The sequence below is a fragment of the Saccostrea echinata genome, unplaced genomic scaffold (genome assembly GCF_033153115.1).
Source record: "Saccostrea echinata isolate AGI-Se365-2 ecotype Australia unplaced genomic scaffold, CSIRO_AGI_Sech_v1 ptg000002l, whole genome shotgun sequence".
Classification (NCBI taxonomy): domain Eukaryota; kingdom Metazoa; phylum Mollusca; class Bivalvia; order Ostreida; family Ostreidae; genus Saccostrea; species Saccostrea echinata.
Genome location: NW_026889751.1, coordinates 22,819,432 through 22,963,610, shown reverse-complemented (window position 1 = coordinate 22,963,610; position 144,179 = coordinate 22,819,432). Strand labels below are relative to the sequence as shown.

Genomic DNA, 144,179 nt, shown 5'->3' with positions numbered 1-144,179 from the left:
AAGGGGCTCAGTTACTGCGATATCACTGAAATTACAAATTTTTAAATTAATTATAAACTTACTCTTTTTTTACATGTATTTTTACTAAATATCATTATTTTGAGAAAAGAATGAGTCAGTATGCAAAAATATCAGTTCACAGAACCACATTTATTCAAAGAATTGCTGTGCTTTAATTTTTTTTCAAATTAGACCCATCTTACTATTGATAATTACATAAAAAAAATACCCCCTCCCCTTCATTTTCCCCCTCATTTATCTTCTATAATGTGATAGAACTTAAACTTTTCATTATTTTCATATAGATTATATATTTTTCTTTAAATTATAACAAAACAGATGGTCTTTTTGCATATTTAATGAACAAAATATCAGAAATATGTATATTTTTCATGTAATTATTGGATTCTACTAAACACCTGAAATTTACTCACAAATGCCAAGTAAGGACAGGATGATCACTTTAATTATTCAGGGGAATCAAATGCATGTATTTGATCACTCAGATACATTGAAATTGAATGGAAATATACTCAGGAAAAGGACAGTCAGTAAAATCAGATTTCCACAGTATATGTGACGGTGCACATTTTAATGTTTTTGAAATATTTTCTATAGAATCAGGTAATGGTTGGAGGGGTAGGGTAGATAACTGCAACTTTCAGGACACTTCTTCTTGAACCTTTGATGCAAGAGGGGTTTTTGTATATTACAATAAATATCCTGAAAAATAGATTAGGTTTTCTTTTTGCAAACAAGCTATAGATGTATAAATTCAAGCAATTAAGAGGTAAAATGGGATTTCTCAAAACATCAAAAATAGGAGAGTATGTGTTTCATGTGAGTACATTTCATGAAGGCATGCAATTCTTATTGAATTTTTTTATATGTAGCTGCATTTGAAATTGATCAAAGTTACCATTAAACACTGTTTTGATAAGAAATAGATTCTTTTGGATTGTAGGAATTGGTCATTTTTGAAGTAACACAAAGAATATGGGGTTAAGGTGGTTGACCGACAATTGGTGGGGTCACTTATTTGCCTCTAACTTTTTTATTTTTCATTGAAATAAGACATATTTAGTATATTTTTACTCAGAATTAATTGCACTTTCTAAATATGGAAAGTTATTTTAATTAAAAAGCAAACTTTGAAAGTTAAAGGTGGCAGGAGATAGTTTCGTACTAAAGACCCGGTCAAATTTCTTAAAAAATTGAGATATCCCCTGTTTGATGTGATATTTTATGTAGAAAAATGATTAGAATAATTATGGGACACATTTGCAGTGTAGCAAAGTGCTTTCTGAAAAAATGATGTGCAACATGTAGGTGTCTCTATGACGCTTATCATATACAGAGTTGTAAATGCGAACCTAAGATACGTGGTCAGTTGCAGAGGAAATTCAGCTGAAAAGCAGTAGGCCTTAGAAGAAGGTGTGCATCTCAGAGGGAAGGTGAATGGCCCCATATCAATTGGTGAATTTTCATTAGGGCATGCATTGATTTACAGACTACTGGGTGTTTTATCCTGCTTGCTCTGGCCTGGGGATGGGTTGTATGGGTGCGACTGAGGCCCAAATCTTGGAAAAACAAGCCAAAATATGGGGAGACCCCAGGTGTATTTTTGGTACATGTGCACTCTACTAGATAATTCATACCACTATTGTTCTTGATGCAAGTAATTAGATAATCCATACCAAGAATAGTCTTGATTAGTTATAACAATTGTTTGTTAAAGTAATACAAAGAAAAAAACAAAGCTTTTTGACAATGCTTTTTAAGTGATTGGGCTTTCTGGGAGATTCCCAATTTAGCCTAATTGATGCTGAAATTCCCAATTCTGAGGGCCCCAGCCCCCTGTCCCAAAGTACTGAAAAAAACACAGACAGTAAATATTATATTTGAAATCAAATACATTTGATACATATATTTATTACTATGAAAATGTTAATGATTCAATAATTTGTTGTATAATGGTAATAACGTAGTTTAAATATTGTACAGGCTAGCAGTCTCTTAAAGACAAACAGGAAAATGACATGAAAAATTAATTTAAATTTCAACGAGTACTCGACTTTCATTTGACTTAAGCCTCTGACTCTGCGACTTAGCTGTCCGAGTAAAATTAACATCGCTATTTATCATTTATAAGTTGTACAGTTTTTTTTATTTTAAATGAGAAATTTCAATTTCTTTTGGATAGGTGTGACTGCCATCTGATAACTGAAATTTGATACCAAGCATGACCATATTTGCCAGAAAAGCATCTGTTTGGAGATGACAAAGAATAAGCAGCATAGTGAAATTTAAACAGTCACACAAGGATAAAAGTCCTTCCATCTAGGATTATGGACACATCAGGCCTTAATACATTAAGAACTTGTAATATATGTATTTTTACAAAAAAATTTTAGAGAGAACTGCTATTTTGGCATATACAACAACAAATGTAAACATAGGTGCATATTTCAAATGACTTCAGTGCTAAGGGCTTGTACATGTACATGAACGAGGATTGTTAGAAAAGTTTGCAGACACATTGATTTAAGGAAAATTTACTGTGCACTTTGAAAAATGACCTGTCTGAAGGAATAATTTTTTAATAGCTCGGTGCTCTCCAAGACTTTCAATGACATTGCAATTTTCAACTTTGTGTTTTCGCATTGATCATCTATAATTAGCGATGAAACAGTCATAACCCCTCTAATTTAATTCAAAATTTTGCAACATGCCCTCTTTGAATATTGTAGCGACATGTAAAATATCATAAATTTTTTTGCACTACAACAGTGCAATTTTTTATTTCAAGAAATTGGTCTGATTTCAATATAGCTTTGATTACAAATAGACAACTCTAAGATACATAATTCTTTTTATCTTTTTAGCTCTTGTGAGCCAAAGGCTCAAAGAGCTAATGCTATGGCCATTTGTGGGGTGTATGTAAACTTTTTAGCTCACCTGAGCTGAAAACTTAAGTGAGCTTTTCTGATCACCAGTTGTCCGTCGTCTGTCCGTCCATCCATCTGTAAACTTTTCATATTTTCATCTTCTTCTCAAGAACCACTGAGCCAAATTTAACCAAAGTTGGTACACAGCATCCTTGGGTGAAGGGGAGTTTGTTAAAATGACCAACCCCCTTTACAAGGGGAGATAATCAAGAGAAGACAAAAATAGGGTGGGGTCATTAAAAAATCTTCTCAAGAACCACAGGGCCAGAAAAGCTGAAAGTTATGTGGAAGCATCCTGGGGTAGTGTAGATTCTAAATTCTTCAAATCATGGCCCCCAGGGGAAGGGCGGGGCCAAAATAGGGAATCAAAGTTTTACATTGAAATATATAGGCAAAATCTTTAAAAATCTTCTTCTCAAGAACCACTTGGCCAGAAAAGCTGAAACTTATGTGGAAGCATCCTGGGGTAGTGTAGATTCTAAATTCTTCAAATCATGGCCCCCGGGGGTAGGGTGGGGCAATAATAGGGAATCAAAGTTTAAAATATATAGGCAAAATCTTCAAAAGTCTTCATCTCAAGAACCACTGGGCCAGAAAAACTGAAACATATGTGGAATCATCCTGGGGTAGTGTAGATTCTAATTTTTCAAATCATGGCCCCCGGGGGTAGGGTGGGGCCGCAATAAGTATTACAAGGGAGGGAGGGTCTGGTGAAGAACAGCAAGGCCAAAGTAACTCAGGTGAGCGTTGTGGCCCATGGGCCTCTTGTTAGAATATGGGCCATAACTCAAGAATCCCTTTGCCAATTATTATCAAATTTGTCACAGTGTATCCATGGCCCAAGGGCTCCCGTTTATAGTAAACTTAGGGTTGTGACCTTTAAACAAGGGGAGATAATTAGGTAAATAAAACCAAAAGTACTGGTTGCTAAAAAATCGTCTTCTCAAGAACCACTGGGCAGATTATCTCCAAACTTTCACAAAAGGATGAGGATATATTGTAGATTAAAATTTGCACAGGGAATCGTTCTGAGACAAAGGGCTTGGTCTCAAGGTCACTTCAAAGTTGACCAACAATTACATTTATTAAAATGTTGATATTTTGCTTACTATATAATAAGGACTAGGGTCATCAAATCTTGTCAGTTGATGCATCTAAGGACCTCGTTTCATGTTGACTCAAAAGTAGTTCATGGTTACCTACTTTTTAAATTTTGCAGCCATTCTTTTTCAAAATGATTTAGAGGCATATTTTGAACAGTTTCAGGCCTATTATCATCAAACTTTTTTCAGTTGACAAATGACAGAATGAGACCACTATTCTTTAAATTTGTTTGTTGTGTGTTAGGCTCATAATTCACATTATATCTACTGCAATCAACTTCAATGGATTCAAATATTTTTAATGAATTCTTATTAAAAAAATTTACTTGAATATATGTGTAATATACATGTACATGTAAAAGATTATTTTAACATGTTACAAAAATTTAAATATATGTGTCTTTTTCCCCCCTTGTAAAACATTTGAATAATGAACCCAAGAAGTACAGTAAAACCATTTTTTCTCAATTTCAACTGGACCAAGATTAAACATCAAGATATCCAATGACTCCAGATAACCATGCAGGGTAAAAAACTTAAAGAATAAGGGGTTGGGAGTACCAACTCACTTCACCATATAAATGGTACATGTATTTAGATATCGGTTTTTGAGATAATGAAGTTTAACTTTTAAGTTAAAGGCTAAAAAAGATGTTATGTTAAAATTTTCCACAAGTGACACCATGTCTTACTGAAATCATCCCTGTGCATTTCTTGTAAGAGTATTTTTCTACTTACTGATTGTCAAACAATGGATATCCTCAATCAGTAACACATTGGGATTACTTACTATGTAGTTATGCTGTGTAAATGTTTTGTCAAGCAATTATTATGACAGTGATGTAGCAAAACACTGATGATTCTGTAGTATGACACGTGTTACTAACATGATTGCATCAAAGATGTTAGATGAATAGAAAAGTCTAGAAATTAAAAATCAAAAGTCAAAGTTCAAGAAATGAGGGTCTGGGAGTATTAGTGTTTTGGATACAATTTCAGGAGTACTGTTGGAGAGAGTACAGTTGAATTATATATCCTCATGCTCACTCCAAATTCAGAGTTCCGGAGATGAGGTCTCTTGATATTTGGGTCAAAGAAGAAAGAGAATGTTAGCAAAGTTGACAATATAAACAGAAACATGTAACCTTTAGGTGGAAATTAAACAAATATTTATCCTTTTATTACGACGTCAACTTACAAGCTAAGAAGGAAGACCCACTCGTTGCTTTGCAACGAGCTTTGCTCTAGTTCTTTTTTTTTTCCTTCTTTTTCCTAGACGCCAACTTTGAGACCTTATATCTCGCTCATTTCTCAACGGATTTTGCTCAAATTTGCAGAGTTTATAGACGTTACAAAACTCTATCAGAATGCTGTCAAACAGTTCAAAAAGTCACTTCCGCTTTTGAGTTATTGCCCTTTAAATGAAAATTTATTAGGCTTCATTTCCAGACAAAGGCTCCGAGACTACAAAAGCTGGAGCAGAAATTCTACCGAATTTAGATAATAGAAGGATTGAAGTTGTGCACATCGGTTTTTGTTTTTCGATTTCTGTATTCAAAATGGCGCTAATTAGGGGTCAAAATTTAGAACGCCTAAAAGAGCGAAAATTTAGACATATTTTCCTTTGTATCTTTAAAACTAAAAATATTTTGATAAGACATGTAGAATAAAAGTTGTGCACAATTTCAAGGCCTTTCATTTGACACCACAAAAAAGGGGCTGGCCCCTCAAATTAGGGATCTGGAGCCCTTTAAAGTTTTTGCTTTATAACTCAAAAACGGTAAATATTTCGAAATGGCTGTCGTTAAAAAAGTTGTTCTTTAACATCTTATTGATTTCATGAAAATGTTATTTTGTTCGAGTCTTGTGTTTTAAATGCGCCAGAAGCTTGACCCATATACAGGTAACTGTTTTCATTCAGCAAGTAAACGAGAGCTCTTCATGCGTGTAACTAAAATAAACTTACTATAAATAATAAATCTGGCTACATTAGATGCTAATATTCTTTAGAATAAGGTTCTTGAAGTGTTTTGTGCTTTATTTCCAAGTTATTTTTTGACAACTTTTCGTTTTATTTCATTTTTTTCAAAGTCGAATAAACCAGTCTACTAAAAAAAGGGGGAAAAAGATAACCTTTTCTTCTTATCATATAAAAACAAACAATATACTGAGAAAATAAAACATAACTTTGAAGCATAGACTATTCACAGCCATTAAGTGTGCGCCTTTTACATTCACCTTGTGTGTTTACAATTATGTAACACCTCCCTCGATAGCGCGTGGCAAAGGAGGTCACCGGGGATCAATCGGCGTGTGTGATCCAGCGACCTAGTCATACACAAAACAAATCATAGAATAGCCACTCCAAATTCATTTTGTAAACTAAGTCATGAGTGGATAAATATGTTGAATTTTTCAGATTATTTCATAATATCTTTGATTAAATCGCTAGTGTATTTTATTTAATATTTTATTCGCTGAATTACAGGAAAGTTGCATAGTTATTTTTATAAACAATTTATTTCTCGATATCGAGTTAATTGTCTGTTTTATTCATAATAAAATTCAAAATATGTAACCTTAATTAATTCCTACTAGTAATGGAACTTTTGAAACTTAAATGTACATGTATGTAATCTAATATACGTTCTTTTGTCGACGCCCTTAAAATGTACAACTGTATATATACAAAGCGCCCCAAATCTATGCATATCGAGCGTATGGAAATACAAAATCCCACATTCACACGCGCCTCCAAAATATGTAGAATGAGACATACATGCGTAACTGTATTTGAATATTACAAATTTATTAGACACCTAACCTTGAACAAATTATTTTTTTCTACTAAACTTGTTATTGTATGCGAACAAAATGATAAACATGTAATTATTTATAGGTTCCCATTATTTTTTCTGAAAATCAGAACACATTTATCAGCTCTCTTAAGGTTTTACGGATACATACAATGTACACGCATGCAAGTACAGAACATGCACGTTTTATAAGTGCATATGCAAGAGCGCCCCAAATTTATGCATATCGAGCGTTTGAAATTCAGAAAAATTCTAAATCCCAAGTCTTTTTTTCCCCATTATCTTTGCAATAAAATATCGGTTAAACTGAAATGATTTTATTGATTTACAGCATATATTAAAGTCAATTATAGGTCCGCTGAGTTGATCATGAGTTGTTTTCATAACGGGTAGTCCTTCTGGCCAGTCATCGTCACGGTTTGTAACATCGTAATTACACAGGTAAATACTAAGATGTCAATCCATATATTTTCCATAAGAAATGAATTACCGGGAGATGTCTCGTTTTCTCTGAATATATATTAATTGACAGCGTTTATGAACAGCTGTTAAATCACAGGCCTTTGTAAACCGGTTAATCACAAAAAAAAAAAATCCGAGACAAAAAACAGAAAATATAAATGTCTCTGGAAATAACATTGCCTTTAGATAACTAAAATAAATTAATGTCCGCCGATTTTTGAATTAATCTGAACATTCATTGATGTGTACCTGTACAAGCAGTGTGTATATTTTTATGAAGCCTTCGTCCAAACGAACAATATAATAAATCTTGAATGAATTAACTAACCCCTCAGTACACACACATTCGCCTACACCTGAAATCTAATCAAAATCAGATCTTTTTACGGCCCGAAATTCTGATAGTCGCTGTATTTCTAATCTGATTGACTATACATGTACAGTACAGACAACGCGGATCCCGTATTTCCCGCGTCCCGTCGCGGTATAAACACAACGCGGGATTTGGCCAGGTAAGACAGGTTAACCGCGTTCCCTCCGCGGGAAATTCATCACCTACCTGTCCCCGCCGCGGTTAAATCATCGATCAAGTAGTATCGTAAACAAACGGGAGTTATCCCCCCGAACAGGAATTTTGCGAAATTCCCTCTTTTAAAAAAACAAATTAAAATCCCGCAGTGTATGTATATTTATGAAAGTATTTTCTTGTATTTCGCAAAAGGTGAAAATAATGAATGAACAAAAAAAAAAAATTGTAAAGCAGAATATATTTAATCGTTTTTTGTTTTTTTTGTTTTGTTTTTTTTTTTTATTATTATTTTTTTTATTTATTATTATTAATTTTGTTAAGTTATATATCAATACTAAAGCGACATCTTTTTTAAAATAGTATCAAGAAAACTATTTATAAGCTGAGTCATTTGAGAGTTTAACGTGACAAATTTTAATGTCGGAAATATAAATTCTAATAACTTCTCTTTTCAAATTATATGCGAACTGCAATGTTACATACACGTGCTAAACAATAGTCAGTGCGAGTTCCGATTAACAGTTTTCAGCATTCCTATGAGGATAAAAATATATCTATATACCATTCATGTTTTTTTTTAAACCAAATTTAGAACAATATAATTCATTTAAATAATTTCACTTTACTGTATTAATGTGCAAGCATTTCCCTGAAATTGTCGAATGACCGGAAAGCTGTAATATTCGATGGTGAGCTTTGCAGTGAGTGGGCGCGTGAACGTTATAAAAGATATCAATAAAATATAGCAATTTTTTTCCCTCCATATTTACTTCTTTTGTAAACAGTGGTTTGTTTTTAATTTAAACATTTCTCCAATTACAGAAGATGGAATGTGCATGGTGATGAACTTCACAAAACAATTAAAACGGGGGGGGGGGGGGGTATATCACTAAAACTTATTATTCTCAATAATACTCAAGAAAAAAAATCAATTCCAAGTTTACTTGAATATATTCTGTTTCTTTGTGTATTAAGTATTAGTCGCGATCATTTCCTGTGTATAGGGATTAGCAGAGCAAGAGCAGGAAACGGCATGCCCTAGAGGTTTCACACCTGTCCTAGAGTACCTGTGCTAAATTTCTTTGCATGTGCAAGGCGTTGTCTAGCCATACAACACACCAGTCCCTTCAACGTTTCATTATTTCATTATTTCTTCATTTTCAAATGTAACTACAACTATGAAAGTTACGCGAGTCAATATATACTTTTTTTTTACCCTGAGTGTATATTAAAAGGAAAATTTAAAGATCAATCATACTTTTAAAACAAATTAATAGAGTTTAAATGAAATAAAATAGATCAAATCAAATTATGTTTTATTACTTTTTTTTAAAATGACGACGGGCTTGGTATTTATGTTTCTGTTTAATATATATGTACATGTACATGTGCATGTATTATGCAAGTAGAATGTAAAATTAAAAAAAACGTACAGAATGTTACGGCACGTGCAACGTTTTTCCTTCGGTCAGTTTGTTGATTTATCGGGTCCATCGATTAAAACAAAATATTCATGATAGAATTTCAATGAAATGAATTGCTTCTGGATTATTTTTTTTCCAGTTTCAATATGTCGTTTCTGTGAACAGATAATATACTGTAGCCGATTTATCAGTTTATTGTCCAGTTGTGGACTTTGACTAATTCTACGATCAAGTTTCTGAAAAACACCGAAATAGTGACAGCCACAGACACTATTTAAGGTCTTCCGTTTAAATAGGACGATTAAAGACAAAAATATCTACCGAAACAAGATCATCGTCGCAAGCCACGGGTTTTGTGTCCATTCTATATTTCCACAAACCCGTGGCTGCCTCCTACCAAATTCTCTCGTTCTCGCGACTGAATCATTGAATATTTATTAAGTGACGCCAGATTTACCCTGACCAATGAAATCACTCTGTACCAATTTTTGGTACGCTTAAATGGCGGCGCCCATAATGAAATCATGTTTGCTATGCGTGGCAGATTTATTGAAAAAAAATACGATAGATCCTGAAGAACAGATGTGAGTAACGTATATTCTAAAATACTTACAAGGTTTTACATTAAAATACAGGGTTTCGAATGTAGACGTTGTGTGAGAACGCTGAATAGCGTTACTCGTTAAGAAAGGAAATTCGAACCGAAGTTGATGTACAGCTCGTGGTTATGGTTTTATCCAAATACAAGATAGACTGATCATTTTCATTGGTTCTGACTTGAAGCGTCAGATGTTATTCCATTGGTTGAATGTATGTTATTAATATTCATGAGAACAAGAGAAATTAGAAGGAGGCAGCCACGGGTTTGTGGAAATAGAATGGACACAAAACCCATGGCTTGTGACGATGAAACAAGATATAATAACATATTTTGGTGACATGTGGTAGGTACATGTATATGATATTTTAGGCCCGATATCCAAGAGGGGTCCAGTGTTAACAAATGGAAGTGACTTACCTTCTCTATTTCATAATACCGCGGGTATGATTTTTTAATAAAACGTTAATTCTACGTTATTTTTATGGATTTTTTTTTATATGGAATACATTGTAAATGTGTACTAGAATATTAATTTATGGAAAAAGACGAATAAAAATATTCTTGGACCCCGGGGTGTATATTGGGGGGGGGGGGGGTTCCTGTCCACAAGCACCTGTGCAACATTCAAGCTTAAAAGACCATTCAAACAATACAAATCAGGAACAGTGCAACTCTTTTGAAATTAGAGGTAGAATCAAGTGCCATGGATCTGTCATGTTGTAAATTTTGAACTTACCAGTTGTCAGTATTTACTGCCACCCGGTAAATTCAAAATTTATAGCATGAGAGATCCTTTTCACGCTAGCACTTACCCCGACACGAGACCTTATACGGTCTCATCCAAAGGACCGATCTCCACGTTTTACTACTTATCCAAACTGGGCTTAAAACGTTCTCAATGAATTTTTTAATCATTATGTTGAACCTAACAAATCATTCCGACTCGCTGTATGATCTGAAAAAACATGGCTGAACTTATCCATTCAGAAACTCACAGACTGGGATTGCTTTTAACCAGTGTGTGTTATGGCCTTGATGCAAGGTCATTTGGTCGAGTCAAGGTCACTGACAGAGAAACTATAATTTCGCTACCGTATTTGTACTATTGAAACATTGCTGGTATCATGCAGAGTGTGACATGGCCTTGACTCAAGTTCAAGGTCACTAAGGATAAGATGTTTTGACTGTATGTATGGACTAAAAGAACATGACGTGTCAATGTGAACTTTTCAAGTCGGTAACATACAGATTGGGTTTTATGACGAGAGTGTGTCATGGTTTGACGCAAGGCATTTGGAATGTTCAAGGTCACGTACATTCCTTTACAGTTTTTCCTAGCGAAATATTGTAAGTTGCTTCCCCTTACAAGATTGCTTACATGTATAACTTTAGAATGTGGCATGACCTTGACTCAAGGTCACTTCTTCCTTCTGCAGCTCCAACGGAAGACCTATTCGTTGCTTTGCAACGAGCTCGCTCTAGTTAGCCTACTGATTCATGCAATTTTTAAAGGAAAAAATACTACTTGAAAATTTGAAGTCATTGTAGGCCGCAAAACGGCCTTATAGAAAATGGTCCTTTGGATACCTTTAATTCATATGAGGCAAAGATGTTTTGCTATGTTACAGGGTTACCATGGCAATGTGCTCTAAATTTGGAAAAAGAACATTTATGAACATGTTCAGAGTCCCATTATTAATGTTTACAGCAATTCAGTGGCAATGACTGTGTCCAAAAGTTAAAAAAAACTTGCTGTCTTGTTACATTGGAAACAAAGTATGAAAAGCAATAATTTCTTAATATTTCTTTGTTTGGTTAAACACTAAAAAATAAAAGCAATTATGATTTGGATATATAAAGAAAAATAAGAAGATAACTTTGATCGACAAGGGTTGCTTTGGAAATAATATTGAAAAGTAATTTCTAATTAACTCTCCGCAAGTTTTTATCTGTTGATATTTTTTTTTAAATAAGATTCAATTCTAAACAAGTGGAATGCAAATTTATAGGCAATGGTGTGGTCTAAATTTCCAAATTTTAAAAAGTCCGGAACTTACTCTAAATATAGAGTGTTGCTATGTATTACATGTAATACATGTATTATGGAAAATATATGGGGAAAAATTATATTAAGTATTAACAATAACCCTGGCTTTCAGTTCTGGCCCTAAACAATCTCTAACTGAACCTAATAATTACAAATAAACTATAACATACGGTACAATACTACTATGATACATGTATTAGGAAAATTGAACATTTCTTTCTTTTCAGTATCATAACCAAAATAGGACCTATTTTTGTGCTCTGCGTTAACAGGGACTAAAAGACTTAATTTCGTAGAATCGATTCTCTATATCTACTTGATGGATTTTTTTTTAATTAAAATGAAACCTATGCAACAAATCTTGTGCCACTTTGCTGTTTTACTGTTCGTTTGTTTGTTTGTTTCTTATTGTTTAATGTCCCTCTCGAGAATTTTTCACTCATAAGGAGACGCCACCAGTTGCCGGTGGAGAGCTGCAAATTTTGACCTATACTCGGCACGTAGGGCCATTGAGCAGTGAGCTATCTTTTTCGTGCCAGCACCTACTGCGACACGGGACCTTGGTTTATACGGTCTCATCCGAAGGACCGGTCTCCACGTCCCAAAGTGGGATTCGAACCCGCGACATAAGGATCAACTCCTTACTCCGCCACTCTAGAGCGAACACCCTAACCACTGCGCCACGCGGGCGACTTACCGTTTGTAGATTCGATTTTCCACATCTTATCACTAGATGGAAGTTTTTGTTAAAATTAAACCCAAGCAAAAAATTTTGTGCCACATTGTTGTGTTACCATTGCAAAAGGACATTTACTTTAAGAATGATATTGCTATAATTATAACCTATTTATGCAAAGTGAGCTTTTTGTTGTTGTTGTTTCTCTGGCCATTGGCAAAAGAATTTTGTCATGTAACTCATACATGATGTAATTATAGTAAAAATTGGGCGTTTAAGCACATAAAATGTATTCCAAGTGTAGCCATGGCTACCGCCTACTTACAGATAAAGTCTAAAATATAAAGACTTTACATCGTCAGTTGCAACTATGTGTAATGTTCTTGTTTAATTAGTCACTTTTGTTTACGTAGTCATTTTCTGGTTTATTTATTCAAAGTAGTTAAAACTCCGAATCCATTCATCATTCAAAGGAAGACAGCTCTGCTTTGGGGGATCTTTTTTGTCTGAATGCCTTACATGACATGCAATCTCTGTTTTAATTTAAAAGATCTTATCCAAAAGATCCTTGACATTTAACTCTTATGCTGGACTTATCGAGGGAACTACCTATGTTAACGTCTTAGGTTTGACACGGTGCCGGGGACAAGATTGGAACCCAGGAACTCCAAACCACGAAGCGAGGTCTCCACTACTATGCTAAATTCCAATAGGGTTACATCCGTCTAATGAATACATGAGTAAGCACAAAAAATTATACTCCTTATACTTAGTGCATGATAAAAACTCCTTACTCCTGGTAACTAAGATCTTGTAAAGTCACTAGATTACCTTATAATCAAGGCCGTTGAGGCAAGTGAGGCAAATACTAGTACCTGCCTCACTAAAAATTTTGAGTATTTTTTTTTTTAAAAAGTATTACTTTGAACTTAAATAATTTGTGTCATGCACTTGATGAATACTTTCAACATTATATCTATTTTTCGAAATCTTGCATGAATACATAATTGTCATTTCGTCATAATGATGACTTGAGTGTGGGCCAATAGCAGCAATGCGGATTTTTGAGTTGTTGGTAAAAATTGATTTGCTGTATGTTGGCTTCTTTCTGGGGGCAGGGGTGTATTTCTATTCGATTGGTGTATAATTTAACACAAGTTGTTTACAAGGTGCATGATTAGAAAGAAATGGAAATACAAAGCATTGTGAAACAATAAATATATCTTTCTGACCCTAATTGAAAGAAGAGTACCACAAGGGAGATAACTTTATATGTCATATTCAAGATTCTTTTAAAACAACCAAAAGCTAAAAAAAAGTTTTCTACTCCCTTAAGCATTAAAGGACCAATTTCCATGCTTACAAAGGGTTTCCGTAGTAAAAATGTGTCATCTCAAAATTTAAAGTTATGATTGCACAATGTATTCCTCTAGTGAATATTTGAGATGAGTACATCGAATTCAACCTACAATTCGTGTGCCATTACTCTTCTTTAAGACAATGGTTATATAAAAAAATGCTTTAACTCTTTATCAGATATATCTAAGTTGTTACGTGTATGTGTTTACATAAATACTTTCATTAGACCAAAATTACATTGTCCATTTGCATACAAGACAGCCAGTTCTTGACTTTTATACACAGTCATTGTCACTTTTCTGAATTGCTGTAAACATTAATAATGGGACTCTGAACAACATGTTAAGTTTTTCAAAATTTAGGGCACGGTGCCATGGTAACCATGTTACATAGCAACAAATATTTGCCTTATATGAGTTAATGGTTTCAAACTCTTTGATAACACATATATCATGTTTGAAGAAATTCTGTAACTATGTATTCTCCTGCTCAAATATAAAGGTCAAATTAATTGCAGAGATTGAATCTTTCAAACACTCAATGAAATCAAGTGGTTGTTATGTTCTCAAAATTGTTTCCATGGGAAATGTATGTAACAAAAATACTTTTATGAGGTCCAAAATACATTTTTAATTTTGCTAAACTGCAATTTTAGGACTATGTTGCTATGGGGAATTTGCTGTTGCCATGGAGATAAGTAACTGTACAATAGTCTTTAATTTGCTAAGAAGTCTGATATATGTTTTATCACTTTAAAATTTATTTCTAGTACTCTAATATAACAATTTATGCAATCTTTCTGTGTAACACTGCACAATTATTCACTATTTATTTATCAAAACATCCATTATTGTTGCTAGGCAACGGACATTAATTTTCAAAAACCCCACGTGTTTGAATTCGGATTTCATTAGAGACATTCCTCTACTTTTATGTGATATACATGCAAAAGCTGAAATTTTTAGATGCAAATTTTAATTTGACCTTGAATATTGCCAAAATCAAGAAAAATGCTGAATCAGCAAAAATTGCCAAACATGTATATCTTCCAATGTCTATTACAGAACTAACTTTAAATCTGATATCTTCGTGTTGAGTTGTTAAAATTTGTATCTTCTTTATGCTAGTGAAGAGGAATAATTTTATTCATATTTACATTTCATTTCAAGTCTTAAAAGATAATTGACTTTTTGTCCTACCACATGGAAAAATTGGCCGGTTGCTAGGGAAATTTTTTTGGCCAGGTTTCCATAGTAACCATGAACCAAAACATTTTTTATTTTACATACATGGATCATAGTGCAAGAGAAATCTATGTGTGTAAAATCATCAAATTCTGAGAACCTTCATGTATCACCTTTTGTCTGATTTTTATATGGACTGGTACTTAAAATTGTTTTGTTGTTGTTACTTCGTAAAACTTGAAAGCACAGTTGCACTTTCACTTGATTCAAGTGGCAAATGTTTGGGGAAAAAGAATTGACACTAAATGAGTATATTCTTTTATTCAGTTGAAGACTTCTTGAGAAGATCTTAAAAGGTTCTCGTATATATTTACAACTTTGAACGAAGTACAAGAATTAACAGATTCGAGTCTCAAGTATTGATTGAATCGGCTGTAGAATGTTTTTTTTTTTTTCATGAATGCTTCCTGCCCCTCTTACTTAAATATGCAATTTCATACATTTGACGTTTTAAAAACTTGTTATCCTTTTAATAGTACTACATATTTTAAAGGCAGGCTTGATGAGTTTTACAAAGTTGGGATTCCATGGATGTAAATTGAAATTGTTAATACTTGGTGTTTATTCACGTTACTACAGTGGATATAATATTTATGAATGAGAATGAGAATCGAACCCAGGCCTTTACCATGAAGAAAGAAAGGGGTCAAGCTTATGAATGTAAGTCAAACTGATCAACTGGTCAAAATGGTATTGCTTGCCAAGAAACATTGTACGTCTTATATGTAAGTCTTGTACCATCGATGTCTAGAGTGTTTAGATTAAACATACGAATTTATACTTTAAAAAACGCAGGGTAACTTAATATGCGACAGATTTTTGACTGCGTGGCCGAAAATTGTGAAAACTGGTCAGACGGTATCTTGGTAACAGTACACTCAAATAAGGTGTACAGAATCAAGAGTAAAATATATGACGTCAGGTATGGAAAACGGTAAAGAAGAGGCCCATGAGCCAGAAAGCTCACCTAAGTAACTACAGCACTTCTGTTCTTTATCAGCAGATTCTTTTTCCTACATAATCTTATGTAAAACATGGGTACATACCTCTAATTATTTTTAGAATCGGTAGGGGAAGAAAGTAGTGCAGAAAAAATTACAAGTTCCTTAATTTGCAGACCTGAATAAAAAAAACTGTGATAATGTATTAAACTGAGCCTCATACTTAATGATAAGGAGTATGTTCCCTTGCAAAAAAGCTTGGCAGATGTAATTTATCAATAAGATCAGCAGAATTATTTTATGTATTATAACACCAGTGAGAAGTCTGGAATTCCCCTACTTTCACTTTCATTTTCAGAGGTTAACGCAGACAGACGCATTTTGCCGGAAAACGAATCTGACATGCCACCTCGAGATTTTAACCAAGGAAAGACAACTTGATTTGCTTTGATTTGAGGGGTCACTCACTGCTGAACGAAAATTAGGGACATTGCTATGTGAAGAAACGTTAACATTGCCGCCTATGGGAAAACAATTAGTGGACTGTACCCAATATGTGGAGCCTATTGGTAAGAGAAAATTCTCATAGATCTTTATTTTCTTGTGAACTCGGTGTTTACTATCATTTCCAATTGTTTAAATTTATGAAGGAAGCACATTTTAATTTGTTTATACATATTTTGAAACAAATTGATTTGTTAATAGCCCCCCCCCCCCTCCTTACCCCCTTAGGAACAGACAGCTTATGCTCATATCTTCCATTGTGTACACATGTACATGTAGCATGTAAATTAAATGTATCAATTTTATACAATTTATTAATTCAGAGCCATTAATAGATATTTAGAAAAAGAACACTTATTTTAGAAGTACATCCACCACTATTGTTTATTTTCAATACACAAAAATTTACAAATGAGGTCTGAATCGGTATTCAGTGAAGTTCAAGGTCAAAGTGAAAGTAGAGTGGCAGTAAGTTATCGAAACTGCTTAGTGCTACCTAGTGCTGAGTCTTGCAGTATGTAGGTGATATGCACTTGTCATTTTATGAAAGAGGTAATGAAAAAAAAAGGTTTCCATGCCTTATTACAATATTTGTATATGAAAACTTTTATTTTCATGAAATAGAATTACATGAATGAGGACATAGTATACATGTGCATTCTTTCAAAGAAGTTGGTCAGACTACAGGTCTGTGGAAGTTAAGCAGTGTGTGCGTGAACATGCACACTAACATTTTTTTTATATTTTACATGTATTAACTGCATTACATGTATTTGTCTAATGTATAATTATTGTCAGTAAACATGCTTTTTACCTGTATTATTAATTTACGTGTAATTTAACAACGTTGAGACTAATCAGTGCAAATTCATAATTTTCAATTGATATCAAATTATGGGCATAAAGGAATGTGGTAGGATTGTGTGTGTTTGATGTCTGTCTGTAAATGTTTTAGGTGCTTTTGATGCTGATAAATTATTGCACCATTTTTTAAATTGATTTTTTTTTTAGGTTGATGGTGATACAGGACAACTTCCAGGTTCATGCAGATGGTGTTTAAAGCTATCAGTCAGTAAAAACAAACTCATTTGAACACATCTTGAGTCTTCACATGTAAAATGATGGCAGTACTTTCAATATGTAAGTTGAATTTTCTAAAGCTTCTTTGTGTGTGTGTGTGTGTGTTTGTGGGGAGGGGGGGGGGTTGGAGGGGAGGGAGGTGGTGTTAAAGCTTAGAAAATGTAGATTTTAAATGAATATTTGAGCTATGAAAGTGACCATCAAACTAATCTGTACATGTATGCTATATATTTTACAGCTAATATAATTTGAAATGAATTTCAAAACAATATTTTACATTCATAGTGTTGTGTATGATAAAATATTAAGATTAAAAAATACTAAAGTTAAAATTTCTTTAATATTTGTCAGTCAAAACGAGCGACTTGTAAGGAAATTCAAAATTTTCAAAGTTCTCTTTCATTTTTCTACAAATTACAAAATGGTTACCATGGAAACCAAACATTTTCTGTAGACTATTTATTTGATCTGCTCATGCAAGTATTTTTATTATTTTATAGTTATAATGAATATTTTAGTTCTAATTTCATCTTTAATTAAAAGTACGGGAAAAGTAACACTACATGCGTAATAAGCAATCCATTATTATGATGTCATTATGACGTCATAGATGAGTGAACTTGCATTGGCGTAAAAATTGCTTTGAAACAGATGAATGTACACAAGAATATATAGGCTTATAACTTTTTTATTCCTACACCAATTTTCTTGAATGATACATCAATGGACAGGAAATAATCAGTACTTTCTATTTTTACTACTTTCGGGGTATTTGTAAACTTAATTTTTTTGTCTATCATGGAGAAACAATGAATTCAAGGGTGAGGGATGATCAAATTTGTGCAAAAATGCATTGATTTTTTGAAATAAGAGAAATGGACCCATATGAGTGCTTGATTGTAATTTTTCTTGATGTATTTAAAGTCATGAAAGAGAATAAAAATGGTATAAGTACATTAATAGGCTAACTGATGACTTAAATGTGGGTGCAGTTGTGGCTAGATGGAAGCATTTTTAAAGGATTTTGCATATAGAACTGTGCATGCTGTAAAATCTTTATTAATGATTGAATTTTCCTGAAATTTGGCATAGTGTCACTACATAGACTGTAGTATGACTTATGATGTAAAATATTGTAAAATCCAGAAAATACTTTTTCATATTGGGTACATACCTCTAATTATTTTTAGAATCGGTAGGGGAAGAAAGTAGTGCAGAAAAAATTACAAGTTCCTTAATTTGCAGACCTGAATAAAAAAAACTGTGATAATGTATTAAACTGAGCCTCATACTTAATGATAAGGAGTATGTTCCCTTGCAAAAAAGCTTGGCAGATGTAATTTATCAATAAGATCAGCAGAATTATTTTATGTATTATAACACCAGTGAGAAGTCTGGAATTCCCCTACTTTCACTTTCATTTTCAGAGGTTAACGCAGACAGACGCATTTTGCCGGAAAACGAATCTGACATGCCACCTCGAGATTTTAACCAAGGAAAGACAACTTGATTTGCTTTGATTTGAGGGGTCACTCACTGCTGAACGAAAATTAGGGACATTGCTATGTGAAGAAACGTTAACATTGCCGCCTATGGGAAAACAATTAGTGGACTGTACCCACATTGATCACAAATTATGGCCAACCCCTACCCCAGGGGTTCATGATTTGACCAAACTTCAATGTACACTACATACGGATGCTTCCATTCAAATATGACTAATCATGGATTTGCTGTTCTTGAGAAGAAGACTAAAGATTTTTTCCAATGTATTCCTATGTAAAACTTTGATTGTTCATTTTGTCCCCGCCCTACTCCTTGGGGTGATGATTTGAACAAATTTGAATCTACAATACCTGCAGATGCTTCATATAAATATGACTAATCATGGTTTTGCTGCTCCTGGGAAAATATTTTTAAAGACTTCTATTATATATTATTATGTTAAACTTTGATCCCCCATTTCTGCCCCACCCTACACCGGGGATTATGTTTTGAACAAACTTGAAAGTCAATTTTCACTACCTGAGGATGAATACGTATAAATATAACCGATCATGGCTCAGCTGTTCTTGAGAGAACATTTTAAAAGATATTTCCTATATATTCCTTTGTATAACTTTGATCCCCTTTTGTGGCGCCACCCTATCCTCAGGGGTCATGATTTCAACAAACTTCAATGTACACTACCTGAGGATGCTTCTGTATTAATTATGACTAATCATGGCTTTGTTGTTCTTGAGTAGAAGCCCCCCCCCCCCCACCCCCCGGTTCATGATTTGAGCAAACTTGAATCTATACTATTTGATATATTAATGTAACTAATAACGGCTTATCTTCTTGAGAATAAGATTTTTAAAGATAATTCCTATATAAAACTTTGACACCCTGTTTTTGCCCCGCCCTGCTCCCTTGGGTCATAATTTGAACAAACTTGAATCTACCCTATATCTGTTGATGATTCTACATGTATATTAATATGACTATGTGATATATGACTAATGATTTTTAAAGCTATTTCCTATATATCCCCATGTAAACTTTGACCCCATGTTGTGACCTCGCCCAACCCCAGGGGTCATAATTTGAAAAAACTTCAATCTATACCCCTTGAGGATGCTTCTATTTAAATATGACTTATAATGGCATCGCTGTTCTTGGAAGATTTTTAAAGATATTTCCTATATATCCCTTTTAAAAAACTTTGACCCCCTGTTGTGACCCCGCCCTACCACCCGATGGGGGGGGGGATTGATATGAACAAATTGAATGAAATCAACAGTATGTAATGAAGCTTTCACATAGATTTCACCTTTTCTGGCCCGATGGTTCTTGAGAAGATTTTTAAATGATGCCATCAAATTTTCACGAATTCTTAATTATCTCCCCTTGAAAGAGGGTCTGGCACTTCCTGTAACAAAATTGAATTCCTTTTACCCAAGGATGCTTAATGGCACGTTTGGTTAAAACTGGCAGAGTGGTTCTTGAGAAGATTAAAAAATGTGATAAAAACAGACGCACAGACATTACAGACGCACGGACAGAAAGACAAACAGACGACACTGGACAAAATGTGATCAGAAAAGCCAAAAACACGAGCATATTGATGATGACAGGTTTGTTAAAATATTTTGTTATACCACTTGATGCACTGGAGATATACACATCGTTTTTTTTCTCTCGATATTTACAGTCAGTTTGAATTTCTTGTGCACAATCATGGCACGGCTGACAGAAGTTCTATGGAGTCTAACTAGTATTGCATTGCCTAAGTAAAGAAAGAGGTAACAACAGGTTGCTGTGCAATTTGTTTTGAATTCTCCTAGAGTCAGAGAGGAATTGGAAAGGTTTCCAACCGACCGTGAAGAAGACGTTAGTGCGTATTAACACCGCGTCAGAACTGGGGTATTCAACCTGCCAGCTGTGTAATCGCTATCTCACTACCACTGAAACCGCATTAATACAACAGGCAATCAAAATCGTTAAATACAATCACCCAAAAACTGAAAGAAACCGATGCGCTGTTTTGGATTTAGACCATCAACTTTTCGTCGGTGATTCTCTCATTCGCGCGCCTGTGTTCCGTATGCCTTAATTTTCAGCATGTTAACCCAGGGCCCAGTGTAGCCAGTGTTTATCAAGAATTTCTCGCAAACATTCTCATTAACCCACTCAACTGGCTTCCGTACAATCCATCTTTTTCTCAAGTCGAACATCAATGGGACTAACTGGAAGATAGGGTTTGAAGGCGTCGGAATGTCCAACTACTCTAGGCCAACTAAGGCTGTCTTGTCAAAAGGGTTGAGTAATATCCCTTTGAGGAAGATAAATACACCGATGAACTTCTCTCAGAGGAGAATCGATGCGCGAGGGAGGCATAGAATGTAATGAGAATTTTTGATTTTCACTTTTGGGAGGTACCGTCATTTGAGTTCCAATACCTCATGAATTATCAGTCAACATCAAATGAGATTGTGCTTACTTGTTCATTTAATGTTACATAACAACACTAGAAAATAGGTTTGAAAAAATTACATTAAACCACTTCAAAAGTTTATACTGCGTTTGTTTTTCCTTTCAGTATGATAGTTACCGAAAATTATTTTTAGAAAAACAAAAGTGAAAAGCATGTTATTGGAATTTTTCTGTCTCCGATTTTGCTTAGCACGAAGATATTAATTTGTATCTGTCCGAATGAATGTCGGGGATTCTGTCTGTCGATAACACTTTAGTTTCCGGATGATATCAATGAAATTAAAGTCCTTAAGCTTTTGCAATATTATAACATTGTATAACTTTTAGAAGATTTCTATTGGTTTTGAGGTCAAAGGGTCAACTTCAGAAATTCTAATAGTGCAAAAAAGGTTTCCAGAACAGAACTGCAATTTTCTTTGAGTTTTAGCAAGAAACTTAATAGGTTTGGGCTCTTTTTAACTTTAAGAAAGGCACTCATTGATTTAAGGCCAAAAAGTGAAAGGTCAAGGACATAAAATTCATATATGATATGAAATGGTTTCCTGATTCACTTCAGCTAAACATATGCCCCATAGATTTGAGAGGAAGGCACTCATTGATTCAAGGCCAAAAAGTGAAAGGTCAAGGACATAAAATTCATATATGATATGAAATGGTTTCCAGATTCACTTCAGCTAGACATATGCCCCATAGATTTGAGAGGAAAGGGACAAAGGTCTAGCTAGGTTACAAACATTTTTATTGCTGCAGATTATGTACGGATAAAATCCCAAATAATTTCTGTAGTTAAGAAGGGGACAAAATTTCCCTGAACTAGATTGTTTTCCTTCCTTTTAAGTTTATAAATAACAGTTTCCTTAAGAAAGACCCCCATTGATATTTAGGCCAAAAGGTGAAATATAATGGACATATATTCATATTATTTTTTCGGTAACGAAAATTGTTTAGCCCCTATGGAAATTTGATCGTGTCGTGTGTACAGTTTTACATATAAGAGTGTTAGGATCTCTTGCTTGAGACAACAAATTTTAGTTCCAATGTTCCATAGCGGAGAAGGTAATATATGATCGTCACAGCCTTTATACACATCCTCTGTAAAGGTCAAAATGTCATATGACGAGGGTATCAGAGGCCTGAATTCTGTATTTAACCGATTGATCAAAGTATGATGTTTAAAATGTATTTATAAACTTTTATAATTTTAATTGATATTGATATGCTCCTGACCTTCTCGGTCATTCCCATAGATTTCATTTATAAATGTATACCCATTGTAGGTTGCTTCCCTGTTATCTTTGACGTATTAATAAACCTTTTCATCGCCTATTGACACATGTACAGCACGAGTCTGGGTGGGTGTGTTTGTTGATAAAATTTAATAGCATAAAAATGTTCCCATGCATAAACATGATAATTCCGACACAAACGTGATGATTCTCATTTCTTGCATCTGATCACCGGTTACTAGTCTTTGAACAATGTAGGAAAACAACATGCTCTCCGTCAACTGCAGAGAAGAGCGACACTTAGGAGTCACGTTACCCGGCGTTTGTCTGTCTGTCCATCTGTCACACCTTATATATGGAGAACTAAAGAGGTATGGATTTGATATTTTGGTTATATATTGCTTGGGACTGGGGTAAAATACCATGCTTACCGACCTCTTGACTTGACCTTTGACCTACTTTTCAAAATTGTTCATAATACCGATGTACAACATATATTTGGACATTTGAGAGGTAAGTCTGCTATTTAGACATGCAATGCTTTTTGTAAGACTTCATGAACATTACCAACTTTACATTCCACTGGACCTTGACCTTTAACCTACTTTTCATAAATACTCCGAACGGTTTATTTATCGTATGTCTTCTAAATTATTAAAATACAGGGTTTCGATAACTAGAAGATCATAATACATTACATGTTTATGAGCTCATGATATTGTGCTTTTTAACTGTACTGTAAACAGTTTCCACACAAACTATGAAAATACATCAGAATCGGTAGACCAAAATGATCGTATACTTTAAAAAAGTTGTAAACTGACAGAGTGAAATCTATTTCTAGTAACGAATCTAAGGGATTGTTGAATTAAACACATATGAAAAAATACAAAAATAGTCATTGCAGCCCGGAGGACCGGGCTGCTCTATACATATAAGTTTAAGTGTTGGTATATGGGGATTGAGGTGGGAGAAGTTATTCAGAATTAAAGGTTTTCTAAACATTAAAAAGATTGTTAATCAAAATGTTCTTCCCCTTTATAAATTACGAGATACACAATATATTTACTTCCATAAAGTGAATCTGTAAAAATATATATGTTTTTCATATTTGATATATAAAGTTGCTTATCATATACTATCGAAAAAACGACAGGTCCCTTTTTTTAGAACATCGAATTTTACTTATCGCATAAAAACGTAAAAATGTACTTTACACAGTTCGTGTTTTATATTCTGAAAGTGAAAGATATTTTTGAAAATAGGTGATGCATGTGTCTGGTTTCAAATTATATTTTATGCAGCCAACATTTACTTGAGGAATTGATAAAGTTTAAAAGGGTATTGTTTTTGTTCGATTTTCATCCGACTATAAGTTTTCAAAATATTCTCGACTATCGTCTCCATCATTTAGACGCGTGCCTTTTTCACACATATCGAAGCGGTTTGATGATAAAGACTCATTTCCATTGTTTACTTTATTTATTTCCCGGGCGACAATTGATGGTTACATCAATGTTTTCTTGTTGTACTTTTGAGGACTGAAGAATCAAAGCGAGTGGGGCGGAAAGCGCCGCTCGACACTGAGTCTACTTAAAGCAATGCCTGGGTGAAGAGAAAATTTGGACTGTGCAAATTGTACCAAATGATTTTTACACAGTAACCTCGAAACCCACAATGCAACGCAAATGTCTCGCTGCTAATCACGTTCTCGCGATAAAAACAAAAGTTCACCAAAACAATAAACCCACCTTGATTTAATGGATACATGTATATGCAGATATATTCTTTGCTAAAATTTGAACCTTTCCGACTTCGTTGTGGCAATGCAACTAGCATACGACGTCATGTGACGTCAGAATCGTCACGTGCGGTTTGAAGAGGGGGATCTTATTTAAAACTGAACAGGTAACCAGTTAAACGGTCGCACCGTCAACATATTATTTCTATTTGATTGGCACATTTTATGATAAATGCTTTTCTTTTGCAGTTAATTTCTTTGCAGGCAAATGCATGGACTACAATATTGGTATCCAAATAAATAGAAAGGTGACATTCCTTAGAATTATTTCTTTAATGATGCTATAGCAGGCGACGCATGCGTTCTGTGGAACACTCTAATTTTTTATCCCATATGTAATCTTATCGCTGCTCATGGGAGGGAGAGACACGATTCATGGGTATATTAATTTGATAAAATGTAGAAGAGCAATGGTCTGAAAAAAATCTTCTAATGTGTATTTCTTTCTTAAACTTATAATCCCTTTTGTTGCACCAATCTTAATTGTCAAAATGATTTTAAAAAGTTGAGTTTTGGCTATATAGGGAAGGAAAGCGTCCACATAAATCTAGTCATTTCAGGTCAAGTGGTTTTAGATATGTCGTGTTGCATGGTTACCAATTTTTTTTATCATTTCTTCTTTATTCTGAGAAGATGTGCCCTTGTGAATCCCTGCCATCCAAGAAAACCTTCAAGGAAATATAAAACTAAACTAATGTTTCTTAAGAAGACCTTTGGTTATTTTTTTAAAAAGTAAACGAACTGTCGCGAACAGTCGCAATTTTAAGAATTTTCCAGGAATTTAGTTTTTATTATTATTATTATATTACCTGAATAAATTTTCAAGAATATTCTAGAATATATCAGGATGTGATTACGTAGAATTTAACAGAAGTCTATTTCTTTTATATTATATAAGTGACAGTTTCAGTCATTGTGAATATCTTAGCCAGTGTTGTATTGAGGTTGTTAACACCTGTTGATTTTGTCATTTGCCTTTAATAATAATAAATGATAAAGAAGATTTCTTTGTGAAGTGATTTGTCACACGTCTAAAGACGAATATATTCAGGTAGCCTGGAAAACGACATTTTTTATGTGTCAGACAACAGTAAATAGATACAAATTCATTCGTAGAAGTCAATGTATTACATTAATTAACGTTATTTGGGATCGGACGTAAAACATAGGACCTGAATATGATGCAGAAATACATGTACGTTTGTCTAACTTAAACATATTCTCTTGATCTTTTTTCAAATTTATTCATTTATTTATTGTGTTTTGGGGGATGTTTGGGGTATTGTTTTAATGCTTGGTTTTTTATTTTGTTTGTTTGTTTGTTTTTTTGTATACTTGTTTTGAGGACAAAGGAGAAGAAACTGGTCCATAGAATAACATACCAATATTTTTAGTAAAAAAGTAGTTTACAACTCGGAGCAATACTGAATAAACTGTCAAATTCATATCAAGCATCAACTTGTGAATAATATCAAATTTCAGTGTTAAAATCATAACATGACATCTAGGATAAGGATGATTCCACAGTTTTACTGGACATATAGAGATCAATCCTCCTCCAAAATTCTTTTTTTTTCCTGTAAGGGTTATAAAATTCAACATAAATTCAGAAGTATAGTGAGACACTACCGTAGAAGCCCATGCTTTTAGATTGTTTATTTAAATAATATCCCCTAAAACTACAAGGTTATATGTTGTCAGACTCTCGATACCATGTAGATCGAATTCTCTTTTATAAAGTGCAAAAATCTGTTACAAGTCTTAGAAGCAATTGCAACTTCTCGGGCTTTCCGACAAGCGGAAAAACAATCTCGAATGTGGAGGTTAGCTTCATTGTATGTAAAGGTATTACCTGCAATATGGTAAATAATGGATACTATATATAAACACTGTTCATCCTGGTCGTACAAAACAGAGAACTATAGAGAACTTTAAAGAACATGCTGATTTTATTTATTTATTGTAGGTTAATCATATTTTTTTTTTGTTATTTAATATATCATACAAAAAAGAGATAAACCTAAAAAAATAGATTGCACTCCTTTTTCGCTGAATAGCGACGAAATACTTATAATAGTATATTTTTTTATGTATTAAACGAAGGATTACAAGTTATATTTACATGCTTTGCATCAGCTTGAATGTCTTAGAGTTCTACATTATTTAAACTAATATAAAACTTGTATAATACACATGTAACTGAACTGTAAAGTTTTTTAATATGTTATTACCGTGTTCCTTGGAAGACGGAATACAGAGTTGAAGTATTTTACAGTCTTCGGACTATGCACTTCCTCTCTTTTGTGATTGGTAGAAATTGCATGATGAAAAAATTTTCAATTATTTCATTGATTGAAATGCTGTTCAATGCAAGGGAGATAATTTTCTGATGATCTAATGTTCGTACAACAATTTTTCAAGATTTTCAATCGTAAAAAAAATATGACAAAACGAACAGTGGAAATTGGCATTAATTAAATCGAAATAACATGCTATTTTTTTTTATAGCAATTACCCAAAAAAATACGTTTCTATATTTTTATTGTTAACTGAATTGATCTTTATTGCATGCAAGCTTTACAGCTAGTATGTATTCCTCTTTCCTTTGTTCTGCATTGTCTTTCTAATCTCTGCAGCTCTCGGCACACCTCGGCCGATTCGTAGACTGGCCTTGCCCGTCTGATGTAGGATAGAGACAGGCAATACCAGTCTAGGCTGATTTGCACCTCATCTACATATCACAAAGGTGACGGAATCAGTCGAGGTTTGCCTAATGATCTCGGCAGCAGAGTCGAAGTTTACGGAGACAGCGGAGCATCTGTTAACCTTTCACTTGGTAGGGCTTATGTTTGTTTGTTTATTGTTTAACGTCCTTTTTAAGAATTTTTCACTCATTTGGAGATGCCACCACTTCCCGGTGGAGAGCTGCAAATTTTGACCTATACTCGGCACTTTGGGCCTTTGAGCAGTGAGGGATCTTTTTCGTGCCAGCACCTACTGGATACGGGACCTCGGTTTATACGGTCTCATCCGAAGGACCGGTCTCCACGTCCCACAGTGGGATTCGAACCCGCGACGTAAGGATCAACTCCTTAATCCGCGACTCTAGAGCGAACGCTCTAGTAGGGCTATGTTAGGAAAAAAACTAAGAAAGAAATACAAAGCCAAGAAATTTTCAAGAATTATACGGCCTGATAGGTTTAGGTCAGTTTACTGTTTAAGGTTGTTGCTGTTGTTGTTATTGTTAAAGACGGTAAGCTTTTTGAAAAAGCTCTTGTAAAACTTTTCTTTTAATATAGAACGTATGGAAATTCAATCGGGATCGAGATGACATACAATATTTCACGATCTACAGGAAATGTTTTTTCTCATATTTTCTTTAGCTTAGATATTCAATTACTCATAAGACAATATTTTTATTAATTCAGTGAATAGAACTTGATATGTTTAGTGAATTCACTAGATATTGGGTTCTCGATCTGATTAGTAGGACCTACATGTATCATCAAATAGTTTAATAAATAGGAAGCGACTCCATTTTGTATGAAATTTTAACATCTGGTTATGTAAATAGTAAATACATCTGAAGTGTCAATTGCAGCTCCTCAGGCCTTGCCGACAAGCGGAAAAAGAAACCTCAAATGCTTTACGAGTATACATGACAGTCCCTTTTTCATAAACATTGAAATAAATGAAGGGCGACCTCTTATCTGTAGAGTCTAGAGCAAAACTTCATTGAATGCAACAATATCCCCTAAAATATACCTCAGAGGGGACAATTAACTATCTAGCAAATAGATCAATTAATAGAAAGCGATTCCATTTTGATTGATTGACTGTGTGTTGTTTTACGTCCCATTCGAGAATTTTTCACTCATATAGAGACGTCACCATTTACCGGTGAAGGGCTTCAAATTTAGACCAATACGCAGCCCTTAGGGGCATTGACTAGTGAGGGTTTTTTTTTTATCGAGCCAACCCCTACCGTGAAACGGGACCTTGATTTTTAAGGTTTTCATCCGAAAGTCCCTCGACTCTCACTTCAGGCGCCGGGCTCTTGACGAAGGAATAGTTACTACCATATTTATATCCTAGGTTTGACGCAGCGCCGCGAGCGAAAATTGAACCAGGGCCTCCCGATCGCAAAGCGAACATCCTATGACCGATCGATTCCATTTTGTATATATATATGATCTCCCATGATTTGTAGTTGGATATGATTTTTATCCAACGAGTTGTGTGTTTTTTATCCCCGAGCCTTGGCGAGGGGATAAAAACACACCACGAGTTGGATAAAAGTCATATCCAACTACAAATCATGGGAGATTCTTTTTATCCCATGTTTAATACTTCACAACCAATGTTTTACACTTTTTTATATAGGACTCCACTATATTTTACTTCATCACGCTAACGCAAAAACCAGTGTGACGTCACAACTGCACTTAACTGTGGATTATGAAAAAATTATCCAATGAGTCATATCCACGGGATAAAGGGGTAAACATGGGATAAAAAATTTTAACATCCGGTGATGAGTACATTCGAGGTTTTTTTCCGAGCGTGCTGGAAAGGCCCGAGAAGATGCTATTGTCACAAGAGGATATGAAACAATTAATTGAAGGCTTAGAATTAAAATAATTAAGAATCTTCGCCAATATGTGGTATAATCGTAGTTACTAACGCTAGAAATTTTAGTGAAGTCCCTCTAAAACGTCACTTTTTTTCTACATCTTAAGTCCGATACATAATTCTTGAAAAATTTCTAAAACGAGGTAAGTTATTGACGATATGGGGTGTATATCTCTCAGTTGATTCGATACGCAAGAACATGCTCTACGTATAAACAATTTCTAAAACGAGTTGATGAAACAAGAATATCAACAGTCTCGTTTAAAGTCATCATTTCGTATGTGAATGACCTTGTCAGCAAATACAATCTATCATTAAGTCATATGCTGACTGACGTTTTTCATACTAATTGTTAGGCCATTATTTACACACTAAATTGTTGACGGATTTTTCCGTTATTTACCGATCATGACAAGGAGCACACGGCGGGTGTGACCGGTCGGCAGGGAATGCTCACTCCTCCATGGCACCTGATCTCACCTCTGTTTTTGGAGGTCCCTGTTTGCTCTACTCCCGATTTGTATTGTTTTAATGAACTTTGAGCTTGAATACTGTTCGTTATCTCCATATTTCATTCCTATAGTGTTTTTTTTTCAATGAATGGTGGTGTTTTCGTACGTGGTAACTGAATGGAAATTTATATAATTCTATCAAAATGCTACTTATGCTATTAATAATTTGGATTGATTTCAGTTTTTGTGGTGTTGCCATGATAAATTTCTGTGAAATATGTGCTACTTCTCGTAAAGTTTTGGTTTTACTAAGATGTACATCGATATGCTTCACATAGTACTACAACGATTCTATATATTGGTTTTTGATTTTGATAAATAATATTGCCATGGCTGTCGTTGCCATGGTTACTTGAAAAATTATAACGTGTGGAATTTTTTTTTTTTTTTTGAAAACTCGACTCCTTCTACAGTTTTTATCCGATTTTAAGAAATATATACATAATCATATATTTCACGTGTAGACAATATCATCTCTCTTCAGAAACGTCAGGCCTTAAGCTCTACTGGTAGAACACAAGTGTACGTTTTTCTGAGAATTACTAACAACATTTCTATTTTAGTAACTGTAACAATACTGTAGAAACCCCACTCCTCTTGCAGTTTTGGCCCGATTTCAATATCCTTCATCCGGATACATAATTCTTTTTGGATCAGTTTAAGATTCTATTTTAGTAACCGTGCCAATACTGTGGAAACCCCACTTCTCCTACAGCTTTGGCCCGATTTCAATAGACTTCATCCGGATATATAATTCTTTTTGGATCGGTTTAAGATTTTTAAAAACGGCGTAGCCATAGTTACAAACAAAAATACAAATTGCTATGAAATTCTTTCAAAACGCAAGCTTTCCCACAGCATTTTGGTCCGATTTCAATAAAACATAGTAAAAAACTCGCCTAGGCAATGATACATAAATATGATTTTTATTTAACCAAATATATTAATATATGTAAATATGAAACTAATAAATTTATATAATAAATTAATAAATTTAATAAATGAAATAAAAGTCCAGGTGTAACTTATCTAATTATAAGTACAAACCAGTAGCCACATTCTCACTGGAGACTTTTAAAGTCAAAATGTTTAGCTTGTTGCAGTCTCAAAGGTTTTGATAGATAACAGAAAATGAATGAGTAGTCCCTTAGGATTATACATTTATTGACTGGGTTCGAGGGCAACATGCGTTTTGTCGGACACAAGAACCACACTGTTTGCCTGAGGCCGTTAGGCCGAAGGCAAACAGTTTAGTTCGAGGGGTCGACATAACGCATTTTGCCCGAGAAACCGCTCTGCGGTTAAACATCGATTTTTTTTATGCCCGCTAAGTAAAACATTGGAAATGTTAGAGTTTTATTAGTATTGATTTATATAGGAACAAATTTTTAAAGGTATAACAGTAAGACAATATTAAACTTCACCTATAGATATCTATCATATTTTAAAAAAGCTCATCATTATTTTAAATCAAAAGACTTAAGAACAACGCTCACCTGAGTTATCGTCCGCTCTGTATTTCCTTGAATAAAAATCTGACTCCATATAATTGTGGCCCAATCCTCGCCCGAAGAGATCATAAATTCACGAAAGTTGAATCCAGACTAAATGGAGATGCTGAACTATCAATATGACTAACGTGGCTGTACTATTCTGGAATTTTTTTCACTAAAAACATGTACTATGTAAAATTTGATCTCTGATGTAAGCTCCACCCTAACCTTAAGGTCCATAATTTGAACAAACGACTCAAACCCAGATGACGTGAAAATGTTTGCTTACAAATATGAATTAGTGTGGCCTAAAAGTGTTAATTTCCTATATATTCCCATGTTTTAAATTCAAATTCCTATTTCCTAGCAAAAGGATCCATGGTTTAAGAAATCGATTCTGCGCTACACTTGGATGCTTACATATTGATATAATCATAGTCATTTTATTGTAAAGAAGGGGATTTGATATTTTTTTTTTGTATATTTCATGTACATGTACCTATTTGATCCTTTATTATTGCCGACCCTATCCTCTGAGCAGTTCAGCTGAAATAGCTCTACAGGTTGACCGTTCTGGGGGGAGGGGGGAGAAGTCGATCATGTGAAAAGTAACAGACGGGCAGACAGACAAATGTTGATCAGTAAAGCTTACTTGGCCATTTGATTCAGCTGACCTTAGAAACCTTAGGCTTATTAAATTACAAGCAAATTCAATATTCTAGAATGGCATTGACGATACACTTCTACTCTCTGTTTCTGCTTAAATATACGCGCACATGCACCATTGATCAAAATAAATAAATAAAAAAAAAAATAAATAAATAAAAAAGAACAAGAAACAAATAAAAAAGTTGAGCAATTATCAAAAAAACTAAGCATTCTTTTTGAAGTGATACTTTACCTAGCTGGACAAACCGAATTTTCTCAACCAGAGAGCTACAGTTCTGCAGCTATAACTTGCCCATGTCCTCTTTTGTAGACTGATTTAAAAGATATGTCACTTCTCTTCATATTTTCCGTAATATTTTTTTCTCAACTGACGTTTAATAACAACATTTAATAGTATTTAATTCTGAAATTACATGTTCAGCGTGTTCAAGCTCAAATCCTATGGCTTTTTGCAGAAAAGGGTGGTAAATGGAACAAATTGAAGAGATCACAGCAAATACCCAAAATAGATGGGCGAATGAGAAGTCAGGGTTAGAAACTCCCTAAAATTACAACTCGCAAATAATTGTGAGTACCAACAAAGTGAACTCGCAATTTTATAAGACTACTCGCAATTTTCATATAAAGTTAAAATTTATATAAATTAAATACATGTAACTTAAGGAAAAAGTAACTACTGTACAATACACAAAATACAACTACAGTGTGACTTTTATTTAAATTACTGATTTAAATCAAAAGTATTGTGCTCTGTCATATTATATAATTTTGCTACAGTTTCAATGCAAAAAAAAAAAAAAAAAAAAAAAAAAATCAACTCGCAAGTTTTTGCGAGTTACGTAATTTTTAACTCGCAATTTGGGAATTCTAACTCGGGTTTTGCGAGTTGTATATAGTGAATTTCGAACCCTGGAAGTGGGAAATTCCTATGACAAAATCAAATTCAATTTGTGAACTAAGTATATATATAGCAAAATTGTTTTATTTAAATCTTGTTTTTAGTAAGATTCTTGTACTGTAACTATACTTCAAATATTTCTCTGAAAGAAACGGACAATGTATTTTTAAGGTATAACGGGTCCTTGCTCTATCTTTTTTAAACCAAAGAAAAATGTACCGGTCCTGTATATTTAAAGCATACCGGTACTTTACATATTTACTTTCAAAATCAAATGAAGCGAAGACCAACTCCTATGGAAAAAATGTTCTAAGGTGAATTTGCTCTCTTTTGTGTGTACATCCTATTTCATAGACGAATAATTTCAATACTTGCAAGTTAGTTGCAATTATACAGTGACATTTTACATAAAGTATACATTAATGTTGACTGAAATATCAAAATAATTGTTATGATTCAGAATTAATTTTTCACATTTTGTTTGTCCAACCATGGACGTTTTCCTCTTCTTATTCGCCCATCTTTTTTGTATGAAACCCATTTCAAAAAAAACAAAAAACAAAAAAACAAAAAAAAAAAAAACGAAAAAAAACAGTGCTGTTGTAGAGCCAGTCTTGAACATTGGCAAAATTACTAAAAAGTAGCTGACGACAACGTGTTTCACTAATGTGTATAAACGTAAGTTTTTTTGGTGTAATTTAAAATTGTTTCGTGTTTAACAAATATTGTTTTGTGCTGCAGGGATCATATTAGTTGCATATATTGTTACAACTTTACGAGATTAATCCCATGCAGTACATACTTCATGTGAAAGTATTTTGTAGAAACCCAAAACATTTCCAAGATAAGGGACCAGAGTTGTCTTAATCCCTTAAAAATAACAGGTTTTACGCACCATTCCAGATTTTCTTTTCACACCTTCAGGATAGAATGCAGGGTTCGCGTAAAGAAAAAAGTGTGAATTACGAGGACTGTGAACCGATGTCTGTGGAGGTAGCAGGGTATCGGCTTTCTGGTGCTGAAAGCTACAACACTCCATTGATTTGTCATCAGTTTTAGGTTTCGTTAATCTTCGTCTGTTCGTCGCTTCCTCTAACATTTCTACACACATTCACTGGTTACACAAGAGAGAGTGAGCGAGAGAGAAAGAGCTAGGAGAGAGAAAGAGACTGTGCGAGGAGCAGTAGAAATTAAAATTTAATTTCTTCAGATGACTCTCTCAACGGGAAATTAAATCAATTCTATTGCTGCAAATGGAATACGCCTTCCTTTTGAGAAACACCTGAGTGTGTTGCTATTCACACTGTCCCGCATTGTAAAAAGACATTATATACCTGTATTTTATTGCAAATTCAGCTCGCGTCTGAGTTTGCCTGTCATCTGCGATACAAATTTCACTAGATGAAATAGAAAAGGGTCGGTTCGATTTCAACCAACTAACCCCTGTCACCTTTAGCGCGATTGACTGAAATTCTCGTCTTAACGGATATCATCCCATGTTTTCACCTGAAAACTAATTATCAATTCTAGTTATCTGTTACAACACAAAGGGCGGCCGGTATGGGTTCTCCAAAGTAAAGGCGAAACTGCTATTGAAATGTAATTTCCTACCATTTCTTTTTCAATGCGATGTTCGTTTATATTGTGTTAACATTAAATTGATATTGCTTTTGCGACCTCACAAGACATTCTCATATTGACTCTGAGTTTGGTGGGGACGAAGCTTACATTTGAAACAAAAAAACCATTTAATTTAGTTTATTATTATTATTTATAATTACGATTTAAGAAAATTAATGTTAAAAATTGGACAACATATTTTCACATGCTCTTGGTCTACATGTAGTTGTTTATACCGGCCAACGTCATATTACAGAAATATCGGTGAAAGATGCGAAGATGTACGTGATGTTACACCAGTTCTCCAGCCGAACTACGTGATTGTTTTGAGGATACGAGCATACATGCAGACATACTGTTTGATGAATTGGCTAAATTTTTTTGCATGTTATGGTTTTAATGAGACCAGTTGGTGTGTACGCACATGTATACATACAAATAATATAATAAGAAGAAACCCTCAATTTTATTGGATGTTTTTGTCGGTGTTGACATCTTTGTCTGGACACATAAGAAATAAAGTATACTGACGTGGCGATATGGGATAGTATGAAATTGTGGTATTTTTTAAAAAATATATCTATTTATTCTTAATTCTTGTTATACTTTGAAAAACTTCAATTTCCAGTATCGCTGATATATGGCCGAAATACTCCGATACGGCGTTAAACAATAATCAATCAATCAATTATCAGTAAATTTGGCACGGAAATGTTTATTGTTAATGAACACGTATCTAAAGGTGATATGTACACAATAATTGTATTATATTGAGCATAAGGCCAACATTGCTTCGTATATCAATTTAGAAAAAAAAAAACAACCATAGCTACGCAGGTTTAATTCTTCGAGTAAACAATTTTTCAACCCGACCCGTCACCGAGACCCAAGCTTCTTGATTAGTTACTTTAATAGTTTAATGACGGTAAGTAGGAAGCAATTTCAGTTTGGGAGGCAAAATCCACCAAAAATTCAAATTCCTTAACAAGGAAAAAGGACAAGGTCATCAAACGTTTTTATTGAAGTGGTACAATCGTAAATTTTGCTTATTTTCTATTGTTTGGTGTATGTTGGCAAAATTATTCGGGGGCACGACACCTGTGCCCTCTCTCCGGTCCCTATGGGCCTTTATGATTTCCAGTTCATGTTTTTTTTCAGTTTATCATATTAATTATTTATCAATTGTTGTTGGCCTACCAAACATCTCTTCTATCAGATAACCTGAGCTTTCTTGCTATGTATCAATCAGTGCACGAAACAGGCTTGTGTCGTTCCATCGTTTCCGTTTTTTTTTCTCGTGTGGAGAACCCAACACAGTACTTAATGATAATTTAGTGTGTCGCATCATTGCCATTTTTCACAATATCAAAGTGAAAGCGCTTGACCATGTAACGTCAAATCATTGCCACTTATAATGTCCAATTAATGAATTTTCAAACATTAATAAACCATATCATAGAAATTATCAATGTATTTTTTGTCAAATTATATTTCCGTATACTGGTAACCTGGTAAAGAAAAAATTGCTGATAATGTTATTTTTAAAAAGGTGAAGAAAATTTCGGTGCACCGACCACCGATATTTTACACTCTTTGAATGCCGTTTCCATATGCATATGACTTTTCAATAATAGCGAAAAGATCTTTTCAAACATTGTAAAAAAAAATGAATAATTTTGGTCAGGTAGTTTAAAGAAATATTTAATTTAAAAACTAGAGTATTCCAAGGAACGCATATGTCGCCTGCTTCGTAGCTTCATTAAAGATGTAAATAAATCTAAGAGTGGTCAGCCTTTTATTTACTATTAGCTATTTAGTATTTAGTATAGTTTATTTCCTATTACATTTGCCTGCAAAGAAAAAATGGCATCAATGGATAGTATAAGACTGCGATAGAATCTGACAATCAAAGAAAATATGGTTCCCTATCCCTCAAATGAATAATTAAATTGACATTATTAGAAAACTATTTTTATTTATCATTTTATTAATAATTGTTTCCAACATTCCCCCGAAAGAGATTTTAGTCTGTCTTTACTGCAATTGTCAGTCTACACGATTCAAAATTTGTGAATTTGTAAAATACCGATCCCGATGTATTTCCTAGTATTTAAATTTAACTTTGTATGGTAACTGAATATCATACAGTTCCAAAGTACTGTATCATGACCTCAATGTGTTTCCAACAATCCTTCAAAAGAGACTTTACTGCAATTGTCAGCTACACGATCCATTGTGAAATACCGATCCCGATGTATTTTTATAGTATTTAAATGTAACTGAATATCATATAGGTTAAAAGTACAGTATCATGAGCTCATAAACATTTACAAATGCTAGTTATTAAAATCCTGCCTCTAAAAATTCAAAAGTCATAAGTGAAATTAAACTGCCACGGGTATTTTTTGCAAAGTATGTCAAAGGTCAAGTGGATTGTAATGCTGGTATTTTTCATAATGTCTTAGGACAAATAGTGCACATGCTAAATGGCATAGACTTACCTCTTATATGTCAAAAATATGCTTTATATCGGCACTATGAAGTATTTTGAAAAGTAGGTCAAGGGTCACGAGGTCGGTAACCCTGGTAATTTACAAAAGTCATAGTGCCAAGCAATATATGTGCAAATTATCCAATCCATACTTCTTACAGTTTTCGAGATAAAGGGTGTGACAGACGGACAGACAGACAGACGCCGGGTAAAGTGATCCCTAAGTGCTGCTCTGCTCTGCAGGCGACACAGAAAGTTCGCGTTTTTCGTGAACAACTTTTCGTAACAATTAGTAGAAGTCCTCCCTTTACTTTGCTGTAGAAAAGGCATTTCATTAAAAGAAACCTTTATGCGATAATTTTACTAATAATGGACCATTTTTAAATTGGTCACTGAAAAACAAATTCCGTGCAATTGTAATTTATTTCTTTGATCCGTGCCAATACCTTTTCATCCGAACAGGCAAAAGAAGGTCAGTTTTAATTAACCATTTGTTAATCATTGAATTAGCGATGTCTCGGGGACTTGTCAGTGCCATTAATTGATGATCAGGAATATAAGTAGTGGAAGGAGACACTGTCAAAGGGCAAGTCCGAGAGAATAAACAATCGAAGATTACTATACATATTTATTGATATATACATTTGTGGTATCTCTCTATTATATAAACATGCAGAGAGAAAATATCTTCATACCTGTATGAAGTTTTTTGAAGGTCATAGGTCATTACGTGACCTAATCACACAGCGCAGTAATATCTACATAAAAAGACTTACTCCACTTAGCAATTTAGCATGTTTTTCATGCATAAAAATGTACAAAATACGCAAGTAAAATAATCATTTTATTTACAATGTAAACGAGTATTTAATACAGTTCTTGATCGATTTTATATAGAGAATAGAAAACGACGTGTTATAAGTTTCATGTCTGAGCTGCATATCTCAACGTTTACCCTTATTTTCTCGCAGACCTCTGAATGCTATAAAAAAAATTCATTAAACATTACTCACAATAAACTTGAAAATCTGTTGAAAAATATCAATGTAATGCAATCACGCCACAAACACTGCACTTTGGAAGTTCGGTAGGCACACCTCCATCATCGAGATCGTTGTGACGTTGTTTTTTAAACAATGTAAGCTGTCGCCAGTGTCTCCATATCAACATCAAAAATTAATGAATATGCCTTACTGAAATCGTAGATTTTATGTTTTTGATCAAATTTTGTACTTGATTTCAAGTTATCTGGTCCGGACAAGTGTCTCCATCCATCCCTTTCCGACCGAAATTCCTCCAACTTTTTATTATCAAACATCGGACGTGTTTCTTGTGTTTTTTAACATCGAATATGGGTTCTCATGAATACAAAAAATTTCCAGACACCAATATGCTCACTATAATTGATCACAAGTAGCCTTTCACAGAATATCCCCTTCAAAACAGAATCATTTGCCAGATGAATTTGAAGTGTAACCGCTTTTCAAGCCGATTTACACCTAGAGTAATTTGTCAAAATCTACGACGTGCAGTTAGTGCAATATTTATATTGGATTACATTCAATTGTCCGTCTCAAATGTATATGTAAGTAATAAATAACAAGTTAGAAAACTTCAATGGGAATTGAAGTGGGTCGGTACGTGATCAAATCTTCTGAGAAGGCCTTCGGCCTTCACAGGATTTGATCACGTGACCGACCCACTTCAATTCCCATTGAAGTTTTTAAACTTGTTATTTATTTCTTAATTATTTAATGAAAGAAAAATATTATAGGAATGATTCAATCAATCTGGGACAGGGAAAACTAATCACTATCCTTAACAAAGTAAGTTAATGCAATGAAATAGATGTATTCCTTGTATGACGTCATTAAAATGAGTAAGATCTGTCATGTACAAATGTATGTATGACTGTATAAACTGTGCAATCATTTATTATGTATTTTTAACTTATTTTAATTCTGTTAAATTGTATATACATGTGTTATACTAACTGTTTTCAAATGCATTATGTGCTATCACTTTAAGTGAATTATGACCCTTTAATGTTTATCTATTTATCTAATACTGCAAAAAGGGCATTGCAGTTTTCTATTCCTTGGGAGGTTTACGTCATTAAATTTCATGGAGCTTTTTCTGAAGAAAAAAAAAACTATAATCAGTATAAAGTCTTGCAAACTAACGAAATATATTGTATACATTATACATATATATTTTTTAAGGTCTGACGACACGTTGCTTGAATATCTGTTTTGTATCTCTTCGTAATATACAACAAATTGATCATAATTATCATTGTCAGCTGATTTTTAAACTGTTTTTAAAATGTCTAAGTAGATAAAGACACCAAAAAATGTGATATTTGCAATGTCAGTGATTTCAAATTGGATTATACAGTAAATAGCATCCTCTGGTATCTTGCACAAATGTCTGGTAAGGTACCTTATTTTTTTGTGAGGAAACTGGTCACACTAGCAATACTTTAATGACAAAGTCTTGGAAAAAATTATATACATGTATTATTGAGGAACGTGTCGTCTGACCTTAATATGTAGTTCATAAATCTGATTGATTTGCCTCATATCACCTGCAAAATTATATTTTACAATATTCACTTGAGTTACTAAAGATAACTTAGAGAAAATCAAAATATTTTTATGATGGTGAGAAGTCTTTAAAAGTCACAAATTCTTATATAATGAATGTGTGGGTGTGTGTGGGTGTGTTTTTGTTTTTTGTTTGTTTGTTTTGTTTTGTTTTGTTTTGTTTTTTTTGGGGGGGGGGCTTTTTGGTTCCAAAGAAAACAATACAACAAATATAGTCCTTTGATTTGGTCAATCCACAGATATATCGACTTCGCAGAAAAGCATATTGACTAAATTCGTTTGTTTGCAAGATCTGCGAATGTCATGCATTGCTTGGTTCCTTACACAGAGACTGTGTCCTGGGCAACTTCAATACATCAAATTAATATTTTTGTAATAAGAATGCTGATTTTAAGGACAGTTTATCAAAGTATGATTTGTATTCCACTGCAGTATATTATAGTACTCTTCATCGCATGTCTTCATATACATGTAGTAGTGTATCGCAAATTCCCCTAATAAAGAGTATGGAATTTTTTTTCATATAATACTGAAAAAGATATATTGAATAAAAATTTTTAGTTTTACCTAATATTTGATTTGATGGATAGAATACCAATGTCCACTTGAAACTCTATACTTAAGAATGTGTGTAAATAAAGGTTCAATTTGTTGTGCCCTGTTTTTTAAACTGAATGTATTTAGCATATGGATGGCCAAGTTTTAAAGAATATTCCAAAAAAGAAATAACTCAGTAGTAGGATTCATACAAAACAACGTTTAATATGAATTTTCAACACACATAATCACTCGGATAATCTCTCAGACAAACATACAGACACGTGCAAAATAGTACAACGTGGTACACTTATAATTATGCTTCATTGAAGTCCGACCTGCATATTGTCAATGCAAGCAGAAATCGTTGTTAGTGTACATAAAATATATAAGGAGAGTATTTTCTTGTACAATCTCGGTCAAATCGAGACAGAAAAATCTACTTATATGACATCGTATGTAATACTATTGAATTCTGCAAATATTCATTAACAGATAAACTTATGAGAAATTATTATGCCTGGGTTCTGTTAATGTCTTATGATAAACAATGGTATGACATTGCACCATTCACTTACGTTACTCGATTTGTATGTGATTAATGGAGAAGACATCGGCACACTCATACAATGGCGTACGGAGAATGCAAATTTCGGCATGTCAACAACGTACATAGAGGTTAGTTCATACATTAATGAAATGTGTAATGTTTACTCTTCAGCATTTAAATATCATAGATGAGAGTTTTTGAGACAACTTGTAAACACGTTTCTGGCGAATCCACTTGGGAAAGCGCAGTATTTTTGAACGCAGACATACACTGGCTCCTCTGATGCGTGGGACTTCGCGTCTCCATGACAACCACCGACGCGGGTTTCCACCAGTCGCGCCTCGGAAAGTCGGCACACATCGTTGACTCAGTGAATCAGAATGTGCTCATCGTTAGTATAAAATATTTGGTCAAATCAACATAAATAGTGTGAAATCACAGAACTTGGAATTTGGGCCACGATGACGTATCCTTGTACTCTAGACAGTCTGTGTGATTGGCTCTAGGAATCTGAGGAGCCGGCATAGACCCGTATGATACCTGGTTTCCGTTCATTTGGTTCATTTGATTTGACATCACCGGAAGTTGCATGTGGTTGAGGTAGCCCATGTCACTATAGTAACTAGAGGGTCCATAATTTTGATGAGAGTAAGAGGCGTTTTGAGTGTTTGGCATGGAATAACCACCTCGCTGCATGCAACTATTGGAGTTCAAAAGGTCGTGAACGGGCGGAATGGAAGCTGGACTCCAGATTGACGACTGACTGGTCATCGTGTTCGTAGGTGGCGTACTGACCACTGGGGGTTTACAGTAGACTGGGGAGGTAGACGCTGGGGGTGGTGATTTCGCCTTCTTTGGGGTAGGAGGTTTGGATTTTCCTTCCTGCGCTTTCTGTTGTTGTCTGCATTTGGCACGTCTGTTTTTAAACCAAACCTACCGAGAAAGAAAATAAACCCTCAAAGTCAAGTCTCCTAGGGAAGAGTGTTTTAGTTTTAGAGGCTTATGATATAAAAATAAGACCATTTGCAAATACAAAAGGTTAAGTCAAAAGGCAATGTATGCATTAGGTAGATTTTCAATAATTATTGTTATTATGCTGGATGTGTTTGATGACAATATCGGTAACAACCTGTGTGTGCATTTCAGATTTAAGAGATTAGCAGCACCGCATTGCTCTCAAAAAGGTTAACATGATGTCCTCTAAATCTCAAATGTATATATAATTCGCAGCTTAAGAGCAGTTAAGGTGAATTGTTGACTTATTTTAAAATACTGAATGATTAGCCTCTTGCATCAGAATTACAAACACTTTAACCGAAAATCCTATTTGATTTTTTTAGCTGAAAATTATCAGGTTAGGTAGTCTGGTATGAACGGATTTGAGAGAAAAAGTTCTTCGGAAGTCATCGCGTAAATTAATAAAATTAAAGTATGTCTTGCGAAAACGGCTTTTTTTAGTACTATCTAACAAATATTCACACGCAACCAAAAAAATATAATAAAACAAGTTTCTCAGTACATTATTATAATTTCAATTCACAGATGTTTTCCTTATTTACGTTGATCCGTGACTGTCACACAATATTGTGTTACCGTCGTCAGTTCTCAATATTGTCACACCCATTTTTACGGTTTCCAATATTCCCGTTACCCTCCCGTTTTATCGTGAATGTAAAATTCCTCGAACTGTCAAATATTCCATAAAAAAGGACAACAATTACTTTTCACGTTTGGTATAAAAACATAAAGTTGGCATGTATTCATTGTCTAATTGAAAGGTGATGTTTGTACAGAGACAGTTTTACCGAGTCATGTTAATTACTATTAATTTGTTTAATTGAAAGAAATAAGCGGATAATTAGATGGACAATAAAGCATTAATGCTGAACCCTTAACGCTTCAATGCCTTGGGCTGGAAGCTCAATACTTTAGAACGGTGCCTTACTACTGGCTTGTTTAGTTAAAGAATTAAAGGAAAAAAAACAGACGAAACGGAAATATCCAAACATCCCCGAGCTATTTATCTTTCTACATTCCATTTACAGATGTTTATTCTAATCATTATTGTCTCCGGCTTCAGAAGAGCGGGTAAAGCTTTCTCAGGCCATTACAAGCAACACCACCATCAATGACCAAACAAATCAGGGTACCGAAACAATCCGGTAATTAACACCAAGCGATTTGACACCTGCTTGTATATTATCCAAATATCACAGTGTCATTGTTACACACACATCAAATAAACAGAGAATCCGGAATAAAATTACCTGTACGCGGGATTCTGGAAGGTTTATCTTCAGGGCTACTTCCTCTCTCATGAAGATGTCTGGATATCTGGTTTTCTGGAATAGTGATTCCAGGATGTCTAGTTGGGCGCGGGTAAATGTGGTCCTTTCCCTCCTCTGTTTCCGGGGGTTGGAGGCTGAAGACATATACATGTCTAAATAATTAAACGCAGATGTTACTCTGCCGAAATTTAAGGAGGTAACACATACAGATACACAATACAAAACAGTCTACATTTACATCAAAATTAAAATATATATATATATAACATATACACATAAACAATTCGATTGGTCAATATCTGGAAAGAACCTTTATAATTTATTTTAGAATTAAGGATTTATGATCATATCATCATGTATATAAAAAATGTTTTATGATTATATGACTATAGGAATATGCTCAAAAGTGCAAGTTGTTAAACAAGTTTTCTGTGAGAAATGCATTCTTGCAGAGTAAGACACATTCGATCCAAGTTTTTAAAACAGCCTTTTTACATAGATTTCAAATTTTAGTATTGTTTAAACTAACTGAATTTAAAAACCAAAAATTGAGGGAAAATATGACCTGCTTTTGACCCTGCACGATAATGGAGAATTTTTAGATTTCAAATTTAGACGTGGCACACATGGCGAACATTGTCGCACATTGTTGCCCAGACCGGCTTTCTCAGGTTATGAATTAAATGAAGTCTTTCTTTGAGAATACATGTTATAATTTCTTTACCAGGACCGGGGAAAAACGTGACCGTCTGAAAGAGAAAAGTTGTCGCCGGACACAGATTTTAGAATAATTTTTTTTTATTCCATTCATGTTTTCTTCACAAATACTGCATTTGAAGTGTACATTAAGTTGAAAAAAAATATTGCCGAAGACATAAAAAAAAGAGATTTTTTAGGAGCGATTAAAAAAAAAAGTTTAATGTTCAATGCTAATTACCCAATGATGGAACTTATTTTTTTTTTTTACTTCAAACTTTAAATTGTGTCCAAAACACAAATTTCGATATGGTCATCTAGAGACGAGTAGAAGAGATCGTTTTCTACAATGTAACACATGACAGTGGCCAAAATAAGACATAAAAGTCTCCCGGGTGGCTCCCCTAGTCCCGGACAATACTGAACAGTAAAGGGATGGATATCAAAGAGAACAACAACGGACCCCGTGGGGAGATCCGCCATTATTCCTGACTTCCGGAGCGTGAACAGGAGTGCTCGCCATTTTTCGTTTGGTCACTATAATTGGTGAAGCTGGTGAGGACCTATTTCCTGTCCATCTCATTATTTGTATATTTCTCCCGAAAGTAACCCTAATTATTTACTCGGTCCCGTTGACGAAAATAAAATGCTTATTTACTGACAACATTGATCCTATAAACTTAGCAGGAGTCGATTGACATGCTTCCTAAAAACCTAGACTTGAAAATGACACAAAATGTGAACTTTGATTAGCACGTTCAAGAACTAAAATACTGTAAATTTCAATTCTTATTTTCTACGAATGAATTGTTTGAATCTAAAAACAGAAAGAGAATGAATCTGGAATCTACGTCACTGTGTTTACTCTGCAGGAATTGTCTGTTTTTTTTTTTTTTTTTTTTTTTTTTTTTTTTTGAAACGTCTATAACATTTTTTGTAAAAAGGAAATAAAACTGAACAATACACTATCATAATAATAATAGTAATAATAGAAGAAAATAAATGAAAACATTAAAAAATCTTACCAGGGTATCCCATGGCAGGGTGCATCATTTCCACATTTGGTGAGGATAAGCTGATTCCATTGACAGAGTATGGGGGGACCTTACTGTTCGGGGGGAGAACAGTGGATTGATTGTAAGCCATGCTGGCGATTGACATTGCTGGCTGGGTCTGGATATGTGGGTCGGGAGAGGTTTCTAGGTACACTTCCGTGGGGGGAGCGGCAGGCTGGGCTGACGGGTGACCTTCGGATTCAGTCAATGTACCAGTTTGAGCTGAAGGGAAAATATTCAGATATGACTGAAGGGGATCATCGTATCAGCTTATTCCCCAGAGAGGTTTTGTCAATATGATCACATAATTGTGTATCTGTTACAACATAATGTCCCAATGAAGTAAAAAAAACATGTACACACACGGATATGTCCATTTGTCCTCTCTCCGGTCTCTGATTTTTAATCCCACCCCTTTCTCCCCGATGCTACTATCTGCCTTTAATGGGGATTGGTTGTTATCTGTCATAGGCAACCAATCGGGTTAATCAACATCGGATGCGGTTTTATTTCTTTTTCAATGATGATAATCACAGGGGCATCAAAAATATTAGGATATTTAATCAAGGAAAGTTTAAGCTCAGTTAATTTCTGGTTTTATTCCGACTGGCCGTTATAACTTAAAAAAAGATTCATCGATGAAATTAATCGCACTTCTTAAGCTTATCCTAAGAATAACTTATTTTTATGTGTTGTAAAAATACATTTCAAAATATTCATTTTATTTTTTTTTTCGTCTCTTGGACCTAATATCTCGCGTAATGTGGATAAATTACTTTGCGTAGCATAAAATTGGATGTAAGCAAAAAAGCAAGTTATCAAAGAAAAAATTCATTCGGGATAATTAGCGATTCTGTCGGATTTCATTAAAAAGCGATGTTTCGTTTAATTATTCATTAAACATCGTCCTTGTGCATTCACTGCAAATAATGCCTAGTTCTACTTCAGAGTCCCAGTTCCTTTGTAAATTTGATTTTGACTGTTTATTTCTATCCGAAATTTTCTCTCCTGGGAAACATCATTTCATTGTAATAATTAACAAAGTGGAATACCGATAATATATGATGGGGATTTTTTTTTAATTAAAGAAAAATGATAAAATGAATGAATGTTAACATGTTTTGGTCATTTCTTTGATTGCTTATTTTGTTTATCTTTTTTTCGTTTATTTATTTAATTTTTTTTTAAAGTACATATTTCAACTAATTAAATTTAATTAGACAATTGAAATTCATTTCGACCTTATATTATAAAAATATTCATCCATCCCATTGAATATCTTAAAAAGGGAATGCTTTGTTTACATTTTGTTGCCTGTTGGACAAGGATGAAACAATGATCAAATGAAACTCGGTGGAGGGGATGTGCTTCGATGTTGGTCCGGGTAACTCGATACCCCGGCGACTACGACAAAAAAGAGCCCTCTTTCTTTCCGTCCCTGATTGCGCTTTCCCAAAGACAAACAAATCCCAGGATATTTGAACCGGGGTTGGTAAACAATTTTCTTACAAATTAATTCGAATCAAGTTCACGCTGAAAATTATCGTTTTCCTGAGGCGTGATTTGTAAAGACTGGAAACAAAGTGATAGAGCGGAAATATTTGCCGAAACCAAACTGCAGACCCAACAAGAGTTGTTCACAATATATGTGCAAATATGGAAAATCATATTGACTCTCTCCGAACCATTTGTTTAGAAGCGGTAACTCGCCTATTTACTTCTAATAATGATTCCACGAGTCTCTGTACCGGCCAGGATTGGTCAAACAAATTCCAGCAAATATTTATTCCCCAGTGTTTGCTCAATGACAGGAAAGCGGACAGTTTTAACTCAATTAAGAGTGTGATTCCACGTGCTTTTCACACCTAGGTTTATGATGAGTGAGAAAATACTATCATATCCTATACAAAAAGCATAGAAGAGTGACATACACAAATTAATTAAGCAATAATTGAATGATTGGTTAACCGTTGAAGTATGACAATTCTTATAATTAGCGAATACCTGAGTTAAAAAAAAATTAGTTATATTAATTAAAATTGATGTTTATCTCTACGTGTAACATAATATAAATCAAAGGCAATGAAAAAAAATAATATTTTAATATAATGAATTTATTTTAAATCAAGGTATATTCCTCGCATATAATTTGATTTTAACGAATAAAATTGTGTTGCTGGTTTCCATGGGGAATTGTTAGAACTAGACAACTATTTCCGTCGAATAAAAAGGTGGGCTTTTGTTGACGATTGAAAATGTCCACACACGTTCAGAGGGCCATACTTGACTTGTTCTAAATTTATCAATCCATCCCATGATAAAATTCTCAATACTTCGGACGTTTGCTTGCGTAACACATGAGAAATTTTATCAACTTCAAATATGGCCTTCCTAATATTTCGTCCGGCAAACAATAATCACAACATTATCAGGTCAACTTATTGACCAGTCACCGGTAGCCCGTCAAGAAAGACTCCGATGTTTACAAATTCAATATCGGAGACATATTCACTTAATAATTAAATGAGATAATTCTTCGCGACAAGGTTAATAATCTGCTATGAAGTTCTTTCTAAATGTTAACCAAGAGACTTGTAGAGTGTTACAGAACAACTCGAGTAAACAAAGTCCAAAATATAAATAAATCTAGAAGGTTAATTTATCTCCAACATCTTAAACAGCATAAGGAGTTTACATCTAAAAATCATAATTATTTTACTTTGTAATAGGATAGGAACAATTTAATTTTTCAAATCAGATTAACACATCTAATGTGAAAATCTCTTGTAATAACATTACACACACACACAAGATAATCTACTCTCTTACCCTCTATATCCTCCGCGGATACGGTCATCGTGCAATCTCCGACCGACATGGCCCTCCGAAAAATAATCTCCTTAAATTATTTTTTTTTATTAAAATATTCCTTTTTTTAATCGTATTTAAAAAAAAGAATTCCAACAAGCAGGTAAGTCCGAAATAAATGTCCACTGTAGCCTATTTTTGTTAAGTGTATATTTTTCGTTGACGTTGATTGGCCGTTTAGAATCTACTCTCCAGTAATGACTCAATTAGTGAAGAACTAAACGGAAGCCTTGCGTATATAATGGACCTTCGGACACAGGGTCCTTCACTATTAATTACAGGCCTATTCACGCAACACAAGGGTCTTTTAAATATTTTTCAACATTTTAAAATTCTAACTACTCCTTATTTGCAAAAGTGAGACCATTGACTCCCATACATGTGAAAAATTCAGTATAAAGTAATATATATTTTTGTTACATATAAATATAATTATGCATCTAATTATTGCATGAGCAAGCCTGGCATATATGGACATCAATACAAAACATTTTGGTACAGATATAATCTGCGAATTAAAATAAGTGTATTAAATTTAATACGACTTACCAGTCATACAGAACTATTAGGCAGATATTTCGTCCGCTGTCACCTGTGAATAGAGACAATAATCCCACATTACGAGTACCAGGGTAAAAACAGAAATATCCATCTCAATGAAGAAAAGGCTTGAAATCTGATTATCTACAGATTAAAATGTAATTGCGTAAATTCTTACCTTTGTCTTAAAGTATTAAAACCATAAATTGGCGAAATTACTACCGGGAGATTATAATGAAAAAACTAAGAGGCTTGCTTAACCGTGTAAAAGCCGGCTTATGTCGCTGGGATGAATAAATAATAATGATTGATCCAGAAGTTAGATATTTTACCCTCAAAATACTCCAAAACAAACTCCTAACTCCGCCCACTATTGACTGGTTGGCCAATCAGCGCGCGGCGTATTCCTCAAAGTGATGAGTCGATCGCTAACATAAGTGTTAGAGTAACTGCAATTTAAATATAATTTACTACATTACAATAGATCCGATAATTAAAATATCACGTAATAGTTTTGAACTTTAATAGAATTTTTCCTTTAATTTAATGAATTAAATATTTCCTGTATATACCCGTTTAAACTTAGATATAAAGATGTCTTGCGTAAAACAGTCTTTCCTGTTTACTAAAACACATGTTTATTATTTATTTTGCGTGATTGATATCTTTTTTGTTCAAACATCCTCCCCCGGATAATCAAAAAAGTATACCACGTTCAGAGGAAACGGGAAAAAGGTGTCATCACGCTTAATATTTTGATGTCAGCTTGGAATTATATATATGTACATAGGTGTTAAATAAATAAACAAACTTCACCATTTGGGGAAAAAAAGGCAGTATCATACTTAGTAACATAAGAAAAATATATAAAATCCCAATCAGTCTATCAGATTTGATTATGATTGAACTTTAGACTTCACTGCAAGGAAATATATAACCCGATGTGAAAAAAAAGATCGAAATGTATTTAATATATAATCCGATTGCGTCAATGAAAATATATATATATATTTTTACAGTTCTATTAGGACTTAATTTTAGCACCTACTTGTTTTAAGCGTGTTTAGTGGTTTTACGCGTAAAAGTCACTGTTGTGTTCATAGAAATGTATTCTACGTGGAATTTATTTAAAATATTCATTTGTGTGTGTGTGTTTTTCTTTAAAAAAAAAAAAAAAGAGAGAGGGAGAGAGAAGATATTCTATGATAAATTTAAATTAATGAAATCAAGATGCTGGAATTACGTAAGAGGGAATGATTGGCAGGAGTACGTGTGTTTTATTGATGTAGACTGTGACGTCATAATGAATGGAAATAAATGTGATAAAAAAATTTAGAATAGGTTTGCATAGGATTGGAAGAAACATTTATGAAAGGTTAATATATTTTAAAAATAGGAGTTCCTGGCATATATGTATATTTATATATTAAAAAAACCCCTGGTTTTATAATTTTACTGCTGATATTTATCTAAGAAATGTGTGATTGAAATGCTAAAAACTCCATTCTTCAAATTATAAGGCATAACTTCAAAGACCTTCTTATGATGTGTGATTCCATATTAAGATTTTTTTTTCGCTTCTTAAATTAAATCGATTAAATATTTGTATTTGCCAATCTTGTTTATCTTTAGAAGATATATTCCACTTTTTATAGATTTTTGTATAATATAAATAGTATATGATGAGAGAGAGAGAGAGAGAGAGAGAGAGAGAGAGAGAGAGAGAGAGAGCAAATTAAATTATCTTATCCTTGAAGAGTATCAATAAGGAAGCCAAGTCTCCGATCATTTTATGCTTATGAAAATGTTATACAATTCTTATTTCTTATATATAGCAAGTTTTCTTATAAAAAAAATTACAAGCCATAGTAGCTCATTTATAGATTATATCTTTTATATCTTTTTTATGTTGATTGTATTTATTTCGAGAGAAATGTATATATATATATATATAGAGAGAGAGAGAGAGAGTACAAAATTTCCAGGATGTCGACAATATAGACATATTGATGTACATGTAAATTAAACGAATAAGCGTTATCATAATTATATATTCACCAAAGGTTCTGCCATTAAACAAAATGATATTTACAGTTAATTATAGAAGTATACTGAAAATCGACACATACATGCTCAAAAAGGAGAAAATAAATAAATAAATAAATAAAATGATAATATTTAAAAAATTATAATAAAGGAACAGCAAATTTTCCTTTGAAAAATTCTTGAACGAAATAAATATAAAGTATTTCAAAATAATTCCTGTCGCTATTTTCCTTAGTACAGCAATAATTCCTGTCGTTAGTTTGATTAGTACAACAATTATAACTTGTCCTCCGTCTTTTGGTTTACGAAAAAACGTCAAAGCTTGTATTAATTAATTTGATGAAGGGTATAATTAATCATTAGAAAAGGTATTGAAACATGTTTGGATATGTGAAATATGGTGGATTGTTGTTTATTTGTAGTTACCCCTTACTGGGTGCATACTGGGTATAAGAAGGCTAGGTGCAAAGTTTTCTATAATTAGTGCACAAAACGACTAATTAAGTGTTCGGCGGACCCTTTGTACATCATCGGCTTAGTGTGGCCACAAAGGGATTAATCCGAGGTGGTCCGAAAGATGAATGTAGAGTCCTGTCGGAACGAAGCCCTTCTCGAGGCAAGCCCAAGCAATTCCCCATAATTAGCTCGTGAGGTTTCTTAACTGACTAACGGTAAACCCACTATATAACTCAATATGGAAAAAAAAATTAAAAGAAGTAACTTAAATTATATAGGTCAAACACATTGTCTCAACAATCAATTGATATATTTATGAAAGGTGTTTTCGCAGTACATACATTTTTTAAAAATTGTTTATTATTTTTTTGTTATGTTTTTATTTTTATCAGAAACTAATGAATGGATTATCCAAGTACTCGATCAATAATTATTGTGATTTAAAAAAATATCAGTTTTATAGAGTCCACAAAAAGGGAAGAATAAATTTAAGTATAAATTTCATTGTACACCAAATTATAACAATGAATATGTAAGTAAATGATCATGCATATATAAATATGACATACATGTATTTTTATTCTATCAGGGCCCTGAACGAGGTTTCCGGGCTTATCGCGTTGTTACGACCAACTCCGCACCAGAAAAAACACGCATAATCTGTTTTTGACAATTTGTGATTTTTGTAATTCCACGGATTAACGATAAATATGAATCGAGCTAATGGTTTTATTGTCCATGATAATAAGAAATCTAACAGGAATGCTATAAATTGTCGCCAGGTTAAGTGATGTGTTAGTTTTGACTCGTTTTTACGTGTTGTCTTAATGAGTGTCATTAGATGACATGTTTTGTACCTTCGCTCCTTTAAATACATGTTTTAATTTTATGGCTGTAAGTAACAAAAAAAAATGTGACCAGTGCTGTATGATTAGAAATGGCATTATAGTTTTGTTGCGCATATTGGTCTTTCGATTTCCTTCAATCTTTGCTTTTCTGTATGCACTGAACATACATGTACGCTTTTAATCCATGCACTGAACCTACATGCATTTCTTACTGGTGAACTTGATTTAGCTGGATAGAATCTGAATACACCTAGCATAACTATAATATGGACACAAGAACTTTAAGTACTTTGATAATTTTCAATCAGCTAAGACACTCAAGTGACTTATTGCTATTCATTTTTGTTCGTCGTTTGTATGTAAAATTCAGGAAAGGCAATAGTACATGTATTTACAAAACAACTTTTGTTTATAGCATTCGAGAGTAAATGGAACTAAAATGAATGGACCCCCCCCCCCCTCCCGATGGTAAAGTGGACACACCATCAATATCAGTGCATTTTTAAAAATATATATATAAATTTCATGTCTCTACTCCTGAACACCTTGCAGTTGAATTGTCTAGATGATTATAATCAGTTATGAATTGTCTTACAAATCATGAAAGTTCTTTCTCCTCAGTACAGGTTTCATGTCTGGATAATAAAGTTAGACGGATACAAGCTCTCCAAAGAATTTGAGAATATCACGTGTCGATCTTGGTAACATATTTATAGACTAAAGGATCGGGTTATGTGGATTTAAAAAAAGAGAAATGTTTAACGCCCGAAAGTTCGTTGCATAAATACGTACGTCCATTTACCATCACTTTTTATTGGATGATAAATATAAGTATAGATGCCAATACTTTGTTCAAAGGATGCAGAGGACTCGAAGGATCCCAGCAAAAAGCAGAGGTTATTTTGACAAGTTCAAGGTCAATGGAGGCTCTTCTTTTGGGTAAAGAACGGATAAGAGAAACATGACATAAGTTCATTTTAATGAAAAGAGAAATGAAACATTTTTGTTTGTGTCATATTTTTGTAGTTTGTACACGGCATGAACATAGTTTCTGTCTTAGAGAGTATCTGGAATTAGCATATTCAGGTGACCTTCAAGGCCTACGGACCTATTGTAGCACAAAATACGTTTAAAATTTTTAAGTTTGAAATGTCTCTTTAACTTGTAGAATTTTAGGCATTTTATCATATTCCGTAGTGTTTGTTGCTCATATTGTAAATACCGGTATGATGTATAATACATTAATGAATAAAACCAACAATATGGATAGTTTTGCTTAATTAGATCATAAGAAGCTATTGATGCAATATACATCATATGAGGGATACTCATATTTTAAAGTATTGTTAAATCATCAACGGATGATTAACGTTTGTAATAATAATGTATTTCTTGTGATTTTTTTCCCATCATTAAGGATATCCGCTCCTCAACCAAGAACGATAAATCTTAAACATTATTTTATGAAAAAAGTCTACAAATGAAACTTGAAATTGAAAACTTTGCGTGCAATAATTTTCATTTCATGCATTAATTTCAATATGATTCAAGCAGGGTTCGAAACTCCCTAAAATTACAACTCGCAAATAATTGCGAGTACCAAGAAAGTGAACTCGCAATTTTATAAGACTACTCGCAATTTTCATATAAAGTTAAATATATATAAATTAAATACATGTAACTTAAGGAAAAAGTAACTACTGTACAATACACAAAATACAGCTACAGGGTGACTTTTATTTAAATTAGTGATTTAAATCAAAAGCATTGTGTGTTGTCATATTATATAATTTTGCTACAGTTTCAAAGCAAAAAAATCAACTCGCAAGTTTTCGCGAGTTACCTAATTTTTAACTCGCAATTTCAGAATTCTAACTCGCTTTTTGCGAGTTGTATATAGTGAATTTCGAACCCTGTCAAGGTTCTTTGAAGTCCTAGAAACGGTCTTGTTAAAAGGTGACATTTGTACCCCATAAAAGTACATAAATAAATACATTTTTTGGAAATCAAACTTCCTTTAATATAGCCTTAGATACCAATTTTATTAGCATGATATGAAATTAAATGGATCTGTAATGTCTTGCAGTGATAGCTTTTTACACTATGTATTATAAACAATTGAAGTTAATTGTACTACCGTATAAGTATAAAAACATGTCGGGATACCTTTTTTATCCTAAGTATATTTATTGAATAATTTTCAATTAGAAAATGCATAGTGGGTGCTTTTATTCGCATTTCCTGTATTGCTGTATATTTATGTGTTTAATTGTCTTTTGAGTGTTTACAAATCATGCTTACTTGTATGTGTTATGTCCCCATTGGGACCATGATAGGCAAATCAATATATATTTGAAATTTGATAATTTTCCTTATAAAATATGATTAACTATAATGACGAACCTTGAAGAAATACCTTGTGTAAATACAAATTACTTTGAGAATTCAGAGACAATTTTGAGAACATTTTCAATATCTTAATTCCTGATTTTCAGAACATGAGGATCGGACTACCTTAAATTGTCGTAATCTCGGATTACAATTATACTGGTGTATGTTCCTCTTCCAATGTGGAATCTTTCATTTGAATAGGTCACTTCCAAGCCGTCAAAGTTTCAGACAGTTTAACATTTGGCTTTCTAAAAAAAGTGTGCCCCATGCGTAGCTAAAATTAAAGTAAACTTTAAATCTCAAGTTAAAATACTGTTATGAGCAAAATAATTGGAAGTTGTTTTTCGTTCAAACTCTCAATGCTCAAATGTGAAGCATGTTTTCAGGATAAAACTATTATATATTATTTAAAAACAGTTTGGAAATCGTTTTCATTCACTTTTAAGGAAATATGTTTCCATGTAAAATTACTATCTGATTTTGGTTAAAAGAAAACAAAAAGAGGCTTACATAGAAATAAGATCAAAATTAATTAAACATGCACAAGAAATTTTACAATTATTCAAAAATATATTGGTGTTTAGATGAGAGTATACATTGAATACATAACATTATTAATTGACAAAAGTCATGAAAGGTTTTCTATCGAAATGTGAAAGTAAAAATTAATACGGCACGAACTATGTACGAAAAAAAAAATAAAGTCATCCAATCCTTGTGGTAGCTCTACAAAGAGGTTCTGACCAACACGACCAATGCTTAACATAATTTTTAAATCAACGGTAATTAAACGGGTAACCTTGTTTTTTTTTTCTTTCTCTTTCTATTGGAATTTAATAGTTCTGAGCATCACATCATCACATCATAACTCGAGAAGTGTAGCTTGCTATGTCTTTCCTAGTGATAGGGGGACAAATTGGTTTGTCTGTTAAAGAATCCCGATTGTATAATGCACTTGCGAACGTGATATATACTCCCCAGAGATAGATGACGATTTTCTTGTTTGTTTTGCAATTCAATGTGTTTTTTGAAATCCCTGAAAATTAGTTCCAACTTTACTTGAAATTGAAAACAAAAAATAAAACTTTTTTTTTAAGTAAAATTTTTCGAATATAAAAGAATCAGGGATTTAAAAAGTAAGTCAAATTAACAAATGTATCCACAAATTCCTACGGTGTAAATTGTTTGAATCAACCAACTTCTTATGCTTCTTTGAAATTGTTATTCAGAAATATTCCTATTAATTACAAAATAACTATAATAACAAATAATCTAAGAAATTCCAAGAATTATCTTAAAGGACTGTGATCACGATTCAAACAAGCACGTAAAATAATTTTAGGAAACATGTCCCATAACCCAGTTTGCAACTGTGACAGTTCCTCTAATGAAAGATGTTATAACGTCCTTTAAGTATTGTTGAGTAACAGTAAAGGTCACTTAATCGACCCAAATGAAAACAAAATGTGGCAGTAATATCAACGATAAGAGCGTGTTACATTGAGGGCCAAGAGTCATGTCTGTCCAGATTGGCTCTAGTGTCCATGTGCTATCACCAAGGCGCATTGTTGGGTAACTCTGTTTTGTCTTATCATTGAATCGGCAAGTCATTGACCACAGATACGTACATATACATCCGGGGACGTAACTGACCATAGTATGTCCAAGTGGTCACTTAGCCTGATTTGCGCGTAAACAATGTTACATAATTATCATATTTCATTATGTTTCCAAGCTTCTTTCCAACATTTGCAATTAATTATATTCTTTTTCTTGTGTCGCATTGACATAATTTGGTTAGGAAGTCTAATATTCCCTTCTTGAACCATATTGTGTTTGAAATAGTTTACCATAAAGGTGCAAAAGGCAATAGTTGGTGTAATAATTTCATTAGCATATAATAATGAATGTGCCTCAAACATGAAAGGTGAGCAAACTGTATTTATCCCACATATGTGAAATTAAAAACTCTTGAAGTCTGATCGAAGGGGAACTGCAGAGGAATTCCTTCAGTTAGGTAAATAGAAAGCTTTCTACACGTGTCACAGTAAACAGGGTATGGTCAAGTTAGTAAATATTAGCAAATTTCCACCGATTCAGCAATAAGGGTGTGTAACGCACAACCTTGTTTGCCCACCACCGGAAGTGCCAGTGCCAATTCTATATACACCGGTCAAAATCATATTTACCTGTAAACTCCTAGAAGGCAGCTATTGTCATACGGACAGTAATTGAAATCTACTGATTTGGAATGCTAAAGTAATTATTTGTTTTTTCGATAAATGTTTATATTTCATAATTTAGATGGAATTAACTTGATGGCACGTGGTGATTTCAATTCATATGTCATATTGTAAGTTTTGAACTTTCCGGGTCGACAGTAAAAGTAAAAATTACATCACGACAATTAATTTTTGTAATTATTGCCATTCAGTAAATAAAAAAAAATAAAAGACATATATAAATGTAGCGAAACCAAAAAGAATTGTAGATACAAACATTGTGCTGTGAAGAAACTGACGAGCCATTATTTCTATTGTCGAGGTCAAGCCTTTCATAAAAAGACAACGGAAGTTGTCATTATAGAGGACAGATTGCGTCATCATTCGTCACCGTTTTTAGTCAACTTCTCATCTACATATTCAATAGCCTGCAGTGACTGCAGGGGAAAAGCTTCCATTGTGGCAATGACGCGACTGCCCCCTCCCATAAAAATGTGTGAGAACTATTAGTAAACATATTTATGTAAACTCTTTAAATACTTTACAATATGCAGTATCATATGCACGCTGAAGTCTTCAATAATGAAAAAATGACAAAATTTCTGTATTTTATAACTGTGACAGCTAAATCCATTTTCCGTCGAGGAGCTTGCCGCCTCCCCCCCCCCCGAATCCCCATCAGAGCTCTGCCCTATACGTGTTAGGGGCCCAGCCCCTCCCCCCCCCCCCCCCTGCATCTATGGTTTTGCCTCACTAGAATTTAAAGTCAAGCTCCTGAGCGTAAGACGATGTAATCTTCTTGAATTAGGATACTTCGTTGTAAAATACCAAGATTTCAATTGTTTTAAGGGAATAAGGAATCTTTCTGTGGTTCTATCATTCAAGCATAACCTCCGACTGACTGAGTGTGATATCTTTCAAATTGAATGAAATAGCGATGAGAGCGAATTGCCTTTGACGAAGCAGACGACGATTTGGTGAGATGACAAGCCAGATTTCTTATCATTTCTCAGCACGTTTCCTCACGAGCCGGTCTCGCACACGCTAACAAGCAGAGAAATGAAAAAGAGTCGCGTGCGAATCCCACACAATTTGCTACATTTATCTATGGATCGCCATATCTTTCTAAATCACGCTGCACTTCACTATAATTTGCTTTTTTTACGGCGATCACAAACTTGTCAAGCACTTGGTCATCTGCATTAGAAGGAATCTTTTTAATTAATGATAATCTCAGAACAAACCCAAATTTCAGCAAGTCAAAAAACAAATATTCTTACGTTGAAGAACACAAATGTCAAACCAAATATAATGAAATTCCCTATTAATTCTGGCAGACTGGATTGTCCTTTATATTACAAATATTAATTTAAAATTAACCCACAAAGCCCAGCAATAAGATGCGAGATCAATTTTAAATTAAATGACACAGTTGGGTATGAGAAAAATATTACTTCGCCGAATTTTTTTATTGGCGAGAATGGAGAGGATGCTTGCTGGCTTTAATGGTGCCACGCGGTTGGTTGCACGTTGCTATAGTTTTAATGACTGTTGATTTAAATATTCGAATAAATTCATTGTAGTTTTACTGACAACAAAGATCAGTGTAAATGGAGATGTTATATCATTGTAAAGCAGAAAAAGCCGAAAAACTCATAAAAATAGAACCGTAGTGTATATAAGATTTGCGGGGTTGTTAAAAGTTACTTTAAAAAAATACCACAGTCGTTCTTATTTGTAACAAGTTGTACATGATATTCTTGATTGCTTCTCATCCGTCGAAAAAACGCTGGTATAAAACAGTTGATAAAGTTGTTAACACATATTTCCAACATGAAAACAGATTTTTAGCCAACTTCTTTTCTTTGTTGTAATACTTCCGGTTTGGATCGTGCATTAGAACAGGTTGTTCGGTTGTTGACAAACCCCAGAGTATCTGCCTCACTTGCCCTGAAGAGCTGATTCAGGGTGGCGAAATTAACTTCACTCAGAAAATCGATAGCCTGGCAGGAAAATATCATCTTTTCATTATAAAGAAAATTTATTTTTAAATTCAACATATATGATATGAGTTTATTAATTTATAATGGCTGTATATATGAGGTGAACAGGGATGGTTTGTTGTAAAGAGCTCTTCCGCTGTTAATCCCTACCATGATGTTTTTGCTCTGTCTCTAGCAATCTTACGACGATCGATTGACTAACTTTTACTTTAGAATATCGGAAATTTGTGTTATTCAATTGTCTCCTTAAAAGCACTACCTTTCAACACAACGGAAATAGATCCGGAAAACACAGTGCATTAAAATACGGCGACAAACCACGTGCGAATAGAAATAGCGATGTGCGCACAGTTGACGCGCGGAGAACAATCTCCATCTGAGGAAACCGGAATTGGACTACGGTTGAATTCATCCGTAATTCTAAGGATAAAGGACAGAATCGGTCAAGTGCAGACACTGCAATATATACATAAAAAGAAAATTAATCAATTCGGAGTCTATATTTCCGAGATAAATTAGAGTCGTGTGAACGAGAGCCACCGGAGCACAAACGCTTTGCAAGAGGCGGCAGGAAGCCACCAGCTCGTCCTTCCGCCAGACAGGACATTGAATAACGGCGATTTAATCGTTAAATAAAGGCCAGATATTTTATCAAACATAATAACACGCTTGCATGCAACAACGGTACTTTCAAAGCTGTATTGCTATCATTTTGTAAATTTAGAATTTTAAACTGAATGGCTTTTTTTTAAATTTGAGTTTATATTTATCAATTCAGTTTTTATTTGATTTGGTTTTATTTTACTTTTGGGTATACCTTTGTAAATTTCTTATATTTCATTCATAAGTGAAAACTATATGTATACACACAAAGCTGGTATTCTTGACTCCCTTTTTTACCACAAAACAATGACATTTGTGTATGACGGAAATAGCTCATTCTCGACACGAGTACACGGGAAAGTACGGAAGCTGAGTGCGGTAACACAGGGAACTCAGTGGTCCCGTGTCGTCCTTGAGAACTTTAACTTAACATTGCTTAAATATGTATACTCACTCTTTCGATGTTAAACTCAAAGAGAAAAATTTTGTAAACTTTGATAAACAAAACAAAATTATTATTGTTCAGAAATGATTTTTTTTAAAATTTCATTCTACATGTACATGTATGTTATTCTTTAAAACAGCATAACTACTTATAATATACGTGCACATTATTAGTTTATTATGAGCATAAAGTCATTTAAAGTTAGCTAGAAGTCTAAAAAAATATATATCAATCAAAACTAAGAGATTTTAATACAATTTTCTATCATTCAAGAATTGATATATACATCCCAAATATGTTTGATAATATTACCGTAAAATAATAAGGACTTTGAGCTAAGTTTAAAACATGTAAAAATTAACCACATTCCCTATTTAATCTCTTTTAAACATACTTCTAGAAATTATCTAATTTAATTAAGTAAAAGTATAAAAATTAACTTTGAGATTTGCATTGAATAAAAGATTAAACTTACCCATTATCTGAAACCCTCTTTTTCAAGTGCAAGAACTGGATTCAAGATTCACCAGGATACGAAAGCAATTTCCCAGGAAACGAAACTCTTGAAACTTTTGAGTTGACGACAAGGAAACTCGACAAATTCACAACTGTTACACTTTTCTCTGAATAGCAAAAAAAAAAAATGTTTTTTTTTTATTTCTTTCTTTCTAAATCGTTTATTAAACGTACCCCCCAAAAAAACTGACCGAAAAAACTTTTTGAAGCCGGTTCCTAAATAAGTGTAACTTTTCCCCCTTAAATCTTGACTCGATGGCCATTAAATGAATGTAAAACAAAGTGAAATTTTTAGCCTTATAACTGAAATATCAACGGCCTCTGTAAAAATAAATTTTAAAAATTCTACTTGAGCATGTAGTTGTGATTTGACAAGTGTGGCAATGTCGTGTACACGGAGGCTTTGAACACCTGGACCAAATAAGACCTAACTTTGACAAGGTACTTCAACTGACAGAAGGAGGCAGATATCGGAGGTCCTTGAAAAAAAATACAAGTTCTATTTCGCCCATAATAATATACATACATTGTGAAATTATTTTCGGGGGTCAAAGACTGTATTCAAACTTTGAAGGTATCCCCTTCACCTGAACTTTTGGTACTTCGAATGCATGTGCTGATAAAGAGTAAACTTTTACTACATGTATAGATGTAGTAATTGTTTTGTATCCAATTTCATGAATTTCCTATCAACTTGCTAATTAAGAATATATATGTGCCATAAATAGCATTTGTGCAATTGAACAGAAGGAGAAGACCTGAGACAAAACTCCCCCCTTTTTTTCCGCCAGAGACAAGTAGCCTCCTCTCTTTATGACGGAGGACTACGTGCCCCATGTGCTATACCGCTATGACCGCGAGGGGTCTCCAAGGCTTCGTTAATCCTCAAGAAGCCGCAGCGACCAAAGCGCTCTAGAAATATAATCCGGATTTTCTCGCGCTAGAGTGTTAGGACACGGCACCCTGTAGAAATCTTTTCGACGCTTCTTGTGAATTAAAAAAGCTTATGTCTGGAAATCTTTAGAATAGAAACAAGAAAAAATAGTTGTCGGTAAATTTTGACCACGAATTCGCTTTCTGATATGACATCAAAGATAAATTGTCTAAAATGCCGACTGATTTAACTCTGTACTAACGTGACTCGGGTAATGGTACTCAACAACCCTTTGCTTTCAAATGAGTAGAAAAGAACTCATGACTATGAAAATCTATAAGTATGCTAAGAAAACAAAATCTTGATGTTTGTATCTTCACTATAACGACCTTTAATCATATATGTGGGAGTTGAGAAGCTATACCTTGACATTTTTGTCTTCTTTCTTCAAGGAAATAAGTAACTTCTAGAATATGTATATATATACATATATATGTGACTATGATAAGGGTATTTATCGAGAATGACGCAGTTTTCGATATGATACAGGTGTCAAACCTATTTGTTCAAATTAAGTATTCTTTAGAAAATAAACTTTACGCAGAATCTCCCATGTTCTCAGTATTGTTTTAATGTACCTAGATGGGAGAACATGACATATGTAACGGTACGCATCGCCACACGTTAAACATTGCATCTATACCTCTGTAAGTGTTCGCCACAGGTTGCACATTGCGTCTGACGAAGGTTCGCCTTCGCCGAAGCTTGTACATTGCGGCATATTACATGGTTTGTGCGTTTGCCACGGCTTGCACATTGCCTACGCCAACGGTACGCGTTCGCCACAGCTTGCACATTGCGTCATATCACGAAGTTTCCAGTACGTAGTATCGTTCAGCGTTGAGCAAGTGTAGGCTGATTCTCTCAGCAGGATAAGAGGTATCGGCCATTCAATCTTGTTAAAGATATACTCCCAAACAAATTATGTAACCCATAAGGTAAAACATCTTAATTTGTCAAAAACTTGTGTCTGCCGGTATCTTCATTAAAGTGTCGCTCTGAATACATCAAGCGCAGTGGAAAACACGACAATAATAGCCTCTAAACGCGAATAAAGAAATGAAAAAGTAAAAATATGTTTATTGGAAGCTAATGATTACGATTCTAAACCTATTATCCATTGTTAGAAAATCCACGGACGAGTAGTAATGAGACTATTACGCGCTTTTGGGTCGCGTTTCGTCATTATGGGTTGGTCCTCACTGTTAAGGATGTTGGTCAAGCAGGCCTGGCTATTTAGGGACCCGTTGCATGCTGAGATCTGAAGATCAGTATCATAGAAAAAGGTCATATTGCAAGTACATGGTTATATATGAAATTGGGGGATCGACCAAGAGTAGGGAGTAGCGGAAATCCTGTCTTGTTTTGTTCCAGTTTTCACGCACTTGCCCTACTAGATACCCACAAAACCTTCACTTTCTTGTTCGTCTGGAAATAATTAAAACGCCAGAGTTGATACATTGTACCCTAAATGACACCAAAATTAGCGTGACAACATTTCGGCCAATGTTCATTAAGTTCTTGAAAATTGAGGGCAGAAATTATTTGGCCTTTCTGTTGGACGAAAAAGAAGATACAACCGTTCTCGTCCTGTTTAAAATTTCTAGAATCAATTAAACACCACCCGGAACCGCGCATCGTTAGCATACACCACAAATCGTATCCTTGTGCACGCGCTCGGTCATCAAAGAAACCGTGAAAACGACGTCACCGTCGTGTGGTACAAAGAGGAGTCGCGCGCTAAAGCTACAAAAGATGAAAGGCTACGCGTGTTGCGTGCTTTACATCGACAGACAATCTAATTCATTCAGTGCTGTTTTTATCCATCAAATAACGGTATTTTCCAATAAGATATTTTCTCTTGTCACCTAATATTGTGATATTCTCGTCCAAGATCTAATGGAATGGAAAACAACAGAAAAACACCTCGTGAAAATGTGTTAAAACTAATCAGAGTACAAAAGCACCGTCGGTCAGCTTCAACGCTAATCAGTGCCATTATCAAATATTATGCGAAAATGATTAACTTCAATGGCAGCGAAGTGACAGAAGATGCATTCTGTTGTAGTAATCTGCCCATCTACCGCAAAGAAGCCTATCTTTGTAGATAACAGGACTAAAGAAACCTTTTCCCATCGCAGAGAGAGAGAGAGAGAGATGTGCAATCGATCACAGGTACAGAGGTGACCAATCAGTTTATGCTTGCGGCTTTTTAAGTCTTGTGCGTCTTTACACATTTCAATAAAGAGAAAACGTAGAAATAGCGTACATACCGGCAATAACAAAGCGTTGCTAATTAATTACTTTGTAAACTGATTAAGTCTCCTTACCGAAGTCACTGCAGGTGCTTCGGTTCCGCTGTCTTCTGACGGACTTGTCTTTCATTTCTATTGATAGTTATTACGATTAATATTGGCGGAGGGTTTGATTGCATTTTATCAGACGGAAACGTCTCTAAACTGCTTGACCGCTTGGTTAGAACAGCAGAAAAGAAACAGATGGTCCCTATGCGTAAACTGTCTTGCAGCAATTTGCAGGTTTCCAAAATCATCATGTACATGGTATTTGTGACATTGTCAAACAAAACTTAATTTATACTAAAACATGTCATTGATTCGGGGAAAAAAACCATAGCATAGAATATGTGCTCGTCGCCAATTGAAATTCCATTAAAATAAGTATTTAAACATTTTTATCTGTATCGTAACAAGACCTTCATTGTTCTGTATTCATTATAAGACATCCACTCGGTTGCTCGGTATAATACCTCACACATCTTGCCCTCTACAGCAACAAATGGAAACAATTTACCCCTCGGCAAACTGGACATCAAAAGACCAATTCCTTTTAAACACGGCTACTTGTGCAGACTAGAGTACAGTGTTTTTGAGACATCAATCAATACAAGGGGGTACATGTGTGGTCCAGTGATCGTGAGGGCGAGCGATGCACACCCGGAATGCTTGCAAACTCACTCCATTTGACAGATTGTATGTATCCGTTCTTAACCCGTACTGCTTTGCTCATCCGCAAAAGAAAGCAGACCCATTTCCCTAGAGTTCCTATAGGTTTATTTATTCTGCATTTTAATAACTTTACAAAAACCTGTCAAACATTGATGACTCCGCTCAGGAGAGCCAACAGTGGCAAGGCAATCTAAAAACGATGTCTTTGTATGCTTTACCAACGTGGATAGGGAAAAACTGCTGGAGAAAAATTAAAAAATTAATAATTTTGCCAGAAAAATCACATTCTGTCCTCTCCAGCTGTCAAAGTAAGCACCAAAGGTTACTGAGGACAAAATGGGTACAAAAAACCTCAACAGTTTAAATGACAACTTTTAAAATACTTTTTCTACTGTTTATAAACTTTCTTCAAGACATGTGTCATAAAGGGAAACATACTGATGACCTGCTTAATGCTATTATAAAAATATATTTTATTCAGCAGGCAAACGAACCAAATCCCCCAAGATATAATAAACACAAATGTTTTGTTTTGCTGCATTTATTTCAGTACATAAATTGATGACTTAATGGAACAGAATACATGTATTTGGTACATAGCAACAAAGAAAGCACCACAAGAACAATTATAAGTTTATCCCGGTGTATAAACGTGTATGGGACCAAAAACACATCGACAGCATTTGGTTAACATGCAATGATAAAATATGATAGAATGTCAGTTTGGTTCATAAAATCAACTCAGTTTCCATATATAGTTGGGACAATATCAGGAGACCAAAATGTTTTTTGAGCATAAAAATATGGAAAAGTACCCTCTTGAACTGAATATCATTGCTTTTCACTTACCCAAAATATTAGTTTAACTATTCATTTATTATTGTTGTGTGTATGTTGGGGGGGGGGGGGGTGTGTGTTCTTATTACTACTTCTTACAGTTTTAATCGATATATAAATTTATATAATGCCCCTAACATTTTATTTTGATTGTCTCAAGAGTATACTTATATATACCCCTCCGGTAGTCTTTCTCTCCAAGGCCACTGATTCTATCAATGTCCAATTATAAATTAAATATTTTATTGAAATGTGATGTTTGCAGTGCTTTCCATGAAAGCAATGCTATAAATGCTAAAATTTGTTATATTCATATTGCAAAACATCATCAGGTTGTACAAGGAGTGGTGGACAAAAAATTTCCCTCAAGACTTGTTAATTAATTTAACAGGTACTGGACAAACCATGATCAAGTACTATATATACTCATACATTTCAAAATGTCAAGCAATACAGTCTTCACAAAAAACTGATATATTTCAAAATACTTCCTTGGAATATGTGATCAAATGAAGTTTAGGATCTGATAGCACATTCCTCAAATATTTCTTTGTAATTTACCCAAAAAAATTAGAATTATAATTATCTTGTGATATCTAAACTGTTTTAAAAGTGTCTTTAAAGATATAAACACCACATATTGTTATAAATGTAACAGTAATTCAAGTGATATCCAGTAAGATTATATAGGAAATACCATCCTACATGTTATCGTGCACAAATGCCTGGCAAAGTACCTGTACCTCAAGTTTTTTGTGAGGAAACTTGTTTTAGGTAGCAGTACTTCAATCACAAATTCTTGGGAAAAATTATGTTACTGAGGAACATGTTATCTGACCTTAAATTGAAACATTTATACATTGTATACTTTTAAAATTTGTGTACCTATGTTTATGAATATCATGCGTACTATTAAAATTCCAATAACTCAGCCATACAGCAATTCCAAAAATATAGCATGACGTACAACATTTGTTTAGTCACAATATCAGAAAAGAAATTATACAGATCTATACATAACACTATGTTACATCTGTACTTTGCTATAATGTCACAAAACAATATTGCAATATGAACACACAATATTAAAGTACTGGCCAAAACTCCTTTACTTTGGAAGCTAAAGTATAAGGCAAAGTTTGGGACATGATTGACAAGAGTTATAATTGTGTGAGTACAAAAAAGGGCCCCACATGCTGTTCACCAGTATGGAATCATCTGTATGTCTCTTTTGACCATGATGACCGTTACTTGGATTGGTTGCCTTTTAAACTGGTATCCCTTGCTCTCGGGATAGTGATAGCATACACACCAGCAGCTGGTGTGTGTTTATATATAGGTCTATAAAGCAGTCTACATCACTGTATGCAACACTCCTTTTTGTCATGTAGAATTTTACCCTCTGTTATTCTTCTATCCAGATTTTCATCATCTTCAATGCTGTAAAAAAATCAAATTCCTTCCATTGATAACAGTATTTGAAAAAATATAATTGTGACTATGTTACAAGAAGTTGAATACTGAAACCTTGAGGAATGGGTGAAAGCATAGAACATTCATTAAACACCTTTTAATTAAAAAACATAAATGTGACAGCTAATTACACAAAATCACTGTAAACACAATGCTGATAATGGGAAAACTCCACTCCATCATCCACTTCATTTCAGGCCATTACTTACACTTTGTCTGACCAAAGTCAAGCAAACACACAAGGGACCCAGACTGAGTGAATAATGTGTGCATAAATGGAGTCATTAGAGGCTGTATGGAGTTTCAAATTCACCAGAGATTATAAGCATACCTGCACCATTAAGTATGAAACAATGTTTCTTAGAAAACATTGTCACCGTAAAACATAATACAAATGTTCATGGCAAAAAATTCTGTAATTGCTAATCATGAAAAAAAAAAATCGCTTTGCTTTAGAATCTGTAAACACGGGAGAAATATTTCCTGTCTTATAATAACAGATTTGAATGTTTTTAAAATGTTTTACAAATATAAGAACTAAATAGCAGGCCATGTTCTGATTGTCTCTTAATATGCTGAGAAACACATGTATTTTTTGACATGAAGTACTTTTTGAACATTTTTGAATGTTGTAAAAAGAAAAAAAGCACAAGAAAATTAATGTAATGAACATGAAAAATATTATCATAGTAAAAAACAAATTCATAGTTCAAAAAACAACTGCCACATATTTATTCCATAGATATGCCAAACCTATAGACATATTTCTAGAAACAATTCATGAACAAGTACAAGTAATCGGTGAGAATATTTGGTAAGTATGTAGACATCTGGACTTGTGACACTGTCAATGACAATACATAAGAAGGAAATTCATGTTCTCAAACAGTAATGACATGCATGTGTTTTGAGAATTTGGAAGCGTAATAAGATTAGAGTACAATTAAAGACTCTTAGAGCGCCGGCCACAGATTACCAAGACAAATCCCCTGAAATGGGACAAAAGAAACACTGACATTTATTTCTGGAGAAGAAGGTCCAAGTTCTTAAATTTCCATTTTGAAGAATGATTCACCAATAAAATATTTACACTGGAAATAATAGCGGGATAACATCTTCATAATAACCATTTCAGTGATAATATGATCAGCTGATGATCACTTTTTGTTCGATGTTGAAAACTACAGATAATAAAAGTCTTGGAGACATTTTTCCCTTTCAATCTTAAAATAAATCAAAGTAAAAAATTTTTTGGTAATACCAGTAATTAATAAATACGAAAAATTCTGAAAAAAGGATAATAAAATGTACTAATAAATATTTTTTGATGATTTAAAAAAAGGCATTTTTGATAGCTTGTTCTTCCAATTTAAGTACCGGTAATCAATCTTTAATTATTCCATAAGCCTACAAGATATTTTGAATAAAACTTAAAAATGAAAAAAAAAAAAAAAAAAAAAGAAAAAATAAATAAAATAAAAATTTTGATAACTGAACAATAAATTTTGTAAATTAATTCAATCTATTTTCAAGGAATTTTTATAATGCTTTTTTGTTTTTTCATTTTCTTTCTTCTTCATTTTTTAAAAAAAAAATTAATTTAAACATATTTCTAATAAAGTCTTCAAAATAATGTACAAGTTATTTTTGGAAATATTATCTGACCAGACTGAAAACTAATTAATATAGTTGATTGATATTCCTTATTAAAGGGGTGGATAAGGAGCATATAGAGGGAGTCCTGGTAGTGATTAGCCTCACATGTTAATAAGAGCACTGCAGCAGTGTGCACTAAGCAGGTACTCTGTCAGAATGAGACTCTGGCAGGAATCGGCTCGAGTCAAACTCGGAAACAGAACAAAGCCGGAATGAGCATGTTTAACATTCTACCCAATAATTTAAATCTTTATAACCTATTATTTAAGTATTGAGCATGACTTGGTCTGGAACTATAATGACAATGACAATTCCCTTGAAATAGATGGATGATCTTGGCTGCCTCAATTAGCAATTGATCTTCAACGAGCCTTTGTTTCACCTTTTGAAAATGATATTTAATAATGTTACACAGGGAGTTGAGGCATCTTTTTTTGCATTTGACTGGAGATAGCATGAAGATCAGGAACAGAACACTGATAGATCTTACCCAGGACATGAGAGAGAGATTAAGAATAACAGATAATGCTAATTTGTGATAACGCAAATAAAAGTTTGAAAAAAGCAAGTCACCCAGAAAACACATAATCTCTATAAAACAATATTTGGACATTCATAAAGGAAAAGAAATTATCTCTTATCAAAGTTATGGTAGAATGATCAAGTTAAATACAAACTTACCACAGTTATATATATATATATATATATATATATATATATATATATATATATATATATATGCATTCAAAATATGATAACACTTTTACAAACTTGTATCAAGTGATCAGTAATGTTTACAGATGTGAAACTAAATAAGGTCAAGAACCAAATTAATCTTCATTTATTCTGTATCAGAGATCATTTACTCTCTATCAGAGATTTCCACTAATGGTTAAAATAGCAAATTCATGGTTATAATTTACCAATTTAATGTATTAAAATTCATAAATGTCCACCTTTAACACAAATATTCAATGTCACAATTATTTCTCTGCATAATTTATAATGGGGAATTGTACTAAGGTTTTTTAGTGAGCATATCTGTTAAATATAAACCCTTCTCTCCCCTTTTCCCCTTCAACTCCTTTTTCGTTGAAGCCAGAATTTTTAACTTGTATGTTTGCTGATTTTATTTATAAAAAAAATGGTGATATTTTAGTTCATAATTTTAAATATTCAGAATTTTTCTTTTGAACATAAAAAATTAATTCGGTATAATTAAATTATAGGATATATACATATATCTAACTATATATACAGAATAAAGAAAACAGAAAATAAAAAGAAGAAAAGAAAAAAATAAACATTGATATAGTTGACGTACGCTCGTTCCTGTGAGTCAAGATGTTGCACCATCTCATCTCGCTTGTTGACGATCTCAACAAGCTCATCCAGTAAGAGTTTCTCTCGGTGCTTCTGAGCTTCAGTTTTCTGCCAGTCTGGAAAACAAAAAAAAATTCTTTTAATTAATTACCGAGAATAACTGCAGTTAGCAAAGCATTATGTAAGTTGGTAAAACGAGATTTTAATATTAATCCATATAGTTTCCCCGTTTGTAATTTCTAATCCTTCTTGTACTATTTATAGTGATTATTTGAAATTATAATCAACTGAAAGTGAAATGTTTCAACAGAAGTTTCCATATTATACTTCTATTAATTTTATTAACACTTTGTTTTGAAGTGTTTCGTTACGTACATTCAAGTTAAACCCAGAAGTAAATTTCTCCAGTTCATGCATTTTCTCTATTTCACCACTGATACTTAAGATTTTTATTTAATATATTAAACATGTAGGAAGGAAGAAATATGTTTAACATATCAATTTGATATATAATGACTTATTTTGCATTTGAGTCAGACATCTATTGTAAATAGTTTTTATCTGATATTCTGTACAGTAAAACAAACATCTATAGGCCTTAAACTCTAACCAAAAAAAAAAAAAAATAATAATAATATCCATTTTATAAAATATGGAAAAATCAAAATACAAAATAAAATTACATCTTGTTCAGAAAATTCATGTCCATATCAGTGAAATTCAACTTCATTTGAGAAAAAAGTATCAAGTTAATGGTATTTAATGGCACATCAGTCTTTCTAATTGTTGAAAATTGGCTTACTTTGAATTTTTAAATATTAAGCAAGCTATCTTGTTAAAATTATTGGTTGATGTTGTGAATGGGTCCATTGAGAAATTCTGATTGATTATGACGTACCATTTTATTTAAGTGGAAAAAAGGGAAGCGTTTTAATAAAAGATTTTGTAAGAATTCAAGGGATTAATTACAAAGAAATTACCCATAAGTCTACAAAGAAAAAACCCATAAGTCTGACTCATATAGAGGTGTAATATCAGCAGAAGGCAATTTTTTGTTTTAAAATACAAATGAAAATCAACGTACTTTAAAAAAAAATGGTATTTTAAAAAAATTATCTATAAAAAAAAAAATTACATGTATACCATTGGCTGAATTTGTAAGGAAAAAAAAACCCATGCAGATTAAATTCTTTTAAAGGCAGAAAATCTTTCTCTTTCTTAGAAGTGATACTGGTCAAATATTTGGAAGTGTCACTTCCTAAAGTACTTTACAACTGATAAAACAGCAAATAATAACCTATTTCATAGGTTTGACAATGAGTATAAAAACATGGCCAGTGAGTATAACATCCTTTAGATTCATGTGATGATCTTTAATGTGAGGTGTCAGAAAAAAAGTGAAGGAAGGATATTTTTGAAAAACATTTCTTTAAAAATGCACAAACAATGTAACATTTTAATAATAAAAAAAAAACATAAAAATTTTATTGAAAAAATTTAAATCATCTATAAGAAATACTATTGGCTGAATATGTAAAAATGAAAAAAAAAAATCTTGATGTTGTTAAAGGAAAAAAAAAGACTTGTCTCTTTCTTAGAAGTGATACTGGTCAAATATTTGCAATCTGTCTCACCTCTTTAAGTACCATACTACTGATAAAACAGAAAGATAACTTTGTTACTGGTTTGACAATCAGAGTAAAAACACGGCCTTGCATCCTTAAGTTTTCGTGTGATGACAAATAAGTCAAGTGTCAATAAATATCTACATGGTGTGAAAATAGTAACACCTGTGTCAATGACTCTGTGGGCTTATTACTGAAACATCACTTCCTCCAATGATAATAATTAAAACAAATGGATTCATAATCACTATCAAACCAATATGGATTCATAATCACTATCAAACCAATATAATATTCTCGAGAAAAATCCTTGTTCAAACTGAGAAAAATTAATGCTAACGTAAGAAATTTATTTTCTGAAGTTTGCATTACAATCTTGGTGAAATACACATTCTGCCTGTGTCATCAAACTGGAAACTACATGTAGGCCATTCTCCAGAAATATAATATCTGGGTATGTAGACTTCGTAACAAATTTAATATATGACTTAAAGATTTAAGACAATAAAATCATGGCTCATCAGAAATTCATAAAAAAGAGATATTTATTTCATTACTGTGATTGAAAATTAGTTGGGATGTTTTCTAATGAAATCATGCAGTTGATAATTTCAGAAGGAAAATAATTTTCCACCCGGTAAACAAATATCTGTATTAGCCAATTATGTTACAGGAGCAGTAATTGGTCGACAGCAGCGGCTGATGACATGAGTCAGGGAAATCCGTAAAGAACATACATACACACAATTCTAAATTAATGGTAAAGCCTCTTTACAGTTTTAGTCACTGTCGCCCGTCATTTAGAAATTCACTGCCTACAAGACGATCACAGCAAAGCAACAATTAATCAAGCTGACTTTGATGGCCATTTCATTTATCATCATTAAATAAAATCTTGTAAATTATGCAAATGTCAATTTTCTGCATCATGGCTTGTAATTCTGCATATAACATTGAGAGAGAGAGAGAGAGAGAGAGAGAGAGAGATGGGGTGCATTGCGGTTGGCTGGGTGGGTTGAGAGACTAAAGTTGATTTCAAAATTTGTCAACCTCTTATCATTAAAAACCCAGAAGCTGTATTGACTAATTCATATCTGTTGCCTCAAAGACAAATGTAACCCCATTTTTTTTTTTGGATAATTATTCTACTCTAATGAAATAAGTTTCTTAAAGTCACATAACAACTAAAAGCTTTTAGATTATGATATACTTCTGCATACATTAAATATCAAACAAATATATATGTATTATATTAGAAGGCAAGGTATGATCCACGTACATGTACATCCAATCTAAGTCCAGCAATCAATCTGACCTTTGTTAAATCCTATGGACGGTTAAGGAACAATATACATGTAGGTTTACTCAACAATAGAGCATGCAGTCAATGAAGATTAACAAAATGATAACTTGTGTTGTAATCTGATTATCAAATTGAATTGCTACAGTTTTCCACAAACCATTTCATTCAAGCTTTAAAATTTAGTCCCTTTTTTTTTTTTTTTTTTTTACATCTTCACAATATGGTGCAATTGATTTCACGCCATTTATCAGAATTCACGTTCGGGGACCAGAAGTTATTCTAACGGAAAATTGATGGGGTTTTAGCCCCAACAGTCAACATTTTATGGCCACATGTGTTGCCATTTTTCAGCTGAAGAATTCAAGACAATGAATTGTATACCCAAATACAGATTTCTTTAACATTTTATAAATTGAAAAAAAATCATTTACATGAATATCTGTTTATCTAATTTCCATTCCTACATTTCTATCCTTAAAATAATAAATTTAAACAAAATTAAAAAATGAATAAACAATCATCCCTGTATAGCTAAAAGTATATTTCATTTTAAAACAGAGAAAAATGAACTTTACTGCAACTACCCCCATTGAAAATAACTCAATAAGTTTAAGATCAAATATTAATTGTAATTAATGATTCAAAAATTTTTATCTACATTATATATATCTACTTAACATAATAATTAAAGATGAAAAAAAAAGAGAAATCTTACTGTAAAATTGATTCAACTATTTATTAATATAAGTAAATCATTGACATTATTATAAAAAAAATAAATCTGTAAGTTGAAAGACAGCTTTGATCTTTTCTCCTTTTTTTTGTTTAAAGAGAACTATCCATGAAAAATATCTCACATTTAATGTACTTATTTCCCCCCCATTTTTAGTACATCTGTGGGTTGTGGACTAATTAGCAAATTCAGGTGCTAACAGCATCAGAATTTACATTTAACTTTATATGAAAATTTATCTACACTAATAGAGGCAATTATTGAGGAACAGACAGACAGTAAGCTAGGTGCTAATGAATCTAACTGAATGTCTAAGTACGCATACCACTAGTAACCGTAATACAATATAAAAGAATTGTCTTCCTTTTAGAACTAGTTGTCCTCAATTTTCCATTATTTTTGACAGAGACAGAACCCAAACCTAGTCATATCATATCTTTCAAATTTTTCCAACATCAGTACATGTACTGGGATGCAGATCACTAATACTGATCATTTGGAATCTAAATTGTGTACTGTGTTCAAATAACTGTTTTTTAATTTTTGATTTGACAGTTGTACTGCTTTATCTATGGAAGTTCGTAATAATTCAATGTAAGTTGCAGGAACTCCGTTTTATACTTATATGATAGAATAAGACAATGTTAGAACCATTCCTTAGATATCTGCCTTGTCTGATATGACAATTAATAACCCCTACCTAACAGACCAATCAGGACTTAGTGTCAGCTATAATACAAGATTGATGGCCACCTTGATTGGTCACAGACAACAATGTCGATATATAATTCTAGAGGATCAAAAATTAATTATCCCCTGCAAGGTGCATACACCCAAAAATCTGATATTGAGTGATTAAGCCCTAATGTTACCTGAAAAAGCTTCAAAGCCCGATTATAATGGGCGTTAATGTCTAATGTATTTCAGGTTGTGTAACCAAATTTGAAAAATGTCCTTGGATGCAATGTATCAAGATGAATGGACTTTGCAATGAACAATTTCTACTCTGATGCTTCAATTATTATTTTAATTTTTTTATCCGCAAAAAAAGGAAGAGAGATTGAATACAAATTGACAAACGACCCAAACAAATTGCACATTAACACTGTGGAGTTCATTAAGAAATCAGCCATACCTCTAGACACAGTGCCAGAAATATGGAGCATATGGGTTTCGACAGATTGCCCAATTACATACAAGAAAGAAAAACCACCCAGAGAAATTAAACCATCAATGATCCATCAGACTTGACAACCCACAACATGGTCAATCTACAATACAGGGTTTTCTTCATCAATTTCACCTTTCATACCTGGAAATAATGGCTGACAAATCAAACAGTTCCAGTAACAGGAAACTGGATGGTGCCAGGTAAAACAAGGAGCCTGGCTACTGAATGCTTGTTTGACCAGTCACCTTATGCTGGGCCATTAATTAATGTGGTCACCCAACACTCACTTAGGCCATCTTTGATAAAGCAATCAGACCTTCAGCATCATTTCAAAATTGCTGCCAGATGGAGTGAGAAAATGCATCATATTGTATATTTTTTTAAAACTGATATTGGTGTTGAACAGATCTATGGATAAAACCAATGCAACTATAGAACATCTTCTCTACTCTTCTACTAAAAAAGATTCCTTTTCATTATTCCGATTCCAGTGAAATGATTGTGCAAACATTTAAATGATGAGCCATATGTTAGCATGTGATGGTTTTAATGTCTAATGCACAAAATCCAAGTATTAATCAAACACTACATGATATTTCAAAAAATGTTTTTATTGAGAAAGTTAAAGAATTGAACAGGTGACTATTTATTTAAGAAAAGCATAACGGAACCACATCGCCAATGCTGACAGACTCCTGTATTTATATGAACTTGCTGGCCTAGATTAAGCAGATGACCTTTAGATAATTTTACAAAAATAACATTCTCTTTTAAATATTCTGAGACACATCTAAAAAATTATGAAAAATAAAATTTGTGGACAAAAATTCTCGGATGACATCACTAAATTGAACCGCAGTAACTTTCTTTCGACTTGATTTGAAGATTTTGTGACCAAGTATCAGGTGTCGTGTGACATACTCAGATAATTATCTAATTAATTACACTCTCGTCAGAGGGATTACTATAATACCCCACCAGCTTCTCGCAGTTACGACTCTAAGAAGATTTGCTGGGAGCTCCAGGACATGCACCGCAGAAAAATTAAAAAAAAATCTGGCATATTGATTTCTAGATTCTGGCTTCATTTGTTGAAAAAAAAAAAGTTTCTATGTAGCTAAAATGATGCTGTTATTTTGCTGCTGATTTCAAAATAAGTGTAAAAGATTACGTGTGTATCTGCACAAACCTTGTTACACATTGCATTTACACCAATAAATTACATATTACATTTATACTTCTCAGATATACCAGTAACATCATTGTGAAGATGAAAAGTAATATTACACTGCAAGAAAGAAACAGTTAAGTTGTTCTCTCCACTTATCACTCTTTCTAGCGTTTAATATACCTACATTTTTGTAGGTGGCTGGTGGGAAAACTCTCTCTCTCTCTATATATATATATAGTAAAACTTGTCTAATCCAGAAATCTGAAAACTTGTCTTTTATGATGTAAACTTTTAAAACCCTTTCAGTATATTCAGTAAAATTGTATAAAATGTTGTCTAATGTGAAGTGCTGTCTGACCCCCCCCCCCCCCCCCCCCCCCCCCATTTTACTGCATGTGTGTGTGCATTGTTTGGCATAAGATTTCAGAACCCCCCAAATACTTAAAATGGTGAGGTTTAAAAATTTTAAGTTGAACCATTCTAAAATAATAAATCTCCCATCTTGGAATGCATACAACCAGTCCTACCTTAAACACTGCATATATTTTCTGGAAGAATAACCAGGTAGACATTGAAAGAGAAAGTATCCCCAGGTTTACACGTTCTAATCATTAACCAGTCTTTTGCACCTTGGGAAGCGAACTATTAATTATGACTTGAATGCTGTATATGACCTATATTTTCTAGATGAATTATCAGATTTTGGAGCAGGTTCATTCTCAAGTAATTGAGAAGTAATTGTGCCTTGACCATTCATGCATAAATGGACCTTTGGATGCAACCTACCTATACTTTCAATGCTGCAAATGTTACATTTTTTTTCTTCGGAAAGCAATACTGAAGTGGATTTCAGTCTCACATTGACCAACCTTAATTGTAACATTTATAGGGTGGTATGAATCCTACATGTACCTAACTTACAACTAGTGATGCATATAAGTAATAATTAATGCTTTGGATGCTGCTTGTGACCTACATTTTTTTCAAATGAGTGAAAAGGTCTGATATGTATATATTTTTAAAAAGGAAAAAAGAAAAAAAAGGAGATCTATTTTCACGTTAAAACATGATAAAACATACAGTGATGTTCCTTAATCATATCATTACTATAAGAATGCAGTTGTCATGCATGTTAGGAAATGGACAATCTACATATGTAGGTCATGTAAAGAGGATGGCAAAGAAATGAGGCAATATCATCTTCCAGTGTACATAAACTAGTTTAATGTTAGACATTAATGACAGTGTACAAAACACTAATTAACACAGGAAAACTGCATGATATGCTCCTAAAATATCAAGGTCTGCTTTTTGACAGAAACTTTAAATGTTCCATTAATAAAAAACTTAACAAGTTGAAAATATGATATTAATACATTTCCTGGTGCTAAAAAGGCACTGAATTTTCTCGGTAAATTCTTACCCTTATTTACGTCACATCATTATTTCCACCCCCCACCCCCCCCCCCCCCCCCCCCAAAAAATATGAATTATATTAAATGTTTGCCCTAAATACTATCTGCACAATAATTTGCACATCCTTCAATTTTTGATGATGTTTCAAAGGGGGAAAAAATTATAATCCCAGATCAAACGCTCAAATTTACGTTTAAGGGAAAGGGAGAGAGGGGAAATCCTACAGCCTTAGATATAACTACATGTATAAGATCAGCTTACTGAAGTGTTATATAAGGCTACTGCCGGACAGATACAATTGACAATTATTTTTTTGTCCTAAGAGGATTATGACAACACGCGAGTGTTCTTCATTTTGATCCCATTATGTATTAAAATACATTTGAAAATTCTTCTGCTTACTAAATTAAGATTTTCATATATATAATAATGTTCAACATATATACATTATAACTTTGTGACTGGTTATTGCATGCTTTATGTAACAGTTCTAGTTATTGATTTTGTCTACTTTGGATATACAGTTGAACTTGGGTATCTCGAACACTGATATCTTGAAATAATCTAGAAGTCCCAATCACTTATTATTTTACCCTCATTATCTCTATTCCTCAGATATCTCAAAGTTTTTTCTCTGTCTCATTGGGTTCGAGTTGATGAGTTTTGACTGTATTGAAGTTCAATGGACCAACTCTTTTTAGAAGTTCAAAAATTGCAAAATTGGCCTATGAATACATTTTAAAATCCTGATCCGCATCTAAACATGCAGACAAATCCAAACCAATTACATGGTAAAATTTACAACACTTGAATAGTGAAATGATATAGTTGTTCATTTACGATTTATTTTCAAAAACGTCCTACATTTTCCAACCTCAGTATAATTTCCTGATCTTAATCTTTATCAATCGAGGAAAAGTCACCAGACTCGCAGGGACTCCAAGGCTTCAAAAACAGATCAAGGCACACTTTTTGGTACATGCATATGTGTATCATTGCTGGTGTGTGCTCAGATTTATCCCAAAATCCATCGCTAATTTGGGATTTAGATTTCACATTTTTATCTAAGAGAAACATTAACTCAGGCCAACTTTAAGATAATGTTTGTTGTCCTCTCCCGACTCAGGAGGAAAAAATGGAATCGGTAGGTAGGTGAGAAATTTTTTTTTCAAAGAAAATTTCAAAATCAATGCTAAATTTTCAAAATCTGTTTTCCAGAATGCATAAAAAAATAATAGTTTCCTGGATGTTAAAGTTCTGGGTCTGGCCATTTTTAGCCAGTCAGTTGGGAGAGGGCAACCAAACAATTTTTTAAAGATGGCCTCATTTAAGTTATCTAAAGACAATGTTTTTTTTCTTTCCTGTGATTTACCCATTTACAAAAGAGTATTCAAACAGCTGTTACAAAGTGCTGTCAATATGTGATATGAGAGAATAAAATTTATTTCTTATTATCAAAACAAGGAATGAAAACATATTAATTAAAAATATATCTACTGACACCTTTAGAGTTACAATGTCACCACAAGTGACGATGACTGGCCAGGAGAACTTCAATATATTATTAACCGTTAATATTTCCATTTCTATTTGTTTTCTCTGTGATAACTCTTTGAAAGTTTGGAGAGTTGATTTCTTGATCATTCTAACGGAATGCAAATTTCGCCAAGCGAAAGGTCAGGAGCTAAGAAGGCCTAATATGCATGTAATTCTCGTGCGGCTGTCTTTGTGTCAGACTCTAAGGAGGCCTAATATGCATGTAATTCTCGTGCGCCTGTCTTTGTGTAATTTAAATCTATTAGTCTACATTTTTAAAACCTAAATTTACAATTTTATTTTACAATGAAATGGAAATATAAGGAATCACTGTCTAGTTAGTAAGGCTTTGCCCGTTATGCAAATTATCCCAAGTTTCCAACTATCGTTGATGTCCCTGGCATACTCTACTAACAAGACAGTGATTCCTTAATAAAAACAATGAACTCATTATTAGCTCAGCTGACTTTAAAATAAGCGATAATTGAACATAAGTGATTTCAATTTAACCAATATTTATTGCAAAGAGAGAAACTGAGGATTTAGTTTTACTTCAAAATAAGAAATACTTCAAAATAAGCGATATTTCAAAATAAAGAATTTCAAAATAAATGGAGTAAAGTGTAATCTACTGACTGATTATAAAAATTAAGAACCTAAAATATATTGAATGTAAAAGTCATTCTCCATGTGCTAAATGCTCTCACTACTTAATCTATTGTAGGGCCAGAATGTTTTTCCCTGTTTGGCAAAATTGAAAAAAAAAGAATTAATTAAGAGGACTGATGGACCAAAATGTATTTCTTTGTCTCCCCCCCCCCCCCCCCCCCCCCTCTGAAAAAATATGGTTCTTTGGAAATGACAATCATTTGAAAGGAAATTTTCAAAAAAAGTATTTCTATATACCCCCCCCCCCCCATATGATTCTTTGGGAATATTTACAATCATTTGAATGGACATTTCCAAAAACAATAAAACTGCAATGAAATATTTTGTTGATGATCAAACTTTAGTCAATTCTGTTAAAAATACTGCATGAAATAACTGTACATTTTATGGCACCTTCTTACATGTGCATGACATTATAAGTATAAAAACAATTAGACAAACAAATGATATCTGATATTCTTGATATTTAAATACACATAATAAATAACCCATTTTTTTCTTTAATCATCATATTCTTTTATATAATAATATATCAAATTAAATTTCACTTTTAATGGACAGGATTGGCATCAACTTGAAAACAAATTAATGAACTTGCTAAATTTGGTCAAACTTTTTGAAATCCTCCCACTGTCTAGAAATTTTAAGAGCAAAATATTAAAAAGGAAGAAATACTGCAATTATCAATTATCAAAATGTCATGCAGGTACTAACCACTTTACACATAAATGTTAAGACATATTTTTTTCTTCTTAAGTTTTCTTCAGTATTTTAATGGATCCAAAGTACCGCATGCATGTCAATTATACTAACTTGTAGTTTTTTGTTTAAAGTGCTATAATTATTTGCTTTATTTTTCTAATTTTTTTTTTCCGTCATGATAGTTTTTGTGGAAATCAAGGTTTTAATAAAAATTTTCATTTTTAATAAAAATGTTCAATATATTTTATTGATATTAATATCTTTTTTTCTTCAAAGTTTCTTTTCTTCATTCTACAGGTGTTTTATTGAAATACATTTAAGTACATATATGTATGGACATCTGGCACAGTATAAAAACCAAGCATATTTCTTTGAATAACATTATAATGTTCCAATATCTTCGTGTCTGAATGTAAATTCTCAACTGATTCATATCAACTCTGTCTACATGGAATAAAAACATTCTTTCCCAAATAAATGGTAACGGTAAAATCAATATTTAGTAACAACTAATTCATCAGTTTTTACAAGGGTATGATATATAAACACATGTCAGCTCCACTCAATTATATCTGGGAGAAACTAGACCATGCACATAATTTTTTTTTTCTTTTTGCGAAATCAAATCAACATTTTAAATTAAAATCTCAAAGAAGGTACAATTATCTTATTATTTATAAACTCAAATACCCAATATAACAACATTTACTTTGGAAAGTCATTCAGAGAAAACGTTGTCAATTCAGCCCAAGTGTACGACTCATTTTTGATTGTGTTATATGAACAAAGATTTAAAAGCCTGGCTAAATAAAACAAACACTCCAGCACACTTGTGAGTAGAACCTTTAGCCTAGACCTCCTTAATAATGTGTTCTTCAACACAATACTTTCATTTCAATTCTTCAGAGCAGGAGGCAAATAGCACATGCACTTCAGATCTTGAAATTTAGGGTGTTTTAAAAATATTGAATTTGCAGAGGTTGAAACATGTTTAAATTGAAAGTGGCCAGTTAATAAATTTGTTGAGTACATATTCCAGTACATGTATTTAATAATGACATATTTTCAAATTGGTTAAAAAATCTAGGATGAATACTTAACTAGAATTTTACATTTTGTACTAACATTAAAAGGGGGAAAATATATGTTCAGATTGGTATTTTAGAAGTCTCTCTCTTTTTTTCTTTTCACACATCAGTTGCTTTGGCAACATAAAAAAATCTTACCTTCAATGGACATCATCGCTCGTAATTCCCTATTCAACAATTCAAATCGTTTCTCCAAATCATCCTCCTTTTCTCTGAAAATAAATTTATTTCACAACATATAAAATTTCCTCTTGATTATATTCTAAAATGAAACTTGAACTAAATTTACTTCTTCATTTATATAGTTAGTGAAGTTTGCAGAAAAGCTGATTTCTTAACAGGAATTAGAGTAATGGGTTTAGTGTTAAAGATGATAATATTTTCACAATATACTTATAAGACTTAGAAGTTTTCTCTTGAGAACTTAGGATCTTTATCCTTATTACAGCCTTAATTCACGGAAAATCTTATTATTCCATCTGACGTTCTTCAGAACATCTCAGAATTTTATGATATCCTTCTGCAAGTATTCAAATAACTCCAGCCCCCAAATGTAAGAAGAATTTAGAAGATAAAAAGAAAGCTAAGGAGATTTGCAATAGGATCATATAAGGATTGAATATATTGATGGCCCTATGTTCAAGTCAATCTGAAATCCCATTTAGGCTTAGGTTCTTAAACACAGGATTTTTTTCTTAACAAGTTGTGTGATAAATTATTCTCTTGCTTAAAAAAGAAAAATGTTCAGATCAGTCTTAGACACCTTCAGTCAGCAGAAAGGGGAGATAACTCAGGGTCACAAAGGATTACAATCACATGACGTCATATTCTTATTGGCTTGGGTTTTTCCTCCATGCTTGACAATTAATGGCTTACTACTGGTTAACTTGTCCACACTTTCTCAAAATAATTTCATAATAAATATATAATTATAGTGAGAAACCACTGCTTGACAGTTCTTGTGAAAGATCATGGGAACTTTCTCTTAGCCATAAAAAATTATTAACGGGAATAATGATAAATGTAAATGAAGAATTAAAACCAATTCATGCAGAGATCTTTTGTGGCAATTGTAAGTTCACACACCCCAACCAAGCTGGCTCAATGGGAATAGTTTCCTCACATTTTCATTGCTATCATCAAATCTTTCCTTGTTTGGCCCTAACTTTGGACAAAATCTTAAATGTAGTTATCATGGTTATAGCTTTATTATCTTAAGAACAGTTAAACATCTTTGCTTGTTCATACATTATGTTGGAAACATCACTGAAAGAATCGACCTACTCCGAACATTGACAGAATTTCATTTTTTATGTATATATATATATATATATATATATATATATATATATATATATATATATATATATATATATATATATATATCTATGAATTTGCTATTTATGAACAAATATATTTCATATTTCGATTTGTATTTAATTGGCTATAATCATGAACAGAAAATCGGTTTGTCATAAGTCTGCGCGGAATCATGGAGTGAAAATTGAAAACAATTTCTCTTTTTTCTGTCCTAATACATTCATTTATCCCTTTTCTTGCATTCAATAGGCATTAAATGTTAGGGGACTAAGTCTTTTAGGACTTTCAACTATTTCTGCAGTTCTTCGGCATTTGGCCAAGTTTCGTTAGACCACCAGTTTAGGAACAGACTATTAAGCGCATTCCAATTCTACCTGTTTTGTATTAACTAATGGATTTTTTACAGATTAGAACTCAAACCCAGGTGTATACTTAAAAGACAAACAAAAATATTCACAAGTCAATCCCTCCTTTTTAAAGGGCTCTTAGTCTTACTACTGTTTTAAGGTATTATCTTCAGATTTATGATGGCAATAATTATAAGTAAAATATTGATATGCTAAGGTATGCGTAAGTCAATGTATATATAGTGGGGGGTTATTATATAACTAGATCTCCGACTTAATCAGAAATGTGCACAAATTATTAAACAGATTTATAAGCCTTGTGGAGTATTTTCTTTACTAAAATGATTACGCTTCCTGTTTCTTAAGTTAACAGAATTAGGACGATTGTTTATCCTACTGCTAAAATCGTAAACCGTTATCCAGTCCAATTATTAAAGTACATACAATTTTTACAATTAAATACCTGCATGTATTTGTTGTTTTTTTTAAATATATAATACAATTTACACAGGAATTTATTCAACTCTAATCCTTTTTTTTTTTTAGGAAAAAAAAATTATCGAATTGCAAAAATATTTAAACTAAATATGCTGAAGATAAATAGTTACGTATAAAGCTACGTTGTACATTAATTATAGTAGAATCTGAAGTCCTCAGTTCCTATGAGCCCTGACACGTGCAAACATCTGAAAGCTCCAAATTCATATATATCCTGGTATGGATGTTATATCATAATCTTTAATGATGAAATAATTTAAATGTATTTTTGATGAGTAATATACTACAATGAAATAACTAAGGAATATAAAGATTTTTTTTTTGTTTAGGAAATTCTTCCGTTATGACTATACATAGATACCACATTTATAAAAAAAACTGCCGCCAATTTGGTCCAATTAGGATAGGGACCAAGTAAGTACTATTTTGAACATGTTGAAACTCAAATTGACCTGTTATGGTATTAAGACGGATTATGGTGGGAAATCCTCTTTGACATAATCCCTTGCCAATAATAGTCTGTTTCTACAACCCCTCCAAACATTTGATGTCTCAATGGCAAAACACAAAGTTGGGGATCACCGAAAAAAATTCTGTTGTTCCAGAGCTTAGTAAGGACCTATGGCTAAGATTATCTCAACTTGAGCGGATGCAGTATGACTTACATTTAAACTTTTCTACACACTAAATATTGCATTTTGATCTCAAATCCTGATTCCAACTACTCTAGCTATTAGTAAGGGTCTGTTTAAGAAGATAATCTCAAATGTGTTTGTTTAGTTTACAAGATATACCATGTGCAAGTAGATTATAATACACATTCTGTGCTGCCCTTAAATCCCGTAAATCTTAGGTCAATACAACTTACCTATCTTATACCTATTAGGGAGATTTATAAGTGTATATTCAGTTTATTTTACAGCTAAATACAAATAAAGTACATACAAAAATGTATGTTATCAGTCAATTCAATCTGCATTAATTTGTACAAAAATGAAAAGAAAATTTCAAGAAAATGGTAAATAGATCTATACAATATATGAAAAAGTACCTGAATGAACAAATAGTAATATCTTATTTTAAAAATTATGTGCAGTGAAATTTTTTTTTTTAATATGTACAAAATTTTGCCTATTGGATATATTTATATTTTTCTCTAATAATAACTGCATGATTAATATAAACTCATAATCCAATCACCCTCATATAAGGATATTGTTGTTCTTTTCTAATTTTGAAAACTTGAAATTTATTTTCAAGCATAAAGATTTTTAATTTCTGATTTAATAAAAATTGAAGAAAAAAATTTTTTTTTTGCACATTTGTTTGTGAAAAAGTTTATTTTTTTTCACATTAGGAACAATTAAATTGATAAGAATATTTTAAATAGATCAGGAGCCAAAGGTACTCTCAGAGAACACTGGGCAAATGTAACGGAAACCTGTTATGCAACAAAACAAAAACAGCCCCTTTCTAGCAATGAAAAGACGAACCTAATATGAATTCAAAATTGAAGACACATTTTAGGCAAAGTCAACATTGGGGAGAAATGTATTCTTAAGCGACCCCAGGGGTGCTCTGTAGTGGTCAAAAGCAGGCCGTTCAAACTTTTATTAAAAACTATTTTTTTCAAAACATTTCTTATTAAAGCCACCATCATTTTACAAACATCCTCGAGATATCAAATTCCATACGAATGACATTATAATTATAGAAATGAATTCAATTCTCAAAAGGCTAAAGAAAAGGGAGGTTTAAAAATTGGCTGTGTAGCACACAGGAAAACATTAAGTTGTTAACATAATTTGGATCTTGTACAAACATTGCAATGTCAATATTTTAACAACTATAAGAGAAACTTCATGTTGACATTGACAATAGAATGTGTTTGTCCGTTGAACTGACCAGTCTAATTAGTTAACACTGACCCCCTGCCATTGTGAAGGGGAGGGGACAGGTTTCCCAAACAAAACAAAAACAGTCCCAATAGAAATGATGTAACTTATGAAGAGCTATGATAGCCTGACTCCTTGTGTTTGAACATTTGTGTAATCACATTTTATATTTCAAGTGTTGTGTGGCTTAATCTTGAAATTTCTGAAACTCCTAGAGAGGAACAGTACTATTGAATTACTAGTCAAAATATTATTAATTTTGATTAATACATAGAGAATTTCAAGTCTTATATTCTTTGGCATGTATAGTGATCAATTATGATACGTTTTAGAATATCCTGATGGTGCCTTACATATTTCAGATACCACCACATGAACTTACATGCAATGAGTTTTCCTGAGTTACAACTGTGGACCCATTTCCAATTTTAAAAAAAATCGGTTATTTTTTCCAATTTTTGCTCTGTTTTTCAAGAAAGAAATACTGGTACTCAAGACTAAAAATCTCACTCTAAACATTTTTTGCATCAAATTTCCCAATTCTAGGGACTCTGGATCCATTTTTAAAAAGAAGTCAGGAAGACCCATGCATGCTGAATTGTAATTACACATGAGGACCCTGGGCTTTGACGATAACCTGAGTTAAGTGAATTTCTCAACATAGATAAACTTAGTCCCACCCTGTGGCCTCAACAGCCCACGAAGACACTGGATTTAGAGGACTTCTTGCTCATAAAAATAGCAGATAAACATTGTTTTGCACACCCTGAATAGGAAAAAAAATAAATAAAGACATGACAATACCTGATATTTCAATAACTTAACTTAGCGAAACTCTTTCACAGTGTAGGTAGGAAACCTAGCTCTGTTAGCTGGGGACAATGTGTCGTCAAATACAACACAAGTTCTATCATAGTAGACTTTTCAAGGACATATAAGAAAGAAGTGCTGGTGAAATATCTTTAAAGACTTAAGTTAATAAAAACTTCAATGAACATTTTGCCTAAAATTCACTTAGCCCCATCCTACGTCAAGAACTCTAGACCTACAGGACAGGATAACATATTTTGATAGTGGCCTCATATAGCTCAAAATCATGAAACAATATATATATTTTGATAGCGGGCTCATATAGTTCACGATCATGAAACAGTTTGTACATATTTTGATAGCGGGCTCAGATATGATCTCACTTTCATTGTTTCTGTTAGATGATTCCAACAAGTTCACTTCAACCTGTGACCTTGTAAACAGAATCCATGCAAGGACATGAATTTTCACAATTTTGATAGAGGCTCAGTTTATGCTTCCCATGCATGTAGTGTCTGTTAGATTTTCAGGAGTGCAGATTATACTATTTTATATATATATATATATACATGTATATTGTATATATATATATATATAATGCATTTTCTTTTTCTGATCTATTTAGCCCCACCCTGGGGCTTGAGTGATGAAATCAGAGTTAAGAATAGGTTTAAACTAGTTCAGCTATTTCACAATGTTCACAAGTTTATGTCCAACTGGCGTTGTGCAATCACAGACAAGAACAGGTATGCAATGGATAATGGATGCAAATGACGTAAAATTTTGATGTGATAATTATTCTAATTTCTACCTTTTCGTTGTTTTTGGACAGCGACCTGAATGTGCTCATTAGAAATGTATTACTTATAAGACTAACTAAAATTCATTGGTTGTCACGTAATTAATATCTTATGTACAAATCACTAACTGTCATAAACAATTTGTAACAAATTAAGTTCTGATCTACATTATTTTGCCGAGTAATTTTACTGAGTTAATTCTAAATACAAGTTTTGGGGCTTCTTTGCATGCCCTCAAATTAATATAATGCAATTCTCAGATTATCTAGAGCTGTCTTAAAAGGGATTTCCCCCCACCCCACCCCAGAGGGCTACTTAAGAAAGGGCATAATTTTAAGTTTTTGAATTAACTTCAAGATTTAGCCAAAGAAGAAGAAAATATGGTTCACACAAGGATTTTGCACAGAGATCTGTTTTAACCTTTTCTTTTTTACGTAGAACTTGGATCAAGGTCACTGCATATCCTTTACCAACAGACACAACTAATATTGAACATTTTATGCATTGCTTGAAAACCAGACAAATTTTAAACAAATTGATTACTGGTCTAACATAACTTTCACCCAGAAGAAGAAAAAAAAACTCCCTGCAAGAAACCATATAAATCAAAATTTATCACCCCAGTCAAAAACTTTGTCGCATATTAGAATGGTAAAGAGGAGGGCAAGACATTAAAACTTTTCACCACAACATGTACATCATTAAATTGCTGCTATAAAAGGTCACTGAAAAGAAATCGACGAGCCCCTCATTTTGCTTGCCACAGATGTCACAAATGGAGAATTGAGTGGCTAGCCCAGACCTAGGTTATACCAATGCTGGATACAGTTAAAGCCCTCCATGCAATTAAATTTCTGGAGTATGAAATTGTCTTAGGGTAAGAGATTTCAAGTGGAAGGAATGTATAGGAACCTATTCTAATGAATTATTGTATGTCAATAAGGTGTGTGGCGTATGGAAATAAGGTGTGAGGGTGATACCAAACATGCACGTCAATAGCGCTCAATATATTGTAACTTTGGAATTTTTACTTTCTTTCTTTTTTAAGGAATAAGATTAAAACAAAAACCTTTTTATCAGTTTCACAAACCTTAAATCTGTGAAATCTTACTTAGCTGATAATTTCAGAATGTCTTTTCCGCCCACAAAGGAAAATCTTGTTAATTGTTTTAATACCAATGTCAACACATTTTCTAAGAATATACATATAAAGACAATTTTTTTTTTATCTGTTAAACATACTCTAATTCTGTGAAATCTGACATCACAGATCATTTCAGCATTAACATTCCCCTCCCACTCAGGACAATCTTCTTAATTGTTTTAATACCTAAGTAAACCAGGAATGTCTATCACTTCAATTTTTCACCTAATATACATGTATTAAGCTCTTTTAACATAACATAACTGAGCTTTCATTGGAGGAAAAAATAAATCAAAAATAGTAAAAATTTTAACATTTGCTTTGTTTTGTTGTTGTTGTTTTTTTAAATTTTTAATTGTGGATATTAACATTTAATACTGCAAGGATGGGCATTTTTGTTTCTGTGTGCAGGCATTATAACACATGCACAAACCTGCATAGTGTCTGTATAATGCGCAGCATGACCAAACACTCCCATCTTTATCAGGTGCTGTCAGCAGCCGCGATAAATAATTCCGTTCACAATGTCAACATTTTGTCACTGTCTTTAAGAAGGCTCACAAGTTACAGGGATTAAGCAGGGAATCATTAGGCGGGCTGTCTTTTGGACTTTATAGGGTCTGATTTACAAAAGGGAATAAACATCCATCACAAAATAATAAATCCCTGATGCACAGCAGCTACTCAGAGGATCAGAGTCGATCACCCACGGCAAGGCCGGTTCTTAAAGTCAGGCTTAAACCTTCTCACAGCTCTGATCATTATAAAAACAAAAACTATTCCGTGCTCAATAGGCAGAAATAAATATATCCTATTCAAGCAGATTCATCTTAAATATTTTCCTGGATATCAATATTTAACTTTTTCTTTCAAATTACAACTTTGACCTTTTTCAGTAATTTTAATATGGAAAGCTTTCTTTATTCTTTTCTATAAAAGCATTTATTTTGTAAAAAGAATTTTCATTTCCTGGGTCCTTAAAATGCCTTTAGATGCATTGAGCCATTAGAAGTATTTCTTACTAGTTTGAATGGAGGCTAATTTCGTTTACTACAATAACCTCAGATCATAAGTTCATTTTGTAAGAGACCACTTACCCGCCTCTGTCAATGACCATTTACCGGTATAGACTTTATAAACAAAATAATGAAAAGTGGGTTAATAAAGAAATTTTAATGGGCATGCCAAATTTATATATTCATTACACGAAAAGGGAAAAAAAAATTGGTTGAGTGAAAAATCGGCTGTATATATACACTTTGCAATATCAAGAAAGACAACTCTTATTTTGCACTTCCACCATCTACCCATCTCAAACCTTGTAAGGGTCAAGAGAGACAACTCTAGATATTGGACAAAAAGAAATGATGGTGACTTACAAGATATTCAGCTGCATCTGTCGTCTGATCAAGGCATTTCTTTTGTTGACCAACAAAAACCACTCCTGCATCAATTTCTCCTCCATACGCTTGTACTTTGCTGCAATTTTTTTTTTTTGATATTTAAGAAAAGATTTGTTCATAAGAAAAACAACAAATGTCTGAAGAATGCTCTATTTTATAGCAATGCATTAAATCAACTAAAAATTAACATTTCTTTCAGTATAGTGAAATCACTAACTTTTGTGGAGGTTTAATATTCGTTGTTTTCGTGGCATGCAGTGATCTACGAATTCATGTCCTCCACAAAATGTAAATTTTAAATGTATAAGAGCACAGCATTTCTTCAACCAAGAAATCAAATCCCCTTGAACTAACATATTTTCCTCAAACCAAGGAAATCTGACAGAACAAAGATATGTGATTTTCCAGTATAGTCTTACATTTTCCCATGATTCTCCTTAGTTTTGCCTCTAGTTCCCCTGCCTGTTTGTCTATCTGTGTTTGTTCTCTCTCCAAAGCATCCATTTCATTGTGAACATACTGATTTGTGTCCTGAAGATGCTGCAACATGAAAAATATTTTATATTTGAAGAATTCCTACATAAGAAGGTTGCAATTGACAATTTTAGATTATATATTTCAGTATTTTTACCTCATCCTTTTTCTTCTCCACATGGTCTTCAAACTCCAAGGAATCAGGTGTAGAACTGTAATCACCTGTAAATTAATATTCAAAATGTACTCTTGTAGACAAAATGTTCTCTATCTAACAATATTTTTATCTCAACTGCCCCAACTGCCCGATTGGTACAATCAGATTTGCTGCTAACTTTTTATCTCCTAAACATCTGTGGACCTTTTGAAAAAATACCGTAATTTTTGGACGATAGGTCGATACTTTTTTTCTCAGAAGTGTTGGGGTCGCCGTTTAACTAACAGTTAGGACGACGGCTAAAATTTTCCACTTCTTTTAAAAGTATCTAAGGTATAGTAAGTAAAAAAAATCTTTAAAAAAAACGTGAATAATCCTTTTAAAATATTAATATCTTTTTTAAACAAAAAATTTACAGAGTTGTACAGTTTTAATCTTGGTCTGAAGATTTTTTGTGAAAAGTCCTACTGAAACGCTTACTTATTGATGACTACTGACCCCCCCTCCCCAAACTGCCAGTAAGTGACAGACTGAATGCTACTCACCATCCTCTCTAGATCCCTCACTGCTCTCTGTCAGGGAAAAATCAGATGAAGGAGAATGGACCACCTTGTTTTCTACTAACTCCTCACTCTGTCAAAACAATTAAAAGTTCTAAGTACTATGTACCATCTCAAAAAATTAATATCTTTTTGTTTCCTTCTTTTTTTTCCCCACAGTATAGTATAGGTCAATTTAAATACAGTGGTTACAGATTTCCACAAATAGCTTCCCCTACATGTACTCCAAAATGGTGCTCAATTCTTACCAAGTAAAGAGTTCAAGAATCATTTCTATGTATGAAAGCTGGGTATATAAATTCTACCTATAAGTAACACTTTTGCAGTTTAACATGAAGTTTGCCAGAAGCCAATATGGCGATTTTATCAGTTTCACCAAGTACAGTATATTATGCTATGAAGTCACAATTAGTGTTCCAGATGGAAATAATCTGTCTAACACTAGTAGTAAATTACTTTTTGGGGGACCACCATGTCATATTGAAGTTCATTTATGTTATCCACCTCCCAAGTAAAACACAAGAGGCCCAAGGGCCTTCAATCGCTCTTCTGATAAATTGTACAACCTATCACTTCTAATTAAAGCCTCTAAGTATCCTGTATATTAAGATAAAACCTTAAAATTCCAAAAATAGGTCATAATGACCTACATTTTGGTTAAAACACTCTGAGAACCCAAGATGCATCAACTAATAAAGTTTGATGATTCTAAGCCCAGTACTATCTTAAATATTCAGAAAGAGCCTTGAGATCCCAAAAGTAGGTCACGGTGACCTATTTTTTGGAAAAGACACTCCAAGACCCTGAAATACATCAACTGACAAAGTTTGATGATTCCAATTTTCTTATATTTTGAAATATTTAGATATTGCCTGGAAATTCCAAAAGTAGATCACTATGACCTATTTTCTAGTTGACATATTCTGAGGATTAAAAATACATCAACCAACAAAGTTTGATGATTTAAAGCCAATTACTACCTCAAATATTTAAATATAGCCGTAAAAATACAAAACAAGGTCATTGTGACCTACTTTTCAGTTTACACATTCTGAGGACTCAATATACATCAACTAACAAAGTTTGATGATTTTTAGCCAATTAGTATCTCAAAACATTAAAATATCATCACAAAATTCCAAAAGAAGGTCAAAGTGACCTACTTTTCAGTTGACATACTCTGATGACCTATTACATCAACTGACAAAGTTTATGACTGTAAATCAATTCGTACCTGAAATATTTAAATACATGTATAGCCATAAAATATCAAAAGTAGGTCACAGTGACCTACTTTTCAGATTATGTTTTCCGAGGACCCAAGATGCATCGACTGATAAAGTTTGATGAATCTGAGACAATTAGTACCTGAATATTTTTAAAAAGCCATAAATTTCAAAAGTGGGTCATAATGACATACTTTTAAGTTGACGTTCTCCGAGGACCAAGATGCATCAACTGACAAAGTTTGATGATTATAAGCCAAGTACCAGAAATATTTGAATATAGTGATAAAATTTCAAAAGTGGGTCATGGTGACCTACTTTTAAGTCGACGTTCTCCGAGGACCCAAGATGCATCACTTGACAAAGTTTGATGATTCTAAGCCAATAACTATCAAAAAAATATTTCAATATAGCCATAAAATTTCAAAAGTAGGTCATGGTGACCGACTTTGTCAGTTGACCTTCTCAGAGGACCTAAGAAGCATTTGAAGTTTGATTATTATACACCATAAAGTGTTCAAAATATGTCTCTAAAACAATTTAAAAACGGATGCCTGCAAAATTCAAAAAGTTGGTCACTGTGACCTACTTTTTGATAAATATGGTTATAGATTTGTAACTTTGGATAATGCTGAGTTTCGAGATATGTCTGGCTATAGATTTGTAACTTTAGATGATGCAGAGTTTGAGATTTGTCTGCCTATAGATTTGTAACTTTGGATAATGCCGAGTTTTGAGATATGTCCGACTATAGATTTGTTACTTTGGATAATGCCAAGTTTTGAGATATGTCTGACTATAGATTTCTAACCTTGGTAGATGCTGTCAGTGAGGAAGTAAGATCTGGTTGTTTGAGGCTAAATCTCTTCAGTTTTAGCTCTGGCTTCTTTGCCTCTCCATTACTTAGGGACAGAGATTCTATATAAAATAAGGAAAAAAAAACTGTCACATAAATTTGTAGTCTTATTAAGTCTGCAATCACTGGAATTGGAACTTTTTCTTATTTGTAGACTTCATACAGGAAATCATATGATCAACTATTCTTGTTCATTTGTTTCTGTTTTGTTCTGGTCATCTTTACAGTACACATATTTTCTTCCTAAATAATTCATTACACTTAATATTGACAATACTGAGGTATTACAATTAAACAATTTTGTTACTGATAACATTAACAAATTAAATTCTTGATTTGTAATATATACAAAAGTGCTGAAAACATTTCAACTAAACAAGTATCTTGTATTTGTGCACATTTATATTTAAATTTGTCTCACATTTCCCACGCTTCTAATTGTGTTTTCTATCTAATAAGAAAGACACCTGCATAAGTAAGTTACTCAAATAAACAAGAATGTACTTGAAATATTATACATCTGAGTGTTTTTTCTACATGGAATTATCATTGTAAATTAATATATAATTAATAATATATTAATAATTAATAATTTAAGCCACCTGCAACTTGTTAGTATTATTCAGTTTATTGCATGTGAAAGATTACTTATGGGAACATCTACCTCCAATTGTGTGTACGAACACATATATCCAATGCTTATAAGGAAACTGCAGAATATCAACAACTGACATCTAGTAAGAGATGTCAAATGATATCTAGGGATGTCAATTGCACTCAGATAGCCTAGTAGAATAATCAGGGACTTAAGTCGAATAATTATCAAGTACTCATTAAATTATTTTTCTCATGTCAATTTAACTTTATGTCTTTCACAGACTGCTTCTGCAACATTTAAATCATGCTACCGTCACAGACAGCATATTTCTACATATTAGTGTTACTATTTAATAAATACCTGTATACTATTGATATATGAATTTCAAAAATTTTTACCGCACATTTTATCTACTGGTAAACAAGATTTATCAAATTAAAATGAGTTCAATTCCAGCTAAATTATACACCTGTGATTGGTTAGCATGCACTTAGAGTGTATTTATCAAAACATTGAAAGTTTGCAATAAATTTTAATAAATCAATGAAATTTTGTACAAACAACAAATCCAATCATTAAAAAGATGCAAGACGTCAAAAGAAATATTAAAGTATATACATCTATCTCCCCATTTACATGTATAAGTAAGAATGTACATATAATCATTTGATCAATAATATTGTCTAAAAAGTTCAATCTTAACCCAGATATGGCAAAACAAACCTCTGGATTTTCCTTTTTCCCCGGCCCCCTTATTTTTAGTACATGTATTTACTCAAGTCGATGAAAGAAAAATATTATCATATCATAGGCATATAAAGCAAACCAATCCGATTTTATAAATCACACAGTAAAAATAATACAGTAGAGCCTCATTTATTCAGACAGATTTGTTACCAGTCAAAATCGCTGGGATAGGTGAAGTGTCCGGATACTAAATTGACTTGATGTTAACTGTAAATTATACATCCATGACTGGTTAGCAGTTAAAGTGTACTTTTAATCAAAACATGAAAAGCTTGCAATAAATTTCAATTATGAAATTTTGTACAAACAACAAGTCCAATCATGTAATAGTGATTGTGTAAATTTGAACATGATTTTATAAATGTCAAATTTTAATGATATTCACAACAGAACACTGTAATGAATATAAAATTTTTAAAAACCATCTATCCAAATAAAAAAAGAAACAGGCAATTGTATAAGTTGAGATGACCAGATATAGATTAATGCTTGATACATGTATATATTAATATTTCTTCTAAGGTGACATATAGGCCCAACAGGCTAGGCATTTGTATTTTAATGAGTTTATGCATGATTGTTCATTTTGTTAAACTCGTCACTATAATAAACACTACTACTATAACAAAAAAATGCATTTTGTGAGAAAAATACACTGTTCAGATCGGGAATGCAGAATTCCTGATAAACAAGATGAAATAAAGATAAAAAGTCCCGTTCTCAAGAAAAATTGTCCAAAAGCTGAAGCATCCAGATATCTGAAGGTCCACTGTATACATTTAATTAATTTGGATATATGTAAGTCATGGTATAATTACTTAATCCCAAGCACCTATTTATAGGAAATATACAAATTCATACAAGGGTTAACACCTGATACCTATGACCATTTTATTATCTACTACCATCTATAACTGGTTAAGTTAGAAAAAACATAAAATTTATCCACACACAATTAAAATTTCATGCAAATGTGGGTGCAAATGTACAGCACTGGTACAGTAAAGCAGAGGCAACAATTATTAATTTGAAGGAATGCCACGTACATCTCAAAGCTGAACATTACACCACAAATAAACAGCTGTGATGCTGGTCACAGAATTACATACCACTTTTAATGACAAAAAGACCAGGAGTGCGAACTATCCGTCGCATTCGTAGTGTTGATTTACAAGCTGCTGGATGAAACAGATCAAACATATCGAACATCAAAATGAAAGCAAGACAGTCATGCAATGAGGACAGAAAAAAAATGAATTAAATAATTATAATGCAAGACTGGAAGTATATGATGTCTTCATGCCTCTCGTAACAATATTTGACAGAAAACAGGGTAATTTTTGTTTAAATAAAAGTACAACAATAGAACTGGGATAAATCATGTCACTGATGATAGGAAACTTAAAAAAAAAAAAAATTCATTTAAAATGTAAATTAATGAAGCAAAAGAAATTTACTAGCTAGCCAAGAAAGCTTAAGTGGCAATTTTAAATAATTTATTAATACAATGCGTTTAAATTTCACAAAAACAAATGAGCAGACTGACAGAGTTTTGAAGTTTACCTTCTTCTGTTGTTAGATCTTTACTGGGCCTCTTTGGCAGGTTGACCTCTGGTTGACCTATTCCAGCCCGAGCTTCATCAATAAGCTGGCGGGCTCGCTCTTTTAACCTTTTTTGCTTGTCATCAGTTTCCTAAAACAAGATCAAATAGGACACAATTTTATACATGCATACATTAAAAGAATTTTGTCAAAAAACAACTATCCCATCATTGAATATATATATAGACCTACAATTATAGTCATTTTTTTTTTTTATAAAAGTTTTACATTCAGTCCACTTATATACTGTAGATCACTATATTTTCACGACACATTATTTTCGCGAGATAGATATTTGATATTTAAAAGCGAGACTAAATTTTCGCTAGCTGTGGTTTCTGTTGTATATAATCCCTAACAAAAGAAATAAATGCGAGAATAAAATCTTTTCAAGCAGACAGACTCGCATAATTACACAAAAATAAAGTTCTCGCGAATAAAATGGAATTTACAGTACATGTACCTCAGACTCCTCTTTTTCTACCTCCTTTGCAGGAGAGCTTGGAGTTTCTCCAATGCCAGCCTCCTTTCTGGCTTGCTCTAACAAGAACTTAGCTCGTTCCTTCAACTCCTCTTGTCGAGACTTTCTGTCCTCTTCCTTTAATTATAAAACACATCAAGAAAATTTACACACACTGGTAGTAACTCTTGTCAGTGACTATATTTCATTCAATTTAACACAAAAATACAAAAAATGTTTTCCATTAATTATGTAAACATACTACCTTTGGCTTTAATACAGAGTCCAAATCACGAATATTTATTCTTTTACTGAAATGTAAGAAAAATTATGAGGATTAGACAGAAAAAGTATAGCAGTAACATAGTGGGTAATAATAGATTTTTCAAATAGATAGCATAAATTTGATTTAGTGCTTTCTAAATTTTTTTTACATGAATATATTAGCAAATGACACTTAGTGATGTACTTGATTTAGCAGTAGCTGTTTTCCGCAAAAGGTGTTAAATATAATACACATCCAAATGAAATATGCTAACAGTAATAAACACATATTGAAATCACTCTGTTTCCAATTTTTAAGAGAATTATTGATGATCAAATAGTGTAAATCACTTTTTATTCGTGAGAACTTTATTTTTGCATAATTACACAAGACATTCTGCTTGCGAAAATTTCATTCTTGCATATATTTTTGTAAGTATAGGTTTTATACAACAATACCCAGAATTCGTGAAAATTTTGTCTCGCTTATAATTACCAAATACAGTCAAAACTCGTTATCTCTAACGAGATCGGACTGAGAAAAACATCCGAGGGTTCAAGGTATTGAGGGTAAAATACTTTAGAAATCTGTGGTTAGGACTTCCAAATCACTTCGACATATTCATGGTATTCGAGATACCGAAGTTCAACTGTACATATCTCGCAAAAATAAGGTGTCACGAAAATATGGTGATCTACAGTATTGAAATGCTATGTTTTGTTTAGCATGTACATTTGCTATGCCAAAATCGTACCAAGGTTTTTGATACACGCTGCAGAACCCCCGTGGTCTACAATGAACAATGTGTCAAAACCTTCAGTACTATTTTTATAAAATATTTGCAAGAGAAACTGTTCATTTTCCAAATCAATTTCCTATTAAACTTCAATATTTAGCCAATGTTTCTACACTATTCCCTATCACACATCAAACACTAGTCAACTATGGATCTAAATGTCAACGAAAACCATGCATGGCTCTAGCAAAAATTCTTCAACAACAATATTAAACAACAACCCACCCCAACCAATCACCAAACCCAAAAAATGAATAAAAAACTATTTGAAAACAGTACGGTATCAAATATATGTGGAAAAACGAACAGGTAGTATCTACTATCAATGAGGTTGGCATAATACCACTTTCACTTTTAACCAAATTTAATATTTAGTACATCGTGTGTACCATAATATTTACTGAAGTCTAGGAAAATTTACAATGAATGAAGTATAAATTTATTGAGAGGAAAAATTTGTCAGTAACTTACGCTCCACCGGATTCTCTTTTTGGGGACACAGTACTGGAGGAGGGACTGGACGGGGTGGAGGCTCGCGACGACCGTCCACTGCCCTCAGACACAGGAGTCCCAGACCTGGGGGAGACGGGACTACCAAGTGACCCCCTACTACTGAGGACCGGAGACCCCAGGTCACTGAGGGGAGTAGAGGCTTTACTTCCTCTTTGAGGGCGCCACACATCCTCCTCCTCGTCAACAACAGGACTGGTCTCTTCCTCACTGGGAGAATTCACAGATTTATCTATCACAGAACTATCTTTGGCATTTTGGTTAGAGTCTAATGTCTTTGTGGGACTGGACTCTTTACTTCGACTTTTCCTCAACTCGACACTGGCACTCGTGCGGTCACTTGGAGTATTTTCTTTGCTATGTGAATTAGCGGGACTATTTTCTTTGCTATCCTGCTTGGCAGGACCATTATCTTTATTGTTTTTCTTGTTTTTGTCTTTCACTCGACTCGTTCCATACATCTCCCTGGTGATTTCACTTTGAGTATTAGCATCAAGGTCTCCTATAGTATACATACTCTCTCTTGTATTTGTACCTAAATCAAAACAACAAGTATTTAAACTACTATATGTGTACTTAAAAACTCGGGCTTCATATTTTAGCGGCTTTGGCACTAACAATGATGCAGTATTTCATGAATACCCTCAAGAAATCATTCATGAATACATGGAGCAAACTGTGTATGTAGTGCTAATTCATGATTATGTTAATCACTCCATATCCAGTTATTGCGCTAATTTTTTAAATACGTCGGTACATGTACAGTAAGTCAACTATACTTTTAGTATGAGTTATCCAACAGTCTTTAGATTATGCAGGTATTCAGTGTGCACAGTTTTGTTCTTAAGAAATAAGTAAGAAGGTTAATAAGTTCTCTGGAAAATGAAATTGGTTGGTCATGTGATCAAATCCTGTGAAGCCGGAAGGGCTTCTTAGTAGATTTGATCACGTACCAACCAAGTTCATTCCCAGTGAACTTTTTGACCTTGTTATTTATTACTTATACATGTATTTATATTTGAGACAAATATTCAAAATATTCGAAAATAGAAATATTAACAAATGGCCCGCTGTATCACAATGTTGTGACACGCAATGACCTAGAACTGATATTTTGCAATCAAGTTCAGAAAATAATTAAAGAACAATGATTGATATTGAAAATAATCTTACTGTTTTATGAGTTCTTTATATATGTTGAGCCAAAAGCGGCGGTATTGTCTGTTTCACTTTACATACTTTCAAAGGAATTTCAGGTTAAAATAGTATAAGCGTGATTTTAATTATTCAACCCATTCTTCACACCGAAGGAAAATCTAATGGACATCTGTTGATTGAAAAAATATCCATATGTTTTAAATACTTTATCTTTGTCATCGCCACCAAGCTGGGAGTTCCGAAATCAGTTTCACTGTGACAGAAATAGGTAAGCAAGATATCTCGCTGTGTGATTCGGTCACACTATGACCTCTGACCCCCTAATAAATTCATACAGAATTGAACATTTTTTCTTCAAGTATACCTATCTGTTGGACCTCCAGGGTCTGTCCAGTGAAGAAGGCTCTCAGCTGATGGAGGTACGTCATCACAGATAATTTATCAGGAACAGCCAACAGGACCATGTCAGAAGGTTCTATCAGACGTGGGATACCACACGCCGCTGCGGCATCAAATGCCTGGAACATCACAACACTTTTTACATGCAATACAGTTTAAATAGAGATTGTATTTCTAAGGCTATATTACTCAGGGCTGTAAATCAAGTTGTATTTTCAAGCTATAATTTTCAATGCTGTAAATACAACAGTAAGATAAGTAGCCTGATACTTACTGTCCTGTTGTTTCCTTTTATATCATGTGGAGCCAGGGACTTAAAGTCTCTAATAAAATAACAATATTCATATATTGTAAGAAAGTCTCTAATAATAGAACAATATTCATATATTGTAAGAAAGTCTCTAATAATAGAACAATATTCATATATTGTAAGAAAAAGTTACAGTGATTTTTTTTTTACCATGTGATTTATGTATGTAAAGGTGAAAATATAGTTGAAGTGGATTACACCAGAAGTCTCTGACAAGACTGTGGCTCTACTGGTTTTCACTTATTGTTGAAAAGTCGCACTGGGACTTGTGGCACTTTTTTTTTTACATTTAGAGGATTATATACATGTACTAGTACCAGTATCTCTCTGTTTTCTAGACTTGTACAAAGCTTAATTAAAGTATATCATTTTGAAAAAAAATCATAAAATATTCTATTTATATGTTCATGGTAATATAATTGATAGAATTTAAAAACCAATGAATAGATTGAGTAATACACATAAAACTGTAGGAAATTCTTCTGAAATAGGACTATAAGTGTTGTAGGAGTAGAGTTTTTTTAAAAAAAGAATTTCAGACAATATTCTATCAGTTACCACAGAGACAACATTCAGTGAAGTTAAAAAGCAATATGAAAAATGATGTACATGTATCTTGATATCTTTCATGTACTGGTACCATATTTTACTGAAATCCGACCAAAACTGTAGACTGAGTTGCGTTTTGAGAGAAATTCAGACATTACTCTAGTTTTAGTAAAATGGCAACACTATTCATCGAAAACAAAAGCTATCTACAGAATTATATAACTTTGTGTAGTCTTCTTGTGTAACATGTTTTACCAAAATCAGAACAAAACTGTAGGCAGGTATTTCTTTCAAGTGAATTTAAAAGAAATCTAACTTTTTAATGGTAATCTTGACATTAAGGTTTCTAGAATTTCTAAAAAGAACACCTATTTTAAGTAACCATGACAACATTGTTCATGGAAATCCAAAATTGCTAATGAGTATTTTTTTTTTTATTTCTCATCAAGACATTTCAAATTTCTTATTTTTCATTTTTCAGTGGTGCTGAATTATTTAAAAGCTTCGAAGTCATAGGAATTTTCTAGTATTCCTGCAATATGTCTCTAGTGCAACTTTCCTTTAGTTTGACTGACTTCCAGTGGAACAGAAAACTCTAATCCAATATTTTTTTCCCCGTGAATAAAGCACGACTTCAATGATTGCAATTTGTACCAACATAACTCCTTAAATTTGCCAAAGAAAACTTCCATGCTTGGTGAATGTTGAAATGTTAGAATACTTAAAGAAAGGGGCAACTGAACGTTGGTATACAGTACTAAACAAACATATTTTGACCATAATAAAGCATTTTTCAACATCAATATACATTCTTTAATATCACATTTACTTTGCAATAGCTTTTCTTATGGCCAAACCAAACTTACAACAAATCTGGCTTAAAATGATGAATGATAGCACAAAAAGCCATTCCATTTCTCCAGGATGTGGTCAAGTTTGTAACCTTGACCCCTTTATAACCTTTGGTAACATCTTTGCACCATTCAAGAAGGCTCTTACTTGAATCTGTACTTCGTGAAGGTGACTCCATCTGAAATATTTCATTTCTTAACTAGGATTAATTCATAAACTGCTTTAAATTCCAAAATATTTGTATAATCACATTTCACAATTTCTTTACTAATTATAATGGTTCTTTTTTCAAAAGAAGAAAATAAACAGAAATATCTAAATATCTCTCTCGCTTTGAAAATGGTATTATCATCTCAATGCTGGTGTAAGCATGTTGTGAGACGACTAAAAAAGGCATTCATAGATCCAATTCTCCCCCCCCCCTTCCCTACACAGGACCCTGATGTCTAGTATTCTCTGTTACCTGGTTAGTATCCAGTGGTTCCAGCACCTTCCTTTCACTTTCAACATCACTACTATTATGCTGTGGGGACAGTCTATTAAAAATTCAGAACATTTTCAATCTACTTGTATATCAAACTAAAGTAAATACATATAAATACATGTATAACTTCATTGTAAACTCTCTCTGGTATGCAATAAAGATATAAAATAAATATATCCAATATACTACTATATGGTTTATTTTTCATCAGATTGGTTACAGATATATTCAGTTTATAACAATTTGTTAAAATTTATTGTAAGGGTAAGAAATCCAGCAGTATTATTTACATGTAAATCTTTGAGATCACCCCTATCAATTCAAGCATGCCAAAAATGCCAAATTAAGGCAAATTCTCTGAAATATGATTTATGATTGATTAAAAACTAATTTCTTACTGCCTAGAGGGACTAGCATTGAGGGAGGAACTGGCTGACGTATCCAGGGACTCTGGTGGAGGAGTTATTGCCCTTTCTGTGACCTTCCTTTGTTCCTCTGGGGATGATGGAGGTGTGCCTGTGTACAAAGGTCTTTTTGTGTTAGAAATTTCACTTTTAGCCCTCACAGATGGAGGGGGAGGGGCCCGTCTCTTTTTGACGGGAAGAGTATTTGTTTTCTTTTCAGGTTCTACAGAGTCTGCGGTTTCAAAGGGGTTATAGGACTGACTAGTTGTTAGAGCAGTTGAAGAGTCATTAGTAGAGTTTTTCTCATAAAAAGGGTTAGTGGCACTATCATCTTCTTCATCATCGCTTTCATCAAAGGGATTCAGAGAAACTGGTTTCTTTTCAATTGAAGGCTCTGAAAGGCAGAGAAAGTTTCAAGAGTCAGACAGCCTGAAGATTAAAAAAATTAAAATTAAGAAAAAATTAATAAAATGAAGACTTAGATTTTATAATGCTTTGAAAACAATCAATAGTAGATTTGGTTTATCAAGAAAACAAAATATAAAATTAGGGGGAAAGAAATATTCATGCAAAATTTGACTATTAATTTGAGAAAAAAAATAGATTCAGAAGCATTACTATGAGATAAAAATACAAAGAAGATTTTGTTACATTCTAACACAATTCATGGACCCCTCAAAAATTCACTCAATAATAATGATTACTACACAGTTATAGTATTTAGGAACTGAAAGGTTTTTTTTTTAATTTTACATGCATTTTAAAATCAAAGAGACAAAAATATCAAAATTCATAGCATCCAAAAAAAAAAAAAATGCAAGAAGAGATGACGCAAATCAAATTTGCAAATCAAGATAACATAGAAAGAAATAAAGTGAAATAAAGCCAGGCACACGATACCACAGAATTCATCACAATCCAGGTCAAGGTCATCTTCAAAAGGATTTCCAAACGGATTACCATCATCGTGACTGCTGAGCTTGGATATATCCGATGCAATCTCGGAGATTCCGGAGGAGAACTCCTTACTCGTTTCTTCTTCTTCCTCCTCAAGGTCGTCCATGAGGGCGATGTCAGTCCTCCCTATACTCATCAGACTGGCCACAGACTGCATGTCCTCATCACTATATCACAAATCAATAGAATTATATAGGGGAAGTATGGAGATATTCGTAAATGTCTACTGGACTATACTTACTTAAATTTTATTGTATTTATAAAGCAACTAACACAGTTAGATACACATTTTCACTTAAAAATGACTACTTAGAAAGTTCCATAATGTTTTACACCATACTTTCTTAAAATTAGCATGAAAATTGTTGTTTATGAAAAAAAATCACTTTACTAAACAAGTACTCTAAAACATTTTTATGTATTTATTTTCCATGCATGTTTAAGATATAATGGAGAGCATAAACTGTGCTGCAGTATGACTTATCTCACTTAACAGTGGCAAGTTTTACCTGGTATGTGGTTTATACAGTGGTATGACTTACATGGCCTTTACAGTTGTAAGACTTACATCAAGTTAAAAGTAGTATGACCTCTGGTTTTTACAGCAATAAGACTTTTCTGACTTCCCAGCAGTAAGACTAATGTGGCCTTTACAATGGTAAGACTTACATGGGATTAGGGGCTGTAACTTATGTGGCCTTTACAAAGATAAGTCTTCGTTGGAGTGGGGAGGAGCATAAGTTACGCAGTACAGTGGATTGACTTTGGTGGCATTTACAGCAGTAAGACTGATGAAGCCCTTACAGACATAAGACTTACTTTGGGAAATATGACTTACGTTGCCTTTCCTTCTCTAAGAAAGAGACAAGACAGTGTAAACTGTAATGTAACATTGACAATCTTCTTTGTTGTAGGCTTCAGGGTCAGCTTCATTGTGTGCTGGGTTGGAACAGAGGAGGCAAACTCCTTCATGTTGATTGGTCCAGTGGCCAGAATCTTCCTCCTCCCAGCACGAGATTGCTATTAAATTGAAAAAAAAAAGAAAACATTTTTAATTTATGTTCTGTTACTGGACTAGATTCCTAGAGAGCACAGGAGGTATTAGTGCATTGTTAGAGGAAATAAGTAAAACTCATTGCATATCTATGATTCTATTTTTGAAAAATTACAATTTACTTAAAAAAATAATTAAGTAAATTTATTAATCTAAAATTCTTTATATTTCAAAAGTCTTTCAACTGTTCTAAATATATGTTCATGTTTCAAGGTTTTGTATACTGTGAAATCACTAATTTTCGTGGGGGTTAATTTTCATTGTTTTCGAGGTACGAAGAGACCCACGAATTCATGTCCACCACAAAACTTAAAATTTCATTTATATAACTACTCAACACTTCTCCAACCACAAACCAATATTTTTTCTCAAACCCCGAAAAGTTGACCCAACGAAAATATGTGATTTTACAGTAATTCTTGTAAAAAGATATGGTAACATAAAAGCAAGATCCTGTTACCAAATAAACCAGAAACCAAAACAATTGCTTTTTCAAAATAACTATATATGCTCATTTTCTTTATCATTGACATGTTAACTTATTCCAGTACAGACTTATCTCCCTTAATGAGGACATCTTTACATTTGTAGAACAGAAAGATTTATATACCGCTAACATCTTCATTTACTACAATGAAAAAATCTCCCCTATAGATAGTTTTCAGTAGGCCCAAATTAGCAAAAGTTATTTCCCATTGGCCGCCATATTGGAGGTCAACATGCTCATATTCCATCATTATTCAACCAACTTTAACTTTTTATACTGGCCATTGTGGGGTAAGAAGCATTGTTTTTCTGAAAAATAAACATTTGTTAAAGCCTCCTTTATTTCATAATTTTTATTCTATAAAGATTTTCTCCAAATATTTCTGCTACACCCTCTTAGATTTGGTAAGACAAAGAGGAAAAATTACCAGGTTGACCACCAAGATGGCGGCCAAGGGAAATAACTCGGAGAAAAATTCTGTCATATGAAAACTATCTATTGGCAACTACTGAATAGAATTATCTCCATTATCAAGGACACAGAATGGTACAGACTTATCTCTCTTACTGAGGACATCTTCAATCTCTATACATGTGGAACAAAACAGTTTTATTTCCCTTGTAGCTAAAAATACCAATCACTACTGCACTTACATCTCTTATTATAAAATCTTTTCACTTTCAAGAGTACAGACTTATCTCCCTTACTGACAATATCTTCACTCACAAGAGTACAGACTTATCTCCCTTAATGACAATATCTTCACTCACAAGCATACACACTCATCTCCCTTATTAGCAATATCTTCACTCTCAAGAGAACAGATTTATCTCCCTCATTGACAATATCTTCACTCATAAGAGTACGGACTTATCTCCCTTATTGAAAATATCTTCACCAACAAGAGTACAGACTTGTTTCCCTCAATGACAATATCTTCACTTTCAAGAGTACAGACTTATCTCCCTTACTGTCCATATCTTCACTCCCAAGAGTACAGACTAATCTCCTTTACTGACAATATCTTCACTCCCAAGCATACAGACATATCTCTCTTATTAAAGACATCTTAACTCACTATAAGACAGAGGAGATTTATCTCCCCTACCACTAAAATCTCCATTTAGATATAAACTTCATCCATCAGAGTATTATTATTTTTTTTTCATTTAAATCAAATTGTTCTATGGACTCTTGGTGTCTCTTAAACCAAAAGAACACTAAAGTACAAATTTTCTTCCTCCCACTACAATACACATTTATCTCCCTTAGAGCTTACATCTTCAATCTGGAATATCCACTCTTTGTCTTCATACTCCACATGCTGACTGTCTCGGAACAAGGTCACCTGGATCTCGATATTCTCAGGAACAGTCCATGTCACCAAGCCTCTGTATGGATTCCGTATGGTGGGCTCCCATGTGTGAAGCTACAGAAATAACCAATTTTAAAAAGTATAAAATGCTTCACCAATTTAAGCCAATACACAAACAAGCTTTCATTGAAATATTTTTCTGACTATAGCACAAAAAAAATTGGGCCACAATGTGTACACAATTTGTACTTGAAAATTTTGGCCACAATTTTATCCTTAAAATGCAAAGGAAAAAATTTTATACAGCTTCTTTAAAATTTACACAGTCATATTGCTTCTAAAGAGTTATGTGCCCTTTGCTAAACTAGCTAAATTTTCCCACAGAAGCATAGAGTGACAAGGGTAATATTTAATCAACATTTTCCATTCTGTATATGTTTGTATCTTTAACAGTTAACACACCAAGTGTACACTAGATCTGTCTGTCAATTACAATAGTGTCTCATTCAATATAAACTTCCTTATCATCTCAGGTTACAATACAACATCAGACGAAATACAATCACTGCTACAATATCAGTTAAGAATGTAGACTACATGTATATCTGTGTTGGATTTCAAGGTCACTCACCTTTGTTGACCTGTGTCTGCTTCTTCTGGTCCACACAATACACAGCTTGTTAGGTTGCCTGCAGAGAAAGTCAATGTGATGAAAAAAAAAACACTCTATATTAAAAACAAACAACATCCTAAAAGTTGTAAAGGCATGTTATATACCTTGTATATTGAAGAGTATAGAAATATCTGAAGAATCCATGAAAATATAGTTTTAACTTAAAGATATCAGAAGTTGTGAAAGTATTATCACTAGAGAATCAACTCCCCCTATTTATCTTCCTCCTTCACAGCCCCCCCCCCCCCAATTACTTTTCCTTATATATATTAATATTTTGAAGCACAGAGAAGATTGCTTTCTAGCTGTCATAGCTCATGATGCATAAAGACTGTTACAATTACATGTCCATATTTTACCAGTATATTATGCATAAATTCCCTTTCTTTATAAACAAATTCCAAGTTAAAATTCTCATGAACTACAACCAGTAAAGAGGAGTATTAAAGTCAGATAACCCTACTTCAAACTAAAATGGAAAAATAAACCCCTATATATTAGAATACTAGAAGTTTCTCAAATGGGAGTTTTAAAAGTTTAAGAGAACATGAAGCATTTCACCCAGCCATATCTTCATGTTGTGCTTATAAATGCAGTTTATGATATGTAGATCAAATTCTACATTAATAAGTGGATAAGTGGATTAAGTGGATTAATAAGTGAATAAGTGGATCAAATTAGAGAAAACTTTTTTCAATTTTGATAGAGATTTGTATATATGTACTGTATACAATCCCCCTGAAGGATCACCTGCAATTACAAAAAATAATATTAATATTTTGGAGCTTGTACAGAAAGATATTTTTCATTTTAAAGATTTAGGAAATATAATGCTTTGTGGAGATTTTAATGCTAGAACAGGAAGCGCAGTTGACTATATATTTGATGATAACATTCAATATTTACCTTTATTTGAAACATATAAAATTGATAATGATATTTCCAACAGAGTTAATAGGGACACTTGCATGGATAAAAGAGGAAAAGAACTAGTAGATTTTTGTATTGCAAACCAACTCCGTATTATGAATGGAAGATGTTTTGGTGACATCTTTGGAAATTTCACTTGCCACAATTATCATGGCAGTAGTGTTGTTGATTATCTTTTAACTGATGAAGAAACTGTACAACATATTTTGTTTTTTGAAGTATCAGATTTTATTTCCACATTATCTGACTGCCACTGTATGTTGTCATGGAATATTTTTTCTCAATATAGTTCTACTAATAGAGAAAATAGCATAGATAATAATCAATGCAAGACCCATTCATCCTTTAAATGGGGAGAAGACTCTGCTATAAAATTTATAGAAGCATTACAGTCCCAAAAAATAAAAGACAAATTTGATAACTCCATGAGCATCAATGACATAGAGTCTATAGAATCAAGGGTAAAAAGTTTAAAAGATTCCCTGGAAGCTGCAGCCATTATGTCATTAAAACCAAATTTACCTAAAAATAAAACATGTAAAAGTAATAAAAGCCCTGCTAAACATAAAAACAAATGGTTCGATAATGAGTTGATACATATGCGTTCAAAACTAGTAAGGAAGGGACATTTATTTGGCCACAACCCTAGAAATATTTATGTTAAGAATCAGTATTATAGAGCATATAGAATTTATAACAAACTACGAAAACAAAAATTTAGAACATATCATTGTAATATTATTAACAAGCTAAATACTTTAGGTTCAACTGATCCAAAAAAATATTGGAAACTTATAGGGGAATTAAGAAATGGAAACAAAGGCACAATTGATACATCAATCTCTAATAATGATTGGATAAACCACTTCAAAAAATTGAATAAAACTCATGAGGATTTCCATGATCAAGATCAGTTTCTCAAAGACCAACTAAAACAAACTGAGGAAACATCTACGCCCATTTTTAATGAACTTGACTACAAAATATCTTTGAATGAAATAAATAAAGCAATCAGCAAACTAAAAAATGGTAAGGCAGCTGGGCCTGACAGAATTTGTAATGAAATGCTGAAACATGGCCAAATGTTTCTTATACCAGTCTTACTGAAAATCTTTAATGCTTGCTTATCTCTTGGCTATTATCCTTCTTCATGGTGTGAAGGATACATTACTCCAGTATACAAATCTAATAACACTAATGATCCCAACAATTATAGAGGAATCACAATTACCAGCACAATTGGCAAACTTTTTAATTATATTCTTAACTCAAGACTAGATAAATATTTACAATGTAATAAAAAAATCAATCCATGTCAGATAGGATTTACAAAACAAGCTAGAACTTCAGATCATGTTTTTGTTTTGAAAACACTTATTGAAAAATATTGCAAATCAAAACAAGGGAAACTATATGCTTGCTTTGTTGACTTTCATAAGGCCTTTGATAGTATAAACCATGCTGGTTTGAAACTTAAACTATTAAAAGCAGGTATCAGCACAAAATTTTACTCAGTTGTTAAGGAAATGTATTCTAAAAGCTATTCGTCTATTAAACTGGGTAACAAATTAATTGGTCACTTTCACACATACAATGGGGTTAGACAAGGCGATAACTTAAGTCCAAACTTATTCAAGATTTACCTTAATGATCTACCTAATTATCTATCAAATTCTGAAAGTTTTGTAAAATTAAACAATGATTCATCTACATCTATTCATTGTCTCATGTATGCTGATGACATGGTGCTTCTCTCCCCCACTGCTGAAGGTCTACAAGAAAAACTCAATATACTAAATACATACTGCAAGGACTGGTGTCTCAAAGTTAATACACAGAAAACAAAAATTATAGTCTTCAATTCATCTGGCAAGCACATCAAAATCCCCTTCCATCTGAATAACAACAATATCGAATGTGTTAAACAGTACAAGTATTTGGGTCTGACAGTTAATGCATCTGGAACACTAACTAGTGCTAAAAATGATTGTTGTAATAAAGCAAAGAAAGCCTATTTCAAACTTCAAAAAGACTTTCTCACATTTAATCCATCAGTTAAAACTGCTTTAAATGTATTTGACCACACTATTAAACCCATTATCCTGTACGGTTCAGAGTTATGGGTTTTTTTTGACCCATCAACTTCCAAATTTAAGAGAAATCCAAATATAACATTAGATAAAATATACCAAACTTTAGAAGGCGAAAGTTTGCATCTTAAATTTTACAAACATTTATTAGTGGTTCATAGTAAAAGCAGCAACTTTGCTGTAAGATCTGAGCTAGGACGATTGAATGTACACTTTGATGTCATTAAAAATATGTTGTTATATTGGCATAGATTAGAGAATCTAGATGGGGAATTTCCCTTACTTAGTGAGGCTTATAAATGTTCCAAAACACTACACCAAAATGGAGTTACTTCATGGTATTCTTGTATTAACTTCTTACTTAACCATATTGATATTAAACTTAGTGATGTTTTAGGTATGTCACTCCCACGGTTTAAAATAAACTTGAAAAGAATATTACTTAACTTCTATAAAATTACATGGGAAAAAGACAGGAATTTGCATAAAGAAGGTAAATTATCTACCTTCACATGCCTAAAGACTAAATTTTGTTTTGAACCCTATCTAGATATTTTAACAAACAATCAACATAGATCAGTCATAACTAGGTTACGAATATCAGCTCACAGGCTTAAAATTGAAATTGGACGATATCAAAAAATACCTAAAGATGAACGATTTTGTTCCCTTTGTGATCTCAAGGAGATTCAGGATGAAATTCATTTTCTCCTTGTATGTCCTCATTTTAGTGTACAAAGACTTGAACTTATAAATATTTGTAATAATAAATGTAAAAATTTTCAGTCCCTATCATATGATAATCAATTTCTTTGGCTCATGACTAATGAAGACCCTGAGATCCTAAGATCTCTTGCTAGATTCCTTGATAATCTACCTTAACTGAAAAATTTAAATATATTTGGGGATGTATATACATGTAGGAATGGCAATATATTATCTCTTCTGTTCTTTAATATGCATATATGTATCTTTCCAGCTACTTGACTATATGTTATTATTATATTACAATATGTATACTCGTATACATCTCTTGTAGATGCATTTATCAATGATTATACAATTAAGCACTGCTCATTATATTTAAGATCATGTTTGTTCTATCATTTGGATCTTCCTCCTTCTTTGTTTCATGTTTGTAAATCTTTTTTTGCTCCTCCGGGGGCTCAAATTGGACTAATAAATCTTGTAAATCTTGTATCTTGTAGTAAAATTACTTATTTTTAATAGGGTCAAATTTTTCATTAATTCACCAATTGAACACAGAATATTGCAGAACAAAATCAATTCTCTATGAAATACATATAATGTACACTGATGTTTATCCTTAAATTTTGTTTCCCATGATTTACTAACTCCAGTAAATGCTCCTGGTAACAGTTTATTAATTCTCAAACAATTTTGTTGTTTTGTTTTGATTTAAAACAAAAACACATGTGCAAAAGGAAATAACCACTCAAAAAATATCATTCATTGCAGTCAACAAGTACACCAGAAAGTACCAACTTTTTGACAATTCCCAAAATTCCACTCACCATTTTTTGGTACATTCCACTTCCAGTTCCTGGTATGAAGCTGTGAACTGGAATTTTGAGGCGTCCTTTCCGACTCTCTGTAGTCTCTTCCAGACACTCATCTTTAATTACATTGTCTGAAACAGAATATACATATAAATGTGTTTTTAATCAAGGATATAAAGGACTTACAGTATATGCTACAGCCAGATTGCAAAATATTGATTGAATTGTTAAGATGGATCAAGATGTGGCTATTGGCCAGTCCAAAGTAGCATATAATACAAAGAAACTAGGCAGATTAGACAGATACTTGCCCTTCCAAATAAATTATCAAATCAATGATTAAAGGACAAAGTGAAATGAAGATGACAACAGTACATGTACAGTGTATTTAAAATAGAAACTTCTGCATTTTGAACAACAATATATGTTGAACTTCAGTATCTCAAACATTGTTATCATATACCTAATTCTAAGGATACCGGTATGTCAATATGAGCTAAAAGTCCTAGCAACCTTTCCTTTATAAACTTTTAACTTCAATATCTCAAATTGCTGGATATATATATATATCAATTTTTTCACATGTTTTGACAATATACATGTAAATTAAATACCTTGGGACATGTAGAAGTGACTTAGAAGACCAAACATATCACTTTTGAGTTCCAAATTCAATATCTGGAACCCTCGAATAACCTAAAGTTTTTCAACAGTCCTACTTTATTCAAGATATTGAATTTTGATTGTACATGTATCAAATACCAATTACCTACACACATAAAATTTTACATTATAGATTTCAATGTCAACTCTATATGTATCACTGCAAGTCCCACATTTTTATGTCCATTCTATTTACTACAGGTGTTTGGAAATAGAATAAAAAAAAATATGTGGCTTGTGATGAAGCTCCCCATGTGGTATTCACAAATCTTCATGTTTAGTTAGCATGGTTATATATAGATCAATTTAATTCAAATTAACAAAAGGGATAAAACTAACTATAGGTGCAATGTACTAAATTTATGGTCAAAGATACCTCTCCCAGTGGTATTGGAAAACATTTATCATTTACAAATCAAGTCCAACAAGGAAAATGATTGGTCATCCATGACATGGCTTATCATGAATAAAAGACGTTCAAAATGTCAGCTAAAAGCATCACATCTATTCCAACAACATAGAAAAGGTCACCTAAATCAGAGCTTAATGACAGTTATTTTGATAAAAATATCTACAAAAATTATGCAAACTCTGTGGGGGTTACTGGGGAAAAAATATTTTTGTCTTTCAAGTGAAAAGCAAATACCAGGGGGTAATCATAAAATGTCATCAATTTTAAGGTCAAAGGTCAAGGTTAACATTAAAGGTTTTATTGAAAAACAACTCATTTTGATTCAACTACACAGAAGCTGGAAGAGTTTTTTTTTAAAATGTCAAATAGATTTTACATAGCGAAACTAAACAATGCAACAGATTCATGCAGAAGAGCATCTTTGACTGTTTAGCATTATGTCATGTGTATTGCACTTTTGATAACTAGTCAAATATTTTCCTTATCATGTGACTTATATTAACTTATGTACCAGATTATATGACATGATGAAAGGCATATGCATAAAACCATTTAAATTCTGATTTTGATAGTATTTAAAGCTAAAACATCTTGCTAAGCCACATCCCAAGACTTTCTATCAAATTGTATACACTGTCAGATACAGTTAGGTATCCATGCACTATATGTTAAGTATCTCTATTTACTATGTTCCTTCACAAAAGCAGCTTCAGGAAGTCCAGCCTAGGAAGTGAATCAACACAATTTCGAAAATGATAATATAAATACTTGATACAAAAAAAAAGTTTCTAAAACTTTACATTTAAGAGTGAATACTTATAAATGTTTATACATCTACTTGACATGTGTAAGACATGGATAATTTCTATCTTATTCACGCAGATTCATGTCAATGGCATATACATGTATGTACTACATGCTAGCTGCTATCTTTTTTTTTTTTGGTTAACCTGCTGTCATCGTAGATAAATGCACACTTCATTTTCCGAAAAGTAAAATAACTTCTGGAAATTTTCAAAGGAATTTTGTTGAAGTAGGTGTTTTACAATGAGGAAACCAATGCTTTGTTATCAAACAGGAAGGGTGCATGTAATTATACAGATTACGGATTTCTTTCTATAACTAGGAAAACTGGATTACATATCTGGCTTCACATGCTTGAAAGAATTCTCATTGAATATTCACAGTCCTGATAAGACAATTTTTGGTGTGGTCTACATTATGACTCATTCATAAACAGATAAATAAATTACATTAATCATTAACCTGGCTCAAAATAGCACGTCATGTACTTAAGTTGATTAGTAAGATTTATCTATATTTATCTATAGAGAGGTTTCCAGTCTAATTTACATCAACATTCCTTTTTAATCAAAATAATCTGTTTATCTTTTTTAATAACTGTACAGCTTCATATAAGCACACACAAAAACTCAGGTTGCATGAAAGTTAGGGATGCGCGATTTTATCGGAATACCGGTATATCACGATTTTTTATTGCGTGATACGTATCGTGATACGAAGTCTAAAATACCGGTATTTGGTACATAACTATAAATATTCATTTGTTTGTTCAATCTATTGAATGACAATTACAGGAAGTGTAAAAAATGTTGAAAACAGTTAAACAACTGCATCCAAACATTCTTTATATTAAATAAATAAATATTTAAACAGTAAAGTTATGTTTTTATAGCATATTTTTAGGAAATATTATGGAAATTCATACGAAATTGTAGTAAAAATTGTATGTAAAAATATCACGATTTATCGTGATATTTTTTGGGGAAAATCGTGATATATCACGATACGAAATTTCTGCCGATACCCATCCCTAATGAAAGTCAGTGTATTTGAACATATTAAAAGCCAAAAGCATTGACCAACTACCTTACACTGTGCACCTTACAGTGCACTTATAAAATAACATTACCTTAACTTTTGTCAGTCAGTCACAGAAAAGCCAAGGGATGATTAATCACACTGAATAGCTAGTTACATATTGATGAGAGAAGTATAATTATTGCATGAATAGATTTAGTTTTTAGTATAAAAATTTCTCATTAATCTCTCTCTCCTTGGTATGAATGTTAAATTATCTCCTTTTTATTTCTCGGTTTATATAGCATTGATATTTATTTTCACAAAATGTACTGGACATAAAGACACTTGCTCTTTCACTACATCCCACACTCGCAATGCTGACATACTGCAGTGTGCAAGAACCTGGTCATAGTAAGGAGATTTAAAGGATGTTAAGAACAACTTATGATTTACTCAAGTTTACAGGAGATCCGTAACCCCCCCCCCCCCCCTCCAACTAACAATAATCGGGTATAGACTGTTTATCTCCATGTTGCCTCATCAACATAATAGAGCAAAAGACAAAAAACTGTAATTATCTATAAATAAGGAGTTAAAACTCAAGAACAGCGAACAGCGTATCCAGACTGGCTTAAAAGTTTTGGGGATACCAGTTTTAATGTGAAATAACTTAATATGGATATCTAAATACGTACATCGACCTCGAGCATCACTGACGGGAAATCACACCACAAGGAGAGATCCATGATAAGTCACGTGACAATAACATTGGCTGACGTTCTGTATAAATTCTGTGCAAGTCGTTTGATGTTTTAAAGGGTGGCAAATAATCGGATTGGTGCAATGGGACACTTTTCGTCAATCTTTGTAACTACATCATTCTATTTATACATAAGTGCAAAATGTACATTAATTTGGGAATAACAGTTTTCCGGATGTCGCTATTTATCTCTACTTTGAGGCAATTAGTGCAACCCTACAATTTTGATCTACTAGCCTGTTCGTAGTTTATTCGTAGACATTTTCCAGGTAAAATACACACGCTAATGATACACACTTTCTTCAATTTTAATAAAATGGGGGGAAATATAATCAGAATTTAACACATATGGAAACAACTGTCCTTTCATACCTCAAATAAATAAAAATTAAAAAAATAACTATAATAAAAAATGCATTTTGTCAACTTTCACAAAATTGTTTTTGTATTTTTAATTCTGAATATACTGGTAAAACACATTACATGTATATTTTCTGGAACACCTCATCTCTCTCATATCAATTAAATATGGAACAATAAAATAAAATCCACTGAGAAATAGAAGAATGAAAGATTTATTCATTTTTTTGGTAAACAAAAATGCAGCAACAATATACATGATATATGTATTAACACAAAAGTAGATTGCACTTTGAAATCATAAGAATCATTTTGAATAAATAAATGTAAAGTTACAGCGTTTGCAAACTATTGAATTTTTTTCCTTTCTTTTCACTGAACATGCAGATATGTTAAGTGTATTACACAAGGGTTTAAATAAAAATTCTAATGATAAATCAATAATAACTATTTGTTAATTCTCAGAATTCATATTGTAAAGAAATGCTATATAAAAATTACACAATCAATCATAAAATATAATAAATTGTGGTTATACATGGCAGCAAAAAAGGCATTAAAGAGAACTAGCTATATATATATATATCTCATAAATTGAAAAATACAAGGGGTGTGGTCATCCACAGACAGTTCCTGCTGTCTTATATAATTATGCTAAATATTAAAAAGGTTGAAAACAAGTGAAAGTTACAATTAAACCTATAACTTTTGTACAATTCCAACAAGTAAAGTACTTGGTTACTCAATCAATAAAGATCTGTTTGCTTTTCAACAACTGAATATAATGACACAAATTTCCTGTATTCATTTGATTAAATGAATTAATTAAATTGTTTTAACATAACTTGAAATAATATAAACTTCATTAAAAATACATATATTTCAACATTTCCAAAATGTATAGAATGTATTGAATAAGCACAATTTTCATGTGCTATCATGAATTCTGAAGTACCAGTATATGTTTGATAATTTAATTACTACATGTATTAAATGTATAATCAGTGATAATGAATGACCTATCCATTTGTGTATTATAAACTCATTGCTGTTAAGGTCAATGTCAATTGTAAAAATTAAATATAATTATGTTATAAAAAATTTTAAAAATGGCTCGGATTAGAAGATATAATGACTGTATACCTATAATTCTGTAAATAACTGTATCTTTATCACAATACTATATTATCACAGAAGAATTTAGAGACTGGAAATGTCACACAATTTGACTTGGGAGGCGTCCTCCAAGCTTTGTAATGGCATCCCTCATTTCGGCATTTTGTTGTCTCAAGCTTTGACTTTCTTCCTGAAGTTCATTATTCCTGCTGGACAAGAAGACAGCATCCTGTATGGCATCCTCCAGAAGATGTCTGTATCGCTGGTCAAGTGCTGCCTTCTGCTCCTCAAACATCTCCCTGTATGTCCTAAAAGTCTCCAGGTGATGCAGCCTCTGAAATTCAAGCTCATCTTTATGTACCTGGTATACCGCATCAAGTTCTTTGATCAGCCTTTCCTTTTCTTGCTCCAAGAGTTGAATCTTCATGGTTGTGACTGATTTTTCTAATTTCATCTCTGCCAATTGGATTTCTAATTGTGCGACTTCTTGAGCACTGTGCGATTTATTTTCAGTCACTTTCAACTGAATGTGTGATTTTTCCGTTTCCAGTTCCGTCTTCATCTTCTCCACTTCGTCAGCTATCATGGCCCTGTTTTCCTTCTCCACTCTTAGCCGCTCCTCCTTCTCCACTTGTTGACGTAGTTCAGTGCTTCCTTTCAAGGCAGTCATTTGGGAATTGACTTCATCTCGTTCTTCCCTCTGCTTCTCTGCTAGATCTCTTAACTGGGACTTGATCTGCTTTAACCCTTCCGATTCCTTCTTCAGTCTTTCTTTGATTTCATGGATGGCTGTCACTCTTTTCTTTGTTTCAGAGTCAGTTAATTTTCCACTGTCCTGATACTTTGAGTACTCAGCAATTTTTTTCTGCAACTCTTCATTCAAACCATCCACTACCCTCCTCTTTTCTGTGTACTGTGCAGTCACCTGATCCTTTTCCTTCTGTAGAAGCAGCATCTTTTCCTGAATCTCTTTGTTTCCCTTTTTCATGTTATCCATGACCCAGTCAAGAATTCCCTTGTTTGCTAAATTAACCTTTCTCTCCTCTTCAAATTTCTTGGACAGCTTCTCTCTCTCTGCCCATGTTGACATCTTAGCTATCTGTAAATCTTGCACTAGATCTTCAAGCTTGTGTACATCATCCCTACTGGGTGTGGAAGTTGATGCAATCTTATCTCTTAACTTTGCAATTTCTTCCCGCAGATCAGCAATGATTTCTGCTGTTTCGTCCAGATTTGCTTTGACATGGTTTTTAGCAGACTTTGCATATGAGGCATACTGAAGTGTGGTCAGTGACTCTTTGTGAGCTTTGTCAACTGGTGAGATGACAGCAAACATCAGGGTAACAGTGTTACCACCAAATGAGTCCTGAAGTACTCGAGTAATTGCAGAATCTCTGTATGGTATATTGCTCCCTTTCTTGGGACCCCCAAGAGCACTAAGGACATTCATTAGGCCCTGAAGTCCAGCAACAATGTGAGTATCTGAGGTTCCCCCAGCCTCGCCCATAGCTAAATCTGCCAAACAAATAACAGATCTAACTCCAACTTTACTGGACTGTCTTGTTCTCTGTTCAACTGTGATGGTGAAAACTGAATGAGCCCTGGCTTGGTTAGCCCTGATATCATTGGTTCCCATTTTTCTAACTCTTGTCCCCTGCTCATACAGCTGACTCATTTCCTCCCAGTTGTGAACCACCATCTCAGACAGACCCTCAATAAAGATACCTTTATGAGGGTGATGACGAATCTTCATTTGGTTGACATGAGGATTCAACAAATCACTCATCTTCTCATCTAAAACCTCCAAGTAGGAAACAGTGATGAAGAACTCCTTGTTGCTCCTCTCACCAATGGCTTGGTAAAGATTTCTCATGAAGCAAGGTGCAATCCCTGGATCACTCTCAGTCCCTGACATTAGATAGGTCTTTCCAGCATTTGTTGCCCCAAGAGCAATAATGCTTACATTGAATCCTTCAAGTGCTCTCTGTAGAATTGGTTCACACCGCTCTTTGTAAATTTGTTCATTTTTTACATCACTGGAATATGCTCCATCAAAAGAAAATGAATGCTCCTTCCCACCCGATTCAATTAGTAATTTGTCTCCTGAAGATTTGACCACACTTTTCACCCCTTTAGTTGCCTCCTCCTGAGTCAGTGGTCTACATCGTCCACACACTTTGATTGGTACACTTTCAGGCATGATGGCAGCTTTTGAACTGCACCTTGAAAAATAAGGGGGAAAAATATTGAACAATGTACATTAGCACAATGAATTACATGATTTATCCTTAACTTAAAAAATACCAAGGATTAACATTGTCTTATGATTATAAATTTGTATTCAGTCATCTTGAAAACTCGTTGTTGCATTCAGTACCTAAATTCTAGTAAGCTATCATTTTTTTAGGGAGTTTAGGGAGGCAAATGCTGAAAAGCAATTATTTTTCCCAATTTTTGCTTTTAAATTCCAAAGCAATGAAAAACGGCAAAGCAGGGTAGTTTTATCATTCATAAATCTCCTTCATAGCCCACAGATTACAATTTTTGCCTCAAAATTGTTAAGTAAACTTTTTTTTTAAATTAAAAGACAAAGGAAGTCCAGTTATACCTGCTTTATCATGTTTATGCACTGGTTTGTTCTTTTTAAGTGTCTTTGTATAAATTCTTTGTATAAAGGTTTTCCCAATTTCAAGCAAATATCTCTATTTTTTCCTAATGGGAAAAGTCCAGGCCCCTGAATTCAAGACCTTTAAAAAAACCTGGCTATGCATTGCTAGATGCAGGGGGGTGGGGGTTCATCAGATCTGGCACAATCTCTTGATTTAGCTATATAGCTAGATTTAGATACCGGTATATATCTTTATTAAGCTATGCAGAATAGCTTGATTTAGCTATTTTATCACACTTTTTTCTTAAATGTGTTATTTTCTCAGCATGCACAAAAAGTCGCACCTTGGTGCAGTGATAATATTCAGCCTTGAACTCTTCTGAAAATAATGCATGTAAAAATCACTCATCAAATTGCATCTCCTTAAGGTCAAGATCTAGTAAATGACTTTAGACTGTGTTTTTGGTGCTAGATCCATTATGACGTCATAAACAATTTAAACTTTTCTTTTCCCGTACTTTACAACTCAAATAGAATTATGAAGAAAATAAAGTATTTTCATGGCATTCAATTTGAAATCATGTGAAAAGTAACCCCGATACCTATATTCAATTTTACATTATTTTAAAGAAGAGGCTAAGAACATACAAATTACCATTTTCTGAGAGACTGTAGGCAATCTGGATGCATTTCCTTTGTCTGATATGGAAAAAACTCCCATATTCATGACTGGCTGTCTTAATTTTTCATTGAAAATGACGGTTTACAAAATGAATTTTCGTCTTGTTTTCCTACAAATTATGCCCCGATACACCTTATTTGACCGAGCTATAGTTATAAAGCATCATAAAAGGAATTTATTTCTCAAGTTTGAGAAATCTGTAGGCTCTTTTCATTTACTAGATCTTGACCTTAAGAGACTTTGTACTCAAAGTTCTAAAAGTTTTGGGGCTATATAAAGCAATTGATACAGTTACTTCTGCAATGAAATTGTAAAGGAGGCCAATTATGGTCAACAAGATAATTGATTGGTAATAATTCAGTACAATGAGAAGCAATCACTTATCCACACTTCAACGCACACAAGGTAGTGTACAGTTACTCAAACAATGGAAATACATCTTTTGCTTAAAAGTATTCAAATGCTGCAATATTAAAACTTTCTTTGATTTTGGTTGTTGTTTTGATAGCCCATAGTACATACATGAATAGTCAAATACTTGTGACTTTTTGTCCATTTCTTACAAAAAAAACATTTTTCTGAAAAACTGGACATAAATAGCTTTATCAGGCTATTTTGAATAGCTTAATAAAGCTATATAGCTATTTCAAGCTATATAGCTAAATCAAGAGATTGTGCTGGACCTGTTCATAGTGGTATATGGGTATAACTCTTTCACCATGTTCATAAAGCTTTGAGTACATGTACTACATGATGTAGACATCTGGACGTACGAAGCGATAGTCAATCAACAATTTACCGGTTTTTCCCCAATATATCGGAATGCATACGGGAAGACTGCGTTTTCATCAGATTTCGAAATATTGCATTCCTAAATGTTACTTGAAATCTGACTTTGCTTGCAGGAGTTATTAGTAAATTTATCATTTGAATCCTTGTTGTTGGAAAACAGCAATAATAAAGAATAGATGCTCCTAAATTAATTTTACAATTTACAAATAAGTCATTCAATATTTACCTACGGCTATTCTACATTCCTTAATGGCTTTTCGCGTTATCTCACCAAGGTGTTTGTAAACACACAAATATTGATGACGTCATAAGTGATTGTAGGACTCGGCCCACGGTCAATTCGGTCCGAGGTGTTTAAGTTAATAAACAGCGCAAAAAGTTTGCCCAATAATAAATGTCTTTATCAAAATTTAATAAAATTCTTTTTTTAGGGGGGGGGGGGAATGTAAACTATTTCGGACGGAGACAGAAATTTTGTTTATATAGTTTTCATATAAATCATCAAGACAAAGGCGTCGGAAGCAAATTGAAAGTGGGCTGGCTATTTGAAAATGGGGAGGGGGGGGGGGCTAAACCAACGAAAAAAGGTAAGCCCCAATTTTCAATGCCTATATTATGTCTATCTTTGCAAAAAAAAGTGAGGGGGGCTAAGCCTCCCCTACCCCCCCCCCTACGGTTCCGAAATATGATCTATGATCTATATGATTTATGATAGACAAATAGGGTTGAAAATATTTCAACTTGTGCTAATTTAAATGTTCACTATCAAATTTAATAAAAACATTTCAGTTATTCCTTTGTCTGTATGGAAGATCCATTAATTCGGGTGCCAGCAATTTTTCAACAATGAAACTGCCATTTAATGCCCACTGGATGAACAAACCTAAAGTTTAGTGTACCTTCCCTTTCTTTAGAAACAGGGTTCAAATCAAAAATCAAAGTTTCCCGATATATGTTAACGCTAGATGAGTGAGGGTTCTTTTTCGTGCCAGCACCTAGTGGGATACGGGACCTCGGTTTATATGGTCTCATCCGAAGGACCGGTCTCCACGTCCCGCAGTGGACCAATTTGAACCCGCGACGTAAGGATCAACTCCTTACTCCGAGACTCTAGAGCAGACGCTCTTACAACTGCCCCATGCAGGCGACGATTCCATAATTGAAAGATGTTTTTTTTTTAAATCGACTCAAGTTGTAAGATAGAAATTACTGTAGTATTATTTTTCTTTATTTTAATAATATACTCATACCTAAACTACTACTGAGAAATATGCATATATTAGTAAAGAAACATTTTCTATCTTCTAAAAGTTATGTGATTTTTGGTATGACACGAATTTTAAAATCAATAAATTCTACAAAAATAGATAAATATAAATTTTAAAAATATATACATATTCATTAACAGCTTATGAAATTTAATATTGTTATCTTAAAAAAATGTTGTAAGATTAGCAGTATAAAGATAACATCATGAGTGACCTTTGATCGCCATGAAGTTATTCTTTTTAAAAACATCAGATGCGATGCCCTTAAGCTTAGACCATGCACTTAGTCCATCTGATTATTATTCCAGACTAACTTTTCATTAAGTAGATAAATCAGGTGGTTTTGCAGACAAATTTTAATATTTTATGAAATCAATCTATAGAGCAAATAAAAATATCTTAGTCTAAACTGTTAATTATTGCTTTTTCTTCAAATGTTGAGATGTATAAATAGTATAAATATATTCATAATATTGTTTTTCTGACTTGATAGTGTTTTAGAAATGAACTGTATTAAATTATAATAAACGATGATTCCCCGATTATTTATAATTCAATAAAACTTGAATAAAAAGTTATATGCATTTACGTTATCCTTCTCAAAATCTTACTTCAACATTCCGTTTGTGAGCAGGACGCAACAGACTGTCTGACTAACGGTAGAGGAATAACTGTATTCATATTTACTCAGCTATAAGCTAAAATGTCCACATCCTATTTTAATATCCGCTAAAATGTTTTTTACATCTTCCGAAAATGTCCACAAATTTTCCGCTAAAACGTCCACTTTTTCAGGCCCGTAGCAACTGTTTCAAAAGGGGGGGGGGGCTTCCCAAAAAATCTGACACCCTTTAGAAATTGAAACAGGCAGATATAGAACTACAGCAAAATACTATACTCAGAAAAGTGTCCCTTCCCCCCTCCCGCGTTCTACGGACCTGCTTTTTCCGCTTAAACGCCCTGTCAAACCGCTAAAATGTCTAATGTCGTTATCAGACAGGTACGATTGACCACTAACTTGGTCGTAGAAAATTTAATAAGAATGTTGCAATATGAATATTACAGAAACAATCATTAAATAAATTATCAAATAAATAAAAATAAAAAAGAAAAAGGGGGATTAGGCAGTTTCACAAAATTTAAATTCTTAAATCTTGCGTTCCCAAAACTCTCAATTTTGGATACTGTCATCAAACACTGAATACGATGGAAGCTAGGGCTCCAGGTAGAATATTAAAATGCATTTAACTAACAGGTGAATCAATGCTTGTCAAGTTGTAAAATATAAAAGAACTATATATATCAGGCCCGTAGGAAGCAATTTCACTATGAGGGGGCACAAACATAACATTTTCAGTTGGGGGGGGGGGGGGACTATCAAGTACCAAAATTTCTTGACAAGCAAAAAATAAAAGAGAAAAAAAAAGATCATCAGACGTTATTATTGAAGGGGCACAAGCATACAGTAGCTATGTTTTCTATAGTATTCTATATATCGGCAAAATTTTTTTGGTGCCCCCCCCGTGCCCCCTCGGATCCTACGGCCATGTATATTCATACTACATAGTTCAGCACTAAAATAAATAAATCAATCAAATTGTATGTTACACACTAAAAGTAAGCTTACATATATGATATTATTCTGAAAAATGTGAAGATCATTATCAATCTTGTAAATCTATTTGCGAAACGTGAACAGGGAAAATAAAATAAAATAAACAATTAATAAATAATGGAATGAATGACTGAAAATAGATAGATAAATAAATAAAATAAAATTAATTAATTAATTAATAATTTTAAATCAATAAATAAACGGGAAACAAGTATGTCGTAGAACTGACGAATAGAAAGGGGGACTGTTATGGTGGAATAGTATGAAAAGAGAGAGAGAAAAAAAGAAAATTCACCCGAGGAGGACTGAACCGTTTTAGGACCGAATCGTCTAGATACCTCTACTATACCCCATAATCAAATATCGTAATTTTTTACTTTTTCCAAAAAAACTTTATTAAACCTTTATGAAATATGCTCGAATTTAGTCTTATGTTATATTCAATAACTTTTGTTCATTAAAATGTGATTAAAAACCATTTTTAATTATACTTATATTTGGGTAACTGGTTGGATCTAGCAGACGAGTTGCAAGGTGCGCGAAAAATGGCGACACCAAAACAGAAAGAAAAGTTGACCAAAGAGAAATCTAAAAAGACGGTGTCTCCAGGTAATAGAATATATAAAGTCTTTGATAGTTATTTTGATTAAATCCAGAAGATGGAAGGGTATCTTTGTTTCATTTCGTAGAGTAAACAAAAGAGTTGGTGGTGTCGGCTGCTATTGTAACAAGGCAACACAAACCCACGAATAGACAGTTCTTGTTGCATTACGCATCGTTAACAACGGTCATCATGTCTGAAAACCGTTACTGTATTTCTTATTCTATTCATTGAATGGCATTTTTATTTCTCTTGGTGCGGAAATTTAACAATTTTTAAACATAAACTTTTTATTCGGCATGGCAGACGCTTTCAAAATGGCGGCAAGAAATCAATTTATGTTGACTATAAATAGACACAAAAATTAATGCTTGAAAAATAAAGAAATGAAATAGAAATAATTTCATTACTATAAAAAATAATAAATTTCACATACAAACAAGATATGTGAATTTGACACAAGGTGCTGACATCTGCAAAGTTTATTTACATTTGGAAAAAGAAAAAATCTTGTAATGTGTGTGATTAAAAGTTAATTTAAGAAGTATCAATATAAAATTTTTTTCCAAATAGGCCTACTTTTATTTTCTTTCTGTTTTTAGAAAAATATATTGTTAAATGAATTAAATCAATTATTAAGCCTATATTTTATGATTTAAATTTTATATTGTTCTTGAGACATGCCAGAATTGCGTTAATAATATTATTATGGAAGTCTTGTGGATATTTTACATTTTGCATGGCTTTATAGTAAAGTTAAATTTGATGATGTGTCATTTGAATTCCTTAAAGAAAAGATGCATAATGTTCTCTTTGTTTTTATTATTGCTGAACTGTAATTCAGTGGCTAATAAAGCAGAAATTACTTTAAAAATTCTTTTAAAATGCTACTAACTCCTCCAGGACCTACATTTTTTTATCCGATGCCAATGAAACTTTTTACATAGACTACAATATGTGTAATAAACATGATTTTGGTTTTTGATCTTGACAAATGGTATTGCCATTGTTTCTAAGAAGGCCATTTCTATGTTTTTTTTTTTCCAAAACATTACTTAAATTTTCCCAGAGCTCCAGATAAGGTGCGTATTTGCAGAAATACGCATTGAATTTTACAAAATACGCATTGAAAATTAAAACTGGGCGTACAGTTACGCATTAGCAATTGTAGATAAGCATTACACCACGAAAGTATACTGCGTGCGACGGTATGAATAATAAAAGTACAACTTAGCTAACGATATGAATTGAGATTAACTCAGTGTTTGATTTTTCTCAAAACGAAATACTGATTTAAAAGCGTTTTATTAACCAGGAATATTCAAGTAATGGCAACGACGATTTTCATTTAAGGAGAAAGAATCAAAGATTTATATTGAAATCGATTTTGTTAAATAGAAAGACTATGCACTAGGCATAGTTACATGTACTTTTAAGCACACAAAAGCTTGTGTCATCTATGCAAGATGATATTGTAACAAGTGTAATACATAAGTAAAGAAAACAGAGAGGACATGGGTAAGGGGAAAAAACCCAGTGAAGACCATATTAAAACCATATCGATAAAAACGAGCTCTGTTTAATTTCAAGACCAATTAAATATAAATAAATTGCTGTAGAGGGACATTACGCATAACATGTATTTGAATTTACCGATCAAGAGTTCCCTTAGATTCTCTAGAGTTTTCTGTTTAGTAGGACGGTTACACACGGTTTGTACACAACGTTTTTTTTTTTTATGATGGGTTCATCTGATTTCTCTCAACTTGCCTTATTAATGAAGATTTTTTATCTCTCGGTTTACTCTTGTTACGATATCATCTTAAATAAAGAAAAAGTTTTATGTGCCTATGGTAACTTTACCTACTGTATGATCTTCATTCTCAAAAAAGAACATTTCTCAGTTTTAGCAAAAAGTCTAATGGGTATTTTTAAAATTTATTTAAATGAATGCAGGAACTGTCCTTTGTAGTTTTTTTCCTTTCCTCTTCTAAACACTTATATTTCGATAACAATCTCAAAATTAAAATAGATGTCAAAACATTATATATTAACAAAATACTCTAAAATCGTGATAATTTTGCTGAAAATCAAAATCTGCATTGATTTGAAAATCAGGGAGTAAATACACTTTAGGGTAAAAAATTATCTGGAGCTCTGTTCTCCTACAGTTTTGGCCTGATTTAGATAAAACCTGGTACACAGGTAAACTACTGTATAACAATGCACACAATTTGTATCTCTGACATTTCTCTGGATATTGCTGACAGTCCACCAAATTTCACTTGCATTTTGAGGTCACTGAGTCCCTGATATACTTTAACACAGCAGCTAAAAAAATAAATGTTGGCAAAATATATGAAGAAATATTTTTTGTTAATTTGGTAGGTTCTGATAGAACACTTAGACAGAGGAAGATCAAGGTGGAAACTGAAGATGAAGACAGCTCATATATGTCGTTAGATGTCTTGGCACAAGTGGCATCTGCTACACTGGAGAAAGAACCCGCAGGAAGCAAGCATAAATCTCCCGCAAAAAGGGTAAAGGGGTCGACTTACTGGAAAGCTGTAATAGCTTAATTGATTGATTGATTATAATTGTAAAATTTGCATTACATATTCTAAAATTGAGAAAAACATTTTACCAAAATTTTGATATATACATAGATGCATGCTTTTAAATTCATGATTTATTGGATATATTTACACAGCTTTGAAACATATATGATGAACTTAAGCTTGTAATTTTTGCAAAATTTGCATTCTAAACAGCTAGAACATTGATTAAAATGAGAAAGACAATTCTATTTCAGATTACAAAGCGAAATGTCCAGAATTTGGAGATGTTTAATTTAGAACAGATCCAGCTCTTATCTGAGAGGTGTCTGGTTAACTTCTTCTCTAAGTTAACATCCAATGAAATCACCAGAAATTTTATATTTACCTGTGCTCTTATGCCAGACAAATGCGAGGTCCAGTACAAGAGTTTTGGTAATGAAACTCAAGCCAGGCTGAGGATGAAGAAACACCTAAATGCTCACATTCAGGATCTGCTTAAAGAACAAAAAGGTAACATTATCAATAGCTTTGCATATATTTGAATCTGGCCTCTCCAATACGATTAATGTTTTCATGTTTAATCAGAGGACATAGTCTTGTCCTTATAAGCTGTTAATTTATTGTACTGTAAAACACACTTTTAACGAAGTGCCAGCGATGGACGATTTTGCTTTGTTATAAGATAATTTGTCATATCCATCAAGTTTACAACATATTTTAAAGTCTCAGAGAATTAAAATCACTATAAAGCATGCAATATGTTGATGGTGCAACCGTAGGGGCAAGCGCAGTTGTGGATACCTATTCACTTTTAACTTAGATCTGCCTTTTCAAACTGCACAAGACATATGGAAAGTCTAGAATGTGACGTTACATGACATATGTTAGTTGCATTTCCATAATGAGGTCTGAAATTTTTAACAAAGAATGTTTAATCTGTTATCTATCTGCAATATACATTAAGCAAATGTTAAATCGAGGCAAGTTTATTTTTTGATGAACTTAAGTTGTTACCATCAGAAGGTAGTTTATGGTGAGATGCAATTTGCAAAGGATTGTGGATCCATAGAATACTGTTGAAAAAAAAATTCATTTGGATCAATGTGCAGTTGGAATTTTCTTCTGTCAGTAAAATTTTATTTTACGCTTCACTTTAGATGAATAAATCAAATACTTTTAGGTATAGTCAATGTTAGATTGATGTTATTTAATTTGACGTGTACTTATTGAATGGAAATGAAATGTCTGTTGAATGAATTGATCACTCGAATCAAAAGTGAAAGTACATCGTTATAATCAATACATGTATGGAGGTTTAAGACTCCAAATTTACATGCCTTTTGGGCTTGTAAGTGTGCATTTTCCACATGCCTGCCTCCAACTTTACCAGGTCCTGGGCATCGGACTCCCGGGATTTGTTGAAGACTGGCCTGTAGCCGTTAAAGCAGTAAGCTTCAGCTTTATCTTATTGTAAATGTTTTATCTGTAATTTTAGATCCTAAGAACAAGAACATGCAAGAGTTTGTTGCTGAGCCAGTGCATGTGAAAGAAAAACGACAGAAAGGTAATTGCTTTATTGCAATCCTATTTTGTTTGAATTTTTTTAAAATTACAATTCACAACACTTCTAGATTGCAAAAAAACATGTTTTCAGCAACTTTATTATTATTTAAACTTACTATTATCTTGAACAAAGCATGTGTAGTTACATGTATTTACTTGCATAGAAATCTCAGGACCCAAAAGGAAACCAACAACAGGTAGCAAGAACTATGTGTACAACAGAACCAGTAAACCTAAAAGAAAGAGATACACAGAACTTGATGCTCAGGTTCCATCTGACCAGAATGAATTGGTAGATGAGGCTGATGTACAAATGGAAAGGGTGGACGGTGATGACAAGGAAAGCTTAATACAGCAGCACTTTTCTGAGAGAAGCTTTATGCTTAGAAAATATGCACACAAACAATCAACTCGATTACAGCAGAAACTAATGAAGAAAGGAGAAACTACCAAAGAGGTCACGATTGAAGGTGGGGAAGAGAGTGATGTCGGTGACGACACGGAGAAAAGAATTGAAGAGAACGAGCAATTCATTATTGAGTTGTTAAGCAGAACTCAGCCTCATCATGATCATGGCTACACAACCATATTTGGTAAGAAAAAAGGAATAGAAGACATTGAATTTGAGAGTAATGAGGAGGAGGTAAATGACAGTACTGACTATGGTCAGATTTATGGGAAAACTGGCATCATCATCCACCCAGACAGGAAGGCGGAGCCTATCCTCTGTCTGGGCAATGTGTCTGTTATGGATGAACTGTCAAGCAGTGGAACGAGTACAGATGAAGCCTCAAAGACAATAATTGTGTGTGCTGAAGAGATTATTGATGAGAATCCCGAAGAAGAGATCAATCTAGTGGAGGGAACAGAAAAAGTGGGAGACTCCGGAAAACGTAAGATCTTTTGTTCACGAATTTCTTTTTTGTTCTTTGTCAACGAATAATCTGGATATAGTTTCAGTCAAAAAAAGTTAACTTGTCGAAATACTAAAATTTCACTTCCATCATGGTATACGAGTTTGACAGTATTTATTGATGGTATGATTTGATATAAATCAGTGGTAAATGGAATCCTCTCTTAGAAAATGAAAGAATCTGAGGTATGTATGTTTTGTTTTGACTGTTCTCATTTTCCAGTTTTGTGATTTTACCTGAAAACACAGTTTGTTTTCAGTTAATGTTATTTTTTTCTCAATATTTCAGAAATACTTCACTTCATTTCTTAAAAATTGGAAAATGTTACTGAGTTAGATATTCGTTCTTGTTTTGTTTGTGAATAGGCATTTTCTTTCTTTTTTTTTTTTTTTAGCTCACATTAGCCAGAGGCTTGATTGAGCTTTTCTGATCAAAGTTTATCCATCTTTTGTCTGCTGTTGTTGTGGTTAAAGTTTACATTTTACATACAAAACTTCTTCAGTAGAGCAATTTCCTAAAGAAAGGGGGTTCAAGTTTGTTTAAAAAAAGAGCCAAATCTTTATGTATTTAAGTGGAAATGAAAAAAAAAATGTTAGTAGTCAAAATCATATGCAAGCATCTCCAGTCATATAAAATCAAATTCATTGAAGTCATGACCCCTGGGACTAGAACTAGGCAACAATGCATAGGAATTAATATTTAGGAAAAATCTTGGAATACCATCTTGTGTATAGCAAGACTATTTTTAGACAAGTTAATCTACTAAGTATCCTAATGAAGTGCAAAATAATTGACCTCTTGGTCCAGGTTAGGACCACAGTGGGGTTCAAAATTATCATGCAAAGTTTGGTCATTCAGACCTAATAAATCCCTGGAAAATTTGGTCGGGTAAAGATAAAAAGAAATGATTTTTTTCTTTCTTTTTTTTTTTTCAGTTTGTAAAAAAACTGATTTTTAAACTGTAAGATAAAATTGTTTTGCTTATATTGTATGAGAGAGTTAATCATTCATAGGAATGACACAAGTGTTAGTTAAAACAAGTATTCCTTATTTGCAGGACCTTATCCACCCATGCCACGGTTTCCTGGTGCTTGGAAAGGAAGAATAGCAGATGATGAGTTGTACAATGATGATGAAGATTTCAGTATGTTGAGAAAACGAAGGAAAGTGGACAAAGAAGGATCTGCAGAATGGGAAAGGGTTAGTAATTCTTAAGTGTTCCACAAGGGAACATTCATTAGGGCCCATTGCTCTGCCCTATAGTGGTCACTCTGTCTGTCCATCTGATTTCATTTGCCTGGAGCATATTTTCTCTCCTGTTGGCCCAGTCGGACTCAAAATTCACCAATAGATTGCACATGGGTAGAGGGTGTGTGCAGTGACCTTTATATCCAATTTTGTAGAGCAAAGTTCAAGGTTGAAAGACCTATGTGTAAAAAAAATCTTGTCTGTAGTGATTTTGTCTCCCCTAAGCCCAGTTGGGTTTAAACTACATTCATAAAGTGCTCATGGGTACAGGGTGTGCAGTGACCTTGATCCATTTTTCTAGATGAAAGGTCAAGGTCAGAACACATCTCTTTAGAAAATCCTTGTCTGGAGCATATTTTCTTTCTCCTTAGCTCAGTCATGCTCAAACTTCACCTAGAGCCATGGGTAGAGGGTATGCAGTGACCTTAACCACTTTTCTAATCAAAGGTCAAAGAAAATCCTCTTCATGTTTAATCATTGTTCAGGACATATTTTCTTTCCCCTTGGCCCAGTCAGGCTCAAACTTCAGCTGTAGATTATCCATGTGTAGAGGGTGTGCATTGACCAATTTTCTAGATTGAAGATCAAGGTGGAAAAAAAAATAAAAACCTATATAAAATCCTTGTCTGATCATGTTTTCTCTCCCCTTTTCCCAGTTTGATTCATACTTCATCCACGGAGTGCCTGTAGGTAGAGGGTATGCAGTGACCTTAAATCAATTTCTAGATGAAAGGTCAAGGCCAAAAAACAAAAAATCTCTGTGAAATCTTTTTCTCTTCCCTTGGCCCTGTCTGGCTCATAACTCACCAATAAGAATGCACATTGGTGTGCAGTGTCCATAAGCCAAGTTTCTAAGTAAGTGGTTAAGGTTACAGCAAAGCTCTGTCAAATATTCTTTCTTTGGCATTTTATCTCCAATTGCCCCATCTGTAAACTTCACTCAAAGAATGCCCATGGATAAAGGGACTTTCACCCTAATATCCTTTGCCAGAAGTGGGTCTATTTGCGATGATCACTATCTCAATGGTGATAATGTTATGTATGTTTAGATTTAATAAGTTTATAGTTTAAATTTGAAGTTTAAATCCTTTTATAACTTTATCTTATCACTGACAGTTATAAGTATAGAATTGAATCAAACATGAATAATTTATCAGAATACCATTTTGAAGATTTATTTTACACAGGTATGGTAATCATCAACTCTTTTTTTTTTTCAAACAGAAAGCAGCACTGAAATGTATAAGAGAATTGAAAGGGAAAAAGAAGGATGACAAGCAACCTCTGTATTGCAGAATTTGTAAAGACAAAACTTTTACTGCTAGTGCTACTCTTATGTATCATTACAGAAGTCATGCAGGTGAGTGAGTCCTTATTATGTGTGTAGTGCTACTCTTATGTATCATTATAGAAGTCATGCAGGTGAGTGAGTCCTTATTACTTGTGTAGTTCTACTCTTATGTATCATTATAGAAGTCATGCAGGTGAGTGAGTCCTTATTACGTGTGTAGTGCTACTCTTATGTATCATTATAGAAGTCATGCAGGTGAGTGGGTCCTTATTACTTGTGTAGTGCTACTCTTATGTATCATTATAGAAGTCATGCAGGTGAGTGGGTCCTTATTACGTGTGTATGTCATTAAATGTAAAGCCAGTGATTTTTTTAGGGCCGATTTGGGGCCGAAATTCGGCCCCAGTCCCAATTGAAAATATGGCTGTATTTTCCTAAAATGTAGTGGAAGTTTTCCCAAAGAAAAACTTACAAAATATTTGATCAAATTAAGTTTGTTTATTGCATGTTTTTCAGTGAAGTTCAAGCAGGTTTTGTTGTTCAGTCATGTTGGATTTCTTCATAATTAGATAATTCATACCACTATTGTTCTTGATGCAAGTAATTAGATAATTCATACCAAGAATAGTCTTGATTTGTTGTAACAATTGTTTGTTAAAGTAATATAAAGACAAAAACAAAGCTTTTTGACAACGCTTTTTAAGAGACTGGGTTTTCTGGGAGATTCCCAATTTAGCCTACATTGACGCTGAAACTCCCAATTCTGAGGGCCCCAGCCCCCAATCCCAAAGTACTGAAAAAAAACACTGAAAGCTGTTTCACAAAGTGTTTAGCATTCAGTTTTTAATGTCAGAGCCTGGTAAATACTGTTGTACCTTGCCCCGGCTGGTGATTATCATGGTATGGCTGCCATACTATGGCAGGCCAAATACTGTACATCAAGAATCTTTCGTGCACGATATATTCAAAGATAGATGTTGCTAAAGTATATTGTGCAATAATTTTTTCCCAGATTTTTTTTGTACATACTTCTTATACAAATTATTCATCCAGAACTTAGAAATCTTTCACATGTATATTCTTGTACATACTTCTTATACAAATTATTCATCCAGAACTTAGAAATCTTTCACATGTATATTCTTTTGGACAACTTAATTCTTTAGAAATCAAATTCTTTATTAGAACAAGCCTAATCATGCCATCTTGTCATCATCAAATTAAAAAAAAAAACTGAAGCAGATAACAAATTAATATAAAATGCACAGTTGGTCATATTATTGCCCCTCCCTTATGCTTTGGATTGTACTTACTGAATGTTATGTACAGCAGAGGTTAAGTAGATACATGTACATGTTGTTTTATAAACTTTTTGCTTTTAGCTAACTTTGAAACCCAGTGTAACAAACATCACAGCATCATAGCTTCAAGGTCATTAAAGGACGTGGATCTGTTGTTCTTTCAAGTATTTCTTGTTCTATTTGCAGGAATAAAACCATTTGTGTGCCTTATTTGTAACACCACATTCACAAGGCAGCACAGTTTGAACTATCATATGCTCATCCACAACAATCAAAGCAGATTTACTTGTAAGGATTGCGGACGGAAGTTTAGACATCCCAGTCATTTCAAGGTATTAAAATTATTAGGTAGAACATCTCAAATACAAATATAATTGTATGTTTATTGTAAACCAATATATGTCGAAGCAAGTGGATGCCTCCCCACAATAACATAAATTCTGATCTCAACTTTGATATATTTAACCCTTGAAAGGTTGCATATATGCATATATGTACATCTAAAAATTTTGCTTAGCCTCTGCAAAGTAGAAAATATCATGACATACTACATATCGTGTAAGTAGAATTTTTAGCGAGACACAAATTTACCGATTTTTCTCAAAAAATTGGTATTTGATTTCAGCGAGAAGTAATTTTAGCAGTTTTTTTTACGCCTTGAAAGATATCAGTAACCTCAAATGTGAGAGTAAATTATTAATGATACTGAATATTAGCAATTTCAACACCCTCGCTAAAAGTGCCAAAATTGAATCCTCGCTGAAATTTCTTGTACGATATAATTCTTGGAGGTCAGATATTGACAAGCTATACCTTCACTTTTGGTTTGAATTTTTCAAGACAGAATTTATATAGTTTTGATTTTAATGTAGACTGTGACCATTTACTTGTATGTTTCAGGAACATTTAAGAAGGCATACAGGAGAAACTCCATTCGTGTGTACAGATTGTCCTCAAAGGTTCAAAACAAGAAATACGTACAAAAGACACTTAAAGACCAGGCATGGAAAACTCCTAACAGCTGATGGAATACGGTGGCTAAGTGTTGAAGAATTTGCAAAAATTCGCACAAAGCCATACAGGCGGAGTCCCGAGCGTCAGAGGAGAAAGAGCAAGGAACAAACCATTCTTCCGTCCCGGCGGTCAATTGATGTTGAGGGTCAGTCAGACTCGGACAGTAGCACTATCTCTGTGACAGGTGACTTGGATGAGTTAGTGGATATTAAATTGGAGATGGATCAACCTTTGGATTTAGGAGAAAATCAAGCTGATATGTTGAGTGAAGTACAAGATGTGGATGACCAAGATCAAAAACCTGTCCTTGACGATCTTCGCAAAATTATTGTTCCATTTGGAGTCAATATTGCAGTGAATTCATAGCAAGTGAATCAAAAGTCCTTTGTTCTTGACTAGATCTGAAAAATATTGCTTATAGCAAAGTTGCCTTGTAGATAAGCTACAGATTTGCAATATAAATTCATTATTTCTGGGAGCAAACAAATTTTGTATTATCAATTATTAAATTTTAATCACATTTTTGTACCTCATACAGAAATCTCATTTGTATAGATTGTACTTTAATTTGATCATTACTGAAAGATTGTTTTGACCATAAGTTGTACAGTTATGATGCATAGTTTTAGTTCTTTTTTGTACAAGAAGAAATCATAAAATTTGGTATATAATGCACTTTTTTTACAGAGTTTGTATCATACAATATACATGTAATTTGTATGGAAGTACTAAGAAAGCACCATTGATTTTCAGTGCAGAAGTGATGCTTATTACCATATTGCTTAAATCAGCATATATTCAGGCAATCAAAATATGTAAGGAAAGAAATTATGAATGTTATTGTGCAGTTTTGGTTTTAAATTCATTACTTAAAGGATTGTTTTTTTTAACTTAAAGATGAGATTTAATTAAAACAAGAAAGAAAATTGTTGTTGTGTAAAGATGCACCTAAATTTTTCAGAAAATGGGTGCTGTCCATAATTATTTTTTTGTAAAATTAATATGTAGAACCATTGAAGTTCAAAAAGAGCAGATAGACCAAATGATCTGAATTTTACCTAAGTGACAAAATAATCTCAATTTACGTGCAGATCCCAAGAATTTGCATGAATTTCATCTCATATATAGATTAACGTACAATTTATGAAAATGTGGCCTTGAAGTTCAATCAGTACGTTATTCAGACAAAACAACTAGTTTGGAGTAGTTCACTGTCTACGACTTTCATACAGTGTGATGTTACCATATTTAATTAGCTGTATTCTCACACAGATTAATTATAATTAAGTAAAACGATAGCAACAAGTGGAATTTATTTTGAAGGAAAAAGGAACAAATTGATTAAAATTTTCATTTGTCTGCTTGACACTGAATCATTTTATTTGATAATATTTTTATGTCATTAAATAGCACTTTTTTTTTCAGACTGCTTGATGTATATATTATTCACTCATTGCATGTTTTGTACATGTATATGTATAAAATATCAGATATGCTTGTATTATATGTGATGTGAAAAAAAATAGCCGTATTCATTTTAGATGTTACTTTAAGTTTTTATTTTTGAACAAGACATATTAAGGCCAGATTATTATTATTATTTTCTGTCTAACATATGCATGGGGATAGTTCTTGAAGCCTTACTTTCAGAAAACAAACACATATATTTATCTACCCATTGAGAATTCTTGTTAAAGTTGCATATAGTTAATGTTAACCAAATATCATGATGATTGTGATGTTTCTGAACTATGAAAAACATGTATGTAAAATTCAAAGTTTCTTTATGAATATTGTTCACTTGGATTTACATGTATGTAGTTATGTTGTCAAATCCAGAAAATTATAGTTTGAGAAAACTTGATATTTTGTAGAATCAGTTCCTTCCAAATGCTAATAAAATCAATGTTTTATTTTGAAACAACTGATGCTATACATGTATAACCAATTAATCAGTTGGAAGAAGTTTCTGGTAAATAATTAACAGTTGAATTCCATTGACATCCCTAAATATATGTAAAACATTACTTAAGTTACTTTGTACAACTTTGAAGTAGAATGGTGAATAACATTTATTATTGTTACTTTTTGGTTAAAACACTTTTGAGTAAAATTCTGCTCTTTAAAATTGTTAAACAAATTGGGGTTTATAGTTGAAGGGACAAAGAGAAAGTCTTAGACCGAAGAGAGAAAATGACTACAGAATACTGTATTGATAGTGCCATTTATAATATTTTGTACTTATATACTGATATTATGTTCCTTAACATTTACTTTTTTGGATCTGTGAAGCTTGTTCATATTAGACCGTTTTCAAAAAAATGAAGACAAGCTTATGCAATGGTAAGGTGTTCATCTGTCGGTCTGTAAATAATCCTTCACAATGCCACCCTAGCTACAGTTTTGATCAATTTTAATAAAACTTAGTAAACAAGTAGACGTACAATTCCATTCAGCACCAAGGCTTACATTCAGTTCAGCAGTTTTTGATTTAAATGATCAGCTGTGGTTACAAAAATAGTAATTTTTGTGAAATAAGTTTTTTGATCTAATTGTTAAAAAGATTGTACACAAGTATAGTTGAGCCAAGATTAATTCTCTTTATCAGTTTTTGATCTTGAATGTTTTGGCATTGCACCTACATGTATAGTTGTACATCTCTGTGAAATTCTTTCAAAACTTTTTGATCAGATTTAAATAAACCTTGATGCATAAGTAGACCTAACCAATGCCACATTTTTTTTATATGTTTCCAAAAAATCAAAATGCTAAACCTCATATGTATTGATTTGATTTCATTAAAACTTGGTACAAACTTAGAAAAAAAATCAGGAAAGAAGTACTGTAAACCAACTTTTACTTGCATGCAACAAATGTCCTTGAGTTTTATGGTCTTGCCTCAAACCTATTGTTAAATTATATAAATGTAGATTATTTTCTCTCGTGAAAATCAATAGTTGCAGATAGATATAAAATTGAGGAATTACAAATAAAAGTTGGGTTATAGTACATATATTATAGTTCTGTAAATAATAATTAAGCTAAATTCAGTTGCTACTTTTCTCCTTTTTTTCGTAAATATAAATAAAAATCAGTAGAGCTACAGCCTTATCAGAGAATTCTGGTTATATTAGTAAATCCAGTAAATTGTGTGAAAAAAAAAATCAAACATTGAAAATTTATAAAACATTTTGTTGATAATAGATTGTTATGTATATTCCACAATATTATCAGGGTTGTATAGCTATGAATGCAAGTGTTAATAAATTGTTACAGTTTGTACATACAATAATTCAGCATCATGTCTTTTGATCTTGTGTTTTGAATGAAAGTTGGAAGAGAGTACTTGCACAAGGAACATTAAGCTCAACTCGGTATGAGTATAGGCCATCAACAGGACTGGACCCTTTTAATGAGAATATTGTATAGAGGCTCTGAAACATGCTCGTTGGATAAGAGTGTTCAGAATGATGCTGATTGAATCAGAATGAGAGAAAAACTTGATTTTTGGATGAGTTGACCTTGTCAAGCACTAAATAATAAATAGAAATTTTAGAAATAGTTCAGGATTGGGGCTCTTTTAGCTTTCGTATCCTAATCTTCTGATAAACCATATCGTGGTTTGGTATTTTCTATCATTTCTGTCAGTTTTTTTATGCCTCCGCCATAAAATGGCCGGGGGCATATAGTGTTACTCTCTACCGTCATTCTGTTATTTCGTCATCATTTACTTTCCATTCATTATCTAGGCAACAGTTGCACACATTCAACTGAAATTTGACTCTTGGATACGTCATAGGAATAGGTCAAGTTCGAATTTGCTCATGGTCTGATGACTTTTTTTTTCAGAGTTATCCCTCCTGAACTTGGAAAAAAGAAGAAGAAATTTTCAGTTTTTGCTCTCTGACTATTGTAGGGATGTATGTTTAAGGTTGAAATTGCATATACAGGTATTTTATCAGAAAATGCAGGTCATATTCGAATTTGATCATGGCCCAATGATTTTTGACAGAGTTATCCTTCTTGAACTTTGAAAAAAATAAGAAATTTTCAGTTTCTGCTCTCTTACTTTTGTGGGGATGTATGTTGAACCTTCAACCTTCAAACTCCAAGGTCAAAGGGTCAAATTTGTTGGTATCCAAAGGAAAGTCTTGTCACAAGGATTACATATGTGAAGCATGAAAACCCTAGCACCAACCTTTAAAAAGTGATGGCCAAGGTTAAGGTTTTTTAAAAGTAGGTAAAACTCCAAGGTCAAAGGGTCAAAGTTGTTGGTATCCAAGGAATACAAATGTGAATTATGAAAACCATAGCTCCAACCAATCAAAAGTTATGGGCAAGGTTAAAGTTTTTGCGGACAAACAAAAAGGCAGACAGACAGGGCAAAAACTATATGCCACCGAATCTTCGATTACGGGGCCATAAAAATAAGAAATTTTCAGTTTCAGCTCTCATACTTCTGTAGGGATATATGTTTACAAAAAATTCACAAAATATTTAAACTACCATCTTGTGACACAGTGTCTTAAAAAGTATAGAGCCACCTTAATAAGGTTTACATTGTATAGTTTTTATGCCCCTGTAATCGAAGGTTTGGGGGTATATAGTTTTTGCCCTGTCCATCCGTCTGTCTATCTGTTTGTCCGCAAAAGCTTTAATCCTGCCCATAACTTTTGATTGGTTTGGAGGTATGGCTTTCATATTTCACGTGTATTTCTTGTGACAAGACCTTCCTGTTGGTACCAACATATTTGACCTCTTGACCTTGGAGTTTGACCCAATTTTGCAAAAAATTACCAAACTGTAACCTTGGCCATAACTTTTGAACAGTTTGAGCTAGGGCTCTCATATTTCACGTGACAAGACCTTTCAATAGGTATACATATTTTTGACCTTGACTTTAAGTTTGACCCACTTTTAAAAAAACTTTAACCTTGGCCGTAACTTTTGAACAGTTAGTACTAGGGCTTTCAAATTTCACAGGTATATTCCTTGTGACAAGAACTTTCTTTTGATACTAACAATGTTGACCTTTTGACCTTGGCGTTTGACCTACTTTAAAAAACTTTAACCTTCGCCATATTTTTTGAACAGTTGGTGTCAGGGCTTTATTATTTTTCATGTGTACTTCTTATGACAAGGTCTTTCCCTGCATACTATTTATATTGACTTTTGGCCTTGACCTTGGAGTTTGACCCATTTTTAGAAAACATTAACTTGGACCATGACTTTTGAATGATTAGTGCTTTGGCTTTCATATTTACCAGGTATATCCATTCACACGAGTCCTTTCTTTGGGAAACAACATTTTGTTCTCTTGACATTGACCTTGGAGTTTGACTTACATTTGGGAAACTTTAACTTTCACCATAAGCTGCCATATGGGGGCATCAGTGTTTCACAAACACATATTGTTATCTTAGTTATGCCAGGGGAACTTAGAAAAAAAATCTTTTGTGCAAACAAATTTAAAATTAAATATGGCATTTGAAATTTTGGCTGCCTGCGGGGGCATTCGTGGCGTTACGACACATCTAATTTTGGTGTAAAATGACTAAAATCTTCAGTTATTACTTTTGAGGTTGGAATGGGGCATCGTGGCTTGCCATAGTTGCATTCAAACCTGATCGTATACTGCAGAGTGTGAAATCCTGAAAATTTTGAGATGGTCACCCATCCCACTTCTTGGACCAGAAAACTAAGATATGCAGCTTTATGAAACATAAAATAGTGACTGTCAAACTTTGTGTCAGTTGATGCATTTTACAGGGAAAGTTTGTCCTAAACTAAACAACGGTCACAGTAACCTGTTAGAGTATTGTGTTGCATTGTGCTATCAGTCCTTGTATTCAGGAGTGTGCAGATAGATCATGGTGACCTCCTATTGGATTTACTACAAGCCCCCCCCCCCCCCCCCCCAAGAACTTTTCACAATTTCGCTGTCCAATCACACATTTTCCTTCTTGATAATTTATGACCAGTTTTTATCTTACCTGAGCCGAAGGCTCAAGTGAGCTTTTCTGATCAAAAAGTATCTGGCATCTATCTGTCTGTTGTGTGTTGTCTGTGAACTTTTCACTTTTTAGACTTCTTCTCCAGAACCACTGGGCCAATTTCAAACAAACTTGCCACAAAGCATCCTTGGGTGAAGGGGATTTGAGTTTAATGTTCACAGAAAGTTCCATGCTCTCTTTCAATGAGAGCTAATTAAGAATTAGTGAAAATTTAGAAAATCTTCTCAAGAACCACTGGGCCAGGAAAGATGAAACTCATGTGAAAGCTTCATTACATACTGTAGATTCAAAGTTCAAATCATGACCCCGGGGGTAGGGTGGAGCCTCAACAGGGGATCAAAGAAATACATAGGGATATATAGGAAAAATCTCAAGAACAGCAAAGACATGATTAGTCAAATTAATACAGAAGCATCCTCAGGTAATGTAGATTCATGATTGATCAAATCATGACCCCTGGGGTAGGATGGGGCCACAACAGGGGATCAAAGTTATTCATATGAATATATCTATTAGGAATACTAGTATCTTTAAGAATCTTCTTCTCCAGAACAGCAAAGCCATGATCAGTCATATATGTATGGAATCGCCCTAGGTAGTGTAAATTGAAGTTTGTTCAAATCATGACCTTGGGCTTAGGGTATATGGCAGAAATGGGGGATCAAAGTTTTACATAGGAATATATAGGAAAAATTTTTCAAAGTCTTTTTAAGAACAGCAAAGCCATGGTTGGTCATATACATGTATATAAGGAAGCATCCTCAGGTAGTGTAGATCGAAGTTTGTTCAAACCGTGACCCCCTGGGGTAGGGTGGGGCAATGATATGTGCTCAAAATTTTACATAAGAATATATAGGGGGAAAAAATCTGCTGATGAGGAACAGAAGGACCATCATTACTCAGGTGAGCATTGTGGCCCATAAACCTCTTGCTTCATTGTGTAATTTTCAGAAGTTAATGCTTCTAAAGTAGATAGTTAGGGCCCCGCTCTGAGGGCGCTCTATAGTGATCAGTGTCAGTCCATCCGTCCATCCTTCTGTCCATCTGTCCTTCCGAGATCTCTTGTCCGGAACATATCTTCTCTCTCCTTGGCCCAATCTGGCTCATACTTGGTCACCCACAGAGTGTCTTTGGGTAAAGGGTGTGCAGTGATCTTGAACCATGTTTCTAGGTCAAAAGTTAAGGTCATAGCAGAATTATACGAAAAATCCTTGTCCAGAGCATATCTTCTCTCCCCTTGGTCCAATGTGGCTCATACTTCACTCACAGAGTGCCACTGGTCAATGGATGTGCAGTGAACTTGAACGAAGTTTCTAGGTCAATGGTCAAGGTCAAAAATAGCCTCTCTATTTAAAATCTTTGTTCGGTGCATAATTTCTTTCCCTTAAGTCCAGTCAGCCTCAAACTTTACCAATTGACTTAGGGTACGGAACATTTGTGATTTTCCTTCCATATTTTGATAGAGGATATGCAACAATTTTCGTAAAGGATATGCAACATTCGTGATTTTTGTGCCGTTTTCTGATAGAGGGTATGGAGCACTCGTGATTTTCGTGCCGTTTTTTTTATAACAAGGATGACATAGAAGCCTTTTAGACTAAAACAATACAACTCTTAATAGTACACAAATGTTCCTCTTCAAAATACACCCTTTTCAGCTACCTTACATTTTCATGTTCATTGCTGAAAGCGGGGCCCTTTGAGATGGCCACCATCTCAATGATATTTAGTTAAACTTTTTATGGCAAGTGCATGTAGTTTTATACATCATCATGTGAGTTATAGTAGTGTTACATGCATGGACATTGAACGGCTTAATTTTAAACAATAAAATGCTTTCTTTGGTTGTTAGTACGGGAATTAATGTCGCAGTTGTTACAAAAAAAAAAATGCATAACCAGCAATAGCTGCAACGTTAATTCCCTTACTAACAAAGAAAGAAAGACATTTTAATGTGTATATCAAAGTATAGGATTTAGTAGATGAAATGGTGTATTATTGATATGTACAACATTGTACGTTTCATTGATGGAACAGCCACTGCTAAAAGATAATTATGCTTATTGCTGTTTACTGACTGATATCTTAAGAAATGAAGGAAATAATATTCAGTGGATGTAAATATATAGGAATAAATTGGAAATGCTTTACGATTGATATATTGATTGATTGATTGTATGTTGTTTTACGTCCCATTTGATAATTTTTCACTCATATAAAGACGTCACCATATACCGGTGAAGGGCTTCAAATTTATACCTTTACTCGGTACTCAGGGTCATTGAGCAGTGAGGGATCGATCTTTATCGTGCCAACGCCTGCTGTGACACGGGACCTCGGTTTTCAAGGTCTCATCCGAAGGACCTGCGCTTTCACTTCAAAGTTTCGAGCGCTTGTCGAAGGAACAGTTGCTACCTATTTTTTTATGCTTTACGAGAACTCCATTAAACACCACAGAAAAAGCTGATATAGATTATAGGAGTCCCTTGAAATCACTTTAGCTTGTCTATGTTCAGCAGAAAGTGCAAATCCTAATCTGAGCTGTCGCAGTAAGAACCTAGTAATATCCTGTGTCTGCGAGTAATTGCGTAGCTTTTGCTTTAATTTAGTTAAAATAATGGCATTGTAAAAAAAAACATATATACTGAATACGGCACTGATTACTGTAATTTGTTTCAAGATTATACAGAAATACGTACTAAATATGTAGATTTTTATATGTGTAATATATGATACGCGAGTAAACATTTTATCAGTCCCCTACAAGTGAAACCTGAGGGGACTACATGTTTCCTGTCCATTTGTCTGTCAGTTAGTCTGTCCCAGTTGGTTTTCCAGATTTTTTCCCCACATGCTTGCAGACATTAAGCCGATTTTTTGTATACGTGTCTATATTAATGACTTGAAGATCAAGCTTGCATTTCTTTCCTCTTCAATGAGTTTTGACGAAATTAATATGATCATTTTTAAGGCGACCGGACTACACATGCTGGTAGTGGACTTGTACATGCTTCTGCAATATAAGTTGATTACAGATTTTTTGTTCACTATTTTATGCATTAAAGTTTAATGATCCTCCAAGTCAATCAAGTCCTTGCCAATTACCATGCATTTCACTGGATCCTTTTTGTCCATATACATCGTCAAATCATCTGGGCCCTTTTTACAAAAGAACTTACGACAAAGACCAAAAATTGAGTTGATCGTAAAATCTTGAAAAATCATTGATTTCTTTTATAAATTGCTTGATTAAAAATATCTTCCTAAATTCTTTTAAAAGATTAAAACCATTCTCAATTGCAAGTTAATGCAAAATGGAAAGTTATTCGCGAAATTACAGTTTGATCTTTGTCGTAAGTTCTTGAAAAGAACATGGTATGTTGATGGCCATATTTGGCCCCATATTGACATACATAGCAAAAACACAATACCTGTGATAGTTTGTAAATAAAAACCTAAAATTACTAAGTTGTATTACATGTACTAGTAACCAGTATAATATGTCTCTGATACTAGTCTAAAAAATATATGTAAATTTAGTAGATATGCGAGATTGTGCTCTGCATTTTTAATTAAAGCAAAATTCACATGGTAACAGATAGTGAGTGTGACCTTGACCTTATGGGCTTAAGTCGAGAAACAGTATAAAAATATATAATCAAGTTCATCAGTGTAATTAATGTTCTCAATTTATAGTCGAAGCACGATCATTGCAACGTCTTTTTACGTATTGACTGAAATATAACATGAAGAAAAGATCATGTCATTCGTTCCACTTCGAATCACATGACATGTAATAAACAATTAATTGTAGTGTCTTAGAATTTTCTACTAAGTAAAAATTTTCAATATGCCAATTAAATGACTAATTGGCAATTGAAAATTGTTAATGAGTGAAAGACACTAGTATTCTAAATTTAGAATTCACAACAATCAAGGATTCCAAAATTATAGAGTGGACACAGATGTCAACGACCCCCCCCCCCCTCCCGGAAATTTTTTTTGGGATCGAAAGACACCCTATCTTCCACAATATATGATTTTATGATGAGAATTCAACCCACACTATACAGTGTAGATAATGTACCTTCATATTATACTGTTATTTTTAAAACATATGAACCTAGGCCTCGATCTCCGGCTTCTATCTTTGTGTCTGTCATGACACCGTCATCAGTAAAGTATCACGTTGTAAATTTTGAATTTACTATAGGTAGAGGTAAATGCAAAATTTACAACATGATAACTAATTTTGCATTTACCTCCGCTTAATATAAATTCAAAATTTACAACAAATGATAATAATAGTGTCCACCCTTTCTTGTTCTCCCTCTATCTGTGCCTTTCTTTGTTTTCTTGTCTCCAAATATATACACTGCATGTACAATTAAGCAACTTCCATGTCTTCCTTCTCATCAGAAAAAAATTATGCTGAATTATGCCATATCTTGACATTTTTTTTAGACTGCATGTGTACAATCCACATATCTGGGATCAAACTGATGGGACAGAGATTTATTAGCATAAAGAATGTGGTTCCTCAAGCTTCATGAAACATGCAATATAAAAAAGTCTGGAATTATCCAAATGCAGCTCAATAAATAAAATCTTAAAATGAGCGTCATTGCTGTCACAGTCTATAGGAACCAATTTTAGCCGGGATGAGAGGCAAACTGTAAATTGACAAATTGTAATTATTGAGGAGGCACATCCACAAAGAAGCTTTGTTTTCTACAATATACTATATATATCGACAAAATTATTGGGATCCCCCCCCCCCCCCCCGTTCCTACAGCCATGCTTTATAATTAGTTAAGTAAATTAAGTATTGTGTAGTCTGCAAAGAGTACTTTTGATCTAAGGTTATCCACCCTAATGTAACATCATTGGTTTTTGCAAAATCCTTCACTAATTATAGATTGGGTTTGATGGAAAGTTTAGTAATATTTATTATTTAAAAAATAAAATCTTTATAAGAAATTGTGCAAAGGGCAATAACTCTTCCTATGTTTCTTGATACTAAAGGCCATACCCCGGTTTAGCACAGTTTAGTTAGTAAAATAAAAGAAGTCTTAACGTCTCTGTTTATTACAGAATGCTTCTCCTAATATCCACAAATCTATATAACAACAATTATTTGAAAATTTTAATATAAAAATGATACCCAAAAATGAGCGGTTTCTTTTCCGTCTGTGATAATATTATGAGTCGTGATAATGGAATATAGTTTTTATCTACATGTATATTGAACCAATGAAAGTATTCCTTTTAAAGATCCAACTGACACATGTGATGTACACGTACGACATTAAAGAATTACATGTAAATGTACAGTTAAGAGATACATGTTGAGTGATCCTTAAGGGCTGATAAAATGTTGATCTTCATCAAGATTTTCTTTAAGAGATAATATTTTATGAGACTTGTGGCAGTCAATCTGAAAATTGAAGACCTTCCCATCAGAATTCTCTCAAAGATAGGAAATGACAAATCTTTCATTTTTCAACGTACTCCTAAATTAAAATTCAAAGTCGTAATTTTTCGGGAGAAAAATACGTACTAGTACTCTGTTTGAAATTATACATGTTATATGAACATTGA

At 33.2% G+C, this 144,179-nt stretch overlaps 4 protein-coding genes across 7 annotated transcripts; 1 reads left to right on the top strand and 3 right to left on the bottom strand.

Moving 5' to 3' along the window:
• Positions 1–40,792: 40,792 nt before the first annotated feature.
• Positions 40,793–48,262, bottom strand: LOC133201673 (homeobox protein otx5-B-like). Of its 2 annotated transcripts, none has more exons than XM_061337463.1 (4): positions 48,201–48,262; positions 44,754–45,005; positions 43,012–43,184; positions 40,793–41,677 (listed from the first exon to the last, which is right to left on the bottom strand). In XM_061337463.1, the coding sequence occupies exons 1-4, from the start codon at positions 48,205–48,207 to the stop codon at positions 41,180–41,182; spliced, it is 930 nt and encodes a 309-aa protein (XP_061193447.1). In that variant the 5' UTR covers positions 48,208–48,262; the 3' UTR covers positions 40,793–41,179. The 2 variants fall into 2 exon arrangements, with proteins under 2 accessions (XP_061193447.1, XP_061193455.1); XM_061337471.1 differs by having other exon boundaries at positions 43,012–43,166.
• Positions 48,263–64,146: 15,884 nt separating this feature from the next.
• On the bottom strand, positions 64,147–113,679 carry LOC133174681 (EH domain-binding protein 1-like). Of its 3 annotated transcripts, none has more exons than XM_061309770.1 (24): positions 113,569–113,679; positions 109,990–110,105; positions 105,393–105,450; positions 104,726–104,875; positions 102,744–102,925; positions 101,849–102,072; positions 100,943–101,342; positions 100,524–100,596; positions 100,075–100,238; positions 98,624–98,672; positions 98,315–98,468; positions 96,754–97,327; positions 95,487–95,532; positions 95,225–95,359; positions 94,723–94,852; positions 94,269–94,337; positions 91,770–91,876; positions 89,718–89,805; positions 89,173–89,237; positions 88,961–89,081; positions 88,518–88,617; positions 80,463–80,536; positions 68,912–69,026; positions 64,147–65,898 (listed from the first exon to the last, which is right to left on the bottom strand). In XM_061309770.1, exons 2-24 carry the CDS (start codon positions 110,088–110,090, stop codon positions 65,817–65,819), a joined length of 3,261 nt encoding a protein of 1,086 aa, XP_061165754.1. In that variant the 5' UTR covers positions 110,091–110,105; positions 113,569–113,679; the 3' UTR covers positions 64,147–65,816. The 3 variants fall into 3 exon arrangements, with proteins under 3 accessions (XP_061165754.1, XP_061165759.1, XP_061165765.1); XM_061309775.1 differs by having other exon boundaries at positions 101,909–102,072; XM_061309781.1 differs by lacking the exon at positions 94,269–94,337.
• Positions 113,680–114,935: 1,256 nt separating this feature from the next.
• Positions 114,936–119,480, bottom strand: LOC133174669 (chromosome-associated kinesin KIF4A-like). Its single transcript, XM_061309762.1, has 2 exons — positions 119,418–119,480; positions 114,936–117,325 (listed from the first exon to the last, which is right to left on the bottom strand). The coding sequence occupies exon 2, from the start codon at positions 117,307–117,309 to the stop codon at positions 115,210–115,212; it is 2,100 nt and encodes a 699-aa protein (XP_061165746.1). The 5' UTR covers positions 117,310–117,325; positions 119,418–119,480; the 3' UTR covers positions 114,936–115,209.
• A 3,114-nt stretch (positions 119,481–122,594) lies between these two features.
• Positions 122,595–133,132, top strand: LOC133174827 (uncharacterized). The gene is made up of 9 exons (XM_061309930.1): positions 122,595–122,683; positions 125,064–125,215; positions 125,488–125,743; positions 126,729–126,797; positions 126,961–127,689; positions 128,768–128,910; positions 130,183–130,318; positions 131,737–131,882; positions 132,451–133,132. The coding sequence occupies exons 1-9, from the start codon at positions 122,620–122,622 to the stop codon at positions 132,928–132,930; spliced, it is 2,175 nt and encodes a 724-aa protein (XP_061165914.1). The 5' UTR covers positions 122,595–122,619; the 3' UTR covers positions 132,931–133,132.
• The last annotated feature ends 11,047 nt before the right edge of the window (positions 133,133–144,179 follow it).

Coding starts and splice junctions, on each gene's coding strand:
- LOC133201673 (XM_061337463.1), bottom strand. Junction 43,185..44,753: donor CCCTGCCATGGGATACCCTG/GTAAGATTTTTT, acceptor TTAATTATTTAG/ACATGTATATGTCTTCAGCC. Junction 41,678..43,011: donor TTCCAGAATCCCGCGTACAG/GTAATTTTATTC, acceptor CTTTCTCGGTAG/GTTTGGTTTAAAAACAGACG.
- LOC133174681 (XM_061309770.1), bottom strand. CDS start 110,090: ATGAGTGTCTGGAAGAGACTACAGAGAGTCGGAAAGGACGCCTCAAAA. Junction 100,597..100,942: donor AATGCTAGTCCCTCTAGGCA/GTAAGAAATTAG, acceptor AATTTTTAATAG/ACTGTCCCCACAGCATAATA. Junction 97,328..98,314: donor CCTGGAGGTCCAACAGATAG/GTATACTTGAAG, acceptor GTTTTGATTTAG/GTACAAATACAAGAGAGAGT.
- LOC133174669 (XM_061309762.1), bottom strand. CDS start 117,309: ATGCCTGAAAGTGTACCAATCAAAGTGTGTGGACGATGTAGACCACTG.
- LOC133174827 (XM_061309930.1), top strand. CDS start 122,620: ATGGCGACACCAAAACAGAAAGAAAAGTTGACCAAAGAGAAATCTAAA. Junction 127,690..128,767: donor AGTGGGAGACTCCGGAAAAC/GTAAGATCTTTT, acceptor CCTTATTTGCAG/GACCTTATCCACCCATGCCA. Junction 130,319..131,736: donor TCATTACAGAAGTCATGCAG/GTGAGTGAGTCC, acceptor TTCTATTTGCAG/GAATAAAACCATTTGTGTGC.